Consider the following 121,896-nt stretch of genomic DNA (forward strand, 5'->3'; position numbering starts at 1 on the left):
TTACTAATGATTGCTGCAAAAATGATTATTCATATTTGCCAAGCAGTCTATCATTCCTCTTTTAAGCGTTCAGATTTTTTTTTTTTTTTTTTTCAAAAAGATATGTCTTTGGGAAGAGATATCAATAGCAAAACTTTTATAAATGTTTTAGTAATGGTAGTTTCATAAATGCTTGCTCACATTTATCAACAGAATATATTCCTATTTCTTTTTTAAATACAACTTCTTTTGCAAACGATTATCTTTTTCAAAAAGAAGGAAATAAAGAAAACTCTTTGAATTAATGGATCAATAAACGAAACTTCAACAGAAAGCATAAATGCAAGCATAAATGATATTTATAAACATGCCACTATTTCTATTTTAAGCTCAATGCATTTCAGGAATTAATTATTTCGTTCAAAAAGATGCGTTATTATTATGCTACCATTTTCACAGCCTCTGACTATCGATATACTTGCTCTATTGATAAAAGCAGACAGTCATACAAACAAGTTCATTAGTTGCGCAGTTTATGCTGAAAAGACGCAGTACAAAGACATGATTTTTAACTTGAAATTTCATTCAAAAAGCGAACTTCTGGGAAGAAAGATTCCAAGACTTTTAATTTTCTACTTCTAGATATTCCTCATTTCCCGAAAGAACAGTTTACAGCTCAAACGTCTCTTTCCAAAGCCAGACTTTACTTTGATTGCTTAAGATATTTCAATGGAATGTTATTGAGAAAACATTAAGATGCTTTCATTTTGAAATTTTGACGTAGGAAAGGAATCAGTCTAAATCTTTCAATTTCTTAAGCAAACAAATGATTTGAAAAGTTATTAAAGCAGAAAATCGCAATCAGTTCCCTGATCTTTCCCGTGTCGTACTCTGCGCTTGGTATTTCCTTTCATTACGAAGGTGTTTTGGAAATAAATAAACAAGGATGGTAAATAAGTAGATGCAAGAAGTGTACATAAATGAGTCAGTGTTTCAGATTAAAGGAGTAAAAGTTGAAAGGAAAATCAGTTTACAAATATGCATCGTTCGAGTTCTTTAGTGCAGACAGCAAATAAACAAACTGTAAAGTGTCTATTCGGGTTCAAATTTTAAACTTTTTTTACACTTCAAGCTCTTTTTTTTTTTTTCATTTTGTAAACATTTCGAAACGAAAGATCTAACTTCTTAATATTTTCAAGAAGTAATTCTTCTCGTTAAAAATAAATTTAAAGAAATATTTTCAATTAAAAATATTTGTTTTTTTCTTTCATAATAGATTTTCAAGCAAAAAAATTTCACTTGAGTAAAATTTTAAATAAAAGGCTTAATTTAGAAATACTTGAAATTTTAAAATGTGATCTTCATGATAAGTGCCCTGGTGCAAATTGGTCATAATATAAACATGACATCTTTATTACCACATCCTAATTATCATTTCTTTTTTAATGGATATGTAACGTATTAGCTATTGTAGGAAACTACCAGTCATAATATAATGGGGATTTCATTTCCATTTCCATTCTTTTCATTTGTAGACTAGAAAATCGGCCGTCAAGATATGTCGGGTGAAACTTGCTTCTACATTAGAATGAAGCAATTGCCTGTTTGGTGATAGTTTGATAGTTGAAATTTTAATCCTAACGCCAGTGAATCAAACCTAAACTCCTGTAGATAGCGTTCATTGTTGACCATTTTTTCGTTTTTACTTCCTTTTACAAAAAAGGAAGTATTGTATTCGAGAAAACATTTTCACTCAAAAATCGACCTTAATGTCCATTTTTCTCACCCCCGAATAAATGTTGATTTATTTTTCAACCCGACCACACGTGGATATGTGCCTAGGAACGTACAGGCACCCGAAATATACATTTTGACTTTCCCCGAGTTAATTACGACGAGTTTTCTCGTGACGTCTGTATGTACGTATGTATGTATGTGTGTATGTATGTCGCATAACTCAAGAACGGAATGTCCTAGAAAGTTGAAATTTGGTACGTAGACTCCTGGTGGGGTCTAGTTGTGCACCTTCCTTTTTGATTGTATTCGTATGCGCCAAAGGGGGGTCTTTTTATAATTTGGCGGACACGGCGATATATCGCCAGTCTTTTCGTCGCCAAGTTTTGTCGCCAACTTGGCGACAAATTTGGCGTGTTTTTTTTTTTTTTTTTTTTTTTTTTTTTTTTTTTTTTTTTTTTTTGAGCAATCACGATTGCTAATTGTTTTCATTTGACTGTCGTGGCGTTGTGGTTCCTTTTTCAACTTGGAACAGGGGCCTCTGTAGGTGCAGCTACTCCCGGAATCCGGTTCTACTGAGCTAGGACGTCCATGTCCTACACACGCACCCACACGCGCCTATGTGCACACACTCACAGGTCTATTCACACACGCACACACAAGCTTACACACGCACGCCTGCATACACATGCCTGCAGACACAGCTATACACACGTAACTGTCAAGGAGGAAAGACAGGCTTGAGGGGATAGGAGCCGTTTCTAGAAACATTTTAGGGTTCTGTGGCAACTCGTGATTGCGAAACACATAATTTGAATTCAAAAATCAAATTAATCCTTTTTTTATTTATTTATTTTTTTTTAATCTGGTTTCAGATTGGCCACTGTTGATGATATTTAGAGAGTAAACTATTGAATGATATTAAAACTGCCAATAATGATAAAATGACATTAAATCGGAGTAAAAGGAAGTCATGTCATGCATGCATCAGCTCGTTTCATTTTCCTAAAACGACATAATATATATGAGGATGAATATGCCACGTATAAGCTATTATAGAAAACTACCAATTATAATAGAAATAGGATTTCTTTTCCATTTATATTCCATTTTATTTATAGATAAAGGTACCAACGAGTGGGGTGCTATTGCAATGGGGTTGTTTCCTTCAGTCAAAAGTAGTACTTTTTGTCACTGCAATTGATAGAATAAGCAAAAAAAAAGCATGGACCCAGAAAATACTTTTATTTTCCCAACAGTTATTTTTAATTATTTTTTTAAAATGTCCAATATTTCAAACAAGGCGTAGTCCAGATGACGTCACAAATGATTTTTTTGGGCGCATCTTTGTACCGCGTTTCCACGTTATGATAATCAAGAAGCGAATTAAATTTGCGCTCTAAGCTTGCAATCAACTATATCGTTGCCAATTCGTGTGAGTAAAGATGTGAATTAAATATTTTGCTAATGGCAACACAGAATGGCATTTCATCATTTGTGATGTCATCGGACAGAAGCATAAACATTGAAAGCGCGCCGATTTAAGTATTTTTTTTAATTTTTTAAACTTAAACAAATTATTTAAAAATAGTCAGATCCTACGTTTTTAGCATACTCTTTCAGAAAAAAATGCTTTAAAAATTTTGGAAGCGACCCCATTCGTGATAGCGAAAAACGTAATTTTTATTCAAGAGGCCAAAAATCTTTTTTTTTTCTTAATCCATGACCTATTGCAAAAAGATTTTAGCACAAACGATGAAAAAATGTTGGTTAAATAATTTAGAATAAGAATTTTTACATCGTTTTCCTATTTATAAGAGAAGAATTAGGTCTATATATAATCCGCTATACGAAGCATCAATCCTAAAGATTTCGTGTGCTTGTTTCACGGATGATTTATCATAAAACTGCTTGAATAAAGTGCCCCAATCCATGATCTTTTTTCAGAGCGTTTGCGTTTAGATTGTCTATGGATTTTCTTTTCTCTACCTGTTATTTGCAGTGTTTTATGGCACGAATGAGCAAATGGGATTTTTGTTGCAATTCCATTTCTCTCCAGGAAGAGAATGTTATTAATGTTTACTATTTTATTGCAGGTCACCAAACAAAAGAGCTGTAAAATGGCAAGTTATGTGAAAAAGTGCTGCAAGTTATAGAAAAAGAAATGTTGACGAGATAAGCAGGTAAGATTTATGGTATTTTTTTGAGAAAATATAAATGAAATTAAGTGTTAGTAACTTTACAAGATTCAGCAAAATTGAAGGGAGGCAATTGTAAAATTTGAAATTCCAATAGAAAGCAAAGTATAGGGTAAGGTCACCAGTAACAGAAAGTCATAAATTTTGGTTTTAATAATAAACCTTTTAGGGGCCTAAAACTAATGCTGTTGCAGCCCATGAATACGGTGCAGACATCTAGTGTTATCAGAGTGAATTTCATGAGCCAATTGGTGTTTACTATGCAGTAGCAAGGTTATGAACAGCGACCACGAGGTCAGCCGGTGTTTCATGTTCATTTGAATTTAATAAGGTTTTAACTCTATAAATCAAGAACACACTTTGAAGAGAAAAAGGGAATTTTGTCTATAAGGGGAGAGTTGTACCTTGGGACACTTTTCATATTTTAATTTTTAACGTCAATTATTTGAATCAAATTTAAAAGTCACATTAAAATACCTCAACATATTTCTATGCAATATATTTTTTCAAATTCAGACAGTTCTAAAATAAAATATTGCCAGCTATTTAAAGTAAAAGTTCCAAGCTGTCCCAAGGTACAAATTCCCATTGTACTTTGGGACACATCCCGCTGTACTATGGGAAAGTCTTCATGATTCAGGAAGCAGCCATATACTTAAACCAATTTTGCACCAAAAAACAAAAATATATTTTTTTTTCATGGTAGTGAATTAAATCATGGATAATTAATAATTATGAATAATGAATTATGAATAATGAACTATGAATAATGAACTATGAATAATGAATAATGAATTATGAATAATAAGTTATGAATTATTAGCAAACATTAAATGTGTTTAAAAGACTACATAAGATTAGAACATTGTTCGATGTTCCTAAACATATCTTAATTATTAAGAACCATGCATATGTGGTAACTTGGAACGTGTCCCAAGGCACAATGTGTTTGCTTGTCCCAAGGTACAATAACCACGTGGTTTAAGAAAAACCAAAATAATGGTCAATCTAGATGCACTATCGTTATTTTCTGGATGTCTGTAGGATGTCTGTGACGCGCATAGCGCCTAGACCGTTCGGCCGATTTTCATGGAATTTGACACAAAGTTAGTTTGTAGCATGGGGGTGTGCACCTCGAAGCGATTTTTCGAAAATGCCATGTGGTTCCTTTTCTATTCCAATTTTAAGAAACAAAATATCATAAGATGGACGAGTAAATTACGAAATTATCATAACGTGGAACCGTAACATGGGCAGAAGCCAATTGGCGAGATACGAAATTATCATAACGTGGAACCGTAAGATGGGTACAAGCCAACTGGCGAGAAAATTCACCATACATTATTTGTAAATATACAGGCGAACCAAAAGACCTTTTGATTTTTCGATTACGGGCAAAGCCGTGCGGGTACCACTAGTGACAAAATAAAACTCAGTTGATTAGTTAAACAAAAAAAAAGACAGAAAATGAAATAAAAATTAAGAAAATATTTATTTTGGAGTCATGAAATTTTCTTTCGCTCACAAAATTGTCAATTTTACTCCTTTGATGCTAATTTTTACACTGGCACCATTTAGTAGTGATGGTTACTATTAGAGATTTCATAAAAATGGCTGCTAAAAATTATTTATAGGCAATTAGCAGTGTCCCAAGGTACAACACTCTCCCCTACTCAAACTGTCTGTTGCTAGGTATCATCAGATTTTTCGGTGTCTGTTACTGGGGGTTGGACCTTTTCTCGAAATTGAGCAAATAAAAATAGAATTAACTAATTCAAAGAATCCAAAAACAGCCAAACGCTAGATGAGATGTTGCTGCATGAGAGAAAAATAGTTTTAAAAGTCTAAATATATACATTAAAAGGATCAGAAAACCTAGTTAACCTGAGAGCGACGTCTAATCCATGTCTGTTATGGCTGCTGTTACCCAGGTTGAATTTTTACTACTGCGTTTGAAAGAGTTTATAAATAGTTAGTCCCCTTGTCTGATTGAAAGCCTGTGCTTCCCCAAGAAATTTCCTTTTCTTGTTTTGCTAGAAAGTATGATACCATGTAATATAGTGCCAGTTACCAAGTTTGCGTTTCAACTCTTCTGCCTAAAACTAAATCTCTCCTAGAAAATCTTCTTAAATTAAACTTAATTTAACTTAGATCTCTAAAAACTATTCAAAACAAAAGAAGACTTTCGCAACTAATGCATAGCATGACCACGGAGAGATGGCGAATGAACTAGAAGCGGAAATGGACCGACGACATACGTCGTTCCATCTGCTACCGTCAACGCGCAAGCAAACGCAAAACTTTGTTTATGCGTATAACATCGTTTAATAATTAATCGGAAGCGAAGCCCCTGTTGCGCAATCAAGCAACGCGTTCAGCTGTAGACCAAGGTTGGTGATTCGAACCTACCCAGTAGAGTGACATGTTTTTTAACATTTAAAAAAAATCAACGTCGCGGGACTGGCCGACAGAAGCTAAGCTTTTACTAAGGGTTAATTAAAAGTATGTTGTATGTTTGAATAGGATATCACCTTTTTAACAAACTGCCTTTTTTTAACTAATGAGAGAAATTATTGTCCATTTGTAAGTGCCAATTCCTTAGACCTAACAGTAATCACTCGCCATCTGGTGACAAAATGCCTTCCTTTGGCGACGGAATTGAGATTTATTTTATTTATTTATTTATTTATTTTTCAAAAAAAATAATTTTTATTTTGTCTCACTTAGTTTGGAAAGTAAATACGCTCCCAAGTTCTCACATAGTATTCCATTTCGAAAACGCATTAAAAAAAAAAGTCATTTTTGCTCCACTTTTCTACCCACACCCATGTACAAAAGATTATAACACAAATTGGAGGTGGAGAGAAAGAAAGAAGAATGCAAAAGAATGAAATTGCAGTTGGGTCTCATACGGCAGTATTTTTTTCCACAACTTATATTTTAGTTTAATGCCTTTTTGTTTTCGTAACAAAATTAGTCCTGGATCAAGTTACAAATAATAGTAAAAGAAGTGGCAACTAAACTAAAAGTTAATCGATTATTTCAGAAAGGGCATAAGCCCTACTTACGCCTTTTCTGAAATAATCGATTCAAGTGTCGACCGATCACTAACGACTGACCAAAAATTTGAATTTTGAGATCAACAATGTCATCTTAGAGAACTACGGGGAGCAAGGAATTACTTCCTTGAATTTGAGATGTTATAGACTAATAAGAAAAAGAGACTAACTTAACTAAAACATTGCTGCTAATATCCTTCTGGCATTTAAGAGAGCACATGCCTTAAGTATGCAACCAAATCACCGCTTAAGTACCAAACAGTTATAGTTAATTGTGATCACAATAAATTCCTTATTCAACATATAGTTTCTTTAAATGTCCCTTAATTATTATTCAATTCACATCATTGATTGCCCGGATAACATTATCACGGGACAAGATCTTTGCTGTTTGTAAATGAGCCATTTAGTTTGTTGATTGTTCTGTTGGATTTTCAGCTTGGAGCAAAAATGTTTTATATTGTGTTTAAAGGGTCGTGTTGCTGAGTGAAGGGTAACAGACAAAATACAGTCTGCCCACGGATGAAATGGAATTGGCAAACGAGACTATCTGAATGAAGGGGAGAAGTAAAAAATTTTATACGCGTGCTCCGTTAATTTCATAAGCGATTCTGCTTAATTTACAGGCTAACATACATTTGCAAAAGCTGGCATACCTGAAAATTAATAGATGCCTCGATTTCAGTCCCGGGTGTGCGTACCCGCAGACCTCGCAGCCCGAGGGGGCCCACGTCCTTTAGGTCCATTGGGCCAAGAAATTGATTGAAAAAACTAGCACCAAGACTTATAACTTTGCAAATATACACTGATGACCTTTTATTTGTGTAGGGGCCCTACAGATTTTGTTGCAAGGGAGCCCAAAATGTATAGATCCGGGTCTGGCCCATTTCCGCCTATGAACAGTTTGCCTTTCCATCTCATCGGTGGTGAGACTGTAATATGTTGTGTCTATATAAGAGTAATTTGTGTACCAGCACGGAGCTGAGTCCCCTAGTCTTTAAGTGCTGTGTTGCAACCCAACTATAACTTTAAAGCAACAGCGCTGTAAAGTGGTTGGCTCGTCTTTGCAGTTAGACGACGAGTGCTAGAATCACAATTAGTCTTTGTTTGGCAACGAGCTAAATTTATTATTATTTTCAATGTTTTAAAGGTTCGTGCGAGAAACGGAGCAACTCTGATAGCTTAGTTAGCAAAGAAAGGAACTGTAACTGGTACGAAGCAGCTCTCATCATTAGATGTCGCAACATTAATAAAGAGCTACGATAACATAATGTAAGTAATTCATTTATTTTAGCACCATTTTTTTCATTAATGCATTCCACATAATTTCTATTGTACAAACAAAAACTGATGTTAAGGGTTATCCTAAATTTAATCATTTATTCAAAAGTAAATGGTCGTAAGTGTAGGCTTATTAAGTAAAAAAAATAGCTTAAACATTTTTCATTAACTGTAATATCTTCTGTTTGACCGTTTTGTTTAGAACTTAAATCCTATAAACAGAAACAGAAAATTGGCATTTTTAGTTCAATAGCCAGATATTTCAACTGATGAGGAGGTATGTTTCGAGTAAAACTCCGAACACAAGCATTAGGCTTTCAGCTTTAGTACAGGGAATTAGTCCACATTTTAGTACAGCTATATTGTTTAGCATTACATATATACAGGTATTCCCGTTTAAATTGCAAGACCTCTATCTTCGCAACCGTTGGTCCTAGATGCATACCTCCAACTGTAAAAATTTGCAAAATCAGATGCAGAGTTAAAATACCGAAAGTTTAAACAGAAAAAAAAAGGGTCAAAAAATACAAAATTTAACTTTTTATATGGTCTTTAGGTACCCTAACTTATATTTAGGGAAATAATCTCCACTGAAAATTACTGCTGACTCAAAAAACTTGACATTTGTGCGACCAAAGCTCAAGGAGATATTCGAGTTAAAAGTTTTAAGGGACCGTGCAAAGGATGAGATTGAAATTTATCGCCCTTTCAGAAGAGTGACAGGTTGTCGGAGTAAAAAAAAAAAAAGGTATTTCTATGAAAAATTATCATATAAGCTTTGTGCTATAATATGATTAAAATGAAAAACCAACGTAAATAAAGCACAACTTTTGAAGAAGATGCAGCATATAGCTATTTCAAATAGAAATAGCTATATGCTGTAAAATATTTTCTTCAAAAGTGTGCTTTATTTACGTTGGTTTTTCACTTTAATCAAGGTGTTTCTATGTTTAATTGCTATTTGAAAATTTATGCAAATGTTATGTGATGATACGAGAAAACACACTGAAAAAGCTCTTGCAATTTGAAAAAACAAACTCTTTCCACACGTATAATTTAAACCCTTGTTAGCCGCCATATTTCCTTCCAAAAGGTGCTATTGACGGCGAGTGAAAAGTGGTGTAAGTCACAAAACGCTGCGTTTCATATCTCGACGAATGTTGATGGAACTAATGTCAAACTTCTTCGGTTGGAATTACTTTTCAATAGAGATTAATTCCCTAAATATAAGGGATCTAGGACCCGCATTACATTAAATTTGTATCTTTTGACTCATTTTATTTTTGTGGTTAAAACTTCCAATATCTTAACTTTGCAATATCCCAACTCTGCTCAGTTGATTTTGAACATTTTTGCAATTGTAACTCTGCATCTAAGACTAACGGTTGCAAAAAGAGACGCCTTGCAGGTTAAACGGGAACACCCTGTATAAAAATAAGAAGCATTTCGAAAAAACTTCCTAAATTTTTCACAAAGATTTCATAGTTGAAAATCAAAAAGAATATTATATACTATTCCTAGTTTTGATTGTTGCAGTTCACTTTTAGCTATCGCCGGAATATCTAGAATGAAATACACTCATCATATTCAACAAGAAAATGCTTTTTGTCTTTAAATTTTTAAAACAAAGTTTTAGCTATCAAAAGACAGTTATCATATTTTAACTCTTGATACGTTTCATAAGAAGCTCAGTTCTTCCTGCATATATGTCGTCTGAATTACAATGTGTAGTGCATCACTGAAATACTTGAAGAGAACGCTGAAAATATGTTTGCTTTAAAATTCCGAGTTCTTCAGCATTCATCAGAAATAACACGCGTGCTAAAACACCCGAACTTGAGTTCCCAGAAACGTGTCTTTATTTATGCAAAGAATAGCCTGCGTCGCGGAATTTCGAATGGCAGTTTTAACAAGCAGTTGCGGGATTCGCTGTGAGGCAACAACTGCAGATGAAAAGCGATTCAAGAATGGAGAAGAGGCCTGAGTAAATGAATTAAATTAAACTGGAAATGAATAGCGCTGAATAACAGGGCCATCCGAGCCAAGTGCACTTTTAGAATGAGATGCAGTCGCTCCAACATCATTAACAGCAAGATGTTGCGACATTTTACAGACGGGAAATGTTTCAGAAATGGTTAAGGGCACATGTCTTTTAACGATATTGCAATTCGAAAGTTAAATTAGTTGCAGAAAGTCTTCTGTTATATTTTTCTTCTTTTTATGATATGGTTAACTTGCTGACATTTTGATGATACCTTTTTTTTTTCAGTTTAGAATAAAAGCACTTGGCGCATATAATATTTTTCAGATATTTTAAAATTTGGCCGAAGTTGAAAAAAAAATGTATTTTCATACTTTATTCATAGGGCCGTTCCATGAAGAAGCCATTTTGTTCTACACATGACAGCTCATATAATTTATTAAAAAGCAATAATTTTAAACTGTAAGGAGCAAAACTGTTTGCAAAAAAACTTACACACGTTTTTGATTTTTAAGCAACAAAATGTTAGTTACCCTAAATGATAGTTTTTCGTGAAATATATGGACCTGTCACGTACGGATCAATTTGTCCGTTGTTTCCGTAGAATGGATCCAAAAGGGGGGGGGGAGGGTAAGCCTCTCAAGAGTTTTTGTTTTTTTTTAACCCAAGTTGATGCTGCTCTGATTTTTCAGATTATCACGAGGACGAGATAAAGTCTGACTTGTCGTTTTTGATACTTATTAAGAGGACTGATTTTCATTGCTATGGTTACAAATCGTTCGCTTGTTTGTTCATTCATTTTGTTGTTTAACTTAAGACGATTTTACATTAAAAAACGGGGGGGGGGGAGGGTCTTGTGTAAAATCACGTTTTTTCATTGAAAACACCTATATAGATGAACTTATATGGGCAAACTTCTTCTAAATACAGTATTTCTGGATAACTAATTCCCATCATTTAAGATTGATAAGAAAAAAATATCATAACGGTGTACGCTGTACATATAATCTTTGTAATAAGTGTACGAGTGTAATTTGGCCATAATAACCCTATAATAATTACCGCATCCTAAATACTGTTTCTTTTTTTATGACGTACGTTGTATCATCTAACCTAGAAAATCACTAGTAATAACAAGACGCGGGTGTGAATTTTTTCTTCATTTCCATTCCGTTCGTAGAAACACAAAATACGAGTAGGGTCTTATCGCAATTCGTGACTGTGAAAAACATAATTTGAATTCAAGGCGTCAAAATTCAAATGTTCCTTTTTTTTATGTTTTCCGTTTTTGTTAACAACAGGGTAATCTTCCTTATTGAGATTGAGTAGATCTTTCATAAGTGGTTTCTGTGCAACCTTTTTCTCTTAGTCTCAATAAAACTCTTTTTTTTTCTTCAATTGAATCTTTCAACTGTTATACTTTTCATTCGTGCGATAGATCCTTTTTGTGTACTAGTATTTAGGCACTGTTTTGCATAGCTAAGTGTGAATTTCGAGTTAAAAAACTTGCAAAGCTACGGTGCAAAACTCGCTCAACTCAGGGTGAGCGCAGCAGATTGATTGTTAGGCGTACAGATAAAATTCATAATCTTAAAGAAAATATGCAATAGAAAACAAAACATTTTTGTGATAACCACGTAACAATACAAGCAAAAGTTAGCCTTATTCTTAAATTCAAATTTTGTATTTTATACTTGTCTCAGTGTCGCATCTAGGTGGGACCAAACCGGCTCTCCTGCTTAGCAGTAATAATGCGACTTACGATAGTCTAGCTTTGAGGTACAGAATTAACACTTTTTCAATACTACATTGTTTACACTTTTCTAAACCTATATAAATTATTTTTCTAAAACAAAAAACGAGCTGATGTGTGCATCACATGACTTCCTTTTACTCCAATTTAATGTCATTTCCCCACTATTGGCAATTTTAATGTGATTCAATTGTTTACTCTCTAAATATCACCAACAGTAGACAAATTAAAACCAAATTTAAAAATAAAAAAAATCGCCAAATTCGTCGCCAAGTTGGCAACAAAACTTGGCGACCAAAAGACTGGCGATATATCACTAAGTGTCGGACAAATTATAACACAACTTGAGTTTACATCGAAATAAACAATGATTTCCCCCAAAAAGGGGCAAAAGACCCGCTTAGGAACATCCGAATGCAACCAAAAGGGAAGGTGCACAACTAGACCCCACTAGGAGTCTACGTACCAAATTTCAATATTCTAGGACATACCGTTTGTGAGTTATGCGAGATACGTACATACGGACGTTATGAGAAAACTTGTTGCAATTAGCTCGGGGGTGATCAAAATGGATATTTCGGGTGTCTGTACGTTCCTAGACATATATTCACTTGTGATCGGGTTGAAAAAAAAACTCAACATTCATTCGGCGGTGAGAAAAATGGAAATTAAGGCCGATTTTTGAGGGAAAATTTTTTCGCGAATACAATTCTTCCTTTTTTGTAAAAGGAAGTAAAAAACCAACATAGTAATCCATTTACATTAAGTTTATGATTACAAGTACAAAAGAAATTTCCGAGGAACCCAGTTAAACAGACGACGATATATCGTACATGAAGCGTTATGATTACAAAATATGAAAACCAAACATAAACGGAACATAAACTACATAGAGTATTTTTATGGCTTAATACACAAAGACGCTTGACCTACTGGGGAAAAGGAAATGACCACTTTTCTTTCCTAAATGCTTGCGGACCTCTAATGGCTATACTTGTGAGAATTGCTGTAGTTTTTAAAAGCTTTTCTGAAGCTACTATTCCGTCAAGACCAAAAGCATTCCTTTTTTTCGATCACTTAAGGGAAATGGTGTCTGTATAAATGGAATAAAGAGATTTTAAAACACACAGCTTCCACACATTTTTTTTTCCTGCTCTTTTCCTTATTCTTTTCTTTACCAACTAAGGTAAAGCACCATCAGTAGTGGCCAGTGTTTCAGTAGTGGCCACTTCAAGTTCACTTGTATACTTTGAAGAAAGAAATGGACAATAATAATGTGATTTTTTGTTGGTACTTAATGTAACTTTCATATTGAATCAATTTTATTCATCAGTAACTTGAATTTAAAGTAAGTAATGTAAATCCTTCGGGTAGAAGAATGTGAGATGGCCACTGCTGAAATTTTCAGATTTTGGAATGGCCACTACTGGATAAATTTTGAGGTTTGGGAAAAAATGGATAAAACATTGAACAAATTGAAATTCTGGCATTATTCGAAAATGGGACGACTTAGGAAGAGTTGGGACGATTAAGGAATACGCATATTGAGTTTGCAGAGAATTAATTAATATTGTAGACCCACAGTAATATATTTCACTGTGGCCACTACTAGTCCGTTTTAAACCTTGAAGTGTCCACTACTGAAACATTGGCCACTACTGGTGTTTTACCTTATGCTTTCCTGTGTTTAATTTTCAAAAATCATAATGTGAAGTTAAAGAAACATTAACGCTTGGAGGGAACCAGAAAATCTTGGACTGTAATATCGGCGTTACGGTTGTTACATTGGGAAATGCGATGAAAAAGTTCTTGTGACACGCTGTATATCTGCAATAAAGCGACAACCCGGTCACGCAATTCATATACTGCATTTTTTTCTTTATAATAGACTCATCAGTCTGAAATTTCAGTCTCTGGATGACATAACCACGCTGTCAGTATATGCATGTATTTTTAGTTTGGTCTTGGCTTAGGGGGCGATAACTTATTACTTAATGTGCTGTATACCGTCTGATAGGATAATTGAGGAAGGATTAAACGATTCCTTTTGTTGAAACATTGGAGAGGACTTACAATTGATTTCGCTAACATGTTAAGCGATAGTTTTTCTCTTCTTTACCTAAAAATAATATGCTTCATTTTAAAATAATTCTTTTAATCAATGAAAGATTATTTGAAAAATTCCTGGAGCCGAAGTTTCTAAGTCTGGAGCTAATGTTTCTAAACAAATGTTTGCATACAAAGAAAAAAAAAGGGCTTAATTACTTTTGGGTTTTTTTCCCCTTTCTCTGTGAGGGGGGAGGGCATTTTATTCATTATCTTCATAGTCTCTTTTGCGAAGATTAACTTTCTTTGTGATTACGATAGTTGACCATTTAGTCTGTGTTTAAAATGAGTCTTGAAAAATCTTTCTTCCATTCTATGGAATACGCACTTGAAATCATTATAAATCTTCGCTCATGTTCTATTATTTTAAGATGCTCATTCGAAAAACTATTCACCTGTTTGATTTTTTATCGTCAAAGATTTTGCGTTTACACACTAGCTCAGTTTGGGTCGTTTTCTACACTCGACTTAGTACGGGTCTCACTCTTCAGCCAGTTTTTTTTTTTTTTTTTGCTGAAACCCCAAGTCATTCAAGTCTGGTTCGCTATGCCTCTTTACATCACTATAGTAGCATTGAAGAAATTTTATCTCGAGTCTGACTTAAATGTTTTGCATTCAAATATGTGCAGGGTGCCCGACAAAATGCGCAGAAATCTCATCCCTGTAAATAGAGCTTTTTGTGTGTAAAAGTATGGTTGCAGAGAAGAATGATTGCAGTAGAAGTAGTTGGCGGGGTGACAGATTTCTTCCATTCCACTTTTCTGAAATTTTAAAATAGTCTTTCTGCACTAAATTAAATAAAAAAAAATGCTTTGCTTTTCATTAAAAAAAACTTTCAGTCACATCTTTACATAAAATGTAAAACAATAATTCCGCCAACAACAGGCGAAGAAAACAACAAAACATTTCAGCCATTCTAACTTCTTTCGTCGTTGCCATTACGAAAAAAAAACAAAGAAAAAAAAGAAAAAAAACATAGTGCAGGGTCGTTAAATTTGCAACTCCAATGAACAATAGGGGGCGCTGCAACCACTGTCTAATGGCGGATGAAAAAGGCAAAACAAACACACGACGTAACTTATAATTTGCTTTGACGCTTACTGAATGGCAGTAATTTTTCATCGTGTTTATGGGAAGCTTTCTTTTCCATTCTTCTGAATTTACATTACACCACAAACTGTCTGAAGCCTGTAATTTACCCCAAAAAAAACACGTGAAAGGGAATGTTTTACCTTTTTCTTTAGTATTATTAATCACCGCAAGGTAGCGTATTCGAGATCTGGAGTTGCGAATTAAGTATTTGCAACTCCAGCGCTCGAATACGCTACCTTGCGGTGATTTACAAAACTGCCGAAAAAACTAAAACATTGCCACATTGCGTTCCACGTGTGTCTGTTGACGTAAACACAGGCAGTTTGTTCTGAGTAGTATTTACTAACGCAATCGATGTATCTTAGATTACTTTCAGCTACAGAAATTGTTTCGTCCCTTAGTAGTATTGTCGAGCTTCTCAAAATAATGTTAGTTTTCCTTATTTCCTTCTAAAACGTGAGTTGATTGAGAAATAGTGAAAGCGTGTTAACACAAGAAAACTCTAGATTAACAAACTTGGATAACGTTATACCAGGTAAAAAAATTTATTGTTTTGTGTGAATTTGTAAGAATATGTGTTCTTTTTTTTAATCTAAAATTAATTTAACTAACCATATTTTACAGCAGCATTTAGTTGGAATGGACAGTAGGACAGTATGCAAAATATTTTCTTAAATATATCATAGAAGAACAAAATGAAAAATGTTTAACCGCGCACGCGCGCGAGAAAGAATTTACTTTTTTGCTTTTATTCTCAGCTGAAAGGTTTCGCCAAATTTGTTTAGGGTTATAGTTTTAGTATTTTGCGATCAAAGTATCCTTGGCGAGATTCCGCATGTTAGTTAAACCATTTTTAATTTTTATCATGAATGGAATAAAATGGAAGAAAGATTACAGAATTCGATAAGTAAAAAGAAATAATGGTAGATCGACTGAAAAGAAAACTACCACCATATATCCGTGAGAATTTTGTTGATGATTTGCATAGCATGACATAATTAAATAATAACTCAGAAATTAGAAACATCGAAACAGAAAAATTTTAAATTAACCGATTCGGCAATTTGAGAAAAATAACTCAGCCACAAATGCAAAACAATAAGCAAGTCAAAGAAGTATCATCTTCGTTTGATAATAATTCGTAATGTCATATAATCAAATTATCTAGTATTAATTGTTATTCTTGTCAGGCCACAATTATTATTTAGTTTTATCAACATTCGATAAATATTGAATCCAACATCGTATAAATGGAAGCTTAGAACTACGAACTACGTAGTTTGCATTAATATTTGACGTTTAGTAATGCTTCTTGAATTCTCATTTCTTTCAACGTGGGCCAGAATATCAACAAGACTTTGAAAGTTAATTTAAATAGAATAAAGCGAAAAAATCATGCATACGAACAAAATTTACTAGTCTTATTAGCATTTTCTTTGTTACCACGTGCGTTTGTTTTACCTTTTTCGTCCGCCATTAGAAAGTGACTACAGTGCCCCCTATAGTTCGTTGGAGTTGCGAATTGCAAAGAAACATAAAACATTGCAGAAGACGATAACTAATTGATAAATAATATGCCCACTTTTAAATTTTACTACAGTGAAAACCCCATTTTACGTTTCTCAAGGGACTGCGTTAATAAACGTAAAATACGGGAAATACATAAAAAGCAAAAACCAAATAGAAAATAAAACTGATGGCAGGAAAGAATGAGTCTTTAAAGGGTATCTGTATTTTACGAACAGGACATTATTATGCATACCATTTTCGATCATTTTAACTCATGTTAATCAATGCAATGATAATAGAACCACAATAATGGATTATTCTTAGTCATTGAGTAAAAAGTAAATCCAGCATCTTCCAATATTGAAATACTTTGCAAGTTTTTTTCCTGATCTTTATATGGAAAGAAAATAGTCTTTCACTATTTGTAAGCTCTTTAATGCACTATTAAAAGAAAGGGCAAACTGTACTTCAGTTTCTTCTTGTTCATTTTCATTGGCCGACGAAAAGTCCATAAGGTCGACTACGCATGGAGCAGTAACATTTCTATTTTCATAGATTAAGTTTCAACAGCTTGAATTAGCTGTAAAAAATAAAATGAAAAAAAGCACGAAAGGAAATGTATTAGTGATTTTAGAACATTTCTTCCTTTTTTTCCTTCCCAAGGAAAAAGTCAAATGCGGGAAATTCATAAGTAACAAACTTTCCATCCGGGTAAAATTAACATTATTAGTTAACGAAAAAACATGCAATGTGGGAAAAACGTAGATTCAAGGGACATAAAATCGGGGGTTCACTGAAATTTCTTTGTTTCTTTAAGCGCACTCTTTTCAGTTACAATAACTCGAACGCATTTCTTTACTCGTTGTCTTATGCATTATACTGTTTAATAAATACTTTAAACAATTATGCAATGTTTCTGAGAATCGGCACAAGAATTCAAATTTTATTACGTGCAATACATAACTTTCAAAAGTAAAATTAAAAAATACCTTAAAGTAGGAAAAAATTACATGCACTTTAAGAAATGGTATGCATTTTTCAAAACAGAAAAAAAAGAAGAATGTGTGTGGTAGCGAGAATCTTTGTTTCTCTAAAAAGAATGCATTTCTTGCACGGTCCATTTAAATTTTGTTAGAAATTATTGAGATCCAGCTTTCTCTTTAGGTGTCAAAGCTACGGTTGCGTGTTAATTCAGAGGCAGTTGGAATCACAATGCGTGAGAAAAGTTTTCTTCGTGCCATAGAGCCACCACGCTTTAGTTTCAACAACGATCTTGGCAGTCAGCCATTTTGAAAGTTGCTCTGAAAAGGAATTCGAGTTAAGAATCATTTTAGTCACTGAACATGCTTTAGATTTTAAGAAGCACTAATGAAACGTATTCTTGAAAAGGCTACCTTCTTATGTTGAATTCCTTTCATTTTTAATTATGTAACTGGGAATAAAAAACTAAATGCGTCACTCCTTTCACACTTTATTCCCCTCCACCCGCCCCTCTCCCTCAGTTCAGGAGCAGTCATTTTGCAGTCTGAAAACCGTTAATCAGAAATATAAATTGAAAATTCTGGTAGAAAATGCTGCTAGAACTCCCTCCCCCTCATTTTTATTTTTATTTTTAAATTTAATATTTATTAAATCCTGAACTCCTTAACTGGATTTCGTTTTGAAAGAGTGAAGAAGAAAAAGAAAAGTAAAAACTTAATGCAGGGAGGGAAATGAGTCAAGCTGTAATGGATGCTGCAAGGTGCATCATGTAATTGAACAGATAAAAAACTAGAAATATTTTTCGAGATACTTCGTTCTATTCAAATACCTACTAAAATATAAAAGGTGAAAATAATTTGAGGATTTTTAAAAGAATTTTTAATTCCTTTTGAGGAGCAAAAAATACTTGCCGAAGAGTAGCAAAGCTTTCCGATTCTTATAATGCTGTAACGACAAGTTTCAAAGCCACTCAATGAATTTTGAAATACAAATGAAACGAGCTGATGTGTGCATCACATGACTTCCTTTTACTCCCATTTAATGTCATTTCCCCTCATTTCCCCCATTACTGGCAATTTTAATGTGATTTCAATAGTTTACCTCTAAATATCACCAACAGTGGCCAAATTAAAACATTTTTTTTAATCGCCAAATTTGTCGCCAAGTTGGCGACAAAACTTATCGATCAAAAGACTGGCGATATATCGCCAGATTACCGTTCTTGAGTTACGCGACATACACAGACGTCACTAGAAAACTCGTTGTAATTCACTCGAGAATCGTCAAAATGGATATTTCGCGTGTCTATACGTTCTTAGGCACTTATCCACGTGTGGGCGAGTCGAAAAAAACTCATCATTCATTCGGGGGTGAGTAAAATGGAAATTAAGGTCAATTTTTGAGTGAAAATTTTTTCGCCAACACAATACTTCCTTTTTTGTAAAAAGAAAGTAAAAAAAGACGATGAGTTGAAAAGTTAATAGCAACCACTAAAACGTTAAAATTCTCAAAATCTAGGCAGACCGAGATTCTATATTCATCTATCAGGAATTAATGTTCGTTTAAGTCTTTACCCCCACAGATTTAGTAAACATATCAACAAGGCATATTTTTTTCCTATCGATTGAATAATCAATCGCAGCAGATTGATTTCATGAAAATGTTCCAGTGGATTCAAAAAAAACATAGTACCTGCAAACAATCTAGATAAAATAAATAACTGTGCTAAAAATTATTAAAACTAATCAAAGGGTTTCGTTTTAAAAGCAGTAATTACTGATCTATAACTCGTTCGGAAGTTTCACAAGTCTCCATCAATATCATAAGAAAAAGTTATTTGACTTTCAACAGGTCTTCAACAACCTATTTACTTCAAAAGTAGTTCTGAGTTACAGACAGTTAAAGCAGTTAGGATATATTTGCTATGCGGAATTGATTTAAATAGGTACTTTCGTACAGTAATATAAATTTTTCCACAATAAAATGTTAAGAACAGGCTCAGATCTGAGACCACGCAGTGCGGGGGGAGGGGAGGGCTCGTCCTTAAGGGGCCCAACGGCCCAAGAAATTAAAAAATAAGAAAAAGTAACTAGCACTAAGACTTATTAACGTTGCTAAGATACACTGCTGGCCTCTGGGGAGGGGCCCTACAGATTTTGTTGCAGGGGGACCCAAAGTTTATAGATCCAGGCCTGGTTAATAAAAAAGTATAGGGAAGTCGGGACTCGCTGGATCACGGGGCACGATGGACTGGTCTCGATTAATACTAATAATATTTTTTTTTTAAATTTATGACCAAAAAATAGTTGTTATAGTCCTATGAATCTTTCAGTGAAATCACATGACAGTTATATTGAACAGTGCTTATTATAAGTGTTATTAATATATTTCATGTGTGCTTCAGTTTCAGAAGTCTGCAACTTTAGTTTTTAAAACAGTTTTCATTAAAGTTGGAGCAATAAATTGAATTCCCCTCCTGAAATAAGTTCCCTTTCGTTCACTATTATTTGTAGTTGCTTTATTTTTTGACACGATGGAAAACATTATTGCATTTTATCAGACCGAAAATCTTTGGTACGTTGAGTCACTTTCAGAGGACCACAAAAACGAAAACTTTCAGAAGAATTAGAAAAAAAATATATTCAAGTATAGCAGCGGAAAAGTTAACCCATGTTGCGTTGGTTCTTGCAAAAATGTAGATTGTTCAAGCATAAATAGCGTCAAAGTAAAAGTTGACAATTTAATATGTATTTTTAATATGTTTTATTTTCCCTTAAACTTGATACTTTTCCATTTTAAAACACAAAAGAAAATCAGTTAGTTACAAAAATACTGAGTAATGTTTATCATCAAAATTGTAACAGAAGTTTTTAGCTTAATACGGACCGGACCATCGTACCCTGGGCATGCGCAACGTTGGTCCACTTTACTGGGTTCTGTTAAAAACTTATCTATAAAAGCTTAATGAATTGAACATTTTCAAAAAATCTGTCAGGATGAGAAATGTTTGAGGAGGAACTCATGGAAGAAAATCATGCTTCTCACTTAGTTTTTTTAGAGACAAAAAATGAAAAGTAGATAAACGGCTCAACCTGGTCGATTCCCTAAAGGTCTAGTTTAGCAGTAGCCAGTCGACAACTGGCGACCATATCGTTGAAAATGGCTACCCAAGAATAAAGTCGCAGTCAACAAAAGTGACAATCCTGTATAAGAAATAAATACCTTTGTGCTGAAAATTAAAATAATCAGTTATCCAACGTTTTGAAGCCTTTTCTCGGATGACTTTTCATTCAGAAACTCATATTTCTTTGCATTGAAAAAGGTGTTCCTTATAATACCAAAACACGTGTCTGCAGTAATTTGCATTTTCATGCTTCAAAACGTTGGATAACTGATTATTTTCACCCTGTGTTTCTTTTTTGTTAAAAATAATATCGCGCTACAACAACACGCTCCCGATCCTATTCGAGACCATCTCTAGAGTTTTTGGTAAGTGTTATCTTGAGTTCAATTCGTAAAAGTAGTTTTTGTTTGTTTCGTCCTTCATTTAAGAATGAATATTTTCAATTAAAGTGGAGAAATCAATTATTTCTTGTGACTTAACATCTAATAGTAATTTAAGAATAGTCCGTTTTTCGATTCTTTTTTTTGGGGGGGGGGGCGATTTTGCGTTTACGGCCTTTTACAATTCAAAATTTCCCGGCAAAAAAAATATCAGCTGACAGACACTTTCTGACGAATAAGTAAACTAAAGAACTGAGAAGGAGTTCTCACATGCTTTCATTTAATTATAATTGCCTACATTTGTATTATATTTAAAAACTTTAAATATTTTTTTTATTGCATGCTTATATTAAAAAATATGTCCTGTGTAACTTTCTTGTTATAATAATACTAATGGTGAATAGGGTATTTACATTTTGCACTACATGCATACTTTTTTTCTTTTTAATGGCTACCAAACATGCAAAAGTAGCTACGATTTTTTGTAACTTTGGTAGCCAAATTACAAACAGAAATGTGACGACCAACAACAGGCTCTGAGCCCAGCTAGGCTAGTCTTAGTCAGTTTATTAGTCCCCGACGATGATCACTGGCTCTCTTAAAGCTGTCCACCTCCTTGTTGATTACCGCCTTTTTCAGGAAGTTGTTCCAACTGCCCACAGTCCTACTAAAGTAGTAATTTTTCCTAATTTATAGGTTAGCCTGAGATTTGAATAGCTTAAAACAATGACACCTCATCCTGCTCTCCGTGCAAAAATTTAACTCAACATCTTTCATTTTGATAAATTTGAACTGAATCATGTCACCTCTGACTCTCCTTTGCTCCATGCTATATATGTATTAGGCTTTCTAAGTCGGGTATCACAATCTAAATCTGAAATTCCCCTTTTTAGCCTAGTAGCTATTCTTTCAACCCTTTCTATTAAAGAAATGTCTTTTCTGAGGTAAGGAAACCAAAACTGAACAGCAAACTCCAAATGAGGCTTCACCAAACTCCTATATAAAGGCAGAAGAACCTTCTTAGATTAGTTTGAAATAGGTTTATTGATAAACCCAAGCATTCTGTTGGCTTTGTTACTTGCAATGCTGCACTGTTGACTAAACTTGAAATCCTGATTTATTAAGACACCCAGATCAAAAACATTTTCTGCATGGCTAATAACTGAACCCTGTAAATAATAACTCATACGCTTATTTCCATGACCTAAGTGTAGCATTTGACATTTCCCTTCGTTTACTGCAATGTACCACTTATCTGCCCACTTAGTAACATGATCTAAATCCTCTTGAAGATGTTTTACTTGTTCTTCATTTTCTACAATCCCCATAACTTTTACATCATCAGCAAAACAATTTGATTCCAGAAATATTTCCATCAATGTCATTCATAAAAATAAACAGAAGAGGCCCTAAAACTGATCCCTGAGGAACCCCGCTTAAAATATCACTCCGTTTAGAATGATTTCCCCTCTCACAACTCTGTTTCCTTCCAATCAGTCAATTCCTGACCCGAAGTCAAATTTTCCCTCCTATTCCTACATCAGCTAGTCTCCTGAGAAGAGCATGCAAATTGAAAGCTCTTTGAAAATCAATATAAAACAACATTTACACACTTTTTATAATCAATATATAGTCACTATTATTGACTTGATACTTGACACTTGACTATTATTGACAGTATTTATTTGTCAATAATAGTCAAGGTAACCTCGGTATCGATATGTATTAAATTAGTAGCACATTAGTAATTTTCTTGAAACCATACTACAAAACTAGTCGAGACTATTTTTCTCTAAGAAATTCATAATCTTGATTTCGATCAAAGCTTCAAAAATCTTACAAACCAATGAAATCATAACTTCAATGAACTACTTTTCAGAATTCCTATTCAGACTCTTCCATATATATTCATTTATACGCATCGAATTTATAACATCAATTTGTTAGTAAATCCAGAAGACAAGAGATGTAAGTTTTTTTTAAAAAAAAGTAATAGCGGGCAAAGTGAATCGGTGAAATATACATCCTGCTTTTAGCGCCACCTATCTAGGAATATTTTTACTAGCAATTTTCAGAAATTGATACTCGCGTATTGTAATAAGTCAAAAATTACAAATGTGTTACTATTAAATTATTCTTGTTATTAACATTTTAAATATTAATTGAGACCTACTAGTATTCTGTCGGGTGTCTTTTCATCCATAAGCTCATTATTTTTGCATTGAAAAAGGCGTTCCCTGTAACGCCGAAACACGTGTCTGCTGTAATTTATAAATTTGTGCTTCTACTTACGTTGTTTTGGTCTGACTTTAGTATTTATTTGTTTAATATTTAGCTTATTTGTATTCTAAATGCTTAGTACAGTTAGTCAAGAGCATGTGTGGCAAAGTGGATGGGGACAAGTGAAATGGTTCCATTTACTTATTCAATCTTTTATCAAATCACTAACGTATTCATTTATTTCATTTCCATTCCTTTATTTAAAAAATCCCTCATTCATCTTTCACTTATTTTCTTATTCACTCTTTATTTTTTCCCCTCATTTGCTAACTTATTTATTTGTTTATTGTTTCAGTTTCCTTTTCATTTATTTCATTCATTCTTTTATTTACTCATTTATTTGTTAAAATATATCTTTAATAATCAAATAGAAAACATTTCATCAAAAATATATTTATTTTTCACTTTGCACCATAAAAAAAATTAAAAGAGAAATTTCAACTTTTTTTTTTTTTTTTTTTGAAGGTATAAATTTACTACTAAAAATAATGTTTCAATTCAAGTTAACTATTTCATTTTCCTCCCATATTCCCCTACTTCTGGTACACATTTCACATCAGGCGCGGATCCACGGGAGGGGAACTGGGGGAACGTTCCCCCTCCAAAATCCCAAGTGTACCTAAAAATTTTCAAAAGAGAGTACGGGAAAAAAAATTCCGTTTTTTCAAAACTTGAACTATAAGAAAGGCACCAGAAAAAGTAAGGAGAGAATTTCAAAAGCGGATCTAAAAAAGAGGAACTGCTGGAATGTCCCCCCCCCCCCCACACACACACTTTAGAACGTGAAACTAAGGCACCAGGAAAAGCAATTAGGCAACAACAGAAACGGATCCATGGAGGGAACTGGGGGAACCTTCTCCTCCTCCCTCAAAACCCCCATATATACCTAAAAATTTTCACAATAGAGTGTAGAAAAAATCTTCCTGTTTTATAGAACTTAAACTCGAGGAAAAGCTCGAGAAAATTCGATCAAACAATAGCAGAGGCGGATCCCTGGAAGGGAACTGGGGGAACGTTCCCCTTCCTCTAAATTCTCATGTGTACTTAAAAATTTTCACAACGTATTACAGCGAAGTTCTCCAGTTATATAGAACTTTAGCTTGAAGAAAGGCGCAAGAAAAAGATAGGAGAGAATTGCAAAAGCGGATCTAAAGAGGAGAACTGGGGAATGTTCCCCTCTTCCCTGCATAAAAATAAATAAATAAATAAAGACAAACCTGTTTAAAACTGTTTTTTTGCATTTATTTGGTGAAGGATTGATCATTATATTTAAAACTACTGCAATTCAGTGGCGCTATTAGAGGTGGAGGCTGGAGGGGGGGGGGGGGGGGACACAGGGCGACAGGATCCGTGATCTCCCAGAAGGCCGAGTAGAATGTTTTTGTAAAACATTTCCTATAATTAAACAGAACAATAGAACGTACATTGGAAACAGTCGCCTTTTTTAGTCGGTCTAAAAATAGGTAAGTCTTCATAATGTCGGAAGTCCGCTTCCTCTGCCAATACCTTTAAAGCGCGTCTCAAATCTTGTTTTCAGGACTTCAATTTTGAAAATTTTAAAGGGGAGAACTACCTAACACCTCGCATTCTAATAACATCGAGAATCGTTTAAAATTGCTTTTTTGGAGCTTCAATTTTGAAAAATTGCCAAACCCCTGACGTTACCAAATATGGTCTACAGTCATTTTTTTAAGATGTCGATGACGAAAAATTTCCGGACAAGGGTCCGAATGCTCCTGTAGAAAATCTGAACATTAAAAAATTAAGGTTTTGAAAAATTTAATGGGGAAAGCGTTTAAATCCTTTATCACCGAATATCGCTCAAAAACTTCGTTTTTCTAGGACTTCAATTTCGAAACATTTTTTGGGAAAAGCCCCAGAACCGTACTGCTCGAAGTATTGTCGAAGTTAGTCTGTAACTGCGTTTTTGGAAATTCAATTTCAGAAAATTTAGCGGAGGGATTTTCGATTTAAATCTATTTTACAAAAAAACGGAGGCAGCCCCCCCAAAAAAATCCCATTTCTGACCCTACCGTCAATAAATATCGCCTATAATTGCGTTTTTAAAACTTGAATTTCCGCAGGCGGCCCCCAAACCTTTCTTTTTCGTAACATCACCAGAGGGCCGTCTAAAACTGCGTCCTTAAGACTAAAATTTCTACATTTTTTTTCAACAACCGCCCTGTCAGATGGTGAAAATTTTAAAAAGTGCACCCTCCATAAAACTTTTGTGGTTTGAACCACTGGTGCAAATATTATTTCCTTTAAGCACATACAAATAGAAAAATGAACAAACTTTTTAAACTAATTATTTAAGAATTGTACTTTTAGGAATTTGTAATGAATACATTTTTTTCATAAGAGGCATTAAGAAGCAGTAGATATGTTGTAAAACTCAATATTTATGGTTATTTTTTAATGAGTAATTTCATATAACTCCCCCACCCCCATAAACATACTTGCTAGAAAAGCTCCCCTCCCAAATCCCATAGTCTGGATCCGCCCCTGTTTCACATTGCTGTCCATCCTAAATGTAACTTTGAAAAAATGGCTCTTATGTTGTGTTTGAGATACTAAATGACTCCATTAATCAGTTTCAGCATTTTATTATATCACCAGGCGGATTTTACCATCCCAATTTTTTATTTTAATTATTTATATGATATTGGTTATTTCTGCATATATTACAACAAATAGAAAATTGCACTTAATTTAGCCAGACTTCATCCTGTTGGTAAAAACGCTACTACTTTACAGTGTTAGCATATGATTTGCAAAATTCATAAATTTAGCTTTATACGTCATTTTCTGGTTAATAAAAATTTAAGTTCTGAAGCAATACAAATTCTTTTTTAAAAGAACATGCAACATTTAGAAAGAAACGTTGAATATTCTTGATATCCTCTGAGGCAGTGAGAAGCAAAGGAGTGTAACAAAATTAAAAATTTGGAGATAACCAGTACAAATGGTAGGTGAACCGTAAACTTTTCCTCTGTCTTGGGGGTCTAGAGATAGTACTAGTAGCCCTGTACAGCGTGATTTAGAAAAAATGTTTAACGAAAGCCTACCTAGGATCTGAACTTTAAACACGATTTACTCAAAACTTTATACATTCCACTTACATACCTTTGCTTCTCGCTGCCTCATCTTACTTAAATTATGTCAACAAAATAGTCATTCATAAAAAAAAAAAATACTGGTGTTTGCCAGAGATGTACCTAGACTTGAGTAAGTATGATTTTCATGTATTTTTAAGAAATTGTGATTTTATGTTTAATAGAACACACAAAAGTTTTGATAGAAAACATATTTATTTTTATTATAAAAATATACATATATCATTCTTAAAATAATGAAGAGAAATGATATTTCAACTTTGATAATTTTAAACCATCTTACCAATTCATAAATGAAAAAAAAAAATAAAACTCAACAAGATGTGAACATACTGATATGTCAAAAATTACAATATAATTATTAAAGTGATAAACAAATACATAATATATAGCTTACAAAGATGCTTCATTAACAACAATAATTGTCGAATCCATAATTCTTTTCATACAGATAATCTCTCAATACAGCTTTCTACAAATTTAAGTACCTGCCTTATAAGTCCTCCACAAATTAAACCAACTAATGAAAATAATCAAGTAGTTGATTAATTCTAAATTCAAAAATTTGTTCATTCTAAAACACACAAACATCAATCACTCCCCCATTTACAATTTTGAGGATATTTTGAAGGTATCCAAAAGTTTTGACACTAGAGCACGATCCCCAACAATTTTGGTGGTTGGTGAAGATAGAACCTAGAATCAAAAAATGGCATTAAAAAACAGGAATTTGATTTTGTTGAAAAATATAGCCTTTTTTTATTATTGGCGATTGAATTTATACTCACAGAAAATGATCCAAATATCTACATGAAAAAAAATACTGATACAGCAAAATCAGCATACAATATTTTTGAAGCATTGTTGTTCCTATTTTAGCCCAGTCAATAAAGGTTTCGTGTTGCAACTAATTTAGGGAAAGCTGAATTTTTACAGGATGTTAGCACATAAACACTAAAACAACACAATGTCCCAACCCCCAGCCCTCTTGCTTTTTAGCCTACTTTTCCAGTAAAAGTCAGAAAAAGAAGAAAAAAGCATGAAAGAAGGCTTAATGCATCTTAAAAATATCGCAAAAAACAAAAAAAAAGTCAAAAATAAATAAAATAATTGAACAAATATCGAAAAATTAAAAAATTGGAAAGTAGGGTATTTAGATAGGAAAAAATGTCTGTCGGTCTGTCTGTCCCCCCCCCCCAATAACTTTTGAATGAATAGTCCGATTCGAACAAACTTTTTTATGTTCGAAAAATCTCGACGAGGACATCTCATTCCCATATTTCACTTTTTGATTTGAACTATTTTTTGTTCAATTTTGAACAGTTCAAAAAAACTTAACATTAGCGCCTACGGGGAAATTCAAGGCAATTCCGAACTGTGAGGCGAATTTGCTTCAAACAAACTTTGTAGGAAAAATCGTTTGATGAAAAACTTGTATATAAATTATCTTTTCGATTTGAACAATTTTCCGTTTAATTTTGAACAGTTCAAATCCCTTAACATTAGCACCTATGAGGAAACTGAAAGTCAATGTAGATTCCGTACTTGAAGGCGGATTTACTTCAAACAAATTTTGTTGGAAATAGCTCTTGACGCCAAACTACAGACTTCGAATCCGAGAATTTAGGGGCACTTGACTCTGACTCCTATGCCCGACAATTAATCGGACTCCGACTCCCCCGACTTAGACTCCGACTTCGTAGCTTTGGCAAAAATTTATACACGTAGGACAAATGACTGACTCTGATTCTTAGATATTCGACTCCGACTCCTTTACCCCAAAATGAGATTGACTCCAACTCCGACTCAGCTATGGTTTTGACTGTGAAATAATTATTGTTGATATGACTTGTTTTTATTTTTACGCTAAAGTTTTAATTTAGGTATTCAGTTTTCGGCGAATAAACTCGAAGTCATTTATGTTTCTACTTAGATATGCGCAGACGATTTTTTTTTTTTGACAATGAAAATTAATTCTTTAGGTTGACATTTTATTGTTTTTATTTATTTTGGTAAGTGCATTAATTCATTTAAAAAATTGTTTTTGGCAACAGGGGAAAAAGAAATGATTTTTTTTTTTTTTGATATGATGAATTTATTTTAATGAGCTTATTAATTTTAATTATTATTTTTTCGTTTTGAAAGCTGTTAAAGATTTTTTTAATGGCAAAAAGTGTATTAGTTGCTTTTTTTTTACGCATCTAATTTTTTTAGATGAGTGGTGAATTCCTAGAAATCAGCTTAAAGTATTTTAAAAATATGTTTGAAAAAATTTACGATTTTAGCTATTTTTGAGAATATTGATCAGGTACTAGAAAGTAGTATGGGTATACGGGAAAGTAGGCTCGTCTAGTTCTAGACAGAACTTCTTGTTCTCCCCACCCGCTCCGACACATTGCAAGCGCAGTACTATGATTATTAGTTGCTACACGAAAAGCAAATAAAGAGAAAGCCGATTCTTCGCACAATGTTAGTACTTAAATTCCACACTTAGAAACAAAGTCCCGATCCCCCTCTAGCTCCCCCCCCCCCCCCAACCCTTCCGAAACATTGCAAGAGCAGTACTATGATTATACGCTTACATCTCAAAACTTATTAATGTTACCAAGGAGTTCTTTTTTTTATTTCACTCCTAACGATATTATGAACCAGTAGTGCCGGCCCACATTCGGTCCGCGTAGCTGATCCACGTGGCCCAGTTTTGTGAAATGTTACAACTCGAAGAGTACGATTAATGACAATGTTATAAATTTGGAGCCAAATATTTAGAAATTGGTTTATGGAAAACCGGTCGCATTTAACAAAAGAGGCATCAAGTAATGATAAGAAAAATTTGTTTGCAATTTTCCTCCCTTTTCCGTGTCATTTAGAAAAGAGTAAAACATTTTGAAATTTCATATGTGCTCCAGCCCGCGAGAACGATTTCAGTATGATCTGCGGCCCTTATGTGAAGAAAAAGACTGGGGACCACTGTTATAAACAAATTATGTTGCATGCACTTTTCATGCAGATAACTAAGTTTCACCGTTTAACTGACTTAATCACATACAGAAAACTCACTACAAAAATAAATTCAACAAACAGCTTTTTATCATTACGTCTTGGGAAGAAATGTTTGAACAAAACTTATCTGCAATAGTCATTTAGTTGAAATGGAGCATCAATGTAATGATGTTCACTTTAAGGTTTTACAACGAAAATGCAATATTTTGTTACAAAAGTTTATAGTTCGTTTGTGTTGCTGATAGTCTACAGAATAATGTTTGGTCCAAAAATATTGTTACAGTGCATTCCACTACAGTGTCCACAAATATACGTGCAATCGAACCCAGCTTTACAAAAGTTACAGTTTGTAACACACAATGTTTTACAATTGCAAGATTATTAGTAGGAGAAGTTCATTTGGAGCAGGGGTATTTGTTATGGGCTTAGGTGTCAGTCAGGTGCTTTAAGTATATTGCCAACACCATTCTTCTGCTGGAAGTTTAAAACCTAACCAAGTAGGAATAAAAGTTTGTGTACAAGCAAGTAATAGCAAAAGTGTCAAACTTTGATTTAGCAAAACTTTCACCAACTTCAGATGCCGCTCATCAACATCTTTTTCGGATTTACCACCAGATTCAAACTTGGTTAGGTTTTAAACTTCCCTCAGAAGAGTCAGATTATCAATTTACTTCAAGCAACAGAGTGATTCCTAAGCTCATGGCGATTACCTCTGCTCTAAGTCAACTTCTCCAACTAATATCTTGCAACTGTAAAACATTATGAGTTACAAACTGTGTCTGTCGTAAAGCTTGATTCGATTGCACGTAAACTGTGGGCACTGTTGTGGAATGCACTGTACCAATATTTTCGGACAAAACCAACGAAATATTAGAAGATGACCCCTCATAAAAGACTAAAAAGTAATAACCAAAATAATATTAAACAATAATATCCGCTGCAAGGAAATAATCAGTTGAAATATACTACAGTGAAACCGGTGAAAGTTGACCACTTGCGGTGCACTATTTTAGCGGGTCAACTTATAGTATAGAAGTTAATTCATATGATATAGGACTAATTCTGTAACTGAAAAAAGTAGTCAACTTAGACAGGTGGTTAACTTAGAAGGGAGGTCAACTTGTGTGTGTGACAGATTTCACTGTATTCCTGATTTATTTAATGCAAGACTTAAATAGTTAGCCAAACAATGACATTATTTTGCAGACTACTATCGGCGACACAAACGAACTATAAACTTTGGTGACAAAAAATTGTACAATGGTAGTAAAACTTAAAGTGAACCTCATTATATCCATTTCAACTAAATATGTCATTACATTATTACCTATAAATTTTGTCCAAACATTTCTTCCCAAGATGTGTATCGATAAAAAGCTATAATTTGTTGAAGTTACTTTTGTAGTGAGTTTTCTGTATATGATTAAGTTATTAAAATGGTGAAACTGAGCTATCTACATAAAAAGTGTATGTAATATAGTTTGTTCAAAAGAGTTCTCCAACATTTTCATCCCGAGGGCCGCAGATCATACTAAAATCGTTCATGTGAGCGGGCTAGAGCACATATAAAATTTCAAAATATTTTACTCTTTTCTAAATGAAATGGGAAAATATGGAAAAGGAAAAAAAATTGCAAATCAATAATTGTTGTTATCATTACTTGATGCTTATTTTGTTAAATGCAACCTGTTCTTCAGAAACTTATTTCTAAATATTTGGCTCCTAATTTGTAACATTGTCATTAATCGCACTCTTCGAGTCGCAACGTTTTAAAACAACGGGCCACATGGATCAGCTTCGCGGGTCGGATGTGTCACGCGTACTGTAGATTGGGCACTACTGGTTTATAATATTGTTAGGAATGAAATAAAAAAAGAGCTCCCCCAGTAACATCATTAATTTTTGAGTTGTAAGTATGTAATCATAGTACTGCTCTTGCAATGTTTCGGAAGGGTAGGGAGGGAAGCAAAGGGGCGGGGGGTCGGACTTTGAGTTTTTTTAGTGTATACTTTAAGCGCTAACATCCTGCAAAAAACAGCTTTCCCCTTATTTTTTGTGACACGAAAAGCGTATAATCATAGTACTACTCTTGCAATGTTTTGGAGGGGGTGGGGGTCGGGACTTAGTGTTTTTTTTAGTGTATACTTGGTGTACCAACATTCTGCAAAAATTCAGCTTTCCCTAAATTAGTTGCGACAATGCCATTTTTTTTACCTTCATTGTCTGAGCTATTTATCAGCATTGGACAGTTGTTGGGTGGCCACATTGTGTCATTTGTTCCATCTGTATAGTTATTTTCAAAATAAGCCTTGCCTCTCTTCAACAAAGTGCAATTTCTTTAAGAATGTCAAATTTCTGTCTGAAGTAAAAAATCCATTTCAATATGCGAGGGAAATATAGTACAGTGAAATCCCATTACAATGAATACCAACAGAATGAAATATGCATTTCAGCGAAATTTTCAGTCCCAATTTACTTGCCATAACATTGTTCGTTAGAATGAGACTTCACTGTATACTATGAAACAATGAAATCCCATCACAACAAACTATAAGGAACTCTGTTCGTTGTTCCGAGAATTTCATCGCAATGAAATTCAAATAATGTTACAGCAAGTAAATTGGGACTGAAAATTTCGCTGAAATGGATATTTTGATCTGTTGGTATTTATTGTAATGGGATTTCACTGTACTATATTTCCCTCACATAATTAAAATAGAATTTTTTGCCTTCAGACAGAAATTTGACTTTCTTAAAGAACTTGCACTCTGGTGAAAGAGAGGAAAGGTTTATTTTGAAAATAACTATACATATAAAACAACAAATGACACAGTGTAGGTTAAATGGCCAAAGCTGATAATGGGAATAACAATGCTTAAAAAATATTTAATTCCGAAATCCCCCAACATGTAACCAAATATTTTAATATAGTCCATGTAACAAGAATCAACATATCACAGCCAAGGTACTTTCCCCCTCTCCACCTTTCCCCCTTCGAATTGCCCTTCTCCCCCTTCTAATTGTCATCATGCGTAACCATGACAGCCAACAAGGAAAAAGAATGGAGAGTGGGAAAGTTATTTGGTCTGGACATGCCGATTCTGGTTACATAGATGATAATGATACACGAAAATAAACTAAATAATTAAAGGCAGTAAAGTACAAATCACACGATTTGTGCATTGTGTCGTCAGTTTTAGTAACTTTGTGGCAAGTAGGCACCTCTGCAAAATCGTATCAATTTTACTGAAACTGTTGAAAGCCCAATGCTTGAACACTTTCAAAATGTGGAATAGTACTAACATTCTTACAGGGTAGTACTGTTTATACCCTGCTGCAAGGGTATAAATATCAGTGCTCTATTTTAGTAAGTGTCAGCAACATTTTACACAACTAATTACAAGTCTCCATTTCTGACAAAGGAAGTACGGGACCTCTTTAATGCCATGCTAAGCACAGATGTCGTATTTGCACTTTTTTTCACAATTGAGTCATAATCTCCAAATAGTTCTTTGTCACATGTTTCACCTATATACAATGTTTTATGATCATTTGTGAAAGGGATTTTTTTTAAATCTCTAAAAGTTGAATCTGAATCAAGCATATGGAGGCAAAAAACATTAAAAACAAGCTCCTGTGAGCTCCTATGCAAGTTGTTTAAAAAATGTTATCTTAAACTGTATTTCTAGCAAAGTGTAACAGCTTTCAAACTTTTACTTCAGCATTATTGAATTCTGTTTTTAGGGTTTAATTTGCATGGGAGCTCACATGTTTGAGATACCACATGGTTCGAAATTCATGTGGTATCTCAAACATGTGAGCTCCCATTCAAATTAAGCCCTAAAAACAGAATTCAATAGTACTGAAGTTAAAGTTTGAAAGCTGTTACACTTTGCAAGAAATACAGTTTAAACAACTTGCTGTAAAATATAAATATGACTCTTTTACTGAAAAGAGAAGACAAAACAATTACTAAAAAGGATGGTTCATAGTAACGAGAAAAAAAGGAAAACAACTGATTAATAACTGGTATGTATTTTTAATGAATAAACTGTACAAGTCAAGGGCGCCCATATAGGGGGGCTCAAGCTCCCGCTTAGAAATGAGAATTTCCTTGCTTTTGGTGCTTTTTTCTTTGCAAAAATGTATAAACATTTCTTTTTCAGCCATTAATGAATAAGGTATTAAAAATGTCAAATTTTAATGTTTCTAATCTGTACTGAAATCTGTTTCCATGGGGAAAATATTCTGCTAAACCATGGGGAAAATTTTTGAGCCCTTTTGGGCCCCCTTGGCACAAGTCAAGAACAAAACTCCATCAGGTGAAAAAGTACTGTGTTCTAAGAAATAGAATATAGTTTACACAGTAAGTGTCATAAATTCAAATTGAACAAAGACAATTTATAGGTACCTAAAATGTCTTTGTTCAATCTGAATTATAAAATGCAATATAGGCAAGTTTGCCAACAGCTAAAGGGGGGGGGGATAATGCTTCAGTATTAATTACAAATAATGCTTTGTAAGTTAAAGAAAATAGCTTGTAACAGTACAAAAGTTTACTTCTCACACAACTAAAGGAAGTTGAATTCAATTTGAATCCCATATTCCTTTGTTCAATTTTTAAAAAATGTTTTACTTAATGGTTTTATAAACACATTAACATGCTGAAATAAAATTAACTCCTCTGATGATTAAAATAAAACTTGGTAAAAAATGGAAGGTTAAAAAAAATTGGTCTTGGGGGGGAAATCCAGTATAATTTTGGCTCACGATATATCAGATGACTGAAAAAAATTTGGAATATCTGGACATTCTTCTTAATTAAAATTTACACTGTTCAGACGCCATAAAGATAAGCACCTTTTACTTCCTCTTACAAAGAAAAGGAAGTGATTGCCTGGAAGTGTATTTGCTTGGAAAATTTGACGCAAACTTTAATATAACTTTCCTTATGAATTACCTCAAAACAAATTTGACTTTTTTCCCACTAAATCTATATGTATTTAAGTGTGTAAATAGTAGGCAAATACAAAATGCATTCGTTTGTGCCTAAACCATTCCAACGAATTTTTCCACGACGGATGCATCATGTGTGTGCCTTGGTATGTATCTCACATAACACAATTACTATTAGCTGAAGAAGGTTCAAACTTCACATATACAACTCGTACAACATCAAGTTGCGCATCTGCTTTTTTGATTGCAATGAGATATTCCAAAAAGGATGTTTACACTTCTTTGTGGCAAACCAGTGAAAATTTCAAGTCATTTTAGGTATCAAGATAGTATCTCCAAGCATTTCTGAATCCATATCATGTAGTCTATGAATATTCCCTGCTACTTAGTGAGTGTTGTTGACACCAATTTCTCAATGCAATTTTATTATATACCGTTAGCAGTAAGATAAGTTTTACAGTACCGAAATATTTCTATTTTCATATTTAAATGAAAAATTTTAGTACTAAAAAATTTCTAACTTAAAATATAAATAAAACCTCAAACTTCTGTTATTCCACTGTACTACAATGTGGAAGTAATGAGAAACGATTATAGTTTACAAAAACATTCAAAAGCAAAACTAAAGTGTTTGTAAAGAAAATATTACAAATCTTACATTTTCAGAAGATATTTTATGAAGAATCCAATCGGCAAAAGTATCATCATCAACGGTAATGAAAATGGTTGGTGCAGCTCCTTCTTTGGCAGGGGCTCGAGACAGCATTCCTTTATCATTTTTTAAATCCAGTACTAAATAAATACAAGCATACATCATTTTTGAATTTAGAACTATTGTCACATGCATAATATTTCTTAAGGTTTTGAATGAAAAGTAAATAGGGGTGAAGATGAACGAAAACATATGTTCAAAATTCAAAAGAAATAAAAAATGCAAAGTGAACAAAATGAATGTAAAATGTACCACATCTGTGGAAAGTTAAATATACACGAATTTCAGTGAGGACAATGCTTCATAAAACAACTAAATCTCCAGAAACAGGGCACGGAAAATTGGACTAGACTAGGAAAAAGGGAGGATCAACTTGACCCCCCCCCCCCCCCGTTGTGGAGACTAAGGAATGATTTTACTTTTGTTTATCAAAAGTCAGAGAATATTTTAAAATTCTTTTTAAAAAATAGCTTATTTGATTTGATCTTAGAACTTTCTTGGAAAATATATTCTGACTAGCTCCTGGAGAAGAATAATCATTAATAATACATTCTATGTTTTATTATTAAAAAAGTATTAAAATATGTTTCTAATAATTGCCACTTCAGGTAGGTGTGAATCAAAATATGAATTTCTTCAAAAGTTTTCTCTAACCACACTTTGAGATAAATTATTTTAAAAAAAAACTCTGAACTTTGTCTATTAAATAAACCAGTCACGTGAAAGTTCATTCGGATACATACCCTCTACTCCTTGCTCAAAAAAAAAAAAAAAAAAACTTAGCTCTACTGTTACTGGCACACTCCCACAGAACACACACAACTGATCTTTCATATATCTGACACTGGTCACAAAGTTTTAAGATAAAAAGGTCCTTACCCCATCTTTCCCTTTCCTTGCCATGCTTGGTAACAATCCATTCAAGCACTGTTTTGAATTTCAGAACACTTTCTGGAAGTCTAGATACACGTTTGCCCAGCTCCACAAAGCAAGGTTCACTTCGGAGTTCTGCATCAAATGGCTGAAACCAATAATTTTATAATTAGTTCAAAATTTGCACAAAACTAGCATATATAATGGAAGTATAAAAGTATATTTTATGCTTTACCTTATCAGCAAGTATTGCTGCTAATATAGGCAGTTCAACAGCTCGTCCAGATTTCAGGATTTCTTGCCATAACTGATTCAGTTTCTGTGTGAGCATAATATTTCCCTTTATCTTCAATCTTCCAGTCATGAAGGCCTGATTAATGAGAAAACCATACTTAGTATCATTACTTTAAGTTGAACCAATGAGCCCAGTAAGATTGAACCACCATGATGAAGTTTAGACTAGGATTTCTGAATGGTAGCCACTGGCAACCAGGATCACGAAATATGGTAGCAACTTTTTTTTTATGGTAGCATCTCTAAATCATCTGGGATACGGGATGTTTGACAGTGTATTGAATGCAGTCTGTATGATATTCCTCTCCTTTGCGGCGGGGGCGATGCAATTTTTTTTTACTACCACTGTATATATAACTTCACTGTAAGTTTACTTTAATATCATGAGAAGTTGATTGTATAGCAACAGTTCACTCTTCCAATGTTATGTCTGTGTAGTTTGGCAACAGCTGCTGTTGTTTTTGCTGTTACTTCCTAGTGCTCGCTATCATGCAGTGTGTGCTTGTAATTTCTCGTGTAAATTTTGTAAATATATTCTTTTCTTCAATCCAGAACGTATGTGTGTATTTTTAAATAACAGATTTTAGATAAAAATAAAACTAAGGACATCTGGAGGTAGAATAAATTAATATGAATAAATTATGTATTAAGATGTTACCAGCTAATTTGTTTTCCAGCCTGTTGATTAATCTCCGGGAGCATATTTTACAGTGTTTCCTGAGCTAAAAATTGCATGCGGAATAAATCAACCAGTGATTTTCTAATGGAAGACTTTGGACACTTTAAATATTGTACTTTTTTTTTGTTTATTCATGAATGGATACTATGCTTTGCATCAATCCTTCTGAATTTAACACTTTAACAGTGAACTCAAATTTTGTTCAGAGTTAAATTATGTCAGTCTCATTCAACACTCAACTGAGTTTTAAATAGATTTCAAACTATCCAGAACATATGAATTTGATCCATTTAATTTAGTAGTTTACTTAATACTATACAAGACAGAATAATACATAAATCCTTATAATCATTAAGGCTCTTATACCTACTCTGTTTATAAATGGTTGAGAATTAAAAAAAAAAAAAGAAATATTGTTCAATCATTCCCATCTTTAATCCTAACTAATGCCTTAAAAACATTTTCTTAGATCAAGAGACAAGGACAGCACTCCCAAATATTAATAAAAATGAATAAAAAAAATGTTTAATCCAGTTTAATCCATTGCATAGAGCTGAATGTTTATTTTCGACTATATATATATATATATATATATATATATATATATATATATATATATATATATATATATATGCCATGTAAGATATTAAAAAAAAAAGATTTAAAACGTAAAACGTAAAAAATTAAGTTTTAGTGACAATTCATGAAATTACATACGTAAAGGAGTAATAAGGTTTTTAAAGATATTTTTCTATCCTACTCCAACTATGTAAATATAATGTAAGTGTGCGTCCTTTTGTAGCAAATGTAAATCATTTATAAAATACTAAGCATTAAAACAAAAGTTGAAATCAAGAAATTTGCTATGCTGTTTTAGTACTTATTTTGCATTATAGGATAAATTGATAAACATAAAAATTTTAACAAACACAATGCCACTCATAAACATAGAAGCTGTATTGAATAATATTTTTCAGTCTGGTCTATAATTACTTACCCTTTGTGGATTCAGTTTGCCCAACATCATCAAAATGACATCTTCATCATCCATTGTCAAAGTAACATCTGCTTTACCAGATTTTGGTGGCCCTCTATAAATGGAACCTTCTCCAGTTTTAAGATCAACAGCTATTTAAAAAATAAAACATATAGCTATTAATATTAGTTTCATTAGCTGTAAAAAAAATATATATATATATATATATATAATAAATAAAATAAATAGATATGAGAAGAGCTCTCTCAATTTCATCCCAAGCAAGAATGTTGTGATACACTATTCCACACAGATATTTTTTAAAGATAAAATTTCACATAGTTCAAACAAGTTGGCTGACACAGTAAGCCAACAAAATTCAAATTACAATGCAACTCAAGATTTTTCGTGCTCTGCTTTGTTTGAGTCCAAATCAAAACCAGTTAAAAACATAAGAAGCACAGATTGCTGTAACCGACTGTAGGCGAAACAAGTTTTTTAAATGCAGCTTTGCTGCTTGTTCACGATAAAAAATAAATTTCAATACAAAGCTGGCGCCTAACTCACTAATAAGGTGCAGATTGTAGATACCTCACTAAATAAGGTGCATTGATTAGCTTATCACATCTACTGTTTACTGCCCTCCCTTTTAACAACAAATTTAATATTTGACTCTTCCACTTTGCATCAACAATGCTGAGTCAAACTTTAAAACACTTCTGAACACATGTTATTGATGTTAATAATGTTTTTTACATCGATAGCATTATATATTTGTATTAACAGCAGAAAACTTACGTCAGATGTAAATTAATCTCTCTCTAAAACTGCAGAACTAAAAACATGAGGAAAACTTTGCAACTGTTTTCTTTCAAACATCTAATATACAGGGAGGAAAATATTTGTCACACACTTAGACCAAAAAATGACAACACTCTGCAAAAATCTTTTTTTTTTTTTTTTTGTATTCTGAGTATAATTTTTAAACACAATAACTGAAAGGAACAATGTTTCACTCATAATACAACTAGCAATCCTATATACAGAGAGATTGGACAATGGCGTGCCGTTCTCTGCCATGTTTAGTCCAAATGTTAACAGTTCGAAATGCTGCGCTGTAAGGGCGTATACAGGGGGGGGGGGGTCGTAGGGCTCAGTGATATTTGTGGCAGAAGATGCATTACGGTCTACGAGGAGTGAGCCTCTTTGGACTTAAGATGGCCACAGTTCAAAGCTGTCCATCTCTCCGTATTTAGGATCTCTAAATAAAACCTTAGAAAATGTGATAATTGAAAATGGTCATTCGTTCTTTTAAAACAAAACTAATTTCAACCTATTTAAATGGTACAACCTATAAAAATGATATTAAAAACTATCAAAATTGTTTTTTTTTAATTTAACAAGCACTGCAAAAATTTAATATCAATAATTGTTACATAAATTTATGTAAAGAAACTACAGTTAACGCTGGTTAATTGAATCAGTGGTTCATTGAATTATCCGCTTTAATGAATCAAACAGTAAAAAATAAAACAAAGTTCAACTTCAGTAAATTAGTCACTTTGTTGAATCAATCGCTTTATGGAATCAAAATTGTTTAGAACAAACGTGATTCATAAAAGTGGCGGTTACTATACTTTACTTAAACAACATTTTTAGAATTTGTAAGTGGTAACTTACTCCATTCAGAAATCTTTTTCCCCGATTTATGTATGTTCCAATTATAAACAACTTTCATCTTCTTGGCCAATTCAGGCTCTTCTCCGAGTCTCTCGGCAAATATTTGGAAAACAAAATCAGATTTTAATGTTGCTGGCATCTGTATAAAGAAATATCAGAAAGCTATAAAATTCTATGTCAACAAACAAAAATTAATTGTGTGAAAAAGACAAAAAAAAATGAGCCAAGATAAGTCAAAAAAAATAATAAATAAATCGAGAATGGAAGTACAATGCTTGAACATAGATTTTAAGCTACCATTAAAAAAAAGTATGTTTCTAGTTCACTTCAAATAAAAGGTACTCATGTTCAAACAGAACTGTTTTGATGAACTTTAGAGGCTTTTATCAGAGTGGTACACTAAACAAATGTGCACAAAAAACAATGTGTTTTTCTAAAGCAAACTTTGTATATTAATACAAAAGTTTAAAACATGCAAATGTTTATTTTTATATGAGTTATGCTACTAACACTTAGCGAACTTGGCCAATCAGTGCGATAAACCACAAGTGCCAAATAAAATCAAAATATTTCAAAAAGTTTCCTTCTAATTTCGAGTACTTATATCCTTTAACTTATAATTATATTTAAAAATTATATCCCTACCCAATATATTTATCATACACACAACACCCAAATGAGAGCCAACAAAATATTTTGGCAAGTGTTGCATAACATAAGTTAGGAAACATTTATATTTAGTTGCTTTATGGCAGTAGATTCACTTATTCCAAGAATGTTTGGAATCGGATCATTTTATTTGAAAAGAAATAAAATCACAGATTTCATATAAGGCGTTTAGTAGCAAAACCCATTCAATTCATGAGTTTTCAACTCCTTGTAATTTGATACATCTTGGTGGTTGCTATCACAACCTACAAAGAAATTTGAAACAATTCCAACTCAGTCAGGTTAAAATTGCACTCAAAAACAAAAGGAAGAACAAAACTCAGAAAATTCTTTAGTCTGTGTTGGTAGTAGCCATTTCATTTGTAGTCATTTTTTGAGCTTGATGCCACAATTTTTTAAAAGTAAAATTGCTAAAAGATATTTTTTTGTTTAACTTTTTTTCTCCTAAAACTAAAAGAAAACATCATAATAGTTTCTTTTTTTCTTTTAAATTAAGTTCCAGCTGAATGCAGAACACGCTTGTTTACGAACAAAATAAATTTCAATAGTCAAAATATCGTATTTTTTAAAATAGCGATGAGGTGGCCATTGATATAATTTTGTAATCATTATTTTATTTATTTAGTCACCAGGTGGTTGGTGGCAACCACTAATTTTGCTTGTTTTCAAAAACTGGTTTTCATTGAGAAAGAGCTCAACCCATGAATGTTATTTTGTCTCTCCTGTAAAACTTTAGCATCACAGCCAATGCAATCCTTTTAAACACTTGATATTAAAAATTAAAAAAATGCTCATATGAAAGACCATTGATCTCGAAGTAGCTCACAATCACTGATTTCCCTTGAGAACTCTCTTTTGAATCACTCATAATAACTGGTATTACCAACAATATACAATTTGTACGCAACAAATTATGACTTTCATTGAACATCTTTTTTTTTTTATCTTCAAAAAATTCTACTGCCATTTCATTTTATTACAATTGTTATTTAACTATATACTTAAGACCAAAACTCAATTTAAAAAATTTAAATCAGATGATAAAGTATTCCTTTATTTTAGCGTCATATAAAAATGGTTTCACTAAAAAATATTTCAATACTGTATTTTTATATGTATAACTTAAATCCAAACTTAACTGCTAAAAGTGGGTCGAACAAAAAATTTAACTTATTTCTTTCTAATCGTGCTTACAGTTAAACTAACGTGCTCTAAACTTTTGGTGGATATTGAATTTTCATTTCTCCCTCAAATTGGTTTCTATATCAAGGCGAACCCAAGATAACGCAGTTTTCATTGTTTATGTTTGTAATGATAGTTTTACGAAACTAAATGTTGATATAGTTGTCTTTTTTCTTTTTTTACTTTTTTAAGCATCAAATAAGAACAAGAAACAAAAATAAAAGCCTAAAGTAGACACTAAATAAATATAAAAACAAAATTAGGAATATAAATATCACCTCTCCTAAATGATGAGGATCTGAAACTTCATTTTTACTTGAGGTATCTTCATTAGCACTTGCAAAAGACATATTATTGTCATTGTCTTCTTCTGGGTTTTCCCATATTGCTTGCAACTTTTGAGAAGCCAAGACATTTCCTGTAATTTTCAGTTTTCCTGACATAAAAGCCTGAAACATAAAAATATAAGAATGAAAATTCGCTAAAAAGTACTTCAACATAAAATTATAGAATAGCTGTTTGCCTAAAAAGATTATTTCATTTCCCACAAGACCTGATTATTAAAAAGGGCTAGTAGGACATGACCAAGGGCACCAGCTTTTTAGAGACCCCAAACTGTTAAAATTATTTAAGCCAATGGCTGAAATAGCTAAGTTTGACAACAAGGGGGGGGCTCCAAAAAACTGTTTGACATAGGGCCTCTCAATATCTTAATCGAGCCCTGATATCACACATTATTGGAAGGCAATTATTTTTTCTTGTACATTATATTATCCAGAAAATAATTATTTTATACATTTTATATTTAAAAGCAAATATGTTAAGATGGAAGATTATTTTTTAATCTATATTTAAGAATTAGAAATTGCTATTGTCTTCCTACTGTGAGTTTAAAAATGTTGTTCTTTATAAAATTACTCAATTTTGTAAAAAATTTAAATTTTCATCGTTTTTATTTTGCCTCAATGATATAAAAATGAAGCTGCCTTGGAACATTATTGTTACTTTACTTGTGTTTCAGTTTTATGTCTTGACTGGTATAATATAAAAATTTTGTTCAGACATCTCAAACATATAGTATTTCACTCTGGACTGATAACAGCTACTTCCACTGGCCTCATACAGTTTGTATCAGATTTGGGAGCATTCTTTAAAAAATGTATTGATGTAAAAATTTGAGGCTCCAAAACAGATTCTATATTGGTGACATTTTTTAAAAAGCTGTCAACTTATTTTTTTGGAAAATTAACATAGCATTGTTAATTGGGAAAAAAAGCTGTTAGATAATATGCAAGTACAATACTATATAATAACTTTAGTTAGGGATGCCCATCCCCTAAGAGCAATATCCCCTACCATCATGCTGATTTTTCAGAAATATCGGAGATTAAATTAATTTCTTCATTTATTTTTCTTTTTTTTAGTTAATAAAGTGAATTAGTTCTTTTCATTATACAAACCTTCTGAGGATCAGCTGAACCATCCATAATTTTGGCAAAAAGATCATCTTCCAGGATGAATGTGCAATCTGGTTTATCATGCTTTGGCGTTCCTTTGTAAACAGCACCAGAATCATTCTTCAGATCCAGCGCTAAAATCAAAATTATACAATTTAAAAACAAAACAACAACAAATAATAATACTACTTGATCAACGAAAAAAATTGAAAACAAAATTTTTAAGAATGCATGTTTAAGAGCTTTTTAGTCTACTTTTAATTATATAAAGGCTAAAGCAGTTACTCCAAACAAGCCCCCCCCCCCCTTAACGCCACGAACCCTAAAACCCCCTGAGGGCGAAAGTCCTCCAAAAAAGAAAATACCCCTAACACCCCATCCAGAAAAAAATCAATGGCAGAGACTGCACCATGAACACTCCCCCCTCCCCTCCTCCAGGAGGGCACCTTTTTCTCCAAGAGTGTAAGGGCAAGTAATAAGAGAATAATAACTGGAACAAGAATTGTTCTGTTTATTTCTTAAGTGTAAAAAAAGTAATTTTTAGTAAGAATTCCACCCCCCCCCCCCCTTGCTTCAGTTATTTTCCTTTTCTTGCAATTTCATTATTAAAAGAACAAACTATAATGGTTTCTAATTATCAATACACTAGTACCTGCACGGCGATGCCCGTGCTAAGAATTTAAAGGAAGTCCATTGAAGGAAAAAAAACACGCCCCCCCCCCCCCCCCTTTTCCACCGTCTCTTTGGAATTTAAAACTATTAGCCAAAACATAAAAAGATAGCCGACTGCGGGGACCAGCTGGTTCGCCTTTCTTTGCAAGCAGTCCCAAAGGAGGGGAGTGGGAGGTGTACTCTCATTGGTCATATTTTCAGAAAATAAGAAAAAGAAAGTCCATTTTTATGTGAATACTTTAAAATTTTAAAGTCGGGGGAGGGGGCATTGATCACCCGTTGAAGTTCCTTAAACACGGGCTTAAATCTCTTACTGACCATCTGTCGACCTCCATGTTTATCTATCTATCTCTGATGGTAATTAACAATCTTTTTTCTATGTACATAAAACAAAAATTATGCAAAAACCGAGCGCTTTATTTATTAACACGCTTTTATTAGCTTCACCTGTATGTATGTATGTATGTATCTTGTAACGGAATCTTGCAGCTTAAATTTCGCCCACTTCCTGCGATCGGATTCTTTTGAAATTTAGCACGCGACCTCAAACCCGATGACAATGCAATATTCTATAATCAAATTAATTAACTCTTTTAGTTGTTAGTTTCCTCCAATTTTAATCAATATTTTGGCATAAATCCAACAATGTGAAAAGGAAAATTTTTTTAAAAATACATTAAAAAATGCTCGCAAAAATTATTTAAAAATATCTACAAAAACCTTTCATTTTCCTGCATCAGACAAAATTTGTTAAAATGTTCCAAGGTAATTAGAACATGAAATATAATTGTTTTTAACTAATTTCATGCCAAAATCTAGGTGAGCCTTCAATTGGAAATTCTTTGCTGATCAGACCATTGTTAAACAAAACTTTTATTCAAATGCATCTCAAATTTTCAAAGAAATATAAATATGATTTCCGCAAACATACATTAATGACTCACAGTAGCTTCCCATCGGGGTGCCCTTGTCTTAACTTTAAGATATTACCTCGCACTCGTTTTATAAATAATTTTGTCACCTGATAATTCTCCAACATAAGACTAAAAAACAGAAAAATAAAATAATAGTTTAAAAAACTAAAAAAAAACACGCTTTCATAGCAAAATGAACTAAAAAGTGAAAAATAATCTTTGAATGATAGTAGTTGACCAATCATTTAATTTTAATGTAATACAAAAAAGCGTGGGGGGCTTTTTATCAGTTGTCTTGAATTTCTTCCATTTGTTGTCCAAGCAAAAATGTAAATAGACAGCACCCCACGCTTTTTTGTATTACATTAAAATTAAGTGATTGGTCAACTACTATCATTCAAAGATTATTTTTCACTTTTTAGTTCATTTTGCTACGAAAGCGTGCTTTTTATTTTTTTAGTTTTTTAAATTATTATTTTATTTAATTAAAATAGCACCAAAAAAGAAAAGGCTCTTTATTCCCCGTACTGTGTAAAAGATTTTAAAAAATATAAAAAACTCACTGCTTCTATTGAATCAAATGCACACAAATATGTAACGTTAAATAACAAGAGCAAAACGTCGAGGTGTGGGGATTTTAAAAAATCTAAAATGATTTTTAAAAAAAGTAAAAGCAAGAGCTGCAGTTGCATCACGTGGCCATGATGTAATGACCATTGTAAATTGAAGTTGGCTAAAATTTCGGCTATGCTTGGAAGTCTGGAACTCGTGCCGTGTTCCGCATTTCAAGAATTGTAATAAATTAAAAAAACTATTTCTTTTTGAAGAAGGTGAAATGTTTTTACTATTACACAGTTGAATTTTAGAAAAGAGGCCTTTATACTTTTTGCGGGATGAGTTTAGAGAAAATTTAATCCTGGAAAAAATGCAAAATAAAGGTTTTTTCCAAAAATTCATAACAAATACAAAAATTGCTGTATCTACAAAAACTATTTTTTCCTCACATTTAAAATTAAATTTCCTACATTTTAGTATTAAAAATATTTTTCTGGCGCAATTGGTTCGGGTTCTGTGGGGTAAAAAGTACTAAAAACTGCTAAAAATCACATAAAACGGGGAATAACTTTTTTTAATTAAAATATGAATGTAAATTATAGCCTCTAGCCTTCCTCAATAAATGGATTACTCAATATTATATAGCCTTTCTCAATCAATGAACTATTCAGCTCAAAAAGAATTTTTTAGTTCGAACCAGTAGTTCCTGGGATTAGCGCGTTCAAACAAACAAACTCTTCAGCTTTATGTTATTAGTATAGATTGTGCAATTAAAACTACAAAAATTCTAATTTTTCACACTAAATTTCTTTTTTCTTTACTTCTAATAATAAGTGCATGGCAGAGTGCACCTTATGAGGATTATAAAATTCCACATTAAGTGTTCAATTTTGGCATTTTAAATACAACGATAAACAAATTTAACGTCTCTAGAAATAAGAATAAAAGAGAAGTTTTTACAACTAATCTTAAGCAAATGATTTTGCTAAATTATTGTTTGAGATGAAATCAGAGAAACTTTAATTACATAAGTAGTAGATTTTCGCTTTTATGATATCACTTCAAGAAAGATTTTCATTCGCAAAGTTCATTCATAGGAATTAACGCTCAATAAAGATAACTTTTATGCTGTCATTATTAGTCTGATGTGAAAGAAGCTCTGGGACACCCCTCTATTTCAGTAATTAAGGCATATTTTGGTTTACAATTTGAAAACAGTTCTAAGCTGTTTTTTTTTTTTTTTTTTTTTTTTCATTTTCCGTGTTTTCCCATGCCATAAGAAAAATTCTTAAACATATTTTAAATGTTATGCATAATTTGGCCCGCGAGATTCACCTTAGGTGCGTCCCTTAGATGAAAAAAGGTAGGGCACCACTACAACGGACATCTGAAGATACGAATTCGAAAACAAAGCGCGACTAAGAAAACTACCAGATGCAAAAATTAATATCCGAGGGGGGGGGATGTAACAAATCGTAGATTGAAAATTCTTACAGCGAAATGAATTTAAATACAATTAGATCATAAAGAATAATTGCAGGAGAGAAGGGAAAAAAAAATCTGCAAGGTAACTCGTAAGGAAGTCGGAAGTGATAACACTGACCCCGAAACGGCTGATTGACGTGAGGAAATCAGGAAGTCTCGAATCATTCCGGTTACTAGAGAAAGTAACACTCAAGACAAGATAATTTTAAACAAGTGATGACTCGAAAAATTATCGTTTTAAAAGAGAAATATTTTGATCGAGTGTTATTAGTTTGTTAGTATGGCTATCGGGAGTGCCCCAAACTTACATTTTTGGGAGGACAGAAATTCTAAGCATACAGAATGAAATTCCGAATTTTACCGAATGATAAAACGCAAGCGTGTGCACATATTCTGCCGAGGGCAGATAAAGGGCAATAACTGCAAATTTGTACTTTTTTTTTTTTTTTTTTTTTTTTGTCATCTATTGAAGATGACTTGCTTATTTTGCTTCTGCTACGAAAAAAAAAAACAATTCATTAATATTGAATCCAAAAAAGTGTTTCTTCAAATGTCTCGAAAACACATTTCTGCAGATACTGCCCTTCACCTGCCTACGGCAGCATTATTCCTACATCTAATGAGAAAGGACATCGGCATCATTTTGAAAATTAACTATAGCAAAATGTTGCAGTTTCGCCTTCAAATTTACAAAATTGTGAGCAAAACAGTTGTCAAGAAGTTTTTGGGGAGGTCACAGCGACCTCCCGCGACCTCCCATTGGGGCTCCCCTGATTGCTATATATTTACAAATAATACACAAGAAAAGTTTTCATATTTTTAAAAAATTTACTTGCTCTAGGGCAGGGTTCCCAACCTGTGGGTCGCGACCCCCCAACAAGGTCGCAAAGTATTTCTTAGGGGATCACGACATTATCTCTACACTTAAAATTGTATCACTGCATAGTTGAAAAATTAAAATATTTGGGGGAAAAATAGCAACATTTTAGAGTAGCATCAATACTTGAGCGGAAAGGTAAATCCAGAAGAAGGGCTATGGGGCTACAGCAACCCCTCTTATGCCAGTGTACCCGATGTAAGAACATCCTCTAAGATTATCTTAAGCTTTGGCTTAGGGATTTCAATCTCTAAAAATTTCCACGAAAGATTCCCGAATTCACTCTCTCTAACATTATTCAAAATCGTCTAAAATTTCGTTTACGGAACTTCAATTTCGAATAATTTGTGTGAGATTATCTAAACCCTAACCCTTATCCAGAAAGGTGTCCTGCAGTTGCGTTTTCAAAACTTAATTTTTGGAAATATTCCGGGGAAGAGCACCGAAACTCTTCTTGTCCTCGAACTTCATCAAAAATAGCCAAGAAATGGGTTCTTAGGATTTTAATTTCGGAAAAAATTCCAGGGGAGTGATTGCTGTCCCCCGTCACATAATCAAAGATCCAATAAAATTTCGTTTTAGGGCTTAAATTTCAAAAGAAATTCTGGGTGAGGGTCTCTGAACATTTCTCCTTGTCATCAAAGGTAACTTACTACTCTGATTTTTAAACTTAAATTTCGAAAAAAAATTTGGAGAATACTCGAAATCCTCTCTCCCGCCTTATCATTAAAACTCGTTTAAATTTCATTTTTGAAACTTCAATTCCGAAAAACCTCTGGGGGAAGGGGCAAGAGGCTCCAAATTCAAACCTGTTTCCTATCATTTACTATGATGTCCTATAATTGCGTTTTTAGAACGTCAAACTCAAAATTTTTCCGGGGAGAGGTCGCCCGAACTCTTTCTCTCCTATAAATTTCAACAAAGATTGTCGACAACTGAGCTTATTTAGGGCATATCATTTTCATTTTCGAAAAATTAGAGAGCATCCCTGATCCATCTTCTCCTCCCACATCGTTAAAAATCATCTGAAACTTCATTTTTAGAACTTCAAGTTTCAAAGGCAAGTCTCCGAGCTTCAACCGTTCATAAAAGTCCCTGAACCTCTCCCCCTCCGAGCATCACCAGAGATCGTGTAAACTGCAATTTTAGAACTACAATTTCCGGGGGAGGACTATCGCGAATGTTACACTTACGACCCTGTAGATTCATATTGTTAATTCTCTTTCTTCGCTTATATGACGCAATTCTGTTAATTTGATTGCTCAATAACACCTCCTCCCTCATCCCTCCTCCAAACATAAATCAGGACTATTTCTATCTTGCTATACATACGTTTGAAAAAAAATTGAGGATCTTCCAAAGATCCCCCCCCCCCCCCTCCAAATTTTTTGCCCTCGCAACGGCCTTGTTAAAAGAAAACGCCTTCATTTAATTCATTGAAAGTTGGACCGCCTGCCTTGTCTAGTGGTCAAAGAAGCCTGACTGTGACAGGAAGGTCCGGGTTCGAATCCTGGCTCGGGCATAGATGTATTTTTCCTACCCTGTCCTTATCCTTTCTTTGTGTGAATGTGTTGTTCTGATGTGAATGGTTGCCTACCCTATAAACGGGTCCTTATGGCATGTGTGTACTGTAGAAGTCGGACTTCACACCAAATTAGGGTACAGTTGGAAAAGTGAAGCAGCGCAACCCAAATTGCCAGCCCAGCTGGCACACGACAATAACAACAACAACATTGAAAGTTGGCGAAAACTAGATCCTGCATTCGCCACTGCTAAGACGAAAATTTTTTGAAAGCGTCGGAAATGTACGTTTAGCATTATCGATACTTATTTTTTTTTTTCTGAACTTATTGCACAAATAAAAAGAATATACCCATAAAGCTTAAATAAAATAATTCAAGCACGTTGAGTTATTATGTAAAATATGCGCAATGTGTGTGCATACGTACATATACACATATTTATATATACGGGGGACACTCAGGGGGTCGCGGGTTTTTTATTTGGTGAAAAGGGGGTCGCGACGTGAAAAAGGTTGGGAACCACTGCTCTAAGGAGTATCTCAAGGGGTTTTATTTTTAATCGACTTTTGGCTTTTCCCCGCTTTCTTATGTAAACATATAGAACTATATCTTTTGAGGGCGAAAAATTGACATCTGGTTTCAAACCCGAAGAAAAACATAACTTTCTCTTCTGTAGTAATTTCCGGAAAGGTCTTATCTCACAGAGTTAACAACTTTTTGAAGACTCCTGAAAACTTTGAAAACTTTTAGTCTCCAATGAAGGCATTCTACACTGGTCGACAGATACGTTGAAGAGGATTTTTAATCAAAACATGGGGAAATATTTTTATATTTTTGTATGAAAATGTAATCACAATGAATAACAATGTAGTAAAATGTAAAAGAAAACTTGTATTTTTGTTCTTTTAAAAAACATGCGTTATAAAATAATTCCGTTTTACTACTAAATCACCCAAATCCTCAGAAGATTTTCGAAAAATATTCATCTTGGAAAAACTGTAACGATCATTTTCTCCCTCAGTTTTTCATCAAGTATACAATTTTGCCTTGTTATAACGCACACAGTTTTCGATAACGTTAAAAATAATAATAATAATAATAATCTACAATCAGTCCAACGGTTTATCAGAAAATCAGTTTTTTGTATCAGCTGTAAAATTGCAATTTTAAGGCTTGATGCCTTTTCGAAATTTACAATTCAATTCTTTTCTGCCCAAGATTTCAATTTTACAGTTTTGCCACACATTAGTACAAGATTTGTTTTAGATTTACTTATGTCCTAGTCAAAAAACATATCCTAGCCGAAAACAAAGAAAATTTTCTTTTTTACTTGTCAAAATAGTCATTGTTTCTTTAAAGAATTATAAACTTTCCTCTACGAAAAACTACATAATTAAAAATTGGAATTTATATTTATTTTATTTCATTCATTTGTTTATTATTTATTTATTTCATTTATTTGTTTAGTCTTCGACAAAAACTCCAAAACACTTCACCGTTATTTTTAACGTCGTTTTTAAATTGTTACTTTGTAGCACTAAAGTATTTATTCATTTCTAGAGGAGACAGTAACTACACAATATCGGTATGTTCAAAGTTTTAAAATTGATTTTTTTCCCCTCATAAACTAGAAAAAAAGATTCAGCATTACGTTTACTACTATCCAATTAAGGTTTGATGTACAGACGAGAGAGAGAGTTCTTGATTACCTAGAGGATACTTTTATTATATAGCCATTAGTGCTTTTTGTACATTTTATTGAATGACACTTAATATCTGAGATAGTATTTAAACATAGAAACACAAATAAAATATATGAACAGAAAATACAAATTTTACGAAGATTGGTTACAGTTATTGTAGTCAATTATAATGCACTGTTATAACATAAAAGCACTTTATTGCATTTTTCTGATGTAGTAAATATGTTGTAGGGACAGGATGGAATTACCAAGAAGGGAAAGATCAAAAATCGTTAAATCCCCTACTTTAAGTAAGCTTGGGCGACAGTTTACGGAGGGTTCTTTAAAGTCAATTAAAATTGAATGCATGATCAATTCCCTAAATAGTTGATTTTTCGTACCCCCCCCCCCCCCCCCCCCCCGCCGCGACAGTTCCAGTGAAACTACGTTTTCAAGAATGAAGCTCTCCATTATTTTCCCAAAATTGAAACACCATAACGCTTTATTTTAAATTTGACGTTTCCGGTTGCAAAATAACAACGAACTCCTTCTAAAGCAGCGTTTCTCAAAACTTTTTAACTCGCGGACTAGCAAGAGCTTCAAAAAAAAAAAGTTTGTTTTTTTACTGTCTTACAGTTCTTTTTTAGTCTTTTTTGCAAAAAAAAAAAAAAAAACTTTCGACTCAAAGACCGTAAATACGTGCGAAAAAGTTTTGCCAACGACTAGGGTTTTTTTTTTAAATATTTTTTTTACGAAATATAAAAATAAATGAATTAATAAATATGTACATAAATAAAACTTTAACTGGAATGAAAGAACAGTTACAAAAACCCTTAAATGTTAAGAATAACATAAAATATTGTAATAATTATACAGAAATAATAAACATAGCTCAAAAGTCACAGAAAAGTATAAAAATTAATCACAAAGTTCAAGTTGAGGATGTACTAGTATAGATGTTTCTCCCCCCCCCCCCCCTCAACCCTTGAGGAAGGATTTTTTGTTTGTGGAAACGTCTGAGAACCGGTCAAATTTTACTTTTCGATGCCGTTCAAACAGATCACGGGTTGAGAACTGATATTCTATAGGATATCCTTTAACAATGTTGTCGCTTCCATGCGTTAGAAAGGTATAAAACTTATTTCTCTATTTGAGGCGTGTCATTAACGATGTTCGCTGCTCATCGGCCCTTAGGTACTCTATACAGTACAGTCGTGGTTTTAGTTCTTACAGACAGGCTCGTCATTTACAGCGGGCAATTAATCCCCCCCCCCCCCCTTTAAAAGATTAATGTTTTTACATATGAGAGGGAGTGGTTCTTGCTGTTTTTCCGATAAAATTTGCATTGAGTATGCATCTTTTGTCACCGCCCCATGAAAAAACTCGAAATGATGGACCTGCTTCCAGAACAACTCTTTGATTATTTTCGAATTGATCCTCCAATATGATTCAATAGTATTGTTTAAAAGTTAACCACGTAAAGCATTGACGACCGTTATATTTCTTTACAGCATAGGCTTAACGAACGTTTTCAGAAACCTGCCTCAAGCTAGAAGCAAGAAGAGTTAGGAGAAATAGAAATGGAGAAAAAATTCACACTCGTCATATTAGGACTGGAGATTTTCTAGATTAGGGAATACGAGGCATATCCATAAATAAAAGTCAACGTATAATGTTGCCTATTATATCTTATCAATCTTAAATGATGAGAATCGGCAATCTGGAAATTTGTGTTTAAATTAAGTTTTGCTTTTTAAGTTCATCTATGTTGGTATCTTTCCTGAAAAAAAATGTAATTTTACGCCCCCTCCCCCACCCCTTTTTAAAAGTAAAATCTGCTTAAGTTAAGCATTGAATCAACGCAAACGATTTGTAATCATGGCGACGAAAACTTATCCTCTTCGTAAACATTAATACAAAGAGCTAAACTTATTCCCGTTGCCATGGTGATCTGAAAAATCAAAACAACATCAACTTTGATCAAGTAAGGATAGCAAGCAATTCGTGATTGCTCAAAAGAAAGAAAATTTTACAACAGTTTGCGTTTGAAATACAATTCCGCCTAAAGAAAGACGGAAACAAAAGGAAATGACTCGTTTGGTAAGCACATGTTCTAGAACAATAAAAAACAACAATGACAAAAACAGTTCATTGCATAATAGAAAAACGAGAAAGAGAGAGAAAGAAGCTTACGTCTACAAGTAATCCATAGCTTACCGTAGCTGGACATGCGAACGCCCATACTCGGTAATAGTAGCAAAACTGCCCGCAATGTCTACAATGTTGATGTTTCGAACACAGACAACGAAACAAACCATCGAAAGTGTTATGAATTTAGACAAAAATAAACGCTCAACTCCTTCAGTTCCCGTTTTCTCGATCTTGTTTTTGATTTGCAGTGAAAGCTGAGGAAGCAAGCGGGAAAATGGGTCAACTGAGCAGAAGGTTCGAGGCGAAAAAGTGCAATGGCCGAAAAGGCTGACAATCGAATCACATTGTCAAATCGGGCAATGGAAAACGAACGCAGCTGGGGGCAAAGGAGTACTGCCTGCTGTGTTCCTGCGCTTGAGATTCATAATTGGCAAAAATGAAATGAAGTCGAAAAACTTCTATTTTAAATGTGTTAGTGTTGGTTGTCTTCAACTCCGCTCCTAGATAATAAACTATTGCTTCAGCTCCGGATACGCTCCGGCAATTTTATTTGCATATATTTATACACCATTTTGAGTTTCAGATTTAAATTTGAAATTTTTATTACGAAAAAGGAAGATTAAAAAATTGTAAAACGATGAATTTCAACAATGATGTTCTGTTTTTCAGTCTTTTTCATTAGATAAAATATTAAATAATATGAGCAGTTGAGCACGCTATAAATTTTCTTTGACAAGAATGGATGGTTGAAACAAAATTTATTTAGTTTCAACAGGTCCCATATGCCCCACCCAGGTGTTCAATCTAGACATAAATTAGGTCTGTTTACGGACCCTTCATAAAATTCCGACCCCTAAAAACGGACCCTTCCCAAAATTCGGACTTATGCAAAAAAAAAAAAAAAAAAAAAAAAAAAACGAAACTAAAAACGGATTTTTCACAAAATCGTAGAGCTGTTTCGCAACCCGATAGAAGAGTATATTTCAGCAATCACTGAAAGTTGTTTCTTTCTTCTATCGCCTAGTCACTCCGACGAGTCACGCGTGCGCACGCATGCTGTATCCCTCTCAAGCGCGATGGTCACAAAAAGGGGCGCCAGTTAAAAAAATTCTTTAAAAACAATATTTTCTTTAAAACCACAAAAACTACTTTAGAGGTGTATTTTGTTCTCTTCAAAGCTCATGGATTACAAAAATGGCTTTTTCTAATGTCTCAATTTTTTTTTAACACCCCCCCCCCCCCTCCCCCAACTTTTGAACCCAAAAATGAGAATTTTCATAAATTTTAAATTTTTTATTCTCCTCTGAAACAGAATAAATTTTATCTAAATGTTTCTCTAAAACAGACCATTTTTCTTCAATTTCCCCGAGGTGTTCAAGTACATTACTGTAAAAGATTTAAATCAGGGTGGCGACAGGAACTGTGAAAAAAAATTCCCTGACTTTTCCCTGATTTACATTGCCATAATGAAAATGGTTTCCTCTCTTTGCCCTGCTTGAAATACATTGTATGCTTTAATAAAATGCAACAACGTTGCATTGCAAGGCACAATTAACGTTTCAAGTTGTTAAACAAAAATATATTTTAAAAAAATATGCTTTTTTTTTAATCAAAATAGTAATTTTTGAAAACGTCATGTGAAGTTTCTTGGAGGGGAAAAAAACTGCAAAGGAGTATTTAAAATTATCTACGTGGAAATATAGGAAATTTAAAACATACTTTAGTTCCAGTAACCATTTCAGGGGCGGATCCACAAGCGGGGGGGGGAGGCGCTTGGAGAGATTGTCCCCTCCCTCTCCCCCCCCCCCCCACCCAAAAAAATTGGTATTCGTAAAATTTCCGGGAGAAAATCATCAAACCTCTAAAAATTTTAAATTTTTGGAGCTTCAATTTCGAAAAAAATCGCTGGGAAAGATTCTTTGAATCCCATCCTTTTACTTAAACGTTACCATAGTCAGACAAAAATTACTTTAAGACACCAGTTCCAAAAAACTTCCGCGAGAAGACTATAAAACCTCACCTCTTCCATCATAAAAAAAAACTTAAACTATGCTTTTGGAACTTTAATACCAACATATTTCCGGGGGGGAGTTTTGAACCTCATGCTTTCATTTTGCGTTTTTAAATGCTCAATTTCGAAAAAATTCCGGGGATAGTCCCCGAGCCTTTCCCCTAACATCAACGAAGATATACTGTAACATTAAGCTTTTAAAGCTTCAATATCGAAAGGTTAAAGGAAAGCTCCTGACTTCATCCGTTCCCTTAACGCTATCAAAGATGGCCAACAATCAGATTTTCAAAACTCGAATTTTGAACATTTTCCGGTGGAAAGTTGTGAACCCCGTTCCTACTCCCAACGTCATAAAAAAGGGCCTACAGCTGTGTTTTCAGAACTTTAGTTTCGAAAAATTTCCGGAGAGGAGCCCTCATTTAACATCATTCAAAGATTGTCTAACTGTGTTTTTGGAACTTCTACATCGAAACATTACTCAGGAAAATTTCTGAACCCCCCCTGCTACATTATCAAAGATGGCCTACAAATTCGTTTGTAGGACTTCAATTCCGAAAAATTTTCAGGGGGAAAGCTGCCGAAAACCCTTGTTTTTAATACCCATTAAAGATCTAAAAAATTTTGGTTTCGGAGCTCTAATAACAATTGACTGGGGAGAATTTCCTGAATCTCATCTTTTCCCATCAAGCCCCCAAAGGTGGCAAACAATTGTGCTTTTGAAAATATACCCTTCAATTTCAAAAAAATTCTGGAGAAAGAGCTCGAAGCTCCCCTTCTCCTATTAAATACCAAAGAGCGTCTGAAAATGTGTTAATAACAAAAATTTTCGGAAAAGAGCATTCAAACATTCCTACTTTTGTGCGAATATTAAACAGTTCAACAGTAGGTAAAAATTGAGAGTTCACCGTCAGGAGGGGGCTCTAGGGCTCATAGCCCCCTCCCACGCCCCCTCTGACCTTGGGGATGACCTTGGTCTGCCCCTCCACCCCTGCCGAACTTTTTTTTTCATAGTACCAATCAGCTTTAATATTCAATATGATTTATACATTTTCATGAGTTATGTTTTAATCGCGTTATTAATCGTTTACACTGTCATTTTATTATTTTCATGCATTTATTATACTTGTTAAAATAAATCCCAACTCTGTTATATTTATCATTCTTTCGGTGATTCTTTTTTTTTTCGGACTTTGAATAATTTCGACGAATGGTTGTCAACACAACCAAAGTTTCGCGAATTTAATTATTTTTATTTTTACAGAGTGAAATAGGATCTTTAAGATTGAAAATAAACTTTTGTTTTAAGTTGATGGTCCCACCAACCAACCCGGTGTATCAAATACACCCCATCAACTTTTTTTTTTTTTTCATCAGCCGATGCATACCAATGCAGCTAATTTGGAATATGTCAAATCATTTCCTGAAATAAAATTTTTCTTAAATAAAATTTCCTGAAATAAAATTTTCTCAAAAAAAAAAAAAAAAGTTGATGGGGTGTATTTGATACACCGGGTTGGTTGGTGGGACCATCAACTTAAAACAAAAGTTTATTTTCAATCTTAAAGATCCTATTTCACTCTGTAAAAATAAAAATAATTAAATTCGCGAAACTTTGGTTGTGTTGACAACCATTCGTCGAAATTATTCAAAGTCCGAAAAAAAAAAGAATCACCGAAAGAATGATAAATATAACAGAGTTGGGATTTATTTTAACAAGTATAATAAATGCATGAAAATAATAAAATGACAGTGTAAACGATTAATAACGCGATTAAAACATAACTCATGAAAATGTATAAATCATATTGAATATTAAAGCTGATTGGTACTATGAAAAAAAAAGTTCGGCAGGGGTGGAGGGGCAGACCAAGGTCATCCCCAAGGTCAGAGGGGGCGTGGGAGGGGGCTATGAGCCCTAGAGCCCCCTCCTGACGGTGAACTCTCAATTTTTACCTACTTTCAACAACAAACAAATCCATATCTATCTATCTTCAAATTTTATTTACAAATGTTTTTTTTTTTTTTAATTTCATTATATTCGGTAAGAAAACTGGTACAAAGAGATGCTATCTTGATACCGTAACCTTTGCTTTTCTAAGGAATAAAAGTACAATTGAGGACCAAAATGGCTGCTGAAAATACAGTAGCCCCTCGTTATATCGCTCATTCGGATATATCGCTCTTTTCTTCTGTCTCCCGAAATATTAAAGTCTAAAATAAGAAGAAAAAAAAAACTTCGCTTTAAGTTTGAAACCATTTCTGAAAACATATGGTGTTGCTCAGAGAAGGTCTCTTTCTTCTTTATTTTGTCAATGAACAAGAGGAAGCTATTCTTCTGAATTCGCGGGAAAAGCAGCAGCAATACCTATCATCCAAATGTACATACCCGCGCAGTATATTTCAGATACTCTGTAAACTACTTAACATCTTCTTTTGTATTGATACATTTCCTTTACAATAAGTGAGAGACATCAAGCAGGTGTCATGTCATACTAGCCCATGTAAAAGAAAACATACGCCCTTCTTTTAGTACAGAAAAGATTTGTGCTTGGTTGTACAAACCAGGGTTTGTGAATGATCTGAACGGGTGAAAGACTTTTCTGTTAACAATGTGGTTACTTTTACTTTTCACATCCTTTCTACAGCAAGTCAAACGGATTGGAAAGTCTATTGGGAATAAGAGGGTATTGGAATGCTCACTCTTATCTCGCGGCAACTCAAAAAGATCGTCTTCATTAGCCATTTGATGCTTTTAACTTTTTGACGGTGAAAATTTACTTAAATTTCAATCTTGTTTAAATTTCAATAGGTATGATAGTTCATTCGTGAACAACATCGAAACCACTAGAAAATCATGTCAAAAAGAACGAATGCTAGTTTAACTTGTGTATTGGACTTATAACTATTTTTAATGACCTCCGTTATATCGCGCTTTCGGATATATCGCTCTTTTTCTTTGTCCCCCGAAAAGCGCGATATAACGAGGGGTTACTGTACTTAACGAGTTCTCAAACGGATCAAAAGTTGAACGGTTTAATTTGGATGATGAATCCAGAATACAAATAATTATTCTTCCTCTTTTGAAATTTATTTTTTTTTTTTTATTCTAGATATTCGAAATAATTAGCTTTCATTCAAACTCTTTGAATTATATACATTATTCGAGAAAAAAAAAACCATCATGCTTCAAGTCTTAAACTTTAAAAAAAAAAAAAAATTTCGTTAGTCACCCCTCCCCCTACATAATGCATTAGTCATTCGCCCCTCTCAAAAGGATCCTCTGTATCCGCCACTGAACCACCTGGCATAAGAATTCTAAATAGATTATTAAAATCACTCTTAGAGACTAATGTCTAATCAATGGCGGCTCGGGGGTCGGGGGAGGGGCCAGACAATAATTTATAAATTTTTTATTTACTTTCCTTTTGGGGGGGGGGCGCACGTGCTTGAAATTAAAAACAAAATAGATTGTAGGTATTTTCCTGCGTATAATCCGTGGATTATCTGTTAAAAAAGTGTTACATTAATGAGATGCGGTAACATACTGCCGCGGATAATCTTTGTGTGTGTGTTTTCCCCCTCAACACCAACTCACTGAACCTCACTATTTACAGCAGAATTCGCTGAGACCGTTACCCAGCTTACCCAGCCTGTATGTTGTTAATTTTACATAGCTTGAATAATTTTCTTACTCGATTCCGGTTATATAAAATAAACATACAGTAAAGGAAGAAACCTTCATTTCAAGATAAGGCCGTTTGCTCCTTTCTTGCCTCTTTGTCTTCAAGTAACTTACGTACTATAATGACAATCTAGAGAAGAAGTCATTATTTTTTAGATTATTTCGTATAGAAGTTCTGAAGTTACCTTAAAAGTTCTTAGTTCTTCACGTTTGTAATTCAGTTGCTAAAATTTTATCTTAAATCAAAATTTCATTTCATTCGGATTGTGCGAAGATTTTTTTCTTCAAGACGATTTTAGACTTCAATTTCGAAAAAAAATTCTAGAGGAGAGCTCCAGAACCCCTTTTTGTAAAAATCTTCAAATTGTCTACATTTGCGTTTTTGGAACTGCAATTTCGAAAAATTAGAGGGGGAAGGAAGAATTGATTTCAATAGGGTTTTTTTCTTTTCAAAAGAGAAAAAAAAAACGATCGGGGAGAATCCCGGAGTTCCATCCCTTACCCAAACGTTAATAAATATGGATTATAACTGCGTTTTAAGCCTCCTATTTCTGCAAATTTCCGCGGAGCCCCCCGTACTGTTCTTTCCCCTAACATCACCAAAAACAGTCTAAAATTGAGTTTTTAAACTACAGATTTCAAAATTGAGATTTGATGAGCAAATCAAATCAATCAAATTGATGAGATTTTTTCCTATATGCGCCTTACCGGTGCTGCAACGGAGGGGTACTGCAGCGGCGGAGAGCGTACTGGACATTAGGCCTGGGCGATACATCGCTGTATCGCCAAAAACCGGGATGCATCCTACATCACTAAAAACCAGTTTAGAATTTTTCTCCAAAACCGATGCATCGATACTACACCGATGCACAGACACCGGTAGACAATTGTTGCCGTTTTAATATCTATTTTTTTCATACTAATGTTAAATTAGCAGTGTGTCAATCCTATCTGACTTAACAATGAAGCTGACTTGCACATTTAACGCTGATTTTTTTATATTCCTTTCTGGTGCTGAAGTCTGTTGATAAGTTTTTATGTATGATATTCGATTTTATACCTTGTATTATATTTTGTAAAATTCAAACAAGCAACTTAATAAAAATTCTAAGTAATAACAATAATTTTATTTACAAAAAAGTCACATCGTAATGTATCATAACATCGCAATATAACGTTGGTGATGCATCAAGATGTAGAAATTCCTACATCGTCTAGCCCTACTGGATATAAATGTGAGCTTAATAATTTTTTTGATAGATTTTGTAGCTTTTCCCTATCTGATAAATTAATTTTTGTTTTGGAAAGTCATGGGGGGGGGGGGGAGTGGACTACCCTGCCGGCAATCATGGACAGACACATGATAATATATCTTTTGTGATTTACTTAGTAGTTTAAGTATTTTGTAACTTGTCCTGTGTGTGTTTAAAATGAACTTAATTTATTTATTTGCACAAAAAGAAAATATTTTAAAAAAGAAAGTTCTGTTTTTTTCTCCAAAAACCTGGGGCGAGGGGGGGCGAGAGCACCCATGATCTGGCCCCCTAACTTTTTCAAGGCACGAGCCGCTTCTGTGTCTAAAAAAAGTTTGGAAAAAGTTTATATTGAAATAATTTTGAACTAAATTTTCAAGCAGTATAATAATTGCTGCAAGAACAACAAGTAATAGAGAAAGTATAGAAGTAATACAGTTATAGTTATGTAAAAAGCAGACACATTTATGTAACACAAATTGAAACCTTTTGACATTCGAATCCAACTATTTTTCAGCAGTTGGGGCCCCCAATAAAGCAGGGGCCCTAAGATCCCTAGTAGCACAAAAAACCGAACGACGTAGAAAAACTTTCAAAAACAATATAGAACTATATTTTCACCGATGTCGAACTACTTAAAAACTTGCCACTTCCGTTACGTTCACGAATATCGGCTCTGAACATTCAGGAATAACGGTCCTGAATATTCAGAAATAACGGTTCTAAAACCGATCGACGTAGAAATTTTTTCAAAAACTACATAGAACTATATTTTTACTGACGTCGAACTAGGTAAATCCGGCCCTGTGTATAAAGATTAGCAATAATGTTAAAACCAAGGCCTTTAAGAGGAATTTTTGACCCCTGATCTGTGAAACTACCTCCATGGTCTGTGTCTTCTTGTAACCTTCTCCGATTGAAATTTTAGAAGGCTCTTTACTGCTGCATCAGGTTCACTTGTTTCGTTTTTTCCAAGAAACAGAAGCAGCTGGCCAAAGTTTATTTGCGTTAGGAATTACTGGTTCACGAGCTTACCTCTTTTATAAGACAACACATTTTATGTATCGTTTAAGTCTGATGCGTTACTGGGCCTTTGAATTGCATGTATCTCACTTTCTCCCTGCTTAGGATGAGCGGTGTCTGTTACTGGGGGTTGAACCTTTTCTCGAAATTAAGCAAATAAAAATAGAATTAACTAATTCAGAGAATTCAGAAATAGCCAAACGTTAGATGAGATATTGTTGCATGAGAGTAAAATAGTTTTAAAGACTAAATACATCAAAAGGCTCAGATAATTGAGTTAACCTGAGAGCTGATGTCTTAAACATGTCTGTTACTGGTGCTGTTACTCTTTGTGCATTCACAGCACAAAAACCATTCATTCACACAAAGATAGGAGAAGGACAGGACACAGGAGAGAGAAAGTACATTCATGCTCGAGACAGGATTTGAACCTCGAACCTCACCATCCGCAGTCTGATCACTAGATAAGGCGGTCAGCAATAATGCAATTGTTATGTTTTAATTAAAAAGAGGATTGATGTTGCCCATAGGTGCCCATATGGAAATTTTTAAGAGGGGCAAAGATTTTTTTTTCCTCCATAGCTTACAGTTAAAGATTTTTTTTCCAGTTTCAACTATCCACTAAGTCTATGAAAGAAGGTACCAGATTCGTTAAGGTTTTAATTTTTGTAATTCATACTGACTTAACTGCTGTGTTATTGAGGTTACTAAGCACATTTTGATGGCTAGCGGAAAATAGATAGGTGGGTATGATTTTTTTTTTTTTTTTTTTTTTGAAGTTCTATTTAAATACAAAAATCCCACTGAGATTCCATTGTCGACAGTTGCTTCATTGGTTAGGGGAATGAGTAATTGTTTGTTTTCATGTTAAACCCGGCCGTTGTACCAGATAGTAGTGTGGGAGCTTAAATAAAATATGGCATAGTTAAATTTACATTTAATTTCTTAACAGAAGGTAGCTTTTGATAGTTTGGATGTCCTAAAAATGCAGATGAAATTAGTCAAACAATTTAACACATTGTTTTCAGAATATTTATCGGCACTTTTCTTTGAAAATATCTTCAATAATAAAAATGATAACAAATTTATACTATGGGGCTCTGCCCCTGCTCGCTAATATTCACCAATCCCAAAAGTATGCTTTGTAATCTAATTTGATTTGCAAAGAATAAATTGTCTTTAAGAAACAGATTTAAAAGCATGTTACAAGTATTGTTGAGAACAAAATGAAAACCCCCCCTCTTCCTCCCGTAGAAAATAGAATTTGCTTAAAAATTTCATGACTGAAACACAATCCTGCTCTCACCCATTGACAAAAAGAATTTAACAGAGATCTGCATAACCAAGACATTTTTAAAATAAAAAACGGTTTCAAGAGCATCCTTCGTGGAGTTCCAAACTAACTTGTACCAACTCGCACTGCTATAGGTGCTAAGGGACTCCTGAGCTTTGCAGAACGACAGTTTTGTACATTTCAAAAGTCACTTTCAAATTCATGGTCTCTAGAAATATATTTTGCTTTTTAGCCCTGGGCTTGAATAGTAGAGTCTAAGACATTTTGCTAAAATATATCTGCTGTTCAACTTAACTGAAAAAAATGGAACAAGCTTTATTTGACGCATAGAAAAAAACTCTTTCAAACAATTGTTAAGAGGTGTGAGAAATGTTTCATTCCTTTTAACAGGCATTTATGTGAAATTTTAATTCAAAAAATAATTCCAAAAAAAACACTAATTTGAAATTTACAAAAAAGCTTCATCTGATGCAGAAAAAAAGCTCTTTCTTGCGACATAGAATATTAAGAGATGTGGTAAATCTTTCATCTATTAAATAGGAAATTTACGAGAAGTTTTAGCTTAAAAAACTAATTTGAAATTTAAAATTAAAAATTCCAAGCGCAAACTCTCGGGGCTCAAAGTAATTTTGTACGAAATTTAAAGGCTGCAAGTGCTATGGGGTCTCCTGAACGCGGGCCTGCAACACACAGAATTTCTATTTCATTGGCGTTACTTTTTTTAGTACATAGATAATGAGACTATTAATAAAATAAAAATGAAAGATTTCAAATCTGAAATTTACCACTAATGTCATTGCAGCATTTGAAATGAATTAAAAAGACAAAGTTACAATTGATGTTTACTTTGCAGAATAGGGATGATAAAATTTGTAACATTTAATACTTATTGGAGAAAGCAAATTGCAAGTTTCATTTGCTCCTGGAAAACTTAGCAATCGCTAATTCTACCTCTCCTTTATTCTACCTCTCTAAATACAGTCGACTCCCGCTACAACGCGATTCGACTTACGCGAAATGGCTATAACGTGAATTTTTTACAAGTGACGAATTTTAGCGCTAACGCGAATTTTTCGCCCACAATAGGAACCTTTTTGAAAGGAAGTATCAACTTCGTTATTGGTTGTTAAATATCGAATTCGTGAATGTTATTATATATCTTTAAGCATCACTGACAGCCAAAGTTCCCACATTAAACTAGTCTAGTGCATCAAATAACCACTCAGCATCTTTCATTTATTTATTTATTTTTTCATTCTAAATATTAAAGTTGATGAAATATAATGGCACCTTAGTGTCACCTTCTTCTAAAGTTTGTGAAGACAGGAAGAAAAAGAAAAGTTCCTGATAAAAAAATTTAAAAATGGCTAAGATTCTCAATATGCATGAACAAACAATAAAATGTCGACGGTAGCGCGGCAATAAGAAGAGTGAATCTTCCATACGTACAATGAAAAGTCAAAACAAAAAGATATCCGTAAAAGTTTAGAACTTAGTTTCTAATATTGAAGCTTGCAGAGAAGTCTAGCAAAGTAGATAATATGAAAATGGAAGCTGGTCTTCCAATGCTCATGCATTGTGGATTAATAAAGAGATCAGGAAAAGGAGATGTTACCACAAATTGAAACGTTATAAAAGAATATGCGATGCAACCGTATTAAAAGTGTATTAGATAAAAATAACGATCTGATCATGGAGCAGAAATCATCAATATCTTCATTTTTTAACTCTTAAATATTGTTACTGTATCTACTGTACAGTACTAGTACAGTGCATCATTTTAATTTTACTACATGCTGTGCATACAGTGTTATTTTATTTTATGTCTTTCATTCCCATTGGTCATTCATTTTAGGCATTTTAAAGTATTTCATGTTGAATAACAGTTTATTTTTTAAATACAGTAAAAGTTCAGTTCTTTATGCAAGAAACTGTAGTGTATGATTAAGGAATGCTTTAGAATAGTTTGAGGGGTGTTTATAAGTGTCTAAAAGTATTTGGTATGCTTTAAAAATTTTGTATGCATATATTTTTCTACAACGCGAAATTTCGACTTACGCGAGGAGTCTTGGAACGCATCCCTCTCGTAAGTCGGGACTCGACTGTACTTAACAAGCAAAAGCTTAAAAGATGCTCTTGATCTATGATAATTTCCAACCATGTTTTTATCTGCTTGAAGGTACTAAATATAATAATCGCTCAATAGTGCATGTTGTTGGAGGAATCATCGTATAGTTCAAAAGAGTTTTCTGAATAAAAGGAGAAAATTTAGCTTCCAAACGAAGATATATTTTTAATACTCATTTAGTAATGGCTAAAGAAGAAATGTCCCCCCCCCCCCAAAAAAAAATATAGCACTAAAAGCAAGGATGTACTAATGTCTAGGACGGGAGAGTTTTGAGTCCCCTCTTGCCCTCCTTTATGGGCGCCCAAGTTGCTTTCTTTACTATTCAGGGATTCACTTAACAAGAAAAGTTCCTTTAAATAGATCCAATCAATGTTTTTCTTAGAATATCTTGCATAAAATTTATTTTCACTTTTTATAAAGTATCAAATACTTCTAATATGATTCCACACACCTTTGGTACACATACAAAGGTGGTGTATGCACCAACACATGGTACTACACGACAAACTTTTGTAAAGATATTCACAAGCTCGAAGCATTATTAATAAACTCAAGATATTTCTTATACAATACTTATTCATAATATCATTAGATTAACAGAAACATACAAAATTAATAAACTATCTCTTGTCTTGCAAATGCTCTCAATGGACTTAGTGGAGAAACCTGTAAATTATAGCTACAGAATTCGATAAAAAGCAGCAAAAGTTGAAATTTATGTGTAGTGTTTTACTGAGACATTTTCGGGAAGGAACTACAGTGAAGCACCGTTTATACGTTTTTGAAGGGACTGTATAAAAAAAGCGTACAAATGAAAAAATGTATAATTGGTATAGGTTAATGAGTATTAGACTCTGCAGGGACCAATTTAAAAAACGTATAATTGATAAAAACGTACAAAAGAGAAACGTATAAACGGTACTCCACTGTACAAATGTTCTTTTGTGCTAACGATCTATGCAATCGGTCTTCTTTTTCTGCTTTTCTCAATACACCCTATTTTTTACTTTCAAGTTCCTTAGCACTTTGTGACAAAAACAAATGTACTTACTTCAGTGGTGCACAGAAGGGGAGGGTGCAAGGCGTCTGGACCCCTCCCATGACCCTAGAATGCTTTTAATTGGCTATAATCCTATTCATGTAGTACATAAAATAATTCCAAGCAAAGGTAACAATAATTTCAGATTTAATAAATAAAAAAATATAATTTATTTTCTATCTTTCTTCCAACAAATCGAACAGTATGTGAACATAAATTGTTCCAGCATGATGATTTTACTTCGCTGTTTTATTTTTAACAATGAGAAAAGTAAATACATTTGTTCTTGTGTTTTCTGGTATTTTAATTAAGTATTTATTGTCCATAAATTCATTTCATTAACTAATGTTAAGTAATTATTCAATTTTTTTTTTTTTTTAATGTTTTTTGTTTCTGACAATCAATAAAATCAAAATATGTTCGGATGCACGTTGGAGTATAATATGAGAATGGTGGCCATTCGATCCTGCCCCCCCCCCCCCTTGAAAAGTTCCTGTGTGCGCCACTGACTTACTTCAATGGTAAAAATTCATGCAAACCTGCCTTTAAAAGGTAACTCCCTTAAATCCTCTAGAATAGCTTTAAACCATATATAATAACCTTAAAGCTTAATTCAAAGGTTATCCAAAAGGAAAAATTGCTAAGCTAACATTAGGGGTGGAAAAGTGCAAACTACTGCTACCAGAAATGAGAACAAATGCTCAACTTAGCGGTAAAATGTCAAAATCTAAATTTCCTCTCTAAAAATGTCCAAAGTACCCACACTTATGGCTTCATTTGAGATTTATTCTGACCGTGAACAAATGACTCTGGTCAATCATTTTGAGAAAATGAGTCCATTCCTTAAAATAAGTAGAGAAGGAAAAAAGGCGAGTTTAGCAACATTTTGGCAATATGAAAAAAAAATGTACGAGTATATTTTCGTTATGTGATTATTTAGACCTGCAATGTTTAAGTTGCAGCACAGAATTAAAACAAAATATAGATTAAATATGATTTTTTGTATGCAATAACTAAACATAACAGCAAAAAAAAAAAAAAAAACATTGAATTTGAATACACAATGGAAGTTAGAGACGAATTAAAAAAACTTAAGCAAATTAAACACTACATTGAATGTTTACCCTTTAGAAATTGAATGTAGGAGATGCAACAAAACTGAAAAAATGAATAGCATAAGCACTTTTTAGGGGTTTCAAGGACGTCTTTAGCTATGCAAAAAAGTTATGAGATTCAGGGAATGAGTTTAAGTTCAGCTGTCAATAGTTGGCCCTTGGCCGCAACTTTTTTCAGAAGCATCCATCTTCATGAAAGTGAGATATTCAGAGGAAAATTAAAGAACGTAATCCATAATGTGGTATTGGTTCTGCAGCTTAAATTGTCACCTTGTAATTTAAGAAATCAACTGAAGAGGTAAAACATTTTAATTTTGTATGGTGAAGGCAGGTGACTCTCATTGGACAAGTTGTATTCCAAGTAAGTGGGTGGACCTTGGTTTTACTACTTTCAGCAGCCAATTGTCAGAAACAACGCCTCCAAAAAATAATTTGAATTGAAAATTGGAAAGAGCAGCATTGTAATAAAGAAGGCAAAGCCTGTCATTGTTACTTGTCAACTCAATGCAGTTATTGTTGCAACATAAATATTTCAGGTCTAAATCACATAACGAAAATATACTTACTTTTTTTTATCATATCGCCAAAATGTCGCTAAACTCGAAAATATAGCACGTCCTTTTTTCCTTCTCTACTATTTTAAGGAGTGGACTCATTTTCTCAAATAATTGACAAAACTCATTTGTTCACGGTCGGAAGAAATCTCAAATGAAGCCAAAAGTGTTTTACACAGCTTACTTATACATTGAAGGCCATAATCATTTGCAAGATTAAGAATTTTGGCGTATCATGATAGTTTTTCTGACATTGAAAATCAATGCTGTTTGAATGTTCATATTCTTAAGGTGACATTTATTTTAATCTACGCTGCAAACTTTACTTCATGCACATGCATGTAAATTTTAATAATTAATATTCACTTACTCCAAACAGAAACTTGTTTTCCATTCTTCAAAATATTCCACTGATAAACAGTTTTAATAGAACTAGCCAAATCCGGATTTTTCTTCAGTTTCTCTCCAAGTTTCATAAAGATTTTGTCACACTGTGTATTGGAATGTATTTCAGGCTATAAAATAAGGGGGGGGGGGGAAAACATTTTTAGACAAATTTTATGTTTCACAAAATATTGCATTAAAGTTTTGAAATGAAATAAAATGCAAAATTATAATATTTTAAAGAACAGATTTTGTAGACATTGGAAAATAATTCAGTTAATGTTTTGCAATATTAGTTCAATAAAGGGCGGGGGCTCAATTTTTATTCCGCTAAAAATATGATTAACATCAATCTTAGGTAATTGTAGTTTGAAATCCAACAAAATAAAACCTCATACGCTCATTTTAAAAGTATTAACAAATTCTACATATCAGTGGTGGAACGAGGGGGGGGGGCTAACCCCCCCCCCCGAGCTTTTGTTTTAACATAAATACAAATTCTAATACAGATGAAAGGTCTGTTTGGATCCAAAAAAGATCCTTCCAGCAGGTATTTTTGATCAAAAAACCCCTTCCAGAATGTATTTCTGATACTCTCCCCCTCCCTGAAGTCATAATAAACAATATATATTATCATAAAAAACCCCTCCAGAAGGTTTTTTTTTTTTTTAACCTCCAACTCACCAGGAGGCATTTCTGGCTGCTCTAGTGACATATATATATATATATATATATATATATATATATATATATATATATATATATATATATGTCACTAGAGCATTTATATATTTCTTATTACATTATTCTACATTGTAAAAAATATAAATCTTATTTTATTTATCTCATACACTATGCAAATTTCAACCATCATCATAAATAAGATTATTGAACTTTCTTTGAATGTCCTTTCATACATAAGCATTTTTTAAAAAATAAATTTTTTATATCTTTCTTTTATTTATTATTTTTTTATTTTACAATTTTATTTATTTTTGAAGAACAAACATTTTCTGAAACTCATATCAAATTATTGAGCAAAATAGACAGAAACTGTTTTTAATAAAGTAAGTAAAATAAGCAAATAAATATGAGAAATATAAGAAGCAAAACATTTTATTGACAATGAACATGATAAATATCTAAAATTGCATACCTCTGGAGCTTTAACTTTACTTCTGGCAGCCAAAAGGGGTTTAAGTTTCTGTGTGAGCATTATATTTCCTTTGATTTTCAGCTTTCCTGACATAAATGCCTGGAAAAAACAAAATACTGAGTAACATTGGAAAAAAAAAGCTGCAACCTTACACTATGATACTACTTCAAAATCAATCAATATAAATAACATCATTTCAATGGAAAAACGAGTAAAATCTTTACAGCTTTCCAACTTTCCAAGAATTGATTTTTAAAATGCATTATTTATTTAGAGAAGCAGGAGATCTTCTGCACTCATTGTCAAAAAAATTATAACATTTTCGTTAAGTAGTCATTCCATATCAAGTGACCTAGTGGTCCCCGCTCAACCATCTTTGATTTGAATGAAATGGAGGACATGCTTTTGAAACTATCCTATGCAAATTTTCAGCTTCAACGATTCAAATCCTGAGGAACTAGTATTTCCAAAAAAGTGCTCTAAAATGGCGGAACAGCTTCATGAAACCAATTACCATGTTTAGGCTAAGGTTTCAGAAAATTTTATCACACTGAAAACCTGAAGTTTTGGATGCTTTAAGTTCTTTTAGTTGACAATGCGTTCAAGCATCTTTGTGAGTTTGAGCTCAATAGTCTTTGTGTAGCATGCATGCAAACTTTTCAAAAAGAGCGGAGGGGAAATCTTTTAACAGTAGAGTTGGTGAATTATTTAATGTTTCAAAGCAAATGTTAATGAAATTTCAAATCTTGGCGAGTTATTTTATATTGCAAAGAAACTCGTTTTTTAAAGGATGTGTATGCATCAATGTAAAAGAGAATGATTATTTCACATCAGGGGGGAAGGGAGGATTTTATTTATTCAAAGGACTTCTTTTAAATGCCAAGCATGAGTAGTATATAATAGAACTAAAAAATACATTTAAAACAAAACAAAATTATCACTTTCACAATTCATATTTTGAAAATAATGTTACTGAAAAAATATATGAATACTAAAAAAAATGAGGACAACCTAGATTTAGAAAATTACCTTTTGAGGGTCCAATTTTCCAGTTACTAACGATAACATATCTTCATCTTCAAGAATTAGTGTGCAGCCAGGCTTCACACCATTTATAGTACCTGCAACTATTCTTCCAGATCCACTTTTCAAATCCACAGCTAAAATGAAGTGTAAAGTCAATATTTTAGCAGACAGGAAAATACACACACTTTTGTTAAAACATGAAACCTTTTTCCATGATTGGTTTATTCAGAATTTCATTTCAATGTTTTTTGACATTTAAAAAAAGATCCTAAACCCTCCTCCCCCCCCCCTTTCCAGTTTCTGTACTCATAACTAAATTACAGTCCCAAAACCGTAAGCTGGATTCATCTTTGGTTAAGTAGTATACAAAGGTCCTTCAGCTTAGGATCATGACCAAAAACTAGATCAGTAATGTTTTGAGAGCAAAAGTGGTGCAAAAAAATCGCCAAATTTGTCACCAAGTTGGTGACAAAACTTAGCGACCAAAAGACTGGCAGTATATCGCCAAGTGTCTGCCAAATTATAACACCACTTGAGTTTACATCGAAATTAACAATGATTTCCCCCCCAAAAAGGGACAAAAGACCCCTTTAGAAACACCCGAATGCAACCAAAAGGGGAGGTGCATAACTAGATCTCACTAGGAGTCTACGTACCGAATTTCAACTTTCTAGGACATGCCACTCTTGAATTATGCGACATACATACTTACATACGTACATACAGACAACACGAGAAAATTCGTTGTAATTAACTCGAGAATCGTCAAAATGGATATTTCCCGTGTCCATACGTTCTTATATACTTATCCACGTGTGGTAGAGTCGGAAAAAAAAATCAACATTCATTCAGCAAAATGGAAATTAGGTGATTTTTGAGTAAAAATATTTTTGCGAATACAATACTTCTTTTTTTGTAAAAGGAAGTAAAAACATCACATTTTACTTGAAATGAATTCAGAAAACACTTACTCCAAGTTCCTGTAACTTTTCCATCTTTTAATATATTCCATTCATAAACTGCTTGAATTTTTGAAGCCAGTTCCGGCATGGTAGCTAACTGATCAGCCATGGCTTTAAATATCAATTTACTATGCAAAGTACTAGCAAGCTAAAATGGAGGGGAAAAAAATAAACAACAACAATATAAAAGCTATTTAATATAATTTCTTCGATGGTTTAATAGTTTGATGTCAATAGTTTGTGTTTTGCTTTAGGTATAGTGCCTAGAAAGAGTAGTGTGCCGATCGACGGAGAAAAAGTGAGGTCAGATCTGAGGAAAATCCAGATGGCGCTGCGCTCGAGGAGTACGTTATGCTCCTCAATCAGACTCGTTTTAAATCAGCGATTGCATGCTGATTTCGCAGTTTAAAAGCCCCATTTTTCGGGTTGAACTTATTTCAGCGCAAAACACAAATTCTGTAATAAGTGCTATTTGTTACATGGGTGTTCATTTATTTTTTGAAGCATATAAAATTACCTAATGCTAATTTATCTTCAATGAAAACAGTAGACTATAAGTATTCAATAACTGCATGTCTCATAAAGCTGAAAGTCTCTCTGTCTGGATTTCTGTCTGGATCTCTGTGACGCGCATAGCGCCTAAGACCATTTAGCCGATTTTCATGAAATTTGGTACAAAGTTAGTTTGTAGCAATAAAGTGTGCACCTCGAAGCGATTTTTCAAAAATTCGATTTTGTTCTTTTTCTATTTCAATTTTAAGAACATTTTCCGGAGCAAAATTATCAAAAGATGTTCTAGTAAATTACAAAATTATCATGACGTGGAACCGTACCATGGGAAGAGCGAATGAACATAGCCAATTGGCGAGAAATTCATCATCCATTATTTGTAAATATAATAAATCAAATGACCTTTTAATTTTCTACTACAGGCAAAGCCGTGCAGGTACCGCTAGTTTCAAAATAAAACTTCTTCTAAATTCTTGAAGAAAATTAAAATTATCAGGGCTTCTCATTCTGAGTCGAAGAGCTTGAAAATGTACCGACTCCGACCTATTTTTTTTTTCAAGGACTTTCCTTACATTAAAAAAATAATAGGATCACTTGCTCCGATCACATATATAACTACATACTAATTTGCAAATAACTGCAATTGGCAAACAGCTGGCATGATTATTTCTTGAATTTTCGGTAATACTTATTAATCAATGTCAAACTGCTAGTTTGCTTATTTTTATAACGTTCTTTAGAACCTGTCAGTAAACGGTTTTGTTGTCGATAATTATCGAAATAGAAGTAGTTTTTGAACCTGACGTTATCACTGTAAAAAAAAAAGTATTAATTTTTTTTAACCTTTTATCTCTCATGTAAAATAGCAAAAGAAATGTATCCTTAAAAACTAAAAACGATTGGGGAACCTTCTCGTTCCTCTCCTAGAGACCTCATTGACTCAGGAGTCACTCCTTTCTGCTTTAAACTCATGCTGGCTACATGAATGGAGCTTGAGTCTCCCAAGTGGCATTAAAAACAACAAAAAATTGCACCCTAAGTCATCTCGAATGATAATGCACACGATTCTAGCTTCAACGTCAATAAAAAGTTTTCTGACATCCGATACTGATTTAAGGACAGGATTATCTACTTTTACACCTTTGACTAAAATAGTAACATTGATTTTAAATTTTCTTCTACTTCAATAATGATCTTTTTATCGTCAATATTATTTTTCATATAATTTTCATTATACAGTAGACTTCCGATTATCCGCGAGCGGTTTATCCACGGGGCGGATTGTCCGCGAATCAATCAACAATCACGAACATGTGTTTTCGCAGTAAAAAGCGAATACCAGCTATCCATCTAAAGCTCCCAGAATACCATCTAAAGCTCTTTCCTACAAAGTTTGTTTGAAGCAAATTCGCCTCACAGTTCGGAATTGCCTTGAATTTCCCCATAGGCGCTAATGTTAAGTATTTTTGAACTGTTTAAAATTGAACAAAAAATAGTTCAAATCAAAAAGTGAAATATGGGAACGAGGTGTCCTCGCCGAGATCTTTTGAACAAAAAAAAGTTTGTTCGAATAGGACTATTCATTCAAAAGTTATTAGGGGGGGACAGATAGACAGACATTTTTCCCCATCTCAATACCCTACTTTCCAATTTTTAATTTTTCAATATTTATTTAATTATTTTATTTATTTTTGACTTTTTTGTTTTTTTGCGATATTTTTAAGATGCATTAAGCCTTCTTTCATGCTTTTTTCTTCTTTTTCTGACTTTTACTGGGAAAGTAGGCTAAAAAACTAAAGTAGTTCATGCAATTTGTGGTTTAAAAGTTCATAGCAAAGTCATTGATAGAATTGTGAAGCATGTGCCATGAAAGACAAGAAAACATTTTTTTATAATACATTTATTCATTTATTTACTGATGTTTCATCAATAAACGCTTATTAACGAAGATGAATTTGCTGAAATACACCCATTATGGCTCAGGTTATAATTTTTCAAACTCAAAAAATTTATAACGAAGTGCATAGTTTGCTAGAAGCAAAACAAAAGACTGGACGCTGCATGTTAGAGTACATAAAGCTTTTTAACTTTATGTGCACCACTTTAAAGTATAAATCATCACAAAAGTCTCAAAATATTTTATAACATTAAATGTAAATAATTTCTGTGGCTTTATGCTTCACATCAATAAATTGATGATCTGATGTCAATTTAGCTATTTGAAACTATAGTAAAATATACTCTAATATAAATTGTGTCAATAAATATCAAGTAATTTACTTAATTATGTATATGCACCTTCTTTCATTTTGTTTTCGCAGAAAGTTAAACCTTTCTAATCTCAGCTATTTCAAGTGTATAGCTACTTTTGTATAAGAATGTTTCTGTACCACAGAGCCAGACTAACAAAAGTCACATAATCCCTACTTTACAAGAGAGAGGGAAAACAGTTGCTTGCTGCATATAAATGATTGGACTCATGCTCTTTTAACACTGGTAAATTGTTACAAAGGATTTTTTGGGGGGGATTACGTTCAGTCAGCTCGATACGAAATAGGATTCTACATACAATGCACTAATAAACAGAAAATAGCAATTTTTGAACTTGCGTTAGTCTGTCTTTGAGATACAAATTTTTCCAAGAAAAAAACATTTAAACATGTACTTAATATTTTTAAAATAATTTGACCTAAGAACATAACTAACAGCGCAAACAAACTTATCTTTTGACCAGAGAGGGAGTTTATAACAGCCTTTTCATATACAAATATTACCACAGTAGGATGGACAATATGGTTAAAAAATAATTGTTCAGTGGCGTTAACTCCCAAACATATTATCTGTAAGCATTACTGTTTTGCTGCATTTCAAGGAAAGGCTGGTTTGGCTAACAATCAATGGTGGTTATCTTTCGTGACATTACAGGAGCTATCTAATTTTATCATTAATTTGCTTTTGATCTATTCTTAGCTTTGGGCATGAAGTAATTTTGAAACTTCTATTAATTGCAATTAAAATATAACTAACGACTCAAATTTAACCAATTTTTGTACAAATCATGTCATTTTGGAGAAAAAAAAATCAGGAATTTTAGGAAAACAGCTTTAAAAATCTCAGAAATCATCAGGAAAATGCGCATAACAACAAATTTACAACCGTACAAATTAATAATGTAACATATTAACAATCCTAAGGAGGACAAACCTGCAGTGGCGGAATGGTTGAAAAAATCGGCCCTGGCATTAGGAGATGTAGCGGCCCCATAGCTCTTATAGATATTAAATTTTACCTAACGATTGGGATATCACTTAAATATGAGGAAATTATTCTTAACAACTAACTATGTTTTATTTAAACGAAATTTAACAGATAAGAACACTTCTGTGCTTTAATGGTGAACAAATTGATACAATATAAGCTAAACCTTATTTTTGGGGAAAATTGTGATTGTAATTGTACATTTAAGTATTTTTATAATGCCCGGAACTTGATTGAATATTTCCGTAATGATAACACTGGTTGGCTAGTAAGTCCTTTTCTGCAGTCATAACAAGTAACTTAATTGCCCTGTTTTATGAAACTGATCTAGCGATGTAAGTAGGGCCGTCTTAGAACGTGATGGGTCCCTTGACACAAACATACATTACTGGGCCCTATTATAAACATTCCCTTTTTATACTGCCATACCCTGACGAACCCCAGATTCGATACGAGGTCAAAAACCTGTTGGGAGAGGTCGGGCACCAGTTTGACAACCCCTTAATTTTTTTTTTCAAACACATGTATCAATACAAGGAGAGAGAGAGAGAGTGGACTTAGCTTTCTGGCTTCTGGGAGTCATTAAAGTATTAGCAATATAAAGTTAATGGAAATATTATCATTGAGTCTGAAACAAGGGATCCAGGGGGCCGCTGCCCCGGAAAATTTTCGAAATTGTAGTCTTAAAAACTCAATTTTAGTCAATATTTGGTGATGTTAGGGGAGCGTAGGTTCAGGGTTTCTCCTGCTGCAATTTTTCGGAAGTAGAAACTCAAAAACAGAATTTAAAATTATCTTCGAGTATATGCTATAAAGAGCGGTTTCGGGGGCTCTCCTCTGAAATTTTTTAAAAAAATATTAGCTCTAAAAACGCAGTTTTAGAAGATGTTTGGTGATTTTAAGTCAAGATAGATTCCGAAGCCATCCACCAGAAAATTTTCAAATTGAAGTCTTAAAAGCCTTTTTTGGTAAAGACTAGGGCACCGGCAGTTACTCGAAAGTTAAGTTCCAAAAACGAACTTTTGGTGACCTTCAGTGATGTTAGGAAAAGGAATATTCAGGAGGCTAACCCCGGAAAATTTTCGAATTTGAAGCACTAAAAACAAGATTTAAAACGTTCTTCATTGATGATGCCGAGAGAGAGGAGGGGACGGGGCACTTTCCCAGAAAATTTTTGATACTGTTAATTTAAAAACACAGTTTTAGATCATCTTTGGAAATGTTAAAAAAATGGGAGAGGCTCGAGTGCTTTTCTCCAGCAAGTTTTCGAAACTGGAATTCCATGTTATGGCGGGAGAGGATTCGGCTATTCTCTTAATTGAAGTTAAAAAATTTAAATTTTACACGATCTTCGATGATATTAGGAGGGGGGGGGAGATTCTGGGGACCACCGGAATTCTTTCGACATTGGTTTTTAACAACTTATTTTCTTTTTAAACTGAGGGGCCCGAAACCGTGAGTTTGTACAGCGAACAGAATACTTTGTTTCGTCAAAAAATGTTTGAAACTCACATTTCGGCAGCGTTTGACTTTTGATTTGATAATGTTTGTAGAGTCTCTCATGCTCCTCGATGGTATTTTAAAATTGCATTTTTTAAAAGTAATTACGGAAATATAAAATACGGAAAGAACGTAAGGAAAAAAATATTTTGTCACTTTTATTCCAATTGTTATAAACAGGGTCGCCGAGAGCAAAAGGGGAAACAAATGACGTAAGTAAATTCTTTTCACAGACCCCCTTCTACACCTTTCACCATTAGGATATTTTCCCTCTGCACGAATTCAATTCCGAGCTAGGCCCCTATTCTCCAACTAAGTTGACATGACCTCACGTCGGCCCTCGTAGTAAGTTGCATTTTAGAGCAATTGTGAATTGTCATTTATAAATAAAAGTGTCAAAGAAACCAAAAGTATTTTAACTTTTTACGACTGCTAAGGTTTTCCTGTTTTTTTTTTGTGTTTTTTTAATTTATTCATTTATTTTTTATTATACCACTAAAAATATATTGGCAGCCCCGGGGCCCGACTAACTAAAAGTGAGGCCCACATTAATTTGGAGGCTCCCTGAAGATTATGCAGTGTTTGATTTACATTTTTAAAGCACAAATGCACTTTTGGAGGCCTCTTTGTCTAATCACACAACTATGTATGAATCACTTATGTGCATTTATGAATTCCCCCTCATAATCATGACCAAGGAAATTCGTTACTGGCAGAATGATTAAAAATTCCCCTTTTAAGAATTTTTTTTTTAAATTAATAAATCATAACTTTTTATTATTTTTTTTTTAAAAATACATGTATTTTTCATATCGTTGCAATGCTATGCATAATTCTTTGACATATTTGGGGCGCCTTAAAAACATAGGGTTCCAGGCCTAGGCTGGGACCCCTGTGTGATAATCAGGCCCCGGGCAACCCCATTTCCGAAATTCCCCCTCCCCCTCTTGGTGACGGCCCTGCCTCCCTCCACCCGCAAGCTTTAGCCCATGCGTAAAGAGGAGTTGAGGCTGTGTTTTGTGAATTTGCTTTATTCTAAACACATGCGCACAAAATTTACATTTTACTGTTAGTAGACAGGCCCGAAATATTTTACCGTTAGTTTGTTTATATTTTGCCCGAAGCATGACCGGCCCACCGGGCAAATGCCCGGTTGCCCGCCGGCTGTATCCGCCACTGCAAACCTGATTCTCTCTGGGGATCACTGTCAAAAATGCAAAAGGCTTCTTAACAAAAATAGTATTAAAAAAGCTTTTGTTCTTCTTACTGGTCTTTGCACCTTAAAGCGGCACATCACTATGATGGGTTTCAGTCATGATCCAATTTGCAGAGGTTACCTCTTTAATGAGGAAACTGTTACTCACACCCTATGCGATTGTGAAAGGTTTTCTGCCTATAGGTTTGAACACCTTGATCATCATTTGCTTGAAAGGAGGGAGGTTCATGATATTCGTATTAGGCGTTTTCAAAATTTTGCTTCAGCTCCTGGTCTATTTCAAGACTTCTGTTTGAGGACTAGTACAATTGACCTCTGGTTGCAGTGCTTGGTTTGGTTGAGCTCTCCCCCCCCCCCCCTTACCTCTTTTTTTTTTCATTTCATTCAACATATTAAAGTCTTATCAAAAGACACTGAATGTACCATAAACTTCAACACAAACATCCAGTAAAATTAAGTATAAAGTTTATAAAAATAAATGCTTAGAAAATAATGTTCAGTTACTAAAGGGTAAACAAAATTCAGCTCCTTACATTTGATGTAACAGGTCCAGAACTGAGCTTTGGAACTTCAGCTAAATCAATATAGGCACCAGATATCACAGGCTTCCCAGTTTCAACACACTAGAATGAAAATATATAAATGAATGCACTGTAAAAACATTTTGTGAAAAATACAGTAAACATTCTTTGAGATAGCTATTATTGATTCTTATCAAAAAGTAGCCATGCAGAGATGTAGAGATGCTCTAGCACTGAAGTTATCTTAATTATAAGTTTAACTAGACACATGTTTTTCATAAAAGTTAACTTGATTCAATACAAAATAAATGTGTACATCTTTTAGTGTATTTGGTGTGCTACGCATGAAAGCTCTGCTGAATAAACACCTTTCTTTTCTCTGACAGACATCGAGGCTAAAATATATTCAATGCCCCCTTTGAAGACAGCTTCAAATAGGGATATAAAGGATATAGTATCTTTTAAGATAAGCCGATTCACTTTTGAAAATCTTCAAAGCATTTTAAAAAGTTCATACACTTATGAGGGAAATATTTCCATGTTTTTCCTTTTTTTTAATTCCAGGTTGTTGCTCCATTTAAAGCTTAACAAGCTAGAATAATATTTCAAAATTTTAATCAAAATTAGCTAAATTATTTTTAAAAAAACCTTTTTTATAAATTTACTAGAGGACCCGACAGAACTTGTTCTGTTCGAACTTTGTAAATTGAAAACAAACTTTCAATAAATTATCAAATGGTTAAACTGTTTTGTTGAAAAAAATAAGTAAAAAGAAAATGTGTTTAAGCTTGGTGTCAGAATACATATACTTATTACAACTTGATTTATCTAATGCCCACTGAGCAGTTTTTTAAATATTTTTTCTCCTTCATTGATCTACTTGGTTTGTTCCTTCAGCCATACTCAAAGGATAAAAAGCATCCTCAGATGTTTTTTTTTAAATTTCCAATGACAAAGTTTACAAGACCACTACAGCCGATGAACAAATAAAACAAAAGAAAAAAGAACAACAAAAAACACAGAGAACAAATACAAAAATAAACAAACAGCTGCAGTAAAAAGTCTATGAAACCAAACGGCTCTTTGCCTCCCAGTAGCGGTCTACTAGAGTTTGCTGTCTTAACGCCTGGCAATAGGGGAGGTGGTCCCTATCCAAAATATATCCCAGATTACAGAGCATGCAGAGAGGGCTAGAAATGATATTGAAATGATGTAGGTGTTTGGGTAGGCAATCATGTCCCGTGGCCAGCCTGAACTCTGCCACCATTCCATATTTGTGTTTATTTGATAGGAGAGGGAATCTGTCACTCCATGGTTTTGATGAAGTTCTAGTGGCAAGACTGCAACAAAACTCCTCCGTCATCTTGCTTTTAATCATTCGTTTAATAGTGCCAAAAGGTACTTCCGGCCTAGCAATTTGCTGGATCATGGTACCCTTTTTTGCCAGCGAGTTGGCTACCTCATTTCCTTCAACGCCACAGTGCGCTGGGATCCACTGCAAGATTATGTCCTTGTTACAGTCATCTAGTCTTTGCAAAAGTTTCCGACACTCCAGGACTACAGATGAAGTGGAGCAAGATGATGCTCCCAATGTTTGCAAGGCCGCGTCCTCAGATGTTAAGTGTAAAAAACTAACTACCCATCTAGAACAAACGGGAAAGCTTGTTGCAACATCCGCCATATGAAAAAGAATAAAATAATCAGAAGGATATTGTTTAAAAAAATGATAAAGGTAAAAACAGTGAATAAGCAAAAATCACTCCCCCCCCCCCTCCCGATGTAAAATGAACATATTCTTCAACTAAAATGACTAAAAACTCTTTAAAAACGAAAAGCAATTCTTTGCAATTTGAAATATTTCGCCAAATAAAAATACAATAAATGACATTAACAGTAGCTTTAAAATGTAAACAAATGATCACGCAACTCTATTGTTTATAGACAAAGTCGGCAAGCCACTACGTTATTGTAATCCAGCCAATCAATGAGCGAAGCCAACTCCGACCGATTAGCTGTCTGATCTTTTGATCGAAAACTTTTAAAACTTTATATTGCCGAATTTGTTCTTTCCACCAAAGATAAAGATCTTGCGCTGCACTGATCTTTTGTGTACAGAACTACCTTGTTGTAATTTATCTGGACGAAAATAAAATTTGTTTCGTCTTCAAATTGCATCATCTTTTCCTTTAATAATGTACTGATTTGTTTGGTAATCCTTAAAGTAGTGTTGGCATTGGTGCCAAAACTCGGATGGATTTCAGCCGAGAAACAAATATTGCTAGGTATGGTACTTTCTGATCATTTGGTTAGGAAAACCTAAAGCACCGATCTGGTCACATGGTTCAACTACGATGACAGAAGACACGTTTTGAATGAACCTTCCAGTACTTTACTTTAAAATATATCTAAAGACCTAAAATCGTTGCTTTCAAGAAATGAAGGGGCTTCTCTCTCTTTCTTTACGTTTTATCTATCCTCAATTGGCATGTCACAGTTGGAAATTTCATTACAAAAAGCACAGCTGGCTTTCTTAATGTCCTTTGGCAATGGGTTAAAAATTTATTAACAGTTCTCACTCAACAATAGGTTAAAATAAATATTAATCACTTGAGAGATATAACCATCCAATGTTTAAGTAAAATAATTAACAAAAATGTTTCCGATTCGATCCATTGCGCTTCTATATAAACCATGCTCGCCACAACTTAAGTACACACAAAAAATTTGATCAAAATCGGTCCAGTCGTTTACAAGTCTTATTGTGACAAACGTCCGCAAAAAAGATTTTTATATATTAAGATATATTTAAACAGCTCTTCGAAAATGATGAGTGTTACATCAAGACATTTAAAAAAAACTTCTCATTAATGCATTGTTAAAGTCAAGAAGTAAAAAAATACAGGGGAAAGTGCTATTAAGATTATAGCACAAGTGCATTGATTAAAAATGAAAGGCTTACTTAAAATCCATCATTTTTGATCATTCTACAACTTAACTACCTACACTTCTAGTTTCTTCATGAACTTCTGGAAATAACTTAGGCTTTTTCTGTTTCATTACTTTAATTTGTGCTTCATAGCACACATTTCTCGTCTTATATCTTATAACATTCTCCATTGCATTTTTCTTTGCTCATCCAAAAAAAAAAAGCCATTGTAGTGGATTCTTGCTATTTTAACATAATTTAAAACTTCTTCAGTGATATCTGTTTTCAATGCCCCAAAAAACCTTGATTGCATCAAAAACAATTCTATCTTCAATTAAAGCTCTTTCAGAGCAATATAAGTTTTTTCAGCTATGGTTTTGCTTAGTTAAGTTATTAAAAAAGAAATCACTCTTAAAAAAGTCTTCCATTTCAGAGAGCTTGTACATTCTTTATTGAATTCCCAAGAACTTTTATATTCTTTACGTTTAGAGTAGGCAGTAACAGCGACTGGGGGGGGGGGTAAGGGGCAGTGGCGTAGCTAGACCCGACTTTCGGTGGGGGGGGGGGGGGGGGGGGGGGGGTTACTTCTTATATATATATATATATACATATATATATATATTTATACATATATAATATACATATATATATATATATATATATATATATATATATATATATATATATATATATATATATATATATAATCGCTTGGAATTTTTTCCTTTTCTTCTTTTTTTTTCTTTCTCTTCTCTCGTCTTTTTCTCTTTTTTTTTTTGAGACTAACTTTTCGGGGGGGGGGGTTGTCCCCAAAACCCCCCCCCTTAGCTACGCCCCTGGTAAGGGGGGACTAAAAACGTTTTGCTAAGAAACTAGTCTTTTAAAAGATATTACAAGGGAAGGAAAGACTGACACTGACAGACACATTTCTATCAACTCATAAGCTTAATTTCAACATTGTGCCTTTCAAGTACTGACTGAATCACCTTTTTGACTTATTTTGATGTTTAACAAAATTTTTAAGGAATAATAAGCCTTCTTTCACATTTTTTAAACATATTTTACATGAAAAAACAGGCTAAAAATACGAAAAAAAATCGCATTTCACTTGCAAAATAAATATTTAGTACAACAGGCTTTTGATCGCAGCACTTGATTCAGTTGAGTCCTATTTTCTCCCCATTTCATAAAAATAAATATAAAAACTTTTTGTGCATATATATATATGTATAAGAATATCAAAAACTTACTTCACTCTGAAAATGAATGCGGTTTCCTACTTTCCACATATGTGTCCTTAATGTCTGACCAGGAAGAGTTGGACCAGCAAATCTAGCCTTTAAAAAATTAAAGTAGAGAAAAGTGCATTCACTATCTTATTTTACATTCGTCACCATTTTAGATTGCCCCAAATTTGAAAAATAAGACAAATATTAAAATCTTCTTTATAGTTCATTCTACATAAATAAAACAGAGAATATATTTATATTTGTCTGTGTGTATGTTCCCTATACAAATCCACAGTTTACGTCGGATCTCGACCAAATGTGGCAGGGAGGTACTTGAGCACCCGAGAAGGAATGCAGGGGGTTTTAAAACCCTAAATATGTACCAAACCGCTCGAATTTTAAGACCCGAATATGGCATTAAATAGCTTTTTCTACCTGAAATAATTATCCCACCATTTTAATTTGGGTGCCAATCGAAAGCCCGCGAAAAATACCCATAAGGTTCGTCCATTTCCTTCGAATTGCAAAAAAAAAATGCTGTAAAATCACCGGGAAAAATTAAAAAGTATCATTAAAGCCTAATGGAATAGAAATTTTATGTCAAAAATTTATCATTTGGAAAAATTTATCATTTGCATGATCTCATTTTAAATTATCATGAAAATAATTCAAAACGTTGCCACTTTTTTTTCTCGACTATGACTGCCTAACTGTGACAAAATAAATTTTTGTTTTTGTTTTAAGATAAAAATTTTCCTTTTTGATTATTATTTGGCGATTTATCTTCTTTCTTTTGAATTTTAGGTGTTGTGTTTAATTTATACAGGAATTTTTGATTTTCTATTTTCTTTCTTTAAAAAAGATTATTTTGACGGGACATTCACAATATTTTTTTTTTTCTAATTGAAGCCTGATTGTCGAACATGCATCACTTGACAGAACTTTTGTTTTCGGGGTAGACCGTGCAAAGTCGGGCAATGCAGCTAGTAATACCATAAGGCAATAAAATCCTAAATAATTCATGCTAAAGAATAATAAGCATTGTACTAAAAAATTAAAAGTACAGTGAATGTTTTTAATGAAAACTCAATATATGAATTCCTCCGCTGTTCCAACAAATAGAAGCGGATTATTCATAACAATTGTTTTTACTTTGATTTTGTACTTAAGTTTGAAAACCACACATAAAATAGTACACATGGGGAACAAAACACAGCAAAATATATCCCAAAATTTTTCTCAATTATTACTGAAGTTTGCTTGCCATCTCTCATATTGAACTATTTATTGCTTCAGAATGTTAATCCTTTCAAATACTATTGCTATACTTCATAATGAAGCTTGTTAGTAGTTAATGCACTTACACAATGTTACAAATGAAATACCCAAAACCAGTCACATTTGAAAGGTAGTTTTAACCAGAGAAATTTCACTTTTTTATTTATGAAAGCCCACTCCCACATTACTTAGTGCAGATATTTTGGAAAGATATAAAACAAAAAGAATTTTCAAGCTATTTGCACACATTGTAAAACTTTAACTATAATACAACAGATCAAATACAGAAAATGAAACTATAGAAAATGAAGACTTACAATTAAAAGAAATTCATGAAATCAGAAAGGTTTTTCCTTATTTAGCCTTAACAATAGATTTATGAAAAGTAAATTTACAAGTGCTTACCATGATAGATTTAAAAGGTTTCACATCATAATTGGTATACTGTTTCAAAACATGACGAGTAGCATACCCCAAAGAACACAGGCCATGAAGAATTGGCTGAGAAAAACCTATAAATACCAATGTCAATAACTGAGCATTCAATTTAAAAAAAAAAAGATAATAGGTACCAAGATGATCTTACCTCCAATAGTAGCAAATGATGGATCAATATGAAGGGGATTTTTATCTCCACATAATCTATATAAAGCAGCCTGTAAGAAATTATAACATGATTACAACTGATATATTTTGTGTCAATAATTATTGTTATCAACAAAACTCCCAATTGTTCAAGTCACAGATTGAAGATTTAATATTGAAGACAGATTTAAAACAATTCAGTCTCAATATTGAAGTGTGTAAACAAAAACTAACATCACTTGCAAAAAAAAAGCTTTTGCATACATTTTATTAAAAGTATTGATTAATAATAATCAAAGTTACTGAATACACAAGTATCATCAGAATACTCCAAAAGAGTGAGTGCATAGTAACTGCCAAACTAAAAAAAGTTAATAAAACACAGATTTAATGAAGGGACAGTTTCTATATCATTTTTCACTATGGATTTGAAACCTTATTCTCCGAGTCACAAAAAACTGAAATAAAAAAATTGTAACAAAAAGGAACATAAATATGTAAAAAAACAGTACCTCTTGTAAAATATACCACTTTCAGACGTTAATATGAACAAGTTACAAACATATTCAAAAAAGCATTTTTAATTTCCTGAGGTTTCAATTTTCCATTTTCATTGCAAAAAAAAACATGTTTCATTACAAAATTTCATAAAGCATATTAAACTGTATTCATACAGCATTATATTACTAAAGAGTTAAATAATAACTTAAAAGGCAAATAAGGTTCTTTGCTGAATAAATATATTCAAATTTAACTTTTAATTATAAAGAAAAAAAAATCTTTCATAATAAACAAGCAGTGTTCAATACTGGACACACCAAGGTGCTGAATGACTATTTCTACACATTGTGTTAATTTTTTTGTCATAAAGATGAGCAGTAGGAAAACATGAAAAATCAAAAGCAATCACTGCATTACTGCAATGTAGTTTTCACAAACAACTTTTTATTGAAGGATGAATACCAAGTTTTCCATTCTTTCAAGGTTGTTATTGTTTTATTTTATTTATTTATTTATTTATTTTTTCATTTTAGATTCCTTTATTTAAATCTACTTGCAACTGAAAATTTCTACAAGGCAGTTATTGCAGCCTAAAAAATACTTATTCAAGAAATTATTAAAAAAAAGAAAAAACTTTCATCAAACACAAAATGAGAGATTTTCTTAACCCTCAACAGTGAGTTTAGTTGGATTTGTGATGTGATCTTTTTACCCCCTGATGATCCTATTTTGCACTTTGCAGTGAAATATCCAATAAAAAATACAATAACTGACCTGATCAACTGAAGTTTTTTCTTCTACTACTGCATCGGCACTACGATTGGGAGGATTCATGACCTTCACTGGTTTTTCTGTAGACCTTTTACCACCAAAATTTCCAGCTCCAACAAGAAAAATGGACCACTGTGTACGCATAACCAACTGATTCATTTTATTGTGCGTGTCCGCTAATAATCAGAAATACAAATATTAAAAACTGTTCTATATGTATGATAAATGTAAAGATAGATGTGTGTACATTGAATACATTAATTAAAAAATGAGCAATGTTTAATGAAATAGACAAATTCAACAGCAAGGGAATGCAGACAGAAAAGATGGGTTTTTTTCTCTCTCTCTCGCTCTTTTTAAACAAACAATGTGTAGTTGAACTACAGAAAAAAGATCCAAAAGAATCACCAAAATCAGCAAGGGTGAAAAAAGAAAAGTTTTGAGCAATTATGAAAAACAGCAAGAAACAATTTAAAACACACAAATCACCAAATAAAACTATTTATTTAAATGCAAAGAGCACAAAGTTTTAAAGTATGAATGTGAAAAAGGAATTTACAGACACTGCTATCAGGGGGATAATAGGGAATTCTTTTATCAGTGCAAAACATTGAGAGCATCCAAATACAAGTAGTCAAGTTTTAGCTTGATCATTTATATCAAAGCTCAGATCATTTTATTAACTGCACTGCCCGCTTTTAGTAAGTGACTTCATTTAGCCTCAAAACAAACTTAAAGTTCTTTACCCATTAAAGCATTAGATACAAATAATTTCAAATCCAAGTTGATTGGTGTAGTTTCATATGTGTGTTTGATTTGTGTGTTGTGTGCATTACAAGAAAAACCACTCTTATTTAATGATGAATACCAATTTCATGAAATATTGACTATTAGGAATAATTTTATTTAGCAACACAATAACAAATAAACTGTTTCAAGGAAATATACTGAATTTACCTGGGATGAGGAAAGAACAAAGTGATAGAAAGAAAACTTTTTAAAAAACAGTAAAAAAGTCAAAGAACCATGTGATGGTCTCTTTCCCTCATGGTAAGATAAAGACATGATCCTACTTCATTCTCAACCAGCTGCCACTGAGAATTGTTTGTAATTTTAAATCAAATCTCATCTGTTAAAATAAAATCCATTGAAGAGATATCCATTTTTTGGGGGGGGGGGGCTTCTTACACCCCTAGTAAATGAAACTCCAAAAGGGTATCCAACATTGAATTATATCATTCACAGCAGAGGGTAAATGGGGGACCTTGATGAAGAAATCAGAAATCAGCAATATCTAGTCCATTATTGTACACCGTTGTGGAAGCAATGTTGGCTGCTGATTTGTATTGACTTATTTAGTAGTGAAATTATTTTGAAATTGCCGATGTATAGAATGCTAAAAACAGCCTATTTAGTTGAAAGCGTCATTGGAGTGTGGCCTTCAAGTAAAGATTTTCATCACTCAAAAGCATGTTTATAAAAGCAAGGTTGCCCGTGGCAAAAATGCAACCCAATTTTGCATCTTAAAAATGACGTACAGAATTTATGCTCCAGTACAATGGTAAAGAGTAGTTGCTTACTGTAATAACCTGACAAGTGAAAGAAACATTTTTGTGCACTGTGGTTTTGAAAAATCATTAGAATTTTAACAAAAAAATATATGTTTGAAATGTTTACCTTCTATAATTACAACAGCTCCAGAACCTTTGTCTAAAACATCTAGTAAACGGCACTTAGTACTCAAAACATCAGAGGGTGAAAAAGGCTGATGTAATTCCAAATATTGTTCTCCATGTAATAACTATAGATAGGAAAGGAAAATAACCAAACAGTATTTAAAGCTCAGAAATATCAAAACACAGAAAGTAGGGATAAAGTAATATTATGTCATTGATGTACTTTTACAACCTTCTATTTTCAACATGAGTTGCAAAGTGTTTAGGTGTGCAAAATGTTCAATAACTACAATAGATAAATAACTTTTTTTAATAAATCAGTAATCAATGATACCCAATGGAACGTTTTCAGAACTATAATTGTATCAATTGTTGATTTTGATCACCTGTAGCTCAGAGTGGTCAACAACAATCAAAGTTTTACATTTTCACGTTCTTACCCTCCAATTTTGTCAAATATATCTTAAAGTTATTACTTTATTAATTCAATATGTAGATAATACAACTATCTCGGTAACTCAAAGTACATTTTTACCTTGTTAGTACATATCTCTTTGCATATTTATGCCGGTAAATAATAACTTTCATATTAAAATCTTTCAATTCTTTTCAAAATTTAGCAAAATTCAAGTTTATTTTAAAAAGAAAAAATAAGTAATACATACTCTAGTTGGGTCCCCATTTAGCTTTTCAATTTGCTCTCTAAGCACAGGTGAACTAAATAAAGCATCCATCGCAGCAATGGTACCAAAAGTTGGCAAAACTCTAAAATCATCCGATCCTTCATACAGGAAATTTAATGCAGAAGATTCCTTGGTAGACATACCCACTGTAAAGAACAATACATGGTAAACTTCATAAATTGCAATTATATGATAAATAAAGTGTGCAATGAAACTTGTTAAAAAAAAGTAACAACTCATAAGTACAGTCGAATTTGGATAATACGAAATGTCAAAAATTCATGTTTGTGTTGGCCGAATTTGCTTGTATTAGCTGTTATTCGTAACAATCGTGAAGTGTAAAAAGGGAAGCAAAAATGCATATGTATAACTTACTATGAATGTATTTGGGAAACAACATAATACATTGCTAGTCATTTATATTATACTAGCAAAAATACCCGGCGTTGCCTGGGTTAGCAATAATTATGAGAAACAATCGTTACTTGCATTTGTTTTCTGTTTTAAGTGAAAGAACTTAAAACACACCTTTTTGACATGATTTAAAATCTAGCTTCTTCCTTACTCATAAAACTAAAGTAGCAGTAAGTAAAAAGAGCAAAATAGTATTCATTTCGAAACGAAAACACGAAATTTAAGCGTATACAAATGTGAAGAATTTTCGAAATATGAAATTAAACTTCACATGTTTAAAAAGATTTATCAGTTAATACTTATTTTTTTTTTTTTACATTGAGTCTTACCTTTTCTGTATGTCTATTGAAGAACGAACTGTTTAAAAAAAATGTAGCCGCGCGCCAGTGATCCCCTTAAACTTGCTTTAGTTATTTTGGAAATTTTCAATCATTGTGGATTCTTGGTGCGATTTAAAATATTACCGAATTTGCGGAAATCGTTTTGGGATACCTTGGATAATGCTCCCCCTCCTTACTTTGTAAAACGGTATGTTACTAATTTTTGTTAAAGAGATATTGTCGCCATATGCTAAAATACTTTTGGTCACCATAAAATGGCGCTAAACAATTTCATCCGTAATGTTTCCAAAATAAGTAGTAAAATTTGGCGTTGGTTTGAATTTGTGCATAAAGTCACATTAATGGAAGTTTTTGTGCTGTTTATGGATTTGCCTAATTTAGTTGCTGGATTATTTTACAGTAAAAAAAGTTTTTAAAGATTCTTTGATTGACGATATTTTGTTTACATTCTGAAAGCTGACAAACATTATTACATAGTCTTTGACTTCAAAAACCGCGACAGTTGAAAAAACTGCCAAATGCATCCGCTACTGAAATCTTTCTACAAAAATTTTGGCGAGGTTTCTGCTGTTAGATTGGATAATGATTAAGTGTCCAATCAGCACAAATAATTATTAAAAAAAAAAAAACAGTAATTACAATTGAAGTTCCGTTTAAATGGAAAATAATCAGTCAAATCTAGTTATTATTAGCCAATCTTGGGGAAAAACGTTACTTTAAGATTTGACTTGAGAAAAGCCTCAAACAGTCAGACGAAACACAAAAATATTCAACAATTCTAGCTTTGAACTGGGAGTTGAGATGATACACTAAAAAATGAATTGTATTGAGGAAAGCCTTCGAACATGGAACAAAAAAAGCCCATAACTCGTTTTTCATACAACTTAGAACTTTCTGACAGATGCCATCTTCAGCAGAAAAATAAGTGCTTTCGATGGACACAATTTTAATATGTGCACGTATTTTTTAATCGTTATATTGGGGCATTTATGCGAAAATTTGGACAAATTAGAATAAAAAAGGAACTATCAATCGGATTTTTATCGAACTGGTCTACAAACCTCCCCAGTACCAAAAAGAACAAACGGTGAAAGTTTCAGTCAAATCTGCCAGGTAGTTTCTGAGATCTTAGGGAACAAATTTACCGAAGTCCATTTTTATATATATAGATACCATTGGTTTTTTAAAGTATTACCAGAAAAATTTTCAAGAAACATAAACTGTCAGAATAAAAACTACGGATTTTTTCTTTCATGAACCAGAAAAGGTAAACTAAGTTACAACAGAAAATAACCTGTCCTTATTGATGTTCTAGGGGAGAATAAAATATGCGGGACAGGCATGTTAAATTGTATTAGCGATAACTGAAGAAACTATTCGAAGAAAGGTGATAATGGAGTGGGGGAAAGGAACAGGTGGTAATACCCAAATGGAAAGATAGACTGTTATGGTTAATTAGATCGACTGTTAAAGATAGACTGTTAGAAGTTAATTAGGATGTTGAGGCAGAGGAGAGGAAATCCTTTGACACAAATTATATACTTTCTGTAATGCTAGTGAATAAAATTTACATTATAAGAAAAGTTTGATGTACTGTAAACATATCAAAAAAAATTTATAACATATCTTATAGAATAAATGCTTTAAATAATTTCGCAAAAGTTACTAGTGGACAAATACACAAACATAAGGATTCATAAACCTATGTTTGCTATTTCTTTAATCATTTTCAGATAATATTTTTATGGGAATTAGACCTACTTTTCTGTTTTATTTCAAAAATTAATTCACTATGTGTGTTGTTTCGTTTAATATTAGAGTAACAAAAAAAAACATTAGCAAAAGTTTCACATGGAAAATTAATAAATTACCTGCTAAAGCATATAAAATTGCCTTGTCTTCATCGTAACTAAAAGTTCCAGGATCTTCGCTCAAAGCATGCTTTGATACACTTTTAGCTGCAGGTGGCTTTGAGGCTTGACCACTGAGAGCCTCTACTAACATCACTGTTTGTTCTAAGAAATATTTCAAAAATATACAGTATTAAAATTATGATAAAAATTTGAAAAGTTTCAAAGCAAATAACCTACAAAAGTATTAAAATCCTTTATGGATTTATTTTAGATTTCAACTGTACTTACTTGGTTTAAAAATAAAATGCTAAACAAAAACAATGTTTGTACAAAATACTAACTCTTAATACATCACTGAAACTGTTGGCACAAGCAAATAGACTTTAACTAAGGAACTGTTTAAGAAATAAATCTTAATACATATTTCTAATCTATCATTAATTCACATGACCCATTAAAATTAGCTTGCTTTTACTGCAACAATATGATTCTATTGATAAGAAATGTTCTTGGTTTTTATTTAAAAACTTACACATCTTAAGTCCAACTCTGAAAAATATCCTTTTTTTAAATCAAAATAATTTTGATCCCTGTCAACAATGAATTTCTATTAAAAATACAGTAAAATCCCTCTAATGCGGACACTAACTGGACACATTTTTCTGTCCGCAAAAGAGGGGTGTCCGCTGGCCAGGGGTTTAATAGTGTTATTTGTCTTGGAATCGGGAAATTAAAAATTGTCTGCATAAGAGGGGTGTTCACATTTGAGGGGTGTTGGTTAGGAGGGGTTTTACTGTATATCTCTATGTAACTTGTTGATTTTCAACAAACTAACCAAACTGCTATTGCTGAACTGAGCCCCCAGGATTTGCACTCTAAATTCAAAAATACTGATGTTTTTTGACAAATGTATTAGTATAGTGATGGCAAGCCTTTTCAGCTCAGCATGTCAAAATTTTTTTTAACGTTAACTTAAATCTGGTTTTATCATTTAAGGTAAACACACCAGTAGTGGCCAGTGCTTCAGTAGTGACCACTTCAAGGTTTAAAATGCAGCGAAACATATTGTATCTTTTTCAAACTGTGGATCAACAATATGAATTACCTCTCTTGAAACTCAATGTGCCCAACTCTTCCATAATCATCCCATTTTCTAAAAATACCAGAATTTCAATTTGTTAAATTTATATCCTTTTTTCCCCCCAAACCTAAAATTTGATCCAGTGGTGGGCCCTCTAAAATCGGAAATTTTCGGAAATGGCCATCTGACATTCTCCCATCCAAAGAATTTACATTACTTACTTTAAATTCAAGTAACCAGGGTCGGATTTAAGGGAGGGCAGGCGGGGCTACTGCCCTGGGGCCTCCACAGCAAAGGGGCCCCCGCAATAAAAAATTTTACAAAATATCCTAACTTTCACGGGTTGAAAATATCGGATATATACAAATATATCAAAATATTCGGATAGATATAAAAAAAAAGGAATATTTTCGAAAATATGATTATCTTTTCAAACCTTGATTAGGGGCCTTCACTCCTTCATTGCCCCGGGGCCTCCACACTTCCAAATCCGGCCCTGCAAGTAACTCATGAATAAAATTGATTCAATATGAAAGTTACATTAAGTACCAATATATTAATGTTCATTGTTCATTTCTTTCTCTAAAATGTATAAGTAACCTTGAAGTGACCACTACTGGTGGGTTTCCCTTAGTAATGGAACAAAATTTGGCATTTACAATACCCTTCAACTTATATAATTTGAATTGTGATGGAAATTCTCAAATGAATTTTATTGATGCTTTATAAGACAACTGCAGCCTCTTTATCTCTTTTAGTATTTGGACTTCATTGTCTTCCAGTGCATAATTTAATAAAAATCGTTAAGAAAATAATCTAAATATTACAAACTATGCATGAAAATTTACCTTGAAGAGATGATGGTGTGGTTGAATTGGACATATCAGAAATGGCATTCCAATTATCTCTAACTGCGGGAATAAAATAAAAATTAAAAACTCAAACACTAATTATTTAAGCTTATTGGTTAAACATAGCTATAAATATGTGTTTACCTCCTTCTACTGTAAGCTGACTGGGCGGTATAAATGCTTTTCCTGATGATCGTTCCCATTGATCTATGAATTTTTAAAAAACATTGTAATACACTTATTTTCGAATGCAAACTATATTGAATGTAGTACCTATATTTAATAGCAAAAATATTCTGGTTTGCCAGGGAAGAATAAGGCAATTAAAAAAGACACAACCAACAAATAAAAATGCATTTACAGGGATAGTGTATCCCCCCTATAACACAGTTAATTTGTTTCGTGTAGTATCAAAACCATGTTATATGAGTTTTTTTTATAAATGGTTTTTTTTACTTATTTTTTAACCTAATTAGTCATGTTCATATCATAAATCATGTGAATGTGTACTGAGTTATATCCAAACCATGTTCCGTGTTATATCAAAACCAAGTCATAAGGTGCAAATTTTATAACAGCTGAAATTTCGGTTCAGTAGAGCATACGAACAAAAATTGATTTAAAAATAAAAGTTGTAATAAATGATAAAATTTAATTATTTTACATACCTCAAATTAAAACTGTTATGCACAACAACACAAAACTTTATTCGCTTTTCTTTACTGAGAACAAAACGCATTCTATAAGAAAAGAAAATCTGAGCTTTTCTGTAGTAATAAAGTTTGTCTGAGCAATAATAACAAAATAAAATATAAAATAAAATAAATGGCATTATTCTATTTATTTTATTTCATATTGTTTCAATTACAGTTTTTATTTATCGTTTGCCAAATTTAGCTTATATTCAATCCTAATGTTATTTTCTTACAATGCATTGGAAACAAAATAATATTCATATTTTTGCTTTTAGAACACTGATAAGAAAAATAAAGTATGTATTTAAAAGTTGAAATTAGTGTTATACAGGGAAACCAAACTTTTGAACCGAAGACAGACAATTTTTTGTAAAAGTTTCATAAAAACAAAGTAAAAACTTATGACAATTATTACCATTTGTGCGTTTTTTAACAGTGTATTGAACAAAAATTAAATTCTTTCTTTTAAAAATCTTGTTACATCAAAACCGTGTACTTATAAATTCAAACTGTGTAATATCGAAACCATGTTATAATAATCGCAAATTCGGTACCGTGTAATATCAAAACCGTGTTGTGGGAAGTACCGTGTTATAGGAGGGACACCTGTGTATTTGAAATTTTTAGTTTTTACTTTCGTGAAATAAATCAATCTACCCAATAAAAAATAATTTTTCAACCAACCATTAATTTTTTAACTCTGAAAGAAAGAGGGTACAAGAATCCTGCACTTTTGAAAGTGAGAGGGCAGTTGCCCCCCCCCCCCCCCCCCCCCGTACGATTCCAATGACTCATAACTGAAAAACAAATCAAGTAAAAAAAATTCATATTTAAACTGAAATTACAACTTGCTTAATGTACTTATTAGGATTTGGTGCTTAATGTGTTCATATTGTGTAAACAAACCAGAATTGATCAAAATATTTTGAACACTTATAAAATAGTAAGAAATGAATATCAAATACTGTAATGTGAAATTTTTACACCAAATTCTAGGCAGTTACTGCTTCATTTATTTAAACTTTCATTTCAGTTTGAATAAATATATTTCTTAGGGAATAAAAGAAAAAAACAATCAATAGTCTACATGGTAGTTTAGTACTTCCTATAGTTTTCTAATTCAAAGTGCTCTCAAAACTTAAAAGTATCTTCACACAAATATCTTGAACTTTAATCAAGTGTTTTAAGAACATGGCTAAATCTGAACAAGCAAATTTTAGCTATCAAAGGGGTATTATTTTTCAAAACTTAAAATTGACCAAGAAAAAGCAGGATTTTTCATTTTAGTGGAAATCTTTCATGGCTGAGTATCAAACAAGTATTTTCACTTATATCATATCAATGTTAGAATTATTCTTCAAAAGAAAATAAATATAAGAATAGGAATGCAATAATTTGACTTTCTAGAACTTTCTAAATAAGCTTACATTTCACTTCACCTACTGCACTATCATTTATAACTTGAAGACTAAAATTAAAACAGTAAAAATTATTTAAATTACATTTTCCAACCCATCCTCCAGCAGCTTCAAATACACCTCCATTTTCTTCGCAGGTTTCATGACAAAGATAGGCAACTACTGGGCTTACCAAAGAAGGCTTCAACTGGTCAAAAATATCTAAAAAGATATTAACATTATAATGTTCAAATATGAAAATAACAAAACTTATTCAAAAGTGATTATAGAAAGAAAACCCATGTAGTACAGTAGACACTCATTAAATTTATTTTGCATTGATTTGATCATACACGGTTTAAGATTTGACAAGTTTCATTTTATTTAATGTGAATGAGTTTTGATTTTACGCATTGTGGCATAGCAAACAGATAAAATTTTCTCCTCTTTCAAAATCCAAACTCCTGGGACGTTTTGACGTTCTAATAAGCGAGCTTGGGCCACTGGAGACATTTTTTGCGATGGGCTCCAGAGTTCTGTCCAGCAAAAGTAAAGTTATTAAACTCACACAATTCAGAACTCATGGGTAAAAAAAAAAGGAGTTTTTTAGATGTGACAAAGGAAGGAGAAACCAACGAGGATATAAACATTGATGAAACACAAACAAAAACTTTCTGGTTGAAAATGACACTGGCAAATGATCTTTCTGATTTGTTAGTGATTGAAGTTCCTGTCATGGAAGTGACAAGAGTGATCATGGATGTGTTAATACCCTACAAAGAACTACAGAGAAAAATAATTAATTACTGCCAAAAGACTACACTGGGGAACAGCAATTTCGTTGTCTTAAATCTGTGACTTGATTTCAACTAACTTTTGGCCTCTGGGTCCAAAAATATTCGCAGTTTTTGTCTATCACGTCATGTTTTCAACCTACAGGATACCTTCAAAAGTCATACAAATTGTGCATATAAAGGAAAATAAAAGTAAAAACTTGTCAAATGCACTGTTTACAATCAACAATTTTATTCATACAAAGGCTATAATAGTTACCGCAAGTAAAATTGTGTATTTATACATATTAAGGTAAAAATTTTCGCTTATAGCTTTTTCTGGAGTGTTTAATCTGTGGACATTCTCGCTTGATGCTCCAACAATAGTCAGCCATCATATGTACATCCCATCTACCTTGATATCGTGTCTCCATGACCTTCAAATCTTGGTGGAATCGCTCGCCCTATTCATCACTGACTGCACCAAGATTTTTCGGGAAGTTAGCAAGATGGCTATGTAAAAAATGCAATTTGATGCTCATGTGGCAACCAAGCATTTTGAAGCTCTCCAAGAGTTGCTGGACAATTTCGGCGTAATTCTGGGCTCGTGTATTTCCAAGAAAGTCTTTAACAATGTTTTTGAATGCCAACCAAGCATTCTTTTGAATTTCTGACATTGTTCCTATGAACGTTTCATCTTTCACAAGCTGCCGAATCTGTGGACCATCAAAAACACCGGCCTTTATCTTTTCAAATGACAGGCTAGGAAATGCTGAAATGAGATATTTGAAACAGTCTCCTTCAATTGGTAAAGCTTTTACGAATTGCTTCATGAGACCCAATTTTATATGCAGAGGTGGAAATATAATTTTCTTTCTGTCGACAAGTGGATGATGTAGAATGTTTGGATCACCAGGTTTCAGGTCAGATCTTGGCGGCCAGTTCGTCTGCATCCAATGTTTCTCATGAGCTCTGCTGTCCCACATACACAAAAAGCAGGGATACTTAGTATATCCGCGTTGCTGGCCAAGAAGAAAGCAGACCATTTTAAGGTCAACGCAAATGATCCATTGGTGCATTTGATATTGCAACAAATCAATGACTCTCTTTATGTCTTCGTATTCTTCCCTCAAATGAACTGAATGGCCTATCGGGACTGAACCAAATAAATTTCCATTGTGAAGAAGAACACTTCAAGCTCCGCTTTGAGCTATCGATAAACAGTCGCCATTCAGTTGCGTTATAGGCTGAAATTCCCAACTCTTCCATTAAACCATGTACGTTATCGCAATACACAAATCCATCATCACTTCGAAAGTACTGCAGAAACGCGCTTTCTCTTGATCGAAAATATGATACCTTAGCTCCCTTTTCAAGCAAGTTTTTCTCATGCAGTCTTGATGCTAAGAGCTCTGAAGCTTTTTTGGATAATCCCAAATCTCGTACCAAATCATTCAACTCATGTTGCTCAAATCCCTTACGAACGGAATCACATTCAATTTCAAAATCTTTATCGTTGGGGTCACTTCGATCTTCATCAGACTCGTATTCCTGTATTTCCAAACAGGGTAATTCATTGAAAACTGGCACTGGGATTTCAGCTGAATGAGGCACTGGGCGTATAGCTGATGGTAAACTAGGATACTCTATTTTACATTTGTTTTTCTTATTATATCCTGACGTTTTCACTATACAAAAGTAACAATCACTTGAATGATCTCTGGGCTCTCGCCAAATCATAGGGATACCAAATGGAAATTTACCACGTGTTCCCTTTGTCCACATCCGTAAACTCTCAACACACTGCTTACACACTTTGTGTGGAGCCCATGATTTGTCTTGATCTCCAATTTTCACTTTAAAATAGGCATAATAGACTTGCCTGACAAATGTACTGATGTTTGTCCTTTGACTGGGAATGGTAAAACTGCCACATACAGGGTTCGCGTTTACGCGCTATAGCGGGTTTTTTACGCAAATTCGCGGGAAAGGGACGCAACTTCCGCCAGTGGCGTAGCTAGACCCGACTTTCGGGGGGGGTTACTTCTTTTATATATATATATATATATATATATATATATATATATATATATATATATATATATATATATATATATATATAATATGTATATGTATATAATATGTATATATATATAATATATATATATATGTATATATATATATGTATATAATATGTATATATATAATATATATATATATGTATGTATGTATAATCGCTTGGAATTTTTTCCTTTTCTTCTTTTTTTTTTCTTTCACTTCTCTCTTCTTTTTCTCTTTTTTTTTTGAGACTAACTTTTCGGGGGGGTTTTTGTCCCCAAAACCCCCCCCTTAGCTACGCCCCTGACTTCCGCGAAAAATCGGGTCCCAGGGACCCAGAAAACCCAAAAGTTAAGAACGAGAAAAAAAAAGGGAGAAAATGCTAAAGATCTATTTAGTAAATGCTTTTAAGCTTCAAAATGACCAGGAGAATCAACAGAAAAGTACTAAAATGACCCTATCTGTTTATCAGCTATTCAAGCACACCCCAATTGTGGACCAGTCAATGGAATTTAAGTGATAAGGCTGGAGCTTACAGTGACCTCCTGTGCAGGGCTCAGGGAGCAAGTTCACAAGTAGCCCATTGTACTGTATTCTAAGAATAAGCTTTCCCTCAACTTTTATCTTGAGGAAATTCCTAAAAACAGAAATGAAGACTAAAAATAAGAGAGGTTTTCAATGCAATCTTCAGGATTAATTCAAGACAATTGTACAGTAAAAGTATTGCAATTTGGCATTCATGTAACCAGAATTACTTTTGAAAATCATCACTTCGCATCCCCAATAAAAAGAGGGGAGAAAAAAAATGGCGAACATTTTCCAGATCGCGCTAAACACAAAGAGTTCGGAACTTTACATTTTTCTTGTTAAATTGCTTATGAATACTTGAATTTTATACAAAAGCACTTTAACCTTGTTCTTTTTCTAATAATTGATCTCTTTCTGATGGGTTATTTTTATTTGGACTTGCAAAAGTCGGGTATTAATCGATCGCGCCATTTTCAAAATGGCGCGATTTTAAAAATAGAACAAAAACCAAAACAGATATTTTGAACGAGTCAAAATAAAGTCAAATATACTGATTTAAGATTGCAAATGAGCAATTTTCACACTCATATGAAAAAATGTTTCGTTTTTGCGATCGCGATTTTTGCGTTGGGTTCATTCGCTTGCGATTTATTATCTAATTGCCAATGATAATTGGGAAGGGGGGGGGCAGTTTGCTTTTTTCGCTAAGAAAAATTTCCAGGAAAACAAAGGTTAAGGGAGTGCTTTTTGCTTGATCAATTAGAGGCACTTGTTTTATATTTTATGGTAAAACCCATTTTTAAAGTAAATTTTGAGTTAATCTCATTGTAACTGACCAAATAGTTTCTCACATAACTAAGTCTTGCAAGTGTATTATTTGAAAATAATTTTACAATGATAAAATCACAAAAACTTAGGGCAAAAATAACCAATTTATTTTATTTCATGCCTTCCCCCCCCCCAAGTATAAATATTTTTATATTATTCATTTACACACTAAGATTTTCTGTTTAAAATTTAAGGGACTCATTTTTTCCACCAAAGGACCCAAATCTATTTCATTAATGGGTCCCTGGGACCCAGGTTACGGATAGTTGAGCGCGAACACTGCACATATATAACAAAACTAATCGGGGCTGTTTAAGCACTTACGACGTGAACTAGCCATAAGGAAAAGTTTCAGTTGATGTATAAATGAAAACTAAACGCTCAAAAACAAGAACAAGAACAGTATATAAACAAGAACTCAAACTCCACGTTGGAATGTGATTCACTATTTCAGAGTAACATACAACCTCTCACTACAGTATCTCAGGCGTAATTGAACAACCCCAGACCAGTATAAACCTGTCGCTGTGCTCCCATGCGTCATTTACCCGGCGCCAATCGGAGAAGGTTAGTGCCAGCCAGCCAATGATTCATGCTCGATTCCGCAAGGAGTAGTCACATTCTCATAAGGTGTAGAGAAAAAACTTGACGTGGTAGAATAAAACTAACTACAGTTTTGAAACCAGCATGCCTAATTAATTATAAAATAGCTCAAAAACCTAACTCAACAGAAATTGTTTTACAAATTGTTCCCCAATGCTATCATAACCAGGGGCGTGCACAAAAATTTTGGGTCCCATCACAAATTGCTTTTCCTGCCCCCCCCTCCGTATTGTTTTCCCCTGTATTTCACCTCTAGTTTTAAAAATATTGGATTATAATATTAAAAACTAGCAAAAATACCCGGCGTTGCCTGGGTCAGTAATAATTATTAGAAAAAATCGTTACTTGCTTTTGTTTTCTGTTTTAAGTAAAAGAATTTAAAACACATCTTTTTGACGTGATTAAAAATCGAGTTTCTTCCTTACCCATAAAACTAAAATAGCAATCAGTATAAAAACAAATTAGTATTGATTAAGAAACGAAAGCACTATATTTAAGCATATACAAATTTAAAAAACATGAAATTAATCTTCTCATGTTTAAAAAGATTAATCTGTTGATACTTTTTTTTTTTAACATGGAGTCGAAAACCTTCTCTGTATGGCTAATGAAGTACGAAGTGATTAAAAAAAAGTAGCTGCGCTCGTAATCCCCTTATACTTGCTTTAGTTATTTCGGGAAATTTCAATCATTGTGGCTCTTGGTGCGATTTTACCGAATTTGCGAAAGTCGTTTCGAGGTACCTTCGATGATGCTCCCCCATTCTTTCCTTACTTTGTAAAACGATATGATATTAATTTTCGTTACAGAGATATCGTCGCCAGATGCTGAGATATTTTTGGTCACCATAAAATGGCGCTAAACAGTTTCATCCCAAATGTTACCAAAATAAGTAATAAAATTTGGTGATTGTTTGAAATTGTGCAAAAAGGAAAATTAATGAAAGTTTTTGTGCTGTTTATGGATTTGCCTAATTAAGTTGCTGGATTATTTAACACAGTAAAAAAAGTCTTTTGAAAATTCTTTGATTGGCGATATTTTCTTTACATGGTGAAAGCTGAGAAACATTATGACGTAGTCTTCGGCTTCAAAAACAGCAACGTTGAAAAAACTGCCAAATGCATCAGCTACGGAAATCTTTCTGCAAAAATTTTGGCGATCTGCTGGTTGTTTGGATAATGAGTAAGTGTTCAATTAGCATAAATAATAATAAAAACCATTAATTACTTTAAAGTTCCGTTTAAATGGAAAATCATCAGCCAAATCATGTATTATTTGCCAATCTTGTGCAAAAATCTTACTTCAAGATTTGACTTGAGAAAAGCCTTGAACAATCACGAAAAGCAAAGAAAGTCAACAATACAACAATTGTCGCTATCGACAGGGAGTTGAGATGATACAATAAATACTGTATTGAGTTGAGGAAAGCCTTTGAACATGGATCTAAAAAGCTCATAACTCGTTTTTTATTCTACTTAGAAATTTCGAACAGGTGCCATCTTCAGCAGAAAAATCAGAGCTTTCGATGGACATATAATGTAAATATGTGCAAGTATTTTTTCATCCCAATGTTAGAGAATTTATACAAAAATTATGTTTTATTGCCCCCCTAAGGGGGTTTTGCCCCCCATAACGGGACGAAAACTACCCTATGTGTTATTCTGATGCATAAGCTATATTATTGTAAAGTTTCATCAAAATCCGATCAGTAGTTTTTGCGTGAAAGAGTAACAAACATCCATACATCCATCCATACATCCATCCATACAGACAAACTTTCGCATATATAATATTAGTAAGATATCATCATAGTGAGTGAGTTTTAACAGGAAAGAACGAGGCTAACTCAGAAAAGGTTCGAGGTTCCAAGCTTAAAAATGCACTGAGGATAATTTGTTGCATGGTGGACTACGATCATTCTTCCACATGGCCCTTCAACTGTGTTACGTATAACATATAGTAAAATATGTACCTATAATCTTTTAAAAAATTTCACAGATGTAATTGTTTTGTTTTTTGTTTAAAAATGTCCTGTCATACAGATTTAAAAGACAGTAAATCTCTCATAAATAGATACTTTTACCAAAAAATTCATACTAAAAACTTACATACTTTATCAAGTAAAGCCCCTCTACCTCTATTTTAGATATGCTTCATTAAAATTTAAATTAAAGGAATGTGACCCACTTATCCCTTATTATTGGGTAAGTGAGACACCCATTTGATTTTTTTTAAAATACAGTCGTTAAGAATATTTAAAGCAGTATTTTAGAAAATAATGATGAACTTTAGTTCATTAATAATGTCCAAGATAAAATAAGACAATAAGTTTAACTTTTTATGTTTCAAAACTTTGGTATAAGGTTTCAAAAACCAACTGTTCTTAGAAGGGGTGCCACTTACCCCGACCACCCTATAGTAAATGAATTATGTGCTGAAAATTATGTAAACATACCCATTCCTCAAATGAGCTTTTGACTGCTAAGAAATGGAATTATCTTTTTTTTTAAATCTCTTATTCACTTATTTCAAACTGCTATATTGTTTAAAATGGTTCCTCATATTCCATTTAGAAATTATAAGTAGTAAATTTAAAACTGGTCTCTTAAAAATGAGTTATATTCTTAAAATTATAAAAAAAATCCAAATTTTAAAGAATTTTGAATATAAAATTTAAAAATTCAGTAAATATCTCTTGAACTTTTGGAAGCATATTATGGCCTAAATTTCAGGAATTAGTCCTGAAAGTAACCTGTTGATGGAGGCAAAAAACTTATTAAAAACATTATTAACAGTAAGGAACATTCTTTATAAGTTTTTTTGTGTGGCTGGTTTTTTTAATTAAGAAGTTAATGTTTAAATTAATAGGGTTAAGAAATTAAGGTATCAATTTGAAAACTTCTCGGACAAAAACTGAATGACCTTGCACAAATGAATTAAGAAATTATAATTAAAGTACAAAAATTGCACAGCTAACTGCTACAAATAAATTTCAATTTCCCCTAATTAATCCCTTCAACATCATAAGAAAGCATACCACATGTCATGACATTGATAGTTCTTTAACAGACTGCATTTGGCCCTAAAACTTTAGAAAACATAAACAGCCATTTACACTGAATACTACTGTGTTGAAAACCAACTTAAAGTGAGATAAAACCATTGCAAGCTAAGAATTGTGAGAGGTGCAGCATGCACATTAGGGTGGGCCGAAAATGCACTTTTGCACAAACTTTCGAAATCGATGAGGCTTGGGGGCGGAAAAGTTGTGTATTGGGTTGCTCAGTAGCCATGTAAAAAATTTTTGAAATCGAGCAATATCTTCAGGTGGCGCCGGCGCCTTAAAAATTTGAAATTTTGACTAAAACAGACCTTTTTCTTCTAAAAACACGATTTTTTGCATTTTCGAAATAGATTATGCTCTAGTGCGGAAAAGTTGTGTATTGGGTTGCTCAGTAAACATGTAAAATTTTTTTGAAATCGAACAATATCTTCAGGTGGCGCCAGCGCCTTAAAATCGGAGATTGTATTCAAAACCAACATATATTTTCATGAAAAGAGAATTCCTTATCAGTTTTCTATTTCACCCCCCTTCTTCTACTAAATGAAATGCTCTCGCACCTGCAGTCCACGTGACCCCCCAGTGGTACAGGATTGTCTCTTACATTCCTTATTAGTTTTCTATTCCATTCCCCCCTTCTACTAAATGAAATGCTCTTGCACCTGCAGTCCACATGACAGTCAGTGTGATAATATGCAACACAGTTATCGTTTAGTTCAGTCTAGTACAGAAGCAATCAACTAATAAGTTTACTTTATGTCGTTTGTTCATCGAAGAGCAGTCTCTTTAGATATTTAAATGTCATTAACTAGTTAGTTATAGTTATACTTTTGTCACAATGGCCGGTTGTCATTCAACTAGAAAAGTTACAGATTGTTTTGTTTTTGGTTTGCCAGAAGAGCTGAAACCTAACGTCTTACCAACTTACAGTCAAGTTATGAAATTTTACTTCCTTATAAGAGAACAAGTGAAATCTTCAAATCACGGCAAAGATCCAGCTTTTACTGACATTGCCAATGTTGTTGCTGAGAGGGTAGCTGATTTGTGGAAGAAGTCCTCGATTCCTACTATTTCTCATTGCAGAATTGTGCGCATCCTTAAATCATATCATGCTAAGTATAAAAATATCCTGAAAAGTAAAAACAAGTCTACGGAATCCTATAGGAACAAAGTAAAGGAATTTTTGGAAGACGCCGAGAAAACTCTCTTTGACATTGCCACATGCAAATGTCATTCCTTTAAAGCATGCTCCTGTGAAATGGATAGAAAAGTGCCACATTTAGAACAACCATTTTTGATTGATCAACGAACCGTCAGAAAAATGATTATCGGGGGCATTGATTTAAAAGTAACTGAGAAGCTGCTCCGAAAGCAAAATAGGCAATCCAAGACAGTGTTGAAAGCTGTTACAAGTGAACAGCAGTTCCAAACACCAAAGTCTATGTTCGAGTCGCCTGAGTTCGAGGATTGCGAGATCGAAGAATTTGAATATGAAACGCGTAATGATGAAGAATACACTCCTCCTAGATCCAGAGAGAACCATTCCAGAAAAACGAAAAGAGAGACCAAGGTAATCAGCCAGATGAGGATAAAACTGCCAACCACAGCACTCGCCTGCGATAGTGCAGGGATTGGAGACAGGCCTGCAGCGAAAATTATTTCTGCAGTTCTTGAAGATGTCGGAATGATTTCTGATAATAATCGTTCCAAAGTTACAGATGAAAATAAAATAAGAAGAGAGAGAAAGAGAACACGAAAGGAACTACAATGTAAAGGAAAACCAGAAGAGCTTCAAGCCCTCTTTTTTGACGGACGAAAAGATAAAACTTTAGCAGATCAAATCAAGGGAAACAAAAAGCACAGGACAACGGTTATTGAAGAACATGTAGTTTTAATACAAGAACCTGGATCTGAATATATCGGCCATGTTTCTCCAGCTAGTGGTTCTGCAAAATCTATTAAGAGCAGCATCGCTGAATATCTTTTACAGAATGATATCAACACTGAAACTCTTTTGGCAGTTGGCTGCGATGGGACACCCGTTAACACAGGTTGCAAGACTGGAGTTATACGTCTCATAGAAGAAGATGTTGGTAGACCTCTTCAATGGCTCATATGCATGTTACACGCAAATGAGTTACCGTTGCGGCATCTTCTAAAAAAGCTAGACGGTCAAACAAGTGGTCCTGAAACCTTTTCTGGTTCAATAGGAAAAGATCTCGAAACCTGTGAGCTGAAACCGGTAGTCAATTTCAAAAAGGTTGATGTCGTAGAGTTAGTAGCAATATCAGAAGAGCTTCGAAAAGATCCGAGTACAGATCAACAATATATGCTGCAAATTTATGAAGCTGTAACATCAGGTTACTGCTCTGTTGCCCTAGCAGAGAAAAAACCAGGAAAGCTAGCGCACTCCCGTTGGCTAACGGCAGCATGTCGAGTTTTGCGCCTGTACATTTCAGTTACAAATGTTTCAGCAGAACTGAAAACCTTAGTAGAGTTTATAATTAAAGTGTATGTGCCGATGTGGTTTGATATAAAATCCAAACCGCATTGCAAAGATGGTGCTAGACACTTATGGAAGATGATTAGCTTTTCACGTTATCTCCCAGATGACTTGAAGACTGTCGTGGATGGCGTAATAAGCCGAAATGCTTTTTTTGCGCATCATGAAAATATTTTTCTTTCGATGCTTACGGATGAACGAAATTACATCCGACTGCTTGCAATACGAAGAATTTTAAAAGCCAGGGAAAATAAACAAGAAGGTATCCGGCGGTTCACTGTTCCTGTAATAAATTTCGAAGCAAAAGATTATACGGACATAATTGATTGGCACCAATCAGTTGTTACGGAGTTACCAATGCTTCGTGCAGTCAGCAATGAAGATTTCCGAAATATTCTAAAGGAGAAAATATCTTTACTAGAAATAAAAGAGTTTCCATGCCACAGCCAAGCAGTGGAGAGGGCAGTAAAAATAGTGACAGTTGCTTCAGCTTCTGTGGTGGGACAAATCGAAAGGGATGGCCTTATAAGGGCGAAATTAGAATCACAAAGAATAATTCCTTCATTTGAAAGCAAGTTGAAATACAAAAAAGGCGAAGTAGATCAGGCAACAGAAAAGTGAAATATTTAATAAAATCTCAGTGTCCATTATATGGTTGGGTGGTTGGGAGGGCACGGGTGGAACTCGATATGCAGCCACCTCCTCGTGGTGAGTTCTGGGTTATCTCAGTGAATTTCCTCTGAGATAAGCAAAGAGCTGCATTGCTTCATGTTTGTTGGCTTACTTGGCACAAATGACAGCAGTAAAAGATGAATTCAATTATTATTTATGTGTTTATTGACGTTTCCTTTTTCCTGCTAAACAAACCGAATTTTAAAGGCTCAGGCTCCACCTGAAGATATTGTTTGATTTTTAAAAAAAACTTACACGGCTACTTAGCAACTCAATACTAAACATTTCCGCACTAGAGCGTTATCTATTTCGAAAATGCAAAAAATCGTGTTTTTAGAAGAAAAAGGTTTGTTTTAGTCAAAATTTCAAATTTTTAAAGCGCCGGCGCCACCTGAAGATATTGTTCGATTTCAAAAAATTTTTACATGGTTACTGAGCAACCCAATACACAACTTTTCCACCCCCAAGCCTCTTCGATTTCGAAAGTTTGTGCAAAAGTGCATTTTCGGCCCACCCTAATGCACATACATCCTGATGTTGAAAAAGTTAAAGTTTTGAACTAAAACAAATGCCTGTACAAATTTAACAAATTTTACACGTCCCACACAAAAAAATGATTCTTATACAATTCTTCAATTTTTATATAAAACTTTAGATTACCTGGTGGTAATATATCTTGTGTTAATCTTGAAGCTGCAATAGGAACAATGGTATTACAATGAATGTTATATTTTTTTCCTTCAATGGCTAAAGTATTGCATAATCCAAGCACACCAAGCTTTGCTAGAAATAAAAAAAGTTGAACATGAATTGCAAATGCAACACTTACAATTTAAATTTAGTGCTTTAAACAAAATGGTAATTTTATTAACTAAAGATTAAGATAAAGTATACATTTTTGCTTATCGAAACAAAAGGTGAACTCAAGCAATTCCAAATTCTCAACTCAAAAAATACAGTCAAGGCTGTTTGAAGCAATTTTCAAGGGGTTTACTTGATAAATATATAAGCCACTGGTTTTTATTTTTATCACCAATTCACATCAATGAAAACTTTGATAACAAACTTTATCTTAATTCTCAAAAATTTCAGCCCTGAAAAAAAATTTTTGAAACTTTTCATGTGAAAACAAAGATTTATTTTAAATTTGGTTGTTGTTGCAAAAATTAGTGAAAAAACAATTGTATACATTTCAGAACAAAAAGTTTGCAATTTTTTCAGGAAACGTTTACAATATCTTAATACAATACTAAAAACAAGATAAATTAAATTTACTGCTGATGAGTAAAGATTTTTCCTATAGAATTGTCAACTTAAAAACAAATGTTTCCGAAAGAACAAAAATTAACCAAGCTTCTTGAACTTGGCAGAATTCTTTTTCATAGACTAAAAAAGCTCAGAGTAAATATTTATTATTTCATGTATTTTTAAATCTGCACAAAGTATTCAAACATTTTGAGTTTAATTCATAGTTTTTTTTTTTTTCCTTTGACTTAGCTGAAACTCATCAGTATTGCTCTCTAGTTCCCCTGAATTAATGACTTTACATGCAATATACCAGGCAACCCAGTCATCCAATCCAGAGACTGAAGTTTCATTCAAATTTAAACTCATCAGTCTGGATTAGTGAATAGCTGAGTTGGAGGCATATGCATCTCATTGAAGCTGAGAGTGCCAACAAACTGGTAGATAAAGTAAATTTATCTCACCAGCGAGTGTCCATACCATGGCTAAATTCCCAAGCTTTGCCTTCAATTCACAAGTCAAACTGCACCATGCTGTGGGCACTCACTGCTGAGGTAAATTTACTTTATCTACCAGTTTGTTGGCAGCCTCAGCTTCAATAAGATTACATATGCCTACAGCTCAGTTATTCACAAATCCAGACAGAGGAATTCTAATAAGAAGGAAACTGCAATCTCTGGATGTGATAACTGGGATGTCTGGTATACAGTAGCATAACTACGTGGTCTAGCGCACCTGGCGAACTGAAGAAATTGCTCCCCTCCTCTCCAGGGTCGCCCACATGAAAAGTCACCGGAGGTCATCGTGACCTCCATTTTTTTTTTTTTTGGAACATTTTGATTAGTTGATTCAACAAATAAGAGACAGCATAATATTTTTTTTCTTATTTTCTTTTTTAAAATTGTTTCAAATGATGCCCAATGTTCCTTCTCAGTTGATGTTATGTATGTGTCTCTAGCTCTTTTTCTTGCAAGGTTTTGTTCATTTTTTAAAATTTTTCAAATTCTATTATCCAAAAAAGAAACTTTTTTTTTGCTGGTATATTGTACATAGTTCTGCCTTAGCCCTGGCTTAGGCGCGTTTGGTGATTTCACTCTTAACAAAATTTTAAGGTGACAATTTTTAGAGTTACAATATTTTTATCACAAGAAAAATTTTTGATGGCATTCAAATGCACTTCGGAGCATCTCTCAAAATGAGTAAAGGTGCTTTAGCCAACACCCAGGGGTAGAAGTGACCGACTTGTCACATATAGGAAATTTTCCGCAAAAAATATAGGACAAATATAGGACACATTATATGAATAATTTTGCTATGAAAAAAGAAATAATACATATCATATATTATTTATTTATTCTTATCATTGATTTTGTTTTAAAAAAAACCTCAAATAAAATTATTCCTTACATCTGAAATGACTTTCTTGTATTTGAAAGAATAATTTTTGAAAAAAAAAAAGTGTACTTTATAGACGAAATAATTAAACAAAATTTGAACAAAGAAAATTTTTATTTTTTCTTCCTCACTCATGACCCAAGTACTAATTCCACTGTTCTTTGATTTTATGCCTAAACTGAACCTTTTAACACTTGTATTAAGAACAAACAGAGCTTGAGAAGGATCCTCTTGACGTTTTTCAGAGTTTTCTTTATGCTTGAATGTTTTAGCATGCTGCCTCAATTGCGAAAATCCACTATTGCTTATGGGCACTGAACAGTTGCAAAAATGGCAAAAAGCGGTAAAATCATCTTTTCCTTTAGTGCACTATGCACCAAAATGTGTAGAATTAATGTCCTCCTGGTTCAACAACAACAAAAAACGGAAATATAGGAAATATAGGACATTTTTCAAAAATATAGGAAGATTTTGATGCTTTTCTTGAAAATATAGGATATATAGGACTTCTTCGACCCCTGCAACACCTCATACAACGAAGTAAATTTTAATTTAATTATATATATTTTTTAAGTTGTTCTTCCTCACACAATTTGGCTGAGTTTCTTAAGCTTTCACTTAGAATTCTGCCATCTGACTAATTCAAGAAGTCTTTTTTTTTTAAGTGTGACAATTTTGTTTTGTAAAGGAAATTCATATTGTGTTATATTCAATGGCTGAAAATATTGCACATTAATTTAAAAAAAAGAGTTAAGCAAGAATTGTATCTTTCAGACTGCTAACTGATTCTACTTTACGACCAAATCAAGTAAGTGAGAAAATTAATTTGGATAGTTATTTTATGATTGAATGTTTACTCCTGCTCTGATCACTTTAAATTTACATTGTAAACACTTTTTTGTAAGTAACAACTTTTACATCACGATCACAAATCAAATGAAAAATTAGGTAAATTATGAGATAACAAATTATTCAGAGAAATATAAATGGAAGATCATTTTCAAATTGCACAATTCTGAGATCCTTGAGAGAAAATCCCCCACCCTCCCCAAATGATTTAAAAAGCATTGTTCCTCTCCTTTTTATTTAAAATACTTTCATCCATAGTATGATAATAGATATTGTCAGATGGGCACAAAAGATTTTTAAAGGAATAGAGAAAATGATGGAAATTTTTTTAAAGCTTTTCAGTTGATAGAAAATTATTCATTAGAGATACTACATGGAAAATTGTTTACATGTCCAAGCGACAAAAGTTTATTAATAACTATATTTTTACTTTAAATGCTCTGAAAGTGAAGGAAATTTTGAAGTATTTACTTTGCTTGTTCGAAAGTACAAGTATATTTCATTCGTTACGATTGCACAAATAAGAACCCTCAAACCAGCTACTTTTTTTTTTTTTTCAAATCTTATTTTATAAATATTGAACAGTCTTCAAAAACTAAATTTTTTTGGAAGTTGAAAAAAAATTTAAAAAATAAAGAAAATTACCTGCAGAATAATTAGATTGGCCAAAATTTCCATATATGCCAGCACCAGAAGCTGTCATTATAACTCTAAAAATTAAAATTCATATATTAGCTCAAAATTAATTTCAAAATAAGGCTAAATAACAATAGCTTGACAAATTCAAATTTAAAAACCCAATACTTCCTTCTTAGAGGAAAAAAAGGGGGCAAAGAGGTATTTCAATGCAAAGAAATCATACACATATGCTCTACAGTGACATAATATGAAAATTGATGAGGAAATGCTGGAACATTGAAAGTAATAAAAGTAGTTCGGACATTAAAACATTTTAAACAGAAAATATGATGAGTATAACCTATATTACAGAAGATAGTTTTTATCATTTAAGTTTCAAGTGAAGAAAAAGTCAAAACCATTGACGTAGTACAACACATAGAGAAAGTCTGATCCTAATCACATAAAAAGCAATGAATAAATTTTTCGTCAAAAAATTTGGACATCATTTAAAAAAAAGAGGAAATTATGTCATGTATAATAAATGCAAATAAAAAGAAATGTTAAGATGTTTTAAATGTTAAACCCATTACTACATTGTTCACATTTCTTAGAATATCCAGGGTGAATAATCCTTTTTGCTTATTACATACTAAGCATAAATAATAAAAATCTTTAGGTCAAAAAATTTAAGATATTTTTTAGAAAATTTTATAGCATTAAAGGACTTTTTGTAAGTTGAATCCTTATTTAGGATTCGAGGTATTTTAGACATTTTAATTACTGCAGAAAGCTAATAAATATCTATTTTTAAAATTCTGCATAGTTCTATTGCTAATCTAAATCTAATATTTGGAAACGGTACATTTTCTGAATTGAATAAACAGATCAAATAACCAATCACAACAAAACATTTTTGAATCACTAAATGTGAAAAAAAAAGTTGACATTCTAAAAAATACTTCTAAAACAAAAGAGAAAATAAATATTGTAAAACAAATCACCTCCCAAAATTCTGCTTTCTGAAGTATGGCCATGCAGCTTTAGTTGTGATGAAAGAGCCACGTAAGTGGACTCTATGAACAAGATCTGAAAACAAAAGACTTTTTTTTTATTGGTTCATTGTACAAAAAAATACACATTAAGTCTCCCTCACCCAAAAAAGGAAGAGGAATAGAATGTATTAGACAAAAATAAGGAAAAAATCTTACCCCAATCATCCATTGAAATGTTTGTAAATGATTTATCTCTAAGAATCCCTGCATTGTTGATAAGTATGTCTAAAAATGAAAATTTATTATAAATGAAACATAAAAGAGACAAATGTTATCTAAAGGCCGATTCTCCAAAAAATGTACCGTGCGTAACACTAAGTTTTTTTATTTTATTCAAGTAACTATTAATTAAATATGGGATTAACTTTTATGCTTTGATAGTATATTAAAGTATGTATTATTCCCAAACAGCATTATTTTTTGAAGGCTTTGGTTAGCTGGAAAGAATAAGAAACTCAGCGTTACGCCCGGGACATTTTTTTGAGAGTCGCCCTAAATCAGAATATTAAAATTTTTACCAGGTGATAATTCAAAAATAAAATGAGCATAACATACTTCCATAATATTTTATTCTATAAAACAATATTAAACTGGATTGTAAACCTTGTGAGTCAAAATTTTCATGATCTCACCTTGAAAAAAATTATGTTGCATAAAAATGTTTAAACATTAAAGTCACTGGAGCACAAGAAAAGTCAAAACCTGTCACATTGCATAAACTATTTAATCCAGAAGTCATCATTTAATATAATACTGAAATAGGAGATACCTACAGTGGCTCCCAAAAGTGTTCGTACACTTGGAAATTTTTTAGTAAAACCAAAATAACTCAAAGCTGAATTCGAATATAAAGTCCAATATTTTTTCACATCATTCCTATGTCATTCTAAATATAACCCATTGGTTTTTTTAAAAATATTGACGGATCTTTTTGAAATGGGTCAGAAAACGAAGAGACAGAGAAATAACACGCCACAAAAGTCATCGTACACTTAAATATTTTCGAATAAATTCATGATTAAAATTATCATGTGCCGTTTTATTAATATTTTTGCATTGTGTTGACCCTCATAAGTCATTTGGCTTTAATTTTTGGTTTATTTATTTCGTAATATATTGCTTATTACTGTAAAATGGCTGGTATTCGTAAAAAACCGCAAACGCCATTCAAAATTTGAATTTTTTCCCATAGTAGTGGTAAATTGGTTTAAAATGTCTCTAAATTAGTTAATTTATTTGTTTGTATAGTAAATTGCTTGATAAAATGCTTTAAAGATAGAAATCGGACCGAAAACAAGGTAAGAAAAGGTCAACCGGCAATGTTGACAGAACGTGATCGTAGATTTGAAGTTAAAAAATTAATGAAAAATACACATTTGAGCACTGTAAAAGTTTCTGCAGAGTTAAATGAAACATTTTACATTTAATTTTCACCTGAAATTGTTCTCCAAGTTCTTTGATTAGCTGGATTAAATGGGACCTCTTCCTGCAGAAATTTTCTTGGTCGTGCGAAAAACAGAAAGCTTACGCTTTTCGGCCCAAAATCAATAATAAATAAGCTAAAAACAGTTTAGAATCATGTCTTACTTACAAAAAAAAATTAATTCAACATTTTTGGTTAAATTGTTGTATAACTGTAAGTAGAAGAAAAAATTTGGAACTTAATCTTAAGAACTTAGTTGGATCAGTTAATCAGGTCGGTGAAGGTGTTTTAGTGTGAGGGTGCATATCAGCATCAGGACTTGGTAGTTTGTATTTTTTTGATGAAATAATGAATCATGCTGTTCCTTTAAATATTTTAAAAACCAATTTTGAACTCTTAGTCAAAAATTTGGTTATTGGAAACAGCTTTGTTTTTTATCAAGATAACGATAAGAAGCACACGGTTTTCAACGTTTGCGTCTAGTGCCTCGAAAATTGTCCTAAAATTTAGAAAATACCCCCTCAATCTCCAGATTGTAACTTAATGTAACGTATTTAGAGATATCTGGAGGCTAGATTACGAAAATAGGGCTTTAAAACGAAAATAGAGCTAGAAATAGTAATACTCGAAGTGTGGTATAACACTTACTAAGAAATTACGCTAAAAAAAGAAAGAAAAAGAATGAAATCTATTCCCAGATGTTTAAAAGGTGTTATGAATACTGTATGATATTCTACTAATTAATAACTTAATCAAAAGTTAGATTAGTCAATAATATATAGACATTTTATAAAGTGTACGAAGACTTTTGTGAGATAAAATTTCCGGCACTTTTCGGTTTTTGATTTTTAAAAAATTAAGTTTTAATATTTTCTAAATACTTTTCATGCAGTTTTGTTAAAAATTGATCATAGATCTTATAATTAAATACCTATTCCGAAATATTAATTCTAACCAATGATTTGGGGCCTATTTCGTTGAAAGTCCTAGGTGTACGAAGACTTTTGGGAGCCACTGTATTTAAAATAATTTTAGAGCTGGAAATATTATGTACAGTAAACACAAAAAGAGATAGAGAGGGACAATCAACTAAGCTTTTTTATTTCCTTCATTGTGTAAAAAAAAAAAATTAGCTACATGCACAACCATGATGAATTAATAGTTCAGTTTTGAACTATCTCAACCCATTGTACAATGATTTCATTGTTCTTTTTACTTTCAAATCAGTCTATAAAGGGTTTTTTTTTTTTTTTTTTTTTTTTTTTTTGCCTTTAACATATTTTAACGACAGTTTTTGTAAATTGTCTCTATATTCTTTGTGCAAGTTTTGGAAATTACAAATGTATATACAGCTTACTTTACATAAAAAAATATATATAACTTTAGAAAAACTTTAAAATTTCAATACAAAAATGAAAGTACTAAAATTAAAATACTTTTAACATAAATTATTGCTTTATATATAGTTTGCAAATCAAAATTCAAAAGTTTTCTTACATAAAAGTTTTTAAAAACTCTGGATTTTAATTAATAACACCAGCAATAATCTTAGCAATAGATTTCGCATTTTGAATACATAGCATTATTCACAGCAAAAACATTCAACGCAAAACTGAGGGGAAAGAAATATTTTTTTCATGTTAAAAGAACTCATATTGAAAAACTAGTACTAAATTGCACCGCATACTGTCTGGACTACCATATCATTTTGCTTTAGCCAATTTCTCCTGTTATGCATTTTTGTGTTAAATGTATTCCCCCCCCCTCCCCCTGTATTTTATTTAATTGCATTACTGGAGAATCAAACTTAACCAGTAAAAATATATTCATCAGAAATCAAAATTTTTTCAACTTTCCTTATTTCATAAATCTAAAATAGACAGATTAATATTCCATAATCTTAGAAAATGAGTTTCAAAAGTATTAAAAAAAAACAAATAAATTTTGACAGTTACATGTAAATTGAAACAGTAAAAAAAGAGTAAAAAAACAGTAAAAGAAAATGATTCAAGATAAATAAGTGGATCTTATAATAGGGTTGTTTCCATCAATCAAAAATTCTACTTTTAGTCACTGAAGTTGATAGGATGAACAAAAAAAAGTAACATGGAGCGAAACAAATCTTTTATTTTCAAAACGTTTAATTTGTAATTAATCTTTTTAAATGTCCCGTATTTCAAACAAGGCGTAGTCTTTATGACGTCACAAATGATGAACTTTGATGAGCACTTCACTGGCACACTGAATGCTTACTGTCTGCTGCATTTCCAGCTAATAATTCAGACGCAAATTAAATATTGTTCTCTATGCTTGCTATCAACCATATCGTTGGCAGTACATGTGGGTAAAGGTACGAATTAAATATTGCGCTCTGCGTTAATGGCATTTCATCACTTGTGATGTCACATGCAGAAGCGCAAAAAATGAAATTGAATCTTCACAACATTTTTTTTTTTTTTAAATTTAATATTAAACTTGGTCAAATATTTAAAATATAGTCAAATCCTATGTTTTTAAGCATGTTCTTTGAGAAAAAAAGCTTTCAAATTTTTGGAAACAACCTCATTAGTCCAAAAAATGTGTGAAAAGTACAGTTAATTCAAAGAGAAAAGTTTTCCACATTACAACAGAGAACTTAGACATACAATTAAAAGATCAAGAATAAAAGTAAATGAGCACCAAACATTTCTCTTGAGCTTCAAATTTTAAGGAAATATTGGGGAGGGAAGGGAATCTTTTCAGTTTGATAATAAACAGATATACATTTTTGGGAAATATTTTAAGATAAAAACATACCTATGCGACCAAAATTATCTATTGCTGTTTTCACAATTTTATCTCCTTCTTCCACGGAATCTGAATTGAAAAGAGAAAAGAATTAACAACACTCTTACTTAAAAAAATTACAAAATATTGAAATTGAAACTAAAAAATATTTACTGTAATCTGGCACAGCCTTTCCTCCTTTGTTCTTAATTTCTCGAACTACGGCATCTGCAGCAAGGGAACTATTGCCCTCGCCACTTCGTGTTCCACCCAAGTCATTAACTAAAATTAATAAACAAATGTATTTTACTTCAAAAGAAAAACTAACACTATTTTAAGGTTGAACAACTACTTCTACCCAAGTAACAGCTACTAAATCTTTTTTAAATTTAAAAAATTTGGACCTAGTACCAGCTCATTCCTAATGGCTCCACTTGAAAGTATAATATATGCAGCTCTATGGGCTACTATGCAAATGATAGATTTACACATTAAACATCTAGATGATTTATTCAGTTATAGATGATTAGGTCTCTAAACAGCTTTTCATCTATTCAAAATATATATTTTTCAATGTAATTGTATCTGATTATTCAAAACATTCAAGAAACTTCAATTATTCAATTTGTCAATAAATATTTCTAATTTTTCAAAGCTAAGCACATCCATGGTTGTGAGAATAAACTGCAAAAAAATATATTCCGACATAATGTAGTTTGAGATTTCCTAGTGCACCTTTTTCAAAATATTAATCACTCAATTTGTTTCTGAACAGAGGAAAATTTATCCTTCAAAATGGTCTTGTTATAGAAAAAAATAATTTTAATAATACTTCATATGATTAAACTGTTCACATTTAACTCACATTTTTTCCTCTTAGTTTTGACATTTTTCACAATATACGTATTTGAGTAAAAATAGATTCATGATTTAACATTATATGCAGCTATATGAAAAGAAAAAATAGCAAAACAGTAATTAAGTACAAAGTTAAAAATGATTCCTCAAAAATCCCGAAAAAGCATGGTGAGTATTTAATTAAAAGCCCAGGCAGGCTTTTTTTTAAAAATGCTTTTTTTTTTTTCAAACACTGATTAGCACGTAAGAGAAACTTGCATAAATAATTCAATAATTTTTAAAAATTAGTAAAAATTCTTACCGACAACTGAGGCACCACGTTCAGCCAAAAGTAATGCATATTCTTTACCAAGACCTATGAAAAACATCAATACTGTTATTTAGTATGAAAATAACAAAAGAGAAACAATGAATGAACAGTGAAATCCCATTACAGTGAACTTCAGGAAACTGCAAGTTTAGTTCGTTGTAATTTGAATTTCATTTTACAATGGATTAAAGCAAAGTAGTGGAAATTAAATTGGGATTAAAAATGTATTTGGTTGAAATGGATATTTCATTGTGCATTGTTATTTTATGAAATGGAATTTTACTGTATATATTTTTAAGAAAGTAAATATACAGTAAACTTCCGATTATCCATGGAATGGCATGGCACAGTAACTGCGGATAAGCAAAAACTGTGAAAAATCTGCATAATAGGTAAAAAACGACACTAGTGGATAAAATAACTAAAAAATATGAACACTCACTCATACATTTAAAATATAGCTAAAACCGATAACAATGAATGTAAAAATCATATGCAAAATTGAAAAACAAACAATAGTACAACCATGACCAGGGTTGCCAGACGTCCCGGATTTCAAAGGACAGTCCCGGATTTTGAAAAACCGTCCCCCGACCCGGGGAACTTCCATACAGGACAGCTTAGGTCCCGTATTCTAGCTAATAACAATATTTTACAATACGAGACAGTAATTTAAGGAGAAAAAATAAAGTAAAACGAAAAATGTGACTAACTAATTAGCACCTGTTCTTATCAATGTCGATCTGTATACTGAACTTCGTTCTATTGCTTGATTTATTCTTCGAATTATAGTTTCTTCAAAAGTGTACTCACAAATAAACATACCAAGAGGAAACTTTCAAAAGCTATTGAAACGTGATTGTTTATCACCCTTAAAAATACACCATAACCAGTAATTGCCCTCAACCACAAAAATATCACTCCCCCCCCCCCTCCTTTCACTCATAGAAGCCTGTAATGTATTACTGTTCTTAAATCTGGTAACCCTGATCATGACTCTAAGAACCATTTAATGACTGTAAGATAAGTACATACCATTTAAAAAAAAGTGAAATGACCCACAGTTAATCTGACTATCGATAGTTGGGAGTTTACTGCAAATGCAAAACAGATGACCAGCAACAAGTTCTAGGCCCAGCTAGATCATAGCCGGATTTAGGCCAAAATTTTTGGGGGTGCAACAATAACAGGGATCTGAGGAGGGGGGGAGGAGTATTCCCGGAATGACAAGGCAGTGGCGAAATCAGAAAATAATTTTACGGCGGGACACACTTTTAAGTCTGAAAAACGCGATGTAAACCATATTTAGTAAGATTAGGAAATGGGCAATTCTTAACATTTCAAACTGCAGAAAAAGTCTTAAACGAAAGTCGATATTAGAAGCAAATGGGTGAATCAAGCTACTGGTTTGGAATGGGATTCACGCTCCAGAAAAAAATTGAAATAGTAGTTTTGAAAACACAGTTTTACAGTTCTTGGTGATATTTTAGAGGCAAGAAAGGTACGTGTGGCTCCAAGGCTATTTTTAGAAATTTTAGTCTTATAAATGTGATTGTAGTCCATATTTATAGTTTGGGTTATGAATGAGACCTCTTTTTTACTTTTCATAATTGAAGTTCCAAAAATGCTACGGAGGACAATTTTTGATGCTGTTACCCGACGGTGTGTTCTGGAGCTCTCCTCTGGAAAATTTTCGAAATTGAAGTCCTAAAAATGAAGTTCTTCTGCAATAATCCATGGTATTAAAAAAAATGGATTCTCCCCCTTAAATATTTCGAAATAGTAGTTTTCAAAACCAAAATATTAACACTCTTGGATGATAATAGAGAAAGGGGGGTCAGAGGCCCTTGTTTGAATATTTTCCAAAATTTAAGTCTTAAACATATGAGTGTAAGACCACATTTGGTACGTTAGGGACACTGCAGTTTTTCAAAACTGAAGCTCCAAAAATGCAATTTTAAACAATTTTCGATGTATTTAGATGATTAGAAGATCTTCCTTGGAAATTTTGCGAAAGTGAAGCCCAAGAAACGAAATTCGAGGTACTCTGTAATAACTTTAAGTGGAGAAAGGACTTTGGAGAAGAAACATTTTTAGGACTAATAGAGAAAAATAAAAACGAAATAGAAAAAAAAAGGGGGGGGGGGAGATATGAAAGAAAGAGGATTGTGAGAGAAGGCACACAATTTGCCGCCAATAATCTGAAGCTGTTGAAAATTTTATATGTCAATATTTCTTTTTGAAAGAGAAATTAAAATTTTTTCCCAACATTCTTTTTTTTTTTTCGTAAAACAACTGCGTTTTCCCAAAATGAGATCTTTTCTTCTCTTCAATAATAAAGAATATTTTTTTAAAAACATCAACTCAGCATTTTGTGGGGAGGGTCACCAGTCTTGTGCCCCTTCCCCCCTGGATGCACAACTGCAGCAAAATGTCCGGAAGTCCTCCTTCAAAAATTTTTGATTATTTTCCTTAAAATTGTTGGTTTTCGGTTGATTTCGGTGTAGATTTTATTGATCAAGTTTCTTGCAATAGCCTTTTTTTTTTTTTGGACTTTATTAGCCATTGTTGTTTTAAAATAGAAAAATTTGTATTGATATACGAATAATACCCAATAACAGAACATGCAATTATTCTACACAATAACACATCACTGAACAATAAATTGTTTGAGAAGTTTCTTTATTTGCATGAAATTATTTATTAGGTTTTTTTTTTTCAAATAGATAAAATTACTTTAATTCTTAATATGAGCACAGTTATGTTTTTCTTGCACTAGCGACGTGTGGTGATACATTGGATTCAAGTAAATTTACTAGTATAGCAGTTATGAATTATTTTCCCCCAACTGCGTTTCTGAGTGAAATATACTAAACTAATTTTTTTTCAAAACCCAACCAACAATTTTGGGGGTGCGGCGCACTCCCTGGCACCCCCGTAAATCCGCCTATGAGCTAGATGAATCCTTATCAACCCTTACTTAAATCACATTAAGCTACCTACTCACCCAACTGAAAGTACCACTTGTTATTTGCTAAACTATTTCAAAGACCTAAAACTCTATTAAAGCAGTATAAAGCAATTTTAAGAATTAAAATTCTACACTTCTTGTTGAGTTGTTTTGAAGGAAAACATAAGTTTTGATAGTTTTTTTTATCATTTATGTAATTGATTTGCTTCTATGTACAAATGAAATTAAAGCTTAAAGTTTGACAAAGCTAAAAATTATTTATGTTTATTAAGACAAAACTTATAAAACATTTTAAGAGAAAGGCTTTTAAATTTTGCTATGGATGCAAAAATATCCCACAATTTAATGAATAGACTTTGTATGAATAACTATAAAAAAGTGCAGGAAAACTTTTCATGCAAATATTTTTCCTGATTTTAGGGATACTAACAATTGAGTGATCCAGGAAGTACATCACCTAACATTAAACATATTTTCATTGCATCTTTGAAAGATATTGTCATTCTCTACCTTAGCTCAATAAAATCAGATTTCTACTCTTAGCAAAAAAATTTAATTCCAGATCAGTACAGTTCGTAATACTGATGCTTTTTCAATTCCTTTATAGACATTCAAAAAAGAATGCTTTCAGAAAGGCATAAAACGATATCTGAATCAATTTGAAATAGTACCTTTTCTTCAAAAAATAACTTAACAGTTTCCATTTCGAACAAATTCCGAAAACTTTCATGTGATATCCTATTTATTTTCTACTAAAACCCAATCAAATATATTAGTTTTTACAAATTTTAAGCAGTTTAAAATTTAAAATATTTCATTACCAAATATTTTATTTTAGTATTTTTGCCAAAAAATGTTGAAGTTTGTTACAGTTCTTATATAAAAAAAAATAATGATAAAAAGAGTATGCTCATTTCAAATAAGTCAATTTAATAGCAGGTGGTTGTGAAGAAATCATTAAAGGTTGGCATGGGGTGGTAATTAAGGGAGAAAAACCACCTAGTGTTTGCACATTTAAAAATAGACTGCTGGTATCTGGAAGTTCAGATAAAATGTAGATCAGGTAGAAGTTCATTTTGCCTGAAGCATCACTACAAAGGGAAATAATGTAACCCTTTTAATGGTATGAAAGTTCAAATTTATTCTTTTTTTCATTGTATAATTTGAAATTTATATTGACTGATTGATTTCAATTTTGAATTCCTCTAATAATATTATGCTTAGGAGATTTTTTACTTTTTCTTGAATATCTGCACATTCAGTAAGTTACCGCCCTATAGCCAGGGCTAAGGCAGAAATACATGAAATACACAGCCAGCTCAGTCAATTTCAGCCGAGGACAGCAGTTTTGTGCTTATTAGCACTCATCAGCCCGGCATAGGAGTGACTGAGTTGGAGGTGGAAAACCTCTTAAGGAAGCCAAGAGTGCCAAACAAACTGGTAGCTAATACAGAATTAGCACTGACCAGACGAGTGACCGAAGCAATGGTTCGGTTCAACTCAAATATTGAAGGCAAGGCCATTGCTTCGGTCACTCGTCTGGTCAGTGCTAATTCTGTATTAGCTACCAGTTTGTTTGGCACTCTTGGCTTCCTTAAGAGGTTTTCCACCTCCAGCTCAGTCACTCCTATGCCGGGCTGATGAGTGCTAATAAGCACAAAACTGCAGTCCTCGGCTGAAATTGACTGAGCTGGCGGTGTATTTCATGATATCTACACAGTTAGAATTTAGCATTTTAGCTAATAAGTGGTTTTCTCAACACCATTTCCTCATTCAATTTGCTCTGAAACTATCCAATTCTAAAAAATGTTTCTTATTGGACGTAAATATTAGTGCGTTTTATGCTTAGGGCACCTGCTCTACATGCCATGCTCAGGGGCAGATACAGGCTACCATTTTATGGGGAGGGTCATGCAAAAGATTCCCTCCACCTCCCGACCAAACTGAAGGTTTTGGGTAGGGAAAATTTACCTGCTTGGGTGTCAATAAAAAGCACCAAAATCAGCCAGGAATAAGGAGACTAAAATAGGGCATAAACGTTACAAATTAATTTTATAAGTAATGAAAAGAAGCAGTGTTTTAAATATTTACTTTCAGAAATAATTAATGCTTTGAAAAAAAGACTTTGAAATCATTTACATTTTATTCATAAAAGTATTTGAACACAATGTGGACAGCTACTATTGTCAATAGTTAAGGGAGTAGTCAATGGTTTAGCAATGGTTGCGACCTCCATGACTCTCTTTTTGTATCTGACCTTGGCAATGCTCTAAGCATAGTAGTGATTTTTACATCCAAGTACAAAATAAAAGAAACATTTTCTTCCGGTAAATATCCTACTCAGTGTCAATACAGATTTCCATTTTAATCACTGTGTCACTTTTGACTATTTTTTTCATGACCTAGTAACTTGTTTTAGAATCAATTTCAAAGGATAAGTACATTTATTTGAAGATACAACCCACCACGCTTCTTCTAGCAATAACATAAGAGAAAAGGTGAGGGTTTGCAGACCCTCCTCCTGAATATTTTAAATGGGAGCATTAAAAACATTTCATTTTCAATGAAATACCTGTTACAATGAATAAAATTCGAGATCCCTTGAAGTTTATTGTAACAAGATTTCACTGTGTTACCATGGTTAGTCATCAGGGAAATGGGAAATGAACAGTTTTTCGGAAACTATGTAAAGTGCTTGGTTTAAAAGCTAAAATCAAACAATTCAATACATTTAAATAAAAATAATAATTCTCATTATCTGCTGTTGATTGATTTCAGCTTCACAAAAGCGAACATTCTGGATATGAAGATTTTCTTTCGTTTGAAATCTCATTGAGGAAAACTAGTGTTGATAAATTTTCACTAGTGCACCAAAATCAAACTTTCGTTAACAAATAAATGCTTGTCAGCTTGTAAACTCACCCCCTCCGGCGCCAGTAACTACAGCAACTCTTCCAGTAAAACGTAAGGGACCTGCAAGGGAAGCCATAATCTGACAACAACTGTAAGCAGGTATTAAGGAAAACTAAAACGTCCCACTTATTAAAAATGTTTCGCAATGACAGGCGATGAAGTGTCACGTGGCTAGTTCAGCAAGCCAATACAATCAGCATAAAATGAGTTTAATCATTTCCTTAAGCGAAGAATCTTGGTAAACACCGTGCGGTGCGTTACATAATGCTGCTTTTGGAAAGAATACAATGTAGTAGCAGTCTATAGGTGTTAAAAGCGCAATTATAAACTGTACTCGGAAGAATGTTTACGAAGACGTGTTGTTATTTCGTCTGCCACTGTCACCCTGTCATCCGAATTTTAAATGAACTTGGAGTTTAACGACCTTTGCTCCTGCTGTTAGACAGTTTCCATTTTAAAAATTTAAAATGTTTACGAATGACAATACTTTGATAAATTTTTCCAATCAATTTGAACCCAGGAGTTATCCAGTTTTATCAGTAAAAGATAAAAGGTTTGATTTCAAAATTATCATTTTTTTTATTTTTTTTCTCGTATCTGCAGATTTAACAATCAACTTATCAAACTGATATTAAAAATCA

At 32.9% G+C, this 121,896-nt stretch overlaps 1 protein-coding gene across 1 annotated transcript; it reads right to left on the minus strand.

The window, feature by feature from the left end:
• Positions 1-26,749: 26,749 nt before the first annotated feature.
• LOC129217480 (peroxisomal multifunctional enzyme type 2-like) lies at positions 26,750-121,634 on the minus strand. Its single transcript, XM_054851787.1, has 31 exons — positions 121,265-121,634; positions 115,363-115,416; positions 114,378-114,485; positions 114,234-114,293; positions 110,171-110,239; positions 109,964-110,048; positions 108,987-109,051; positions 105,513-105,635; positions 93,932-94,048; positions 91,879-91,941; positions 91,732-91,794; positions 89,821-89,964; positions 87,177-87,340; positions 86,513-86,636; positions 84,839-85,011; positions 83,565-83,634; positions 83,384-83,490; positions 81,722-81,808; positions 77,558-77,647; positions 70,550-70,688; positions 69,582-69,712; positions 68,553-68,651; positions 67,383-67,527; positions 43,058-43,188; positions 41,876-42,046; positions 39,747-39,885; positions 38,088-38,218; positions 36,353-36,487; positions 36,124-36,265; positions 35,191-35,324; positions 26,750-27,269 (listed from the first exon to the last, which is right to left on the minus strand). Exons 1-31 carry the CDS (start codon positions 121,329-121,331, stop codon positions 27,180-27,182), a joined length of 3,420 nt encoding a protein of 1,139 aa, XP_054707762.1. The 5' UTR covers positions 121,332-121,634; the 3' UTR covers positions 26,750-27,179.
• Positions 121,635-121,896: the final 262 nt, after the last annotated feature.

The sequence above is a fragment of the Uloborus diversus genome, chromosome 2, assembly GCF_026930045.1.
Source record: "Uloborus diversus isolate 005 chromosome 2, Udiv.v.3.1, whole genome shotgun sequence".
NCBI lineage: Eukaryota > Metazoa > Arthropoda > Arachnida > Araneae > Uloboridae > Uloborus > Uloborus diversus.

What these genes read in the sequence shown, in the direction of transcription:
- LOC129217480 (XM_054851787.1), bottom strand. Translation starts at nt 121,331, where the DNA reads ATGGCTTCCCTTGCAGGTCCCTTACGTTTTACTGGAAGAGTTGCTGTA. An exon ending in CCAATCTAATTATTCTGCAG is followed by an intron (nt 105,636 to 108,986) that starts GTAATTTTCTTT and finishes TTTTATTTCTAG; the next exon opens with CAAAGCTTGGTGTGCTTGGA. An exon ending in TGGAGGATGGGTTGGAAAAT is followed by an intron (nt 91,942 to 93,931) that starts GTAATTTAAATA and finishes AAAAATTCATAG; the next exon opens with ATCAATGGGAACGATCATCA.